The 144,179-nt window shown below is 47.9% G+C and overlaps 1 protein-coding gene across 1 annotated transcript; it reads left to right on the top strand.

Moving 5' to 3' along the window:
- Positions 1-9,149: 9,149 nt before the first annotated feature.
- On the top strand, positions 9,150-118,194 carry LOC144130154 (uncharacterized). The gene is made up of 5 exons (XM_077664164.1): positions 9,150-9,176; positions 17,157-17,356; positions 20,140-20,211; positions 32,553-32,750; positions 117,802-118,194. Exons 1-5 carry the CDS (start codon positions 9,161-9,163, stop codon positions 118,075-118,077), a joined length of 762 nt encoding a protein of 253 aa, XP_077520290.1. The 5' UTR covers positions 9,150-9,160; the 3' UTR covers positions 118,078-118,194.
- Positions 118,195-144,179: the final 25,985 nt, after the last annotated feature.

Raw genomic sequence — 144,179 nt, forward strand, 5'->3', positions numbered from 1 at the left:
CACAATAGAGCTTTCAGTTAAGCAGAGTAGCATGGGTACTCCCTATTCTATGAGCGGACAAAACAGCGTTTTGCTTTTATATTTTCTGCCGCCTCCATGGCGCACAAAAAAATAATTTTCCTTATTTTATTCTTGAAGGCATCATATAGAGGAAAGCCTATAAAAAATAAATGCAAAACGTGCACTGTTCATTTGTACTTGCCGAGCATTGTGAAGAAAGACCAAAGGAATTTTTTTCCTTTATTTATGCAGAATTGAAGGTTGAAAAATTTTTTTCATTGTTAGATCATGTTGAGAGCATGAAATTCGATATGCAAAGGTGAAACCTGTGTGCAAGATTGCGGACGGGTGCATGCAGGTGAAAATATTCATCCAGGTTGCCTGTCTAGCTTTCTTCTTCCTTGTCTCCAGACTTTCGGAAATCATACTTAACCATGACAGGTTTATTTTGATTAGAATGTGCAAGAACATACTGTCACGTGCTTTGTGTCGACGACGAAGCGCAGAGGTAGACGAAGCTGGCCGGCCTGGCCGACCTCTTCACCGCACGTTGGCCTCTTCCCGCCCGTTCGGTCCCCTTCACCGCACGTTGTAGACAGACGCTCAACTACGCGCTCACTGCAAACGTCATCTCCGTCGCGAGTGTTGACATCGCTGCTCCTATCTTCATGGCTGACATGCATTTCGACAAACTGTGCGTGAAGAACACCTCCGGCATCAACACCCTGTGCGTCATGATGACGCCTCGCATGACGGCTGCGCACTGCAGGTAGAACCCGCGACCCTGTCCACTTCTTGGGTAACACCTCGCAGTGCGCCGAACTTCGTACTCGGAGTCCCACGATCTACAGCCCACAAACAGCCTGTTGGAGAGAACCTGCCCAGGCGACTTTGTGCGCCAGCAGCTGCGACGTGACTACAATCAACGCCCTGACCCCATGTTCCAGGAGCTCTACGTTAATGGCCGGCGCCCACCACCTGTGCGTTACCGCCGTGGTACGACCGGACACATCTCCCGATTCTGCTGCCGACCAGGCCCGATGCCACAAGACAACCTCCCGTGGCCGAACGCTTCGCGCAACCGCGACGCTGAATTTCAGCGCCAAACGACGACATCCTCTTTGCGTAGCCATTAGCCAGTATTGCTGCGAAACATCTCGCCTGCTTGTGACCGAAGCTTTACGCCACCACACTCACTATGCCCTCGACGCCGTTCTCCCCCTCCGACAAACTAGGCGGTGCGGCCAATGAAGGTGTAGCCGCCACAGAGTCGATGTCGCCAATGCATCTGCCGGTGTTTATGCTTAAGAACAAAGTTGAAGTGGTTATTTGTTAACACTATGACGCCAGTAGACACCGGTGCAACTGTCTTTCTTATGAGTTTGGCCTTAAAGAATAGTTTGGGGGAAAATAATGTTCGGGTGGGGATCAGGCTGTCATATTTCGGGGCGTTGGGGCAAAACATTGGCTCCACTTGGTGTATGCTATGCGGGCGAATATTGTTAACGGTGGGCAAACGTTTAGAACCGAATTTACTGTGCTGTCATGTACTACGCATGACGTTATCCTTGGAACTGATTTTTTTACAACGGTGCGATGCAACTTTAGACTGTCGCAGTGGGGGGAATTCGTTGAACGCCTAAGTAACGCCACTCTGATTCGTCTCCTGATTTCGGAGTGTTTTCGGTGTCGGAAGAGTCGGTTGTGCAAGCGATGTCCGCCAGATTCATGCTGTTTGTTGCCTCTTGAGTTTTGTGTGAGGCTTTCGACAATATTGCGGAACCCACTGCCCTTCCGTGGGCAAACAAGAGAATCCTCGTGCCCTGTTGCATCGTACCCATGACTAGTGGCCACACCGCGCGGCGTACAGTGAACTGCCAACTGTGCCAATGACTGTGCCGATGCACTGAATTTTACCCATGAACTTCCTAGTAACAATTCCATTCGGTTCCTAGACTTAATGCTAACCATTAACGAAGGCCACATCTGCTGGAGCTACTCACCTAGAACTAAGAAAGCGCTATTGCCATATGTTTCATCGGACTCCAAGCTGATAAAAAGAGCGATAGCTAGCCTTTGCCTAAGGAATGCCTTGCAGAAGAGCTGCCCACATGCAGTGAATGACAGCTTTCACCAGCAAGTCCGCCGCCTTAGTCACGCGGGTTATCCGGATGACGTGATGACTGCAGTGAGTAAGTTGATGCTGCAGAAAATTAAGAACCAGAACACACGTGATCCCGGAAATGTTAGACTGGAGGGGAAGGAAATTGAAGTGGTGCCCTATCTTCACGGTGTCTCGCATAACCTGAAGAAAGTGGCACAACGGCACGGCGTGACGGCAGTCGTCTCTGCACCTTGTAAGCTGTCTGGTTTATGTTCACGAATCGCGAAGGCCAGTGAGGGGAGGAAGTTCAAGAGCTGTACTGTGAAACATACAAACAAGTTCGTTGCTTGTTCGGCTCGTGTCGTTTACAAGTTACCCCTGTCATGTGGTAAGGTGTACACGGGCCAAACTGGCAGATGTTTTAATGACCGGGCACGCGAAAATAACAATTCCCTGAAAAATTTGTCTGATCAAAATAATCTCCCACGTCACTGCAGGAGTTATAAAAACTGTGTTCCGGCTTTTAACAACATGTCAGTCATCGAAAAAGGTAAAAACAAGGAGGAGAGAGAAATCCTGGAGGCCTACTATATTAGGTTGCAAGGCAGTGACACATGCGTCAGTGCAGAGTCTTTGCATCTCACTAACAAGGATTTAAATTTCCTAAGCAGAAGTGTGCGAGTGAAAGTTTGATAGGCAAAGTTGTGCCCTTGTTGTTTGCCAGATATGGAGCGCGTATCCACTCCTTGGTGAATTGCCACATAACTTTTTGTATTTTAGTGAGTCTGATACGCATGCGTCTTCTGGTGACCTAGGTTGGCCGTTTCTCGATTAAACTTCAGTTGTTAGTCCAGCGTTGTCCTGTGTTCTTCTGGTGCCTCGTACTTTCGCTGGTGAAATTATGTCTGAAATATACCAACTAGCCCACATGGTTACGTTGGTACACTGAACTATCCGGACAAGCTAGCTGTATTACCTCGTGGCACGACACTCGCCCATTTCGAAGAAGGCGCGTCTATTTCAGTCGCGGCGCTGAATAACTGCAAACCTGACGAGACCTGCGCAGAGTCTCAAGTTCAGGATATCAATGATGAGCGAACGAGCGCCCCATTTCGGTGGAACTGCTTTCGAAGCATGTGGCTACGTTCGACTTCTTCAGGGAAATTCCCCTTCCCCATTCTCGTATCATGCGATCGATAATGAATCTGCTCCTCCGATACGACAGAAGCCTCACTGCGTGTCTACGACAGAACGCAAGGTAATGGACGAACAAGTTCGTGACATGTTAAAACGTTGCGTTATCTAGGAATCTTCCAACCCTTGGGCGGCTGCAGGTATTTTTTCCAGAAGAAGGCAGCATCTCGATATTCTGCGCAGAATATCGTCACCTAAATGCCGTCGCAAAAAAAGATGTCTAAACGCTTCCTCGCATAGAGGATGCCATCGACTGTTTTCACTCAGCCTCATATTTTCCGTGTTTTGGTTTGATATCAGTTTGTGACACCCGACTGACTCTAGTTTAACGTTATGCCCGTTAAACTATGCAATACCCCTGCCATATTTGAGAGGTTCATGGACACAATTTTGCGCGCTCTGAAGTGGCAAATTTGTTTGTGCTACTTGGACGATATTGTGATCTTTGGGAAGACCTTTAAGCGAGCACAACAGCTGCCTCGCCATCATTTTTCACTGCATTGAAAAAGCGGGCCTAGCACTTAACTCTAAGAAGTGCCACTTCTGCCAGCTCCAAACAATTGTTCTCGGTCACTTGGTTTACAAGGACGGTGTCCGGCCAGATCCTACGAAGATTGAGGCTACTACCAACTTCACAGCGCCGCAGTCGGGGAAGGGACTTCGTAGTTTTTTAGGACTTCGCTCTTATTTTCGCCATTTTGTTCCGAAGTTTGCAGACACCGCCTCTCCCCTTACGTGCCTCCTACACAAAGATGTGCCTTTCACGTTGACCTCTGGCTGTGACTCTGCGTTCTGCCATCTCTACAATCTCTTCTGACGTCTGAAGGGGTCTTTCTGAATCTCCATTAGTGCTGAAATGTTCGCGCGGAATATCTTTCGCAGGTATGTAATTATTTCACACAAAACCAAAAAAGAGCCTATGAAGCTCTGCGAAGCAGCACGGATGACAAGCGCTTCACAGCTGATGAAGAAGCAGAAACACATACCTTAGACCTTTTTTCACACCAGACGCATGGAGACTTCGTCTATTTTGGGACATCATTTTCAGAAGGCCGTATTGGCAACGGCCTTGGGTTAAATTTCTGCAAAGAGCCTATTATGAAAACCTGAGAATCCGCTCCTCGTGACGCGCACTGCAGAGGTACTGTAATACCTCAGTGAGCTGTGACCGGTATCTGCGAACGCATTTTCACAGGACGTGAAGGATCATTACATTCTCTTGCACATGCTGAGGAAGCTATGAGCGAAATCATAAGGTTTGGGGGAAGCGCAATTCCAGATTGCTTGTGTTCGGCCATTCTAAATGTGACCTTCGTTCCTTGCTCGCTAAGTTGCGCATGAAGTACTATGCACAGAAGGGCATCTGCATCTAATTGTATTTGGCACCTATCTCAACTACCTTCTTTTTGCATAAAATGACAGAACTTTAAGTAGCTTCATCCACGCAGTGTCATCCGGTTAAACGCATTTTGTCTGCTTCATCCTGGTTTTGTGGTTTAACAGTGTTTTCTGTTATGGAAAATGAATTTTGGGCGATGAATCGCAATGGTTTGGTTCTCAAAAATTCACGGGGGCACTTTGCTGACCTAAAGTGCGGTGAGGCGAATGCCTTTAGCGCGGTGTTGCTGCTTGTGTCACTGATGTGTGGTTAGGATGCTAATTAAGTACACAATTGTTTGTGAATCTTAAATGCCGGAGATACTAGAGGGCGTTTGCGAGGCATCCGCCTGATTCCACGCCTTTCTGAATCTCTCCAGCGTCCTAGACAAGGAGAACTACATATGCGTTGGCAGGAAGTAGCGTAGTCGTTAGCACGCTCGGGTGTGGAACGGAAGAATGGTGGTTCGAGTCCCATCGTACACAAAGGTTTTTTCCTATCCAGCTGAAGAGCATAACGGACGGACGCGAGCGTGAGCCATTAAATGCTTTCGTCTTAATGAATGGCTTTGAAATCTTATACGGAAGCCAGTTATTCAATAGCGGATGGTTAGAATGTATTTGTGAAATTTGTTTACAATTGGTATCTTGTGACTACTAATTGAGGATTCTTTTTATACTTTTCAGAAGAATTTGACAGCAATGTGCAGAGACATATTGTGCAGTTTGTCATGAAAATAAAACGTATGTACTGTGGGGACCTGCCCTGCAGTCCCCTGTGTTTGCTTTCCCGCGAGGCACCATGAAGCAGTAGCCTCACCTCGAGAAGGAACGCATTCCCTTGTCAGTTACATTAACAGGCAAGAGAGGGTGCCAGCGTCGCTGCACGAGAGACTGCTTGAAGCCCGCGCGCGGGAGAGGGCATGAGGCGCTTGGGCTGGGATCGTCGGCGCGAGTGGACGTGTCGCTCGCGGCTCCGCTCTTCGCCAGCGGGGCGAGGAAGCAACGGGGAGACCCGCTCCCGTATATCGTCCCGTCCGGCCTTCGATCCCTTGCCCTAGCGCGGGCGAACATTCGCTCGGATCCTTGCTGGTAACTCGGACGACCTTGATTCATTATCGTACCTTGTTGCTAGCTGGCGTTATTGTTGCTGTAGCAATAAATGCCTGTTTGTGTAAGCCAATGTGTCGTTCCTTTGTTCCCTCAAAGCAAGGCCCGCCGTGGTTGGCGTACGCGATCACGGGGTAGGGTCCGGGCGGCTTTGAACCGTGTCAGCCACGATTAAGCGGGGAGAAACTATTTATATCTCCCCAAAACAACCCCACATCAGGCGCCCAACGTGAGGCCCGCTCTTGGAACATTGGACTACTGTCGGTTCGGTTCAAGGAACGCTCTTTGTCCGGACTTGCCAAGTGCTAGGCTTAGAGTGAATTTTGATCGCCAGGACCTGCGGCATGCTTTCTTGAGTTTGAGGTGTATTGCGCTGCAGCATGTTTGAACTTTTCGACATGCTCAGCACATTTTCCCTGGGGTTTCTTCGCGAGAATAACTTGGTCCGCATCGAGGAAGCGCGAGGCCCAGTGCCCGCGGAGTTGCCGAGCCCGACGCGAGTGAGTACGGAAGCCGCGTGGGTGGTACGAGTTTCTGTATATATTTTCTCTACTGTCTCTTTTTCGACTCTGGGAGTCGCGGCTCCGGGAGCCGGGTGGCCTGGGGCCACCGGTGCCGCTACGAGCTCGCTGGTATTTCAGCTCGGCACCGGGCGCTCCGACACCGTCAGAAACGGTGGGCGCCGACCGCTCAGAAGCTGCTTTGTGCAGTGAGCGGGGTAGGACCACCCCACAAAGCTGATGTCTCCTCGCGGCTGCGCGCACTTAACCCGTTTCGGGTCTTTGTTGTGTTCACGGTCGTCGTCGGAGTGGTAGTTAGGCCTGAGGCTTTTCGGAGCTGCCTGCACCACGCCAGAAGAGACACGACCACCGGACCGTGTTGTTGAGAGAGGGTGCACTTTGCTGCCCACCTGTTTTTTTTGTAACCTCGCACGAACTGAGCACTATCGTTCAACTCAAGAAAGGGCTCTGTTCACTCGAACTTTGCGTTTGCACAGCCGCCCGACAAGTTTTGCTAGCGAGGTAGGCATTGTGCCACTAGGCCTCTGCGGCCGCCGTTTCCCCTCCTGTGACCTACGTTAAAGGCACGCCGAGAGCGTTTCGGCAATTTTGCAGGTCCGGTGGAGTCCCCCCCCCCCCTCCCCCCCCCCCCCCAGGCTTGCTGTCCGGTTCACATCGTCTCGCTGCCACCTGCTGCGACGGAGCGGCCTGTATCTTGTTCGCCGAATCCATCCGGGGCAGCTGTGGCGAGACCAGTCAGCAGTCACCTGCGGCTGCTGCTGCCCTGGCGACTACTGCACAATCCTGGCCTGCAGTTTTCCCACCGGCCTTCTATTCGCGGGCCTGCGGACACGGTAGTCTGCGGGCCATGCGAATCGCCCCAGCGGAGACCTTCACGCCGCCTTCGGAACACCGCGGAAGTCTGCGTGAACGCTGTCGGCGTGACCTCCGCTGCAAGACGTGCCTCAAGGACATGAAGATCATGAGACTCCTCCATAGCATGTACTTTCAGGCACGTGGGTCTATTTAAGGTTGTGGGGATGTGGGGACCTGCCCTGCAGTCCCCAGTGTTTGCTTTCCCACAAGTCACTGTGCAGCAGCATCCTCACCTCGAGAAGGAACGCATTCCCTTGTCAGTCACATTAACTGGCAAGAGAGGGCACCAGCGTCGCTGCGCGAGAGACTGCTTGAAGCCCGCGCGCGGCAGAGGGCATGAGGCGCTTGGGCTGGGATCGTCGGCGCGAGCGGACGTGTGGCTCGCGGCTCCGCTCTTCGCCAGCGGGGCGAGGAAGCAACGGGGAGACCCGCTTCCGTATATCGTCCTGTCCGGCCTTCGGAGTATATATCCCTTGCCCTAGCGCGGGCGAACATTCGCTCGGAACCTTCGGACGACCTTGATTCATTAGCGTACCTTGTTGCTAGCTGGCGTTATTGTTTCTGTAGCAATAAATGCCTGTTTGTGTCAGCCATTGTGTCGTTCCTTTGTTCCCTCAGATCAAGGCTCGCCGTGGTTGGCGTGCGCTCGGTAGCGTACGCGATCATGGGGTGGGGTCCGGGCGTCTTTGAACCGTGTCAGCCGCGATTAAGCGGGGAGAAACTATTTATCTCCCCAGAACAACCCCATAGTACCTTTACTCTCCCACTCACCACTCTGATTCCAAGCTACATGCTTTGTATGTATGCAATACATACCATGCGTAAAAGAAGCTCTTGTGCGTCATACTTATGTGAACACTGTGGGCAGAAGCTATACGAAAATATTTACAGAAAGTGCAGGATTACAGTACAGATTATTTTCGTTGTAGCTCCGATATCTTCCGTGTGAACGCAGGAAGTCTGCATGCACATTACGGAACCTTCGTTAAGAACACGGCAGAAGCATCCGTTGCCAAAAAACAATTTTGCTTTCGTGATTACCATGACTGAACTTTTCATTACTAAGTATACAACAATTGTGATACGGAATCTCTGATTCTGACATTTAGTCCGTAGCTCATGTAACGAAAAACCCTTAGGCGACGCATTACCGGCAGGTTTGTTTGTACAGCCCGGTTTGTGAAGAGATATAGCACCAACTAGCTCAAACAAAAGCCTTGCTGGAACACGTCTTGTCTGTTGCGTGTTCTCGTCCTTGTTTTTTAGTGCCGTTTTATCCCTTTAGCTGTGCCTCCGCAGGTTTTGTCTCCGCTTGCCTTTATTTTCTCCATCAATTTCAGGGCTCTGGGTTTCCTACCGAATCAAAAGTTTACATTCAAAATAAAGATGCTGGAAGCTCGTTTCTTACTAGGACAAAAATATGTTACATCCAATAACAGCGGCATCTCTCCTTCAAGAGTATAAGTGCATAGGAGTGATGTTGCCTCATCAGGGGTAGTTTATTTTTAAATTTTGACTTCGATGTCGTCTACCTAATTTGGTGAGGGGATTGCTCCGTGTTTCTTGCTTTTCAGGAATAGATGCCTTGCCCCTTGGTCTACTGCAGAAAGCCGTGGGCGCATTTCGGTGACATCCCAGTGACGTATTTATGGCCGCCAGTGGCTCTGCGGCAACGTTCTAGACACATCCTTACACACGCGTTGTGACCAGCTAGCCAGCTAGAACCTTGACCCAAAGACAATCAGTGATCAATAGTAATCCCTGCTGTCTGGGGCGCTAATTGTTTTTCAACCACAGTCGACGGGCTCTCCAAGCGTCGACAGCTTTGAATGCTATAGATCCGCCGTCGCCTTGGGAGCCAGAGCATGCAATGATTAGGGAATCGGGGAATTCAAGGCTCCGAGTGCGTCCTACGCTTCCGTTCATGTGGCTGCCTATATAAGCTCCCATCTCGGCACGTTGCACAGCAATCTTCCTGTCGTCTTCTGCCGAATGCATCATGGAACTAAAGCCGGGTAAGAGTGGGGATGTGGCTTTGGGTGATGAGCTTGGTGCCATCTGTATTGCTGACTTCACCGCATTAGTCGTGTAGTGGGCGCATGCAAATTCACTGTTCGTAGAGAGAAAACAGGCAGTTTTTCACAAGTGCACATTACTCATGTGTGCACTCCATTCTTTCCCGAGACAGTCTGGTACCTCCATGTGGTGGTGTTTAGATAAAACAGATGCTGTGAAATGCTAGGACTTCAAACTTTTGAAGCTATTGTGGAGACGCGTGATTCGCGCGCAAAGGTTCGGCAAGATTTCAGAAACTAGGTCGAGCCATAAAAAAAGTATCCATCCGCGTCGTCAACTGCACGCCGACAGTGTTGGCTTCATGAGGGTCACTAAAACGATGTGCTTTCATGGCCGCGAAGCATCCAAATCGATCCAATGCAAGCGCTTTTCCTTCATGCATGGCACTGTGCCCCTCACGTGCACCTTTAACAGGGTGGGCTCAAGTTCACAGCTGCTTTCCTTTAAAACAAAGATACGGTTGTGCTTTGTTTCTCGACCGCAATAGCTACGTATGCTGAAGAACCCTTTCTTTATTCACTTATGACGCGATGCTGGTCGGCGGAAGAGTAGTGGGTGTGGGTATACAAGGGGTACCCTTGTGTATCCCTCGTGTGCCCAAAGGGTCATTCAAAAACATTCCAGATCGCTTTCGAAAAGTGATTTATTTTTGTGCAGCTGAATAAGTTTTTAGGTGTGGAAGTCCAGTAAGAAGATCCGATAAAAGAGTGAACATTTATTGGTTTTGCTCGAAAACCTTGCAATATGGTGCGGTGCGAACTCGTAGGGAAGCAACATGCTTAATGAATTCGCAATCATCCACGTTTGCTTCGATAAATTTAAATGCAAATTTTTATGCATTATGTCGTAGCGTTTGCAACTTTTCTAATCCGTCGACGCCCCAACATAACTGTAGTCGATATGTGCGGTGTTTAAAATTAGACTTTCATCAAGTTTAAAAAAAACCACTACTTGAAATCGTTTTTTCTTTTGCACGTCGGTTAATCGAGTAGATTGACAACCACTGGGAGGGTAAATGTTGCCATCAGTTACATAGTTAATTACTTAGTCAAATAAGAAAACTGTAGTCTCTGCAGTTGAAATGCACGTTTAAGTTGCAATCTTCGAGGCAGTCGCGTTACTAATCCATTTAGTAGATTTCTCGTAGCACGACCGTGTGCTGAAATATCAACCTCGAATCTGCGCACTCAATCAGCATGATTTGCACTAAACCCGGTCACATGCAGCGCAAAACTCTTCCCTTGTATGAAATACATCGCGGCTGCTGAAAGTATTTCCTCTGGTTCCTGGAACAGCTATCCACTTACCCTTTGCGCTGGCTGACGAAACGCCGCGCGCAGCGGCTGTTCGCGTCGTACAGAAATTTTGCTCCGATCGTCGTAGCCTTGTTGGATGCGCAAAGATTGGATAGTACACTCGGAAGAAAATAGCCCTGAACGCCGGCAGGCTGCATGAATTTCACAAATAAAATATCCTAGGAATACGGCCGCGTCTAAGTTACCGATGTAATCATGCGCCTTACCGCGGTGGTTAAAAAGTTCAATAGTTGGTTTTAGTCAATAAGTGGGTTGACGGTGGCGACAATCCTCTCTCTTTGTAGCTGCAAACTGGAACAACCTTCTTGCGGAAACTACATTCGTGCGTTGTTCATTAGAACAAAAAAAAAACACAACAACAACCACGAAAGCCTAATTTTGACCACACTGTATTCACGGGGTAGCAATTGGGTATAATTGCTTTCTTTATCTGTTTTCGATAACTTTTTTTATTAATAATAGCGACATGCTGATTAAGGTCCATGTTTCCGGGATAGCCATTTCATATTCGGCTGTCGGTAGAATAAATGCTGCCCTATTCTTTCCCACTATTCGCGTTCAGAGGATAGCAGTAATCTGCGACCCAATGCTGAGCATAAGATGAGTCCATCAGGCACGGAAGTTATTTAAATTCTTCAAACGAAACGGGCAGAAAGGCTGTTGCCCTTCACGGGGAACTACGTGCCGTCTCGAATGGTGCAAACACGGCAGTGTGTCGTCGCTGTTCGGTTGATATTCCACAAGCCGCCAACTTGCAATGGGCTATCGGTTCAACTCCGTGCTGTCGTCCACTTCAGCGTGCGTTTCAGCAACCGGCATCCAAGAAGTACGGCTCCGCTTATGGCAAAATGAGGTAGTTTCCTCCTGGAGCCGCTGTATCAACTCAACGGCCGAACACCCTAGAATTCTACATGACGGGCTGGGGATCGTAGTAGTTGACCGCTAGCGGAGGCCGTTCTAATGTGCTGGTTAGCCGCGTCTTATAGCGACAGCTGCTTATGGCGAACTCGAGCTGTCTGTCTCGGCTCGTCCGTGACCACCGTCAGAGGAGCGAAACAGGGGGAGATGTCATGGCGCTTCATAAGAACATCACAAGTGTCACAGACGTAGCGGATAGAGTGGCGGTGAAAGCAGTGCCATGGCGGAAGTGGAATAGAACGATTGGGACGTGGAGTGCAAGTACATGCTTGGAAAGCACGGCGTCTGAGGGTTAGAAGCGATCGCGGAAACTATGTGGCGCTGATGAAAAACATGAGGCTAAATAAAATCGATTAAGCATTTCGCTCAACGAGCCAGCTCTGATATTCGTCGCGTTAGGGTACGGGTGTAGGGTTCAATTTTTTTTTCTACGCGCTGCATTCCAGACAGCGGGACGACTGGGCCTGCTGCCGTAGCTAATGATATCTGCGATCCGTATAAAAAATTGAAACCGCATGGTACTCGTTAATTTATTTCGCAGTTTCCAACTACGAACGTTTTCTCTAAGCTGTGGTTTTGTTTTCATTTTATTACTCTCAAGGCCGGTCAGGCGTTACAGAGAGGAGTAGGCAAAAAATATATAAATACAAAGAAACAAACAAATAAACAGTTTACAATTCATAAGCATTAACAGTATCCTTGAATTTCTGAGAATCATTGATGACGACGACGGTGGAGAGCAGGTGATTCCAGTCCGAGGCTGTTCTGGGGACGAAGGAATTTAGATATTGGACAGTCCTGCACTGTGGAATGTGCACCTTTAGTTGATGATCTCTGCGGGACGATATGTGCACCGGAGGATTAAACAAGGACTGCTTTAAGGTTTCGTTGCCGTAATATATTTTATGAAATGTGCAGAGGCGCGAAATGCGGCGCCGTATGGCAAGATCCGGAAGATTAAGCGTTCTTTTCATTTCATTTCTGCGTATTTGGTGGTGCATTTAAGAGAGAGGGCGGGTGCGTCCTCCTGGTGGTGGTGGAAACATTTGTTGCCAAATACCGAGGGGGGCAAACCCCCTAACATGGCACGAGGCAACCCTTAGGGGGCTGCCATTACAGGGCAAAGGACAGCCCTTGGAGGGCTATCCGCTTCAGGGCGTCGGTAATTATCCGGCGCTGGTCAGCAGCAGCGGAGCTGGCCAGGAGAGTCTCCCAGTGTGACTCCGCCGTGGTGGGGGATGGAGGGTGTGGGAAGGCAGGACATGTGAGGAGGACATGAAGGAAGTCTCCCGGTTTCCCGCAGAGCTTACAAGAAGAAAGGAATTGATCGGGGTAGCGGGCATGAAGGAGAATCGGGTAGGAAGCAGTTCGGGTCTGGAGTCGGCGCCAGTGGGAGGCCTGGATTAAGGTTAGGGAGGGAGCCGGCGGTGCGTAAACGCGCCTGGTATCTCGATAGTAGGCAAGAATATCTTTGAACGTAAGCAGTCGCTCTCGGGATGGCGGAGGAGGTCCAACTCCGGCCCGGAAAGTGAGACCTCGGGCGAGGGAGTGGACCTCCTCGTTACCCGGGAGGCCTGCGTGTGCGGGGGTCCAGATAAGGGTTACGGGGTGGGTGGGGTGCCAGAAGCGTAGAATTCGAGCCGCGGTGCGGGATATCAGGCCTTTGGAGAAATTGCAAAGGGCGGATTTTTAGTCGGAGATAATTTTGGTGGCAGAGGTGGAGGCAAGAGCGAGTGCAATGGCCGCTTCCTCTGCAATTTCTGATGAGTCTGTGGTGACGGATCCTGATGCGATTAGTCGGGCCTGAGAATTAGCGACGGCGAGAACCATGCGGGAGCCCGACGTGTACGCTGCCGCGTCCACGTAGGCTACCTCGGGACTGTTGCCGTAGAGCTTGTGCAGGGCATTGGCGCGGGCTGCCTTGCGTTCTCCGTCGTGCTCGGGGTGCATGTTCTTAGGGATTGGAAGGATGATGAGATGGGAGCGTAGGTCTGGAGGTATGGGAACCCGCTCGGTAGGATGGGTGATCGGGGTGATGCCTAGCTGACAGAGTAGAGTGCAGCCTGCCGCGGTACTCGACAGGCGAGTCAGCTGTGCTGTTAGGGTGGCTTCTGCCAGCTCCTCAAACGTGTTGTGGGTACCGAGGTTGAGCAGCCGGGTAGTAGAGGTGCTGGGGGGTAGGCGGAGGGCAACCTTCGTGCAGCTCCTGAGGAGCGCGTTGATGCGGTCCCGCTCCTTCTGCGTTAGGGGGAGGTAGGGGAATGAGTACGCCGTGCGGCTCGTGATGTAGGCTTGGGTGAGGTGGAGAGTGTTCCGCTCTCGCAGACCCGCGCGCCGGTTCGCCACGCGCCGAATGAGACGGGTGGCTTGCTGGGCTTGGGTCTGGAGAGTTTGGATGGCGTTGCCATGCGCGCCGTGGGAGTGAAGGATGAGGCCCAGGATGCGAAGCTTGGAGACAAGGGGAATGGGGTGGTTTCCTAGAGTGAGTGAGATGGGAGGGTTGGCGGGGTCGTGCGGCCTGGGGCGGTAGAAGAAGAGTTCTGATTTAGAAGGGGAGCAGGTTAGGCCGCGCGCGCGAGAGTATGAGTCGATGATGTTGAGGGCCGACTGTAGGTTGTGTTCCATGTCGTCCTCCTGTTCTGACCTAGCGGGAGTAAAACGTAAAAAACAAGGAAAATACAGCTTTTTTCTCGAAGAAGGAATTCCAAAAAATGCCCCCCGTTAATCGGACTATCGGACTCCTCCCGATCATTCCATTGAGGAGTCATTAACCTATCCTCCCCTGGCACTCCGGCTTTGGAAAATGGCCGCGGATCTAGTTCTAATGGAGTCATGCGAACTTACAACGGTCGCAGATATGAGGAAGACTCGCTTGTTGCAAACAAGAACGGTGCTGCCGTCGAAATATGCGTCAGAGAAATAGAAATTGGTCGCAGATAATACGAACAACTTAGACCAAGAAAAAACTCGCGCTACAAGCAAGCGCTGATATTGAACAACCAAAGAAATAATTCGAAAAGGCGGCATTGAAACGGTTGGTAACCGCTGGTCAAGCGCATGCCGATGGCTCACAGAGTTTGTGCGCCTCCTGCTAGGCAAGGCATCCCAAGTGGAGAGAAGCGCGGTATCGTCGAAAGCGAAGCTACTGCGCATGGTCGTGGACCTAACTTTTTAGTGGTTTCCTGGCCACAGTAGCAAGGCTGTATGTGTAGTTGCCCAGCGATCTGATTAATGTGGTCTACCTGCGGTCATCAGCGGTGGATGTTTCAAGTAGGACGCTCTGGTGGGCTAGTTTGTTGATTTGAAGCGCACGACTAAATCTCCGCAAAGAGTACGAGACGAAAGGTACACATAAGCACCGTCAAGGCGCAGACTTTCAACAGATTTTGTTTACGAAAACAGGTGGCTCATAAGGCCTATGAACAGAACAAGAGATACGCTAGCGCCGAAAAGGCTCAATATATTGACAACACCACTAAAAAAAGGCCGCCACCGTGTGGAAGACGTTGAAGTAACGAACATTAGCTGTTTGGTTTACTCGATGAAGAACGCGTGAACGCGTCGCTCGTGTTGAGAGACGGAATGTAATACCTTTTGAATAGGGGTGGATTGCCCCCATGCTAGGCTACGCGTGCACGCACGCCGCCTAGCGGGACGATCGCTGCCGAGCGCCATCTATCAGAGAAATTACGATGCACGTCTATCAATTGTCGAATTGCATTACCTCAAGATACGTCCTAAACGGAATTTGCTTCGTTTGGCGGGGGTCAAGGTGGGCCTAGAATTCGGCTTGCGGTGTCGGAGTTTATATATAGCGGAACGAATGTATACATGTATAGCGGTCCCGTAACGGGACAGTTATCCTACACGTTTTAGGATATTTTTTGGTGAGGGGGGAAAAAGAGATGAGAGTGCGCAACCAATTTTAATAGCCGCCATATTGAATTTAAGAAACCGAAACTATGCCGCCATTTCGTCCCCTGACGTCATATTCACATAGTTCCACTTCTATCCATCATATTGGACCGTGACGTCATTATTAGCACGAAGCAGGTGGTTCTTTCGACAATGCTGCTGTAGATGGCACTACAAGTCTCAGTGAGAGATGCGCTGTTTTCTAGTTGCAGCCACATAAGGCGCTTTGATCTCAGTTTGGCAGGAAACCTCACGAAATCTCGAAACGTGATGAGTAGTTGCTGCCACCGATGGCAATGTGAGCAGGGGTTGTAGCAGACCCCACGAAATGTCGAAACGTGATGAGCAAGAGCTCACGCTCTTAAAAGGGCACAGGTGTATCAGAGCCGGTGGGAAACCGGAACATGCCCTTCTAAAAATTCGATTTCTTGTCTCGATAGCGATATCGAGGGAGAGCTGATGCTTTCGTCACCCCAATTGTTAATAAGGAACGCTTCGATGACCTCCGTTTCCTTTTTGCTGCTTGCCTTAGAGAGGAGCGTGGTCTTGTCCGTAAGGTACGCAGTAGCGTCTGTCGCAACTCTTGAAATGTAGTGGTAGATTGCTAGCCTTACTGGTGCGCATTGATTTTCTATGCTCCAAGGATCGCACATTGAGGCACGGGCTGGTTTGGGCGATGTACACCCGCCCGCAAGGTAGAGGCATCTGATAGATAACCATGGAGGCACATATGGTGATCTTGGTCTGATGGTCTGTTTTGCAGATGCTGCTCTGCTTTCTTTCTTTCTTTCTTTCTTTCTTTCTTTCTTTCTTTCTTTCTTTCTTTCTTTCTTTCTTTCTTTCTTTCTTTCTTTCTTTCTTTCTTTCTTTCTTTCTTTCCTTCTTTCTTTCTTTCTTTCGTTCTTTCTTTCTTTCTTCCTTCCTTCCTTCCTTCCTTCCTTCCTTCCTTCCTTCCTTCCTTCCTTCCTTTCTTTCTTTCTTTCTTTCTTTCTTTCTTTCTTCCTATCTTTCTTTCTTTCTTTCTTTCTTTCTTTCGTTCTTTCTTTCTTTCTTTCTTTCTTTCTTCCTTTCTTTCCATCGTTTCTTCTTTCTTTCTTTCTTTCTTTCATTTTTCTTCCTTTATTAGTTTCTTTCTCTTCTCTTTCTTTCATTCTTCCTTTATTTTTTGAAGTGGTTACTTGAAGTGTCCTTTAAAGTGCTGCTCTCATTGCGTTCAGCCTTTTCGACGCTAGTGCACCTCTTGTTATGTTCATAAGCCTTATAAGCCAGTAATATGCGTAATAAGGAGAAGGAAGACAGGACGGTGCGCTCCGTCCTGTCTTCCCTGTCCTTATTGTTTCGTCTTTGTGCGCGCACAAAAAAAAGAATTCTGAGCCTTATAAGCCACGTGTTTTAATAATTAAAATGAGCTGGAAGGCTGCGCCTTGTCTCTGCTTATGTGTGCCTTTCGTCCCGATCTCTTTGCGCAGTTTTACTCGTTCGGTTCGGATGTTGCTATCTTTCGGCCTTATAGCAGATTACTGGCAGCAAGGTTATCGGCGAGTTTTAAGAAATAAACGCCACTTTTGGTGGACATAGTATTTTTGGCTTTAATAAGGGGAGTCCACTTACCATGAACACCGCATGCAACGAACACAATACGTGTGACAGTCAGGTTCGTTATAAGTGGGTTCGAGTCCAAGCATTTCGGCGGCCAGATTCAACGGTGTTGGGGAAATGTGTATGTATGCTCAGTTTGATAGATTTTCCATAATACACGAAATCCTGCAGCCGCTCTGCTGCTGCTGCTGCTGCTGCTGTCACCCGGGACGAGGCCGCAGGAGATGCGCGTGGAGTCTGGCCAGGCGCTTGCCGCGTGCCGCGACACGCACGGCCGGCTGCCCAGTGGCGCCCTCAGCTACGACTACACCAAGGCTCTGCTTGCGCGCCTCGAGGCCTGCGTGGTCTTCAACCGGCGCTTCATGACCGAGGTAGGGTTCTGACGGAGGAAAAATATGCCAGCCCTCCAAGTTCCCCTTCCGTGGTTACGTGCCAAACCGCCATTCAACCGTGTCTCTCACAGTTTCTTTTGTTCTTGTTTCACTTCTTCCCTGCTTTCGCGCTGTTCACTTTGCTTTCCTTTTCTACGTCTCTTAAGGCATGGTATCTGCTACTGTTTTTGCTCTTGTATACAGTGTTACCTCTATTTCTTTGTTATGCGAAATTATTTGGAAATATATGCTTTATTATTTAAGGTATTTTTGGCTTTCTCCATCCTGCAATACACTAGTGGTGAAGGAAGACGTTTCCCTCTATCCTGGCTTTAGCCTACATTATGTCTATCGGTTCACTTTGGCTGTGAGTTTGTCTCACGCTTTTTGAGCGACACGGACTTTGTCTCGCGTTTGTGATGTCAGAAAGTGTGCCTTTTTTTTAAAGTAGTTTTTCATCTGCCTCCTCCCATCATCATCGTCCCCCATCGTGACCTTCTTTTATCTCCTCTTCCCGTCCCCCAGAGCAGAGTAGCAGGCCAGATATTTATTTTTCAGGCCAACCTCTCTGCCTTTTCCTATCAATAAACCCTCTCTCTCTCTCTCTTATTTCCAAAGTTTTTTCTTTTATTATTCAATAAATTACTGTTTTGTGAAATAATTTATTTTCTGATCTTCTAACTTTGTAAAAAAAAAACCTGCACCAGACGGCTGCTCGGGGAGGAATTCGCAAAGCCTTAAAACACCATACTGCCCAGAAAACCAGGGCTCCTTTCCAGCCATTCTGAGTGCCCGTTTAATGTTCAGGTTGCCTATTGCTTCGTATAACCAGTATAAATGATCCCTAAATGAATGAGCCAGGAAGGCAACTCTTTCAGAGGTTCAACTATGAATTAGATTCAAAGTGCAAACAGGGAACGTTAACATACCGTGCCGATGCTGTGCTTGGGCACGTTAGAATGGACATTCCCTCGCCCCGTCTTCACCAGAGAGGTGTTGTTCGAAATGAGGCTCGGGATCAGCAGCCGAACGCCGCAGCCACTGAGCCACCACACATATGATAAGCTTTTTATTGGTCATGGTTTGAAATTGTTATCAATTCTACCAAAGCGATGCGACCACCTCTTCTCAACACCTCTTACCGGCCACGTCTCGTCTAACATTAGCTTCCGTGAAGCAGCACGATTTCCATATCAGCGATGTTTCTTGTGCTTGACACGATCAGCCATAAAGGATTACAATTCACTAAGTGAGAATCATTCCACTTCCAACGATCTACCTACACCATCGAACATACTGAGTGGACGAAATATTAAATGAAAACAGTGGTAGGGCAGCTTATTATAACTTTTGCACAGTGATAACCTGCAGCCTTTAGCGCTTGCACGAGAATTCTGTATATCTAGAAAGTTAATGCGTTCCTATAAATCCTTGCATTCCCAACCGGCTTTGTAATCGATTTTATGTTGTATGTACTGGTTTTTGCTCTGTTCGCTATATTCTTCTTTTGCAATGTACTTGTCACATGTAAAAATTGCACATGTAAAAACCTGACCTTTTGGGAAGAAGGGAAAATACAGCATTTAGGTTTTTGGTTTATGGTGTTTTAATGTCCCAAAGCGACTCAGGCTCTGAGAGACGCCATAGTGAAGGGCTCCGAAAATTTCGACCACTAGGGGTTCTTTAGCGTGCACTAACATCGCACAGTAAACGGGCCTGTAGCATTTGGCCTCCATCGAAATGCAACCACCGCGGCCGGGATCGAACCCACGTCTTTCGGGTGAGCAGCCGAGTGCCATTACCACTGAGCAAACGCTGCGGCCTAAACTAGAACCTTTAACATAAATCTAATATAATTCAACTTACTCACGAAGGCCGTCTCCTGCACTGGAGAATGCTGCACAAAAAATTGAACGAACCGAAAGAGTTCATAATGGGAACAATTTTCTTAAAAACTTTTCAAGGTATGTAATGTCTTCATCAAGCGAACTCTGATCCCCTTCCAACTACTCTCAAGGAGGGCACTACTACTTACTCAAGGCGTGCCGAAGAATAGTTTGTCGACTCAGTTTTCATCTGGCACCCAACATAAATTCTTTCGTCACCTGTGTCGGCATACGTTTTTCTTCACCTAACATCACCAAACCTTCTTGAAGCACTAAAAGAAGGAAAAAGAAACTGGTTATGGTGAAAGCTGCCGCCCTGCCCCAGAACGAGAGCTGCCGGACAAACTAGGTGGTCAGATTTTACTTGGGTGACCGTTTCCGTATTGGGTTAAGTTTACGCGCTCATGACTGCAGATAAGTTGAGTGCGGGCTAAAAGCATACTTCGAATTGAGTTCTGAACTCCGGTTGGAAATACAACTGTGCAACAAAACTGCGAGACTGCGCTCTAGCTCAACCACGCCTTTGGAGGCCCGCCTTGCACGTGAGGCCTGGAATACTGCAGTGCGGGAACGCAATGGCAATATGCGAAACTTCATCACGCTTCGCACTTATCACACATGCTACAAATAGGCCAATTAAATCGGTAGCGTGCGCAGGATGAGCGCGCTCTTTTCATCTGGTCCTCCGCAATGCGGACGCTAAAACGTGCTTTGCGTAGCCTCCGTGATGCCAGCAATATGAGACGACGATGTCAGTCTCGGGACTCTGTCCTGTGTTTACTCTTCCTGGCTTTACGGCATAATTGCTTGAAATACACTTGCATTTAATATACCTAGACAGCCCCCCAAAGTGTATGCCGTAATTCATTGCTATATATGTTCTATCCTACCGTGCAGAACCTGCCCATTGAGCTGTCCGAGCTTAGGGTCTCGCCCAAGATCCAGGTGCCGCCATCTAGTGAACTGAAGGTGAGTGTCAGCTTATCCGGAGAAGAATGGTCGTGATGTGCCATGCGGGAAAGAATTGCTGGCTGGCTGGTGTCTCGCGTGCAATGCGAAACCACTAATCCGGTGGGTACCTAGCGCAAGCGCTGGGTCCCGCGGCACTGCCCACTCATCGTCATCTACGTGACTGCGTGTCACGGGTACGTTCTCTCGTAGCCATTACAGAGCCCTTGTCTGGTCCCTCCGGTCTATCTGCGGCAGTATTGCGGCGTAGCAGCCTCGTTTTTTAAGTTGGTGGTTAGAGATGGGACAGATCTGCAGAATCGCTGCTGAAATGCATGAAATACAGACGAAGAATTAAATAAGCCATCATGTGTGTGCCTCCATTATGTGAAATTGCTGCAACTTTCAGGCAAAGTTTAAATTACAAAAAATCAACGGTATTCGTCTCTTGCAAACATTCTCTATAATTTCTAACTACACTAGAAAGGACAGCCCGTCTGTTGTCTATGTACACTATTCATGAGTCATAGCTACATCGCGAGTTGGAATCTTTCTCCAACGATTAAGCTGAATGGCCACGTATAATGGGCAAGAATATTATGTACTCCATCGTGCAGCTGTAAAGTCCACCTTGGTCAATTAAAAGTCCCGGTTACATATCTTCGTGTTCACAGTGGGCTTTTGTGAGAAACACAGTCTGGAAGTTTTTTTCTGATTCTTGAATGGATAAGATTAGCAGAGCAAGCACAGCAGCACTTCATTACCCTGTCCGAAAAGAGACATTCAACATTGAAGTGATCTGTGCATTAACCTGTCAAAGTAGTCCCCTTCATGTCTATACACAACTTCCAAAGATTTGTAAGGTCGATATAGCGAGCCCGAGTCACTTCCAGCACGCACGCGGGAAAAAGAGAAAAAATCTCTCCTGGGCATTGCCGAAGACAAGCGCGGCAGTAAGTGCATCCCAGCTCAGGGGCCAGGACTTCCTCCGCCCGCGACCTTACTGAAGCAGTGCGCCCGCGGACAGATATCCGAGAGAATTCTAGCGCTCTTGAAAAAAGAGGGAGGGGGGGGGAGAGTCATAGATTCGCGTGTGCTGCGACACCTGCTCTCTCTCCAACGCTCTGACCCGTCTGTGTAATTTTCGAACTAGGTTATTTAACAGCGCGCTGCATCATGTTATGCAGTTCGAGGTCAGGCTTCCCACATCGATGTAGACACGCCCCCGATTAGGGCAATCCGTGTAGAGCGAGGTTGGAGCTCCAGCGTACTACTGTGTAAGCTGTGGGTAGCTGAGTGGTTTTTGGTCAGGCTTTACGCAGCGATGTAAACCGACTCCGGCATTGGGCAAGTCGTGTGGAGCGAGCTTGGAGCTCGAGCATGCTTTAGTGTCAGCTCGAGCTCGAGCGTACTTTTCGTTCAGCTGTGCTAGCTGAGCGGTTTTTGGTCACGCTTCGCACAGTGATGTAGACGGGCTCCGGCTTTTGGGAAGCAGCGTAGAGCGAGCTTGGAGCTCGAGCGTACATTAGGATCAGCTGTCAGAGCTGAGTGGTTTTTGGTCAGCCTTCAAGCAGCGATGTAGATGGGCTCCAGCTCTTTGCAAGCCGTGTAGAGCGAGCTCGTCGCTCGAGCATACATTTGGATCAGCGGTGGTAGCTGAGTGGTTTTGGGTCAGGCTTCGCGCAGCGATGCAGGCAGGCCCGGCTTTCGACAAGCCGTGTAGAGCGAGGTGGGAGCTCAAGCATACGTTAGGATCAGCTGTCATAGCTGAGTGCATCTTGGTCATACTTCGCGCAGCGATGTAGATGGGCTCCGGATTTCGGCAAGCCGTGTAGAGCGTGCTTGGAGCCGAGCATAGTTATGTGGCAGCTCAGGTAGCTGGCTTGTTTTTGGTCAGGCTTCGCGCAGCGATAAAGACGGGCTCCGGCTTTCAGCAAGCAGTGTAGAGCGATCTTAGAGCTCGTGTGTACATTTGGGTGCGCTGTTGTAGCCGAGTGGAGTTTGGCCAGCTTTCGCACAGCGATGCAGACAGGCCCCGGTTTTCGGCAAGCCGTGTGAACTGAACTTGGAGCTCGAGCGTACTTTTGTGTGAGCTGTGGTAGCTGAGCGGTTTTTGGTCAGGCTCGACGCAGCAGTGCAGACGGGCTCCGGCTTTCGGCAAACCTTGTAGAGCGATTTTTGAGTTCGAGCGTACTTTTGGGCCAGCTGTGGTAACTGAGTGGTTTTGTAGCAAAAGCTACATTGGCCATGAACAAGCGGTTTTGCCATGCTCGCAATTCCACCGTGGTAGCACCGCAAAACGTGACCAACCACGTCAATGGCCACATGACCCGACGCGTGACGAACCACGTGACAACTAGCCCGACAACGAGACTAACCTGCACTGGCAATGAAGATTAACAAAGGCTAACCAAGCTGTGCCTTAGCTTTGGCTATGTATATCCTGGCATAGCCGAGCTAATCCACTGTCAATTTTATTGATTAGGCTTTGCGCAGTGATGAAGATTGTCTCCGGCTTTCGGCAAGCTGTGTAAAGCGAGCTGTCAGTGCACGCACCTTTGGTCAGCAGTGCTAGCTGAGTGGTTGTTGGTCGGGCTTCGCGCAGCGATGTAGACGGGACCCGGCTTTCGGCAAGCCATCTAAAGCGAGCTTGGAGCTCGAGAGCACTTTTATACATGCTGTGGTAGCTGAGTGGTTTTTGGACAGGATTAACGCAGCGATGTAGACGCGACCAAGGTTTCGGCAAGCCGTGTAGAGCGAGCTTGGCGCTCGAGCGTATTATTGTGTATGCTGTGGTAGCAGAGTGGTTTTTGGTCAGCCTTCGGGCAGCGATGTAAGCGGGCTCCGGGTTTTGCTTGGAGCTTGGAGCTCGAGCGTACATTTCGATGACCTGTGGTAGCTGAATGGTTTTTCATAAGGCTTCGCGCAGCGATACACACAGGCCCGGCTTTCGGCAAGGCGTGTAGAGCGAGTTTGGTGCTCGAGTGTACATTAGGATCAGCACTCGTAGCTAAGTGGTTTTTGGTCAGGCTGTAGACTGGCTCGGGGTTTTGGTACGCCGTGTAAAGCGAACTTGGAGCTCTTGCATACTTTTGGGTCACCGCTGTTAGCTGAGTGGTTTTTCGCCAGGCTTACCGAGGCGATGTAGACCGGACCCAGATTTCGGCAAGCCGTGTAGAGCGAGCTTACAGCTCGAGCGTACTTTTGTGTCAGCTGTAGCAGCTGATTGGTTTTTGGTCAGTCTTCGCACAGTGATGTAGACGGCCTCCGGCTTTTGGCAAGCCGTGTGCAGCGAGCTGGGATCCCGAGCGTGCTTTTATGTCAGCTGCAGCAGCTGATTGGTTTTTGTTCCGGTTCCGCACAACGATGTAGGCGCGCTCTGGGCTTCAGCAAGCCGTGTAGAGTTAGTTATCTTGGAGCTCGAGCATACTTTTGTGTCAGCTGAGGTAGCTCAGTGGTTCTTGGTCAGTCTTCACGAAGCGTTGTATACGGGCTCTGGCTTTTGGTAAACCGGGTACAGCGAGCTTGGATAATAATAATAATAATAATAATAAAAATATTACTTGGTTTGGGGGGAAACGAAATGGCGCAGTATCTATCTCATATATCGTTGGACACCTGAACCGCGCCGTGAGGGAAGGGATAAAGGAGTGAGTGAATGAAGAGAGAAGAAAGTTGTGCCGTAATGGAGGGCTCCGGAATAATTTCGACCATCTGGGGATCTTTAACGTGCACGGACATCGCACAGCACACGGGCGCCTTAGCGTTTTTCCTCCATAAAAACGCAGCCACCGCGATCGGGTTCGAAGCCGGGTATTCAGGATCAGTATTCGAGCGCCCTAACCATTGAGCCACCGCGGCGGGTCGAGCTTGGATCCCGAGCGTACTTTTGTGTCAGCTTTAGCAGCTGATTGGTTTATGGTCAGGCTTCGCACAGCGATGTAGACGGGCTCTGTGCTTTAGCAAGCCGTGTAGAGTGATCTTGGAGCGCGAGTATACTTGTGTCAGGTCAGGTAGCTCAGTGGTTTTTGTTCAGTCTCCACGCAGCGATGTACACGGTGTCCGGCCTTGGGCAAAACGTGTACCGCCAGATTGGAGCCCGAGCGTACTTTTGTGTCAGCTGTAGCAGCTGAGTGGTTGTTGGTCAGGCTTCGCGCGGCGATGTAGACGGGCTCCGGCTTTTAGCAAGCCGCGTACAGCGAGCTTGGATCCCGAGCGTGCTTTTGTATCAGCTGAAGCAGCTGAGTTGTTTTTGGTCAGGCTTCGCGCGGCAATATATACGAGCTCTGGCTTTTGGCAAGCCGTGTACAGCGAGCTTGGAGCCCGAGCGTGCTTTTGTGTCAGCTGTAGCAGCTGATTGGTTTTTGGACAGGCTTCGCGCGGCGATGTAGACGGGCTCCGGCTTTTGGCAAGCCGGTTACAGCGAGCTTGGAGCCCCGAGCGTGCTTTTGTGTCAGCTGTAACAGCTGATTGATTTTTGGTCAGGCTTCGCGCGTCTATGTAGACGGGCTCTGGGTTTCGGCAAGCCGTGTACAACGAGCTTGGAGCCCGAGCGTGCTTTTGTGTCAGCTGTAGCAGCTGAGTGGTTTTTGGACTGGCTCCGCGCGGCGATGTAGACGGGCCCCAGCTTTTGGCAAGCCGTGTACAGCGAGCTTGGAGCCCGAGCGTGCTTTTGTGTCAGCTGTAGCAGCTGAGTGGTTTTTGGTCAGTCTTCACGCACCGATGTAGGCGGGCTCCGGGTTTTGGCAAGCCGTGTACACTGAGCTTGGAGCCCGAGCCTGCTTTTTTGTCAGCTGTAGCAGCTGATTGGTTTTTGTTCAGGCTTCACGCAGCGATGTAGAAGGGCTCAGGGCTTCGGCAAGCCGTGTAGAGCGATCTTGGAGCTCGAGCATACGTTTGTGTCAGCTGAGGTAGTTCAGTGGTATTTGGTCAGTCTTCATGCAGCGATGTAGATGGGCTCTGGGTTTTTGCAAGCCGTGTACAGCGCGCTTGGAGCCCGAGCGTACTTTTGTGTCAGCTGTAGCAGCTAATTGGTTTTGGTTCAGGCTTCGCGCACCGATGTAGGCGGGCTCCGGGTTTTGGCAAGCCGTGTACACTGAGCTTGGAGCCCGAGCCTGCTTTTTTGTCAGCTGTAGCAGCTGATTGGTTTTTGTTCAGGCTTCACGCAGCGATGTAGAAGGGCTCAGGGCTTCGGCAAGTCGTGTAGAGCGATCTTGGAGCTCGAGCATACGTTTGTGTCAGCTGAGGTAGTTCAGTGGTATTTGGTCAGTCTTCATGCAGCGATGTAGACGGGCTCTGGGTTTTGGCAAGCCGTGTACAGCGCACTTGGAGCCCGAGCGTACTTTTGTGTCAGCTGTAGCAGCTAATTGGTTTTGGTTCAGGCTTCGCGCAGCGATGTAGGCGGGCTCGAGGTTTTGGAAAGGCGTGTACAATGAGCTTGGAGCCTGAGCCTGCTTTTATGTCAGCTGTAGCAGCTGAGTGGTTTTTGGTCAGTCTTCACGCACCGATGTAGGCGGGCTCCGGGTTTTGGCAAGCCGTGTACACTGAGCTTGGAGCCCGAGCCTGCTTTTGTGTCAGCTGTAGCAGCTGAGTGGTTTTTGGTCAGGCTTCTCGCGTCTATGTAGACGGGCTCCGCCTTTTGGCAAGCCGTGTACAGCGAGCTTGGAGCCCGAGCGTGCTTTTGTGGCAGCTGTAGCAGCTGAGTGGTTTTTGGACTGGCTCCGCGCGGCGATGTAGACGGGCCCCAGCTTTTGGCAAGCCGTGTACAGCGAGCTTGGATCCCGAGCGTGCTTTTGTGTCAGCTGAAGCAGCTGAGTGGTTTTTGGTCAGGCTTCGCGCGGCAATGTATAAGAGCTCCGGCTTTTGGCAAGCCGTGTACAGCGAGCTTGGAGCCCGAGCGTGCTTTTGTGTCAGCTGTAGCAGCTAATTGGTTTTTGTTCAGGCTTCGCGCAGCGATGTAGAAGGGCTTAGGGCTTCGGCAAGCCGTGTAGAGCGATCTTGGAGCTAGGGCATACTTATGTGTCAGCTGAGGTAGTTCAGTCGTTTTTGGTCAGTCTTCACGCAGCGATGTAACGGGCTCCGGCTTTTGGCAAGCCGTGTACAGCGAGCTTGGAGCCCGAGCGTGCTTTTGTGTCAGCTGTAGCAGCTAATTGGTTTTTGTTCAGGCTTCGCGCAGCGATGTAGAAGGGCTTAGGGCTTCGGCAAGCCGTGTAGAGCGATCTTGGAGCTAGGGCATACTTATGTGTCAGCTGAGGTAGTTCAGTCGTTTTTGGTCAGTCTTCACGCAGCGATGTAACGGGCTCCGGCTTTTGGCAAGCCGTGTACAGCGAGCTTGGAGCCCGAGCGTGCTTTTGTGTCAGCTGTAGCAGCTAATTGGTTTTTGTTCAGGCTTCGCGCAGCGATGTAGAAGGGCTTAGGGCTTCGGCAAGCCGTGTAGAGCGATCTTGGAGCTAGGGCATACTTATGTGTCAGCTGAGGTAGTTCAGTCGTTTTTGGTCAGTCTTCACGCAGCGATGTAACGGGCTCCGGCTTTTGGCAAGCCGTGTACAGCGAGCTTGGAGCCCGAGCGTGCTTTTGTGTCAGCTGTAGCAGCTAATTGGTTTTTGTTCAGGCTTCGCGCAGCGATGTAGAAGGGCTTAGGGCTTCGGCAAGCCGTGTAGAGCGATCTTGGAGCTAGGGCATACTTATGTGTCAGCTGAGGTAGTTCAGTCGTTTTTGGTCAGTCTTCACGCAGCGATGTAACGGGCTCCGGCTTTTGGCAAGCCGTGTACAGCGAGCTTGGAGCCCGAGCGTGCTTTTGTGTCAGCTGTAGCAGCTAATTGGTTTTTGTTCAGGCTTCGCGCAGCGATGTAGAAGGGCTTAGGGCTTCGGCAAGCCGTGTAGAGCGATCTTGGAGCTAGGGCATACTTATGTGTCAGCTGAGGTAGTTCAGTCGTTTTTGGTCAGTCTTCACGCAGCGATGTAACGGGCTCCGGCTTTTGGCAAGCCGTGTACAGCGAGCTTGGAGCCCGAGCGTGCTTTTGTGTCAGCTGTAGCAGCTAATTGGTTTTTGTTCAGGCTTCGCGCAGCGATGTAGAAGGGCTTAGGGCTTCGGCAAGCCGTGTAGAGCGATCTTGGAGCTAGGGCATACTTATGTGTCAGCTGAGGTAGTTCAGTCGTTTTTGGTCAGTCTTCACGCAGCGATGTAACGGGCTCCGGCTTTTGGCAAGCCGTGTACAGCGAGCTTGGAGCCCGAGCGTGCTTTTGTGTCAGCTGTAGCAGCTAATTGGTTTTTGTTCAGGCTTCGCGCGGCGATGTAGAGGGGCTCCGGCTATTGGCAACCCCTGTACAGCGAGCTTTGAGACCGAGCGTACTCTTGTGTCAGCTCTAGCAGCTGAGTTGTTTTTGGTGAGGCTTCGCACAGCTATGTATACGGGCTCTGGGCTTCGGCAAGCAGGGTAGAAGCCGCGCAGCGGCGGGCTCCGGCGTTTGGGAAGCCGTGTGGAGCGAACTTTGCACTGGAGCCTGCATTTATTTTCCAAAAAGGGGGTGTCGCAGCGCTTTCGAGCGGCCCTTCTGGCTACTCGCCAGTGAGGAAGGAGGAAAGGGTCCGCTTTTCTGCGTCTCCACGGTGCGCCTCGCCAGCCAGGGAAGGGTACGGCAGTCCGAAACTCCCACAGCATTTGGATCATTTGGATCACACAGCCCAGACTTTCGACAAGCCGTGTAGAGCTAGTTTGTAGCTCGAGCGTAGATTAGGATCAGCTATCATAGCTGAGTGGTTTTTGGTCAGCCTTCGCGCAGCGATGTAGACTCGCTCCGGCTTCTGGGAAGCCGTTTAAAGCGAGGTTGGAGCTCGATCCTACTTTTGGCTCAGCTGTGCTAGCTGAGCAATTTTTGGTCAGGCTTCGCACAGCGACGGGCTCCGGTTTCTGGGAAGCCGTGTACAGCGAGTTTGAGCTCGAGCGTACATTTGGATCAGCTATGGCAGCTGAGTGGTTTTGGTCAGGCTTTGCGCATCAAATGCAGACGGGCTGTGGCTTCTGGGGAGCCGTGTAGAGCGAGGTTGAGGTCGAGCGTACATTTCCATCAGCTGTGGCAGCTGAGTTGTTTTTGGTCAGGCTTCGCACAGCGATGTAGATGGGCTCCGGCTTCTGGGAAGCCGTGTAGAGCGAGGTTGGAGCTCGAGTGTACATTTGGATAAGCTGTGGCAGCTGAGGGGTTTTTGGTCAGCCTTCGAGCAGCAATCTTGATGGGCTCCGGCTTTTGGCAAGCCGTGTAGAGCGAGATTGGAGGTCGAGCATGGATTAAGATCAGCTGTCGTAGCTGAGTGGTTTTTGGTCAGGTTTCGTGAAGCGATGCAGAGAGGTCCTGGCTTTGGGCAAGCCGTGTGGACTGGACTTGGAGCTCGAGCGTACTTATGTGTCAGCTGTGGTAGCTGAGCGGTTTTTGGTCAGGCTCCACGCTGGGATATAGACGGGCTCCGGCTTTCGGCAAACCGTGTAGAGCGGTCTTTGAGTTCGATCTTTGTGGTACTTCCGCGTTGAGTTAAAAAAAAAGGCGGGAGCGGGGCGTTTAAGCCGATTTAAATTATGGAAATTGGCGGCACAGGACAATAGTTTGATGTTTCTAAGAATTTTCGGAATACGTACATCGAGTTTCAACGGCAAAAAGACGAGTTCACATTCCTGTTTAGTGTACCTTTAAGCAGACGTAAGGTCAATCCTGTAATGTTTTATACTGCCGCACTCTACTCTCAACCCTCAGCTTACGCCCTCTGCGTACTCTCCAACAACCTACAACACACGACACCAGGCTCGATCAGGGCAAACACCTCGATAGAAGCCGAAGAAGCAGCCATCGCGCTAACGATATGATCTTCCACTGCCACTCTTACCCTGAGCGATTCCAAAACCGGCACTCAAAATTTCGCCCGCGCCGGAGTTTCCCCGCCTACCACTTGCGCCACCTGTCGGCCATCGCCGCACTTCTTGGTAGGACGAGGGCAGCTACCGCGGCTAGAGGTGCGGAAGAGCGGCCGAAAAAAAAAAAAAAACGCCAATACCGTCAGCATACCGCGCCGTTTGCAAGTCCTACACTGAAGAGGGTTGGGATAACGGCTTGTTTCCGTCGTGGCTGCGCGAATAAGAGCGCTGCAGTGATAAACTCTGACGCTCGGACGAGTACGGCAAATCCGCATGCGCTTTATTTGTTGGTTGCTTTGTCGCGCAAGCTTTGATTTGCTTAACGCAATACGGCTTCGCTACTCGTGGCGCATGCATATGGTAACATGTTTACTCACTGTGCAGTCCAGACGGCAAACCACGTTTGCTGGCCAGCGGTTGACGCCCAGGAAAGCAAGTATTTTGTCAGGGATGTGAAGCGACGTAATGCGCACCACCCTACATTGTTGACAATTTTCCCGGCAGCATATACAACCGCGAGGCTCCTACAATGTATCCTTAAGGATGGTTGAGAAGCATGAATACACTCTAAGAACAATTCACCGGGCAGGAGTTGCTCCATATTGTCATATATGGCTTCAATAGCACCCGGAGCGTTTTTTTCCTCCAGTCGCTTCGATATTAGTAGTTGCTTGCTTGCGTGCGCAGCACGAAAACTTTCATGCAGCATTTGTTTTAGGAAACATGCTAATTTCCAGCGATTACATAGCTTTATTCGTTTTACGTCGAGCATAGAAACATTTTTTTCTGTATTTAAATCTGCTGCTATAGGCTGTGCCTCACGATTACATCCCGCTTTGTTGAGTGCACTGATTTTTTATCGTAGCAGGTGCATTAACGGGGCAGGGGAGGCATGTTGATGCAATAGCAGACGTGGCGCTGCTAATGCCATCAGGCCGTGAATTTCGCATAACGCTGCGAGCGATACAGAGCAACTTGATTATCTTGTTTTCTCTGAATCACTTTTATTGCATTATACCGAATAAAAAAATTTTCTCATGCTGAGTAACTTTTTACACCTTAATATAGAGAGCATGTAGTCAGGCTTATAATTCTCCCACAGGTTGAGTTTTTTAGGGTGGCTTACCACCGTCGTAAATTATGGCATCGGTGTTTTAGTGGCGTCATGATTGCAGTGCCCTCAAAACAAGCTTTGAAGATGCACGAGATATATGATGCACCTGCGATACTCACGCATGCTGTTGATCTTGGAAGCGTAACGAGTGTGAACCTCCATGACACCCACGTAAAGGCGGTCATACACGATCATAAGCTATATTGTAGTACGCATGTATTAAGGAGCCAGGACAGACATTTGCTTCATGCCCAGCTATGTTTACATTGGTTCACTCCCACACAATGCTACATGTGTTGTAAATTGCGACGCTCGAAGTGCAACTAAAGTGGGCAAATTTTGGTCTTGTCATTATACTGGCTCAGTTTTTCGAAAGCGCTATAAACTAATGTTAAACAGGTTTACCGCGTATAGGGCGTCTAGAGCGCGAAAGCACACTTGGATTCCAAAAACTTGAAGCGCACGAACAGACGAGGGCGAAGAAAGAAGACGTGACATACACGAGCGCTTGTGTGTGTCACGTCTTCTTTATTCGTTCTCGTCCCTTTGTGCGCTTCAAGTTTTTGGAATCTTTCACCGACACGCCCAAACAACCACTTTGCCACACTTGGATGTTAACCACGAGCATTGCCACGAAGCTTGTTTTGCTTGAGAGCTTTTCTTTAGCGGCGTGCGCATAATTTGCTGTTCAAATGCCTCGCAGTTCGCTTGAAAACAGTAGCGGAAAAAAAATACCCAACAGGTGTTTTATATCACCAACCCTATTGCAGCATCAACAGCGGTATGCTTCCCGCAATGCAGTTACAGCACGGCCGGTATAGACGTTGGCAAGAAGCTGCGGCGCTCAAGCCGTGTTGCTAAAGTAATCTAGAAAAGCTCTTCCTCTTCGGAACAGTGAAGCTGGGACGGAAAGTCTACGAACGCAACCGAAAGCCGAGAAGCGAATGACCAAGCCAGGCACGCTCCAGCAGCTCGTCTGCTCCGTCCTACTGTGTGATTACTCATTTTGAAACCAGGTGGCGCTGGGTGCCAGAGAGAGCTCTGTGGAAAACAGGGATGCTGACGAAATCAGCACTGGGAACATACAAGATTTTTAAGCAGGAAATTTCCAAAGAAAATATCTATGATAATTGTAGGGGAAGCTCTTTGTTGCCAGGATGGGAGTTTTGCGGACTAAGACATATAGAGTCAGGTACCACGAGATAGACACGTTGTGCGTTGCGTGCGGAGAGGAGGAGGAAACGGCTGAACACTTGATACCTTTCTCTAAAGGGCTTCACCCTACAGTGGAAAGCAGCGGGGCTGATTTATCCAAGGCATTGGGGTTTAAGGACAGTGAAGGGAAAGTAGATAAGCGGGTAGAAGTAACCAAGCGAAGGTTATCTGATTGGTGGCTAAAATCAAGAGAAGAGTAAAATTTCATAAATCATGGCTAGGTGGCTTGAGCCACCACCCGATTTAAAGGGTTCAGCCGTATCCATCCATACATCCATCCATCCAGCGCGCGCCCTGGCTACGCAGGTCCCCTGAAAGGAAAGCGCGCAGTAGCTCTCGCGTCTCGAGGTCACAGATCTCGATATCTTTTACATTGCGCTTCCACATTTTGAGGATCCATTTTGCTGACACCTTTTCGCCGGCATAGCCTAGTAATGCTTTCGCATTATTAAGGTACTCAGAGAACTTCAGAACGGTTTGTAAAGCGGCAGGCACTTAGATGATGGCCCATTCGTGCTTATCCAAAGCATAGAAATAGCGAGGGCGGAAAACAAACTTCCTTCAAGCCGGGGCTCGTCTACCTCGCCTCGCGTAGCACGACCCAAATCAATATGATAATTCACAACTCTCACTTTTATAGGCTGGACAGGGGAGGAGGGGAATAACTTCAATGCGCACGTTAAATAGCGTGGTTACTGAACATCTGGAACTCAGGACAGCCGCCTGGTCACTGCCGCAGCCACCCGCGTACGGTGTTGCCCCTTCCTAGGCCGTTCGAGCATTCGGCAGTATATTAATTCTCGTCGCTCGGTGGCGCCACTAATATAGCCGGGAATGGAGGACACGCGTGCACGGTCCCGGTGATGAACCGCGTCTTCTCGGAGAAAGGAATACCACAAATCGCTCCCGTCACCTAACTGGCCGGGAAGAATGTGTCGCCACCGATAAGTAAAAGCGGATGTGGCTGCCATGGACACGCCCGAAAGGGCACACCATAGTTTCGTGCATTTTGTCTAAAAGCATGGACGCTGTTCACCACCAGTACACACTCCAATAACTTCAGTGACTCTCACGAGACGGCGCTGCTTTGCTAGCAACAACGTCGGCTAATGCAGCTGTGGTTGGCGCAGCGGCTTACAGAGGAGCAGGCGTTCTTGCGGATCTACCAGCTGCTCGTGGCATACGCCACGTTCGCCCAGCACGTGGCCAACACGACCCACGGGGTGGCCAGCTGCAGCGGCCACGCGACCAGCAAGCGCAGCAGCGCCGGCGCCGCCACGGCACTTCAGGCAGCCGCCAACAGCCAGCGGAACGCCGACCAGCTGCAGGTAACTAACTACATTTTCGAGATACATGTAAAAACAAATTTAAGGTTGCCTAGTTGCAAAAGATGCGCTGCGTGCCCAGCAGGGGTACTTGAGATGGGGCGCATCGGCGTAGATTCTGGCTGCCAGAACTTGTTGCTCAGCTAGTTGCTTTTGGTTCATTCTGAATTATTAGGGTGCAAGGACGGAGCGAAGGTAGAAAAACACAGGACGAGGCGCCCGTGCTTTCCTACAAAAAAAAAGGCGCCTTGTCCATTGTTTTTCTACCTTCGTCCTGTCTCTGCACCCTAAATAATTCAGAACGTTATGGCTGCAAGCTATCGCGTTTATTAATACTGCGTTAGCAGTGCAGCCCTCATTCGGCTTTGAATGTGAAGCCCGCAGCGTTCGGTAAAGTCAAACCTCCCCCAGCCACAACAGCGTCCTGAAGGTTTCCACCTACCACCCACCTCATTTCTCCTCCCGCACCGGAAGCCGACGCAGCATCTGGAACAAAAATAAATCAACCGTTCAACCTTCAGTATACCTTTCACTCGCCTTCACTGTGCGTAAGCCCATTCAGCAGCGCAACGAAAAATTGCAATGGAAGACGAAATTGGCAAAAGCGAAATGTATAGCCAATTGTGCTGACGCAGACATTTCGCATCACATCACAAAAATGGTCCCGCTGATTTATCAAATCACATTGCATGTTGGCCCGGCATTTTTTTTTGCCACACGATTTTTGTTTTCTTTGACAAAAACTCGGTAATCCAATAATCTTTACTGTGGTTACGTTTAACTAGGTTCAGTCTCACCCGCATAACCTCGGAAATGCTAGAACGGGTGTTGCACCCTACTTTTTCCGTAGTAATTTCTGGTGCGGGGGGTTCTACCCAAGCTTTTGAACAAATGACCGTATCGAGCACGGGCTGCTCAAGTGCAGCTGCTTCTGTCGGAGACGCCATCTAGCAAACTTGAGGAATTGTCTGGGCACAGGAAAGCCCTTCACGCTCTCTGATTCGAAACATGCGCGGCTTCCACCAAGTGTATGGGGCACTAACGAATTGCCGGTCTGCATCCAGCAACACTGAGGCATTGCGTACGCAAAAGTGAAGACGTGTCCTCACTAGTGCGAAAAACATGTCATTAACAGAAAAAGCGAAGCCTAATCTAGAGCGTGTCGTGCTGGGTGCGTGGCCACATGTTCTCTGCTGAAACTGGAAACTGTCGGCAGGCTTAATGAACAATGACGTCGAAAGGCGTGACACAGTCCGGAGTAGCTCGCCCATAATGAAATAAATGAGGAATCATCAACGTGAGCTATACCTGCAATTACCCGCCGTGGTGGCGCAGTGGATTTGGCGTTCGGCTGCTTACCCTAAGGTCGCGTGTTCGTCCCCGACGGCGGCGGCCGTATTTCAATGGCGGTGAAATATGTAAACGCCTCTGTGCTGTGTGATGCCAGCGCACGTTAAGGAAGCCCAGCTGGTCTAAATTAATCGGCAGCCTTCTCCTACGACGTCCCTCATAGCCTGAGCCGCTTCCCGACATTGAAACCCCACAATATAATTCAGCCCGTGTCAGGAATCTCTCAAACAACCGACCACAGCTGCAGTTACAGTACCAGGGCCTTTCGGCACTATCAAGCTAGATTCCAAAATCTCGCCCCGAATGCTATCCATGACTGCCGTATGAAGGGAACAGATACGCCTAAATTTCATAGATATGGTTGCTGTTCCTGTTTCCTTATCTGTATCAAGTCCTTCCCAACAATAGCCTGCGCTGCTTTCTTGGAGTGATTATATGCCCAGGCGCTGTCGTAGTCAAGCTGTTTTGGGGCGAGGTGGTTGGATGCTTCTTTTGGGCCCAATCCAAAGCGGGGTACACTCAGAGGACAAGCTGTTGGGGCAGTTGGTGTTGCACCGTTTGTCAGCAGGACCGCGAGGAGAGAGCGCAAAAGACAAAGCGCTGAACTTAAACTTTACTTCGGAGAGTTGCCAAACGATTGGATATGTACAAAAAAACAAAAATAAGCACGTGGTGAGAGGGAGGCAAAAGCGGAAACATCCCGGAGCAGAACAAATGACATTGCCAAGATTCTACGCAGCTGCGGTGAGCAGCCTAGCCACGATTTTTGTCAAAAAAGGCAACTAAAAGGGGAAAAAATACACAACAGCATGTCGGCCGGTTGCGCACACGGGTTGGATATTACAATTTTTTTTGCAATTCCTCGCTCTTTTTAAAAATAATCAAGAGGATCAAGGCGAGAAAAAAATTCGAGGGGTAAAAACGAAAAAATGAAAAAAAAAACGAGCGTGGCATGAAGAAGCGTTACGGATGAATGACCTCATTAACCGCTGCGTTTAAGCATTTCCACAAAAAAACAATAAAGTGACAGGCAACAATTAACGCGGATAAAAGCTAAAAACAGAATTACAAAAGACCGATGAAAAGTGAAGCCACCGGTTAACACAGAGACACATCAGAAAACATCATGAAAAAGACGAATGATAAGGAAAGAGGTCACAGAAACGGTAAAAACTAAAGAAAAAAAAGCATGTAAAACATGCCAATAAAGCCAATAAAACAAAAACAGAGAGGAATGCAGTTTCTTTGTCCGGGAGGGAACAGAGGGTGTGCTGACACATTCGTCTTTGAGCTATGCAATCCTGGCAATAATAATAATTGGTTTTTGGGGAAAGGAAATGGCGCAGTATCTGTCTCATATATCGTTGGACACCTGAACCGCGCCGTAAGGGATGGGATAAGGAAGGGAGTGAAAGAAGAAAGGATGAAGGAGGTGCCGTAGTGGAGGGCTCCGCTTCTACTTTTTCGCTTGTTAGCATAATGTGGAATTTTGTCGGAACGGCTGTTTTTTTTAATAGTGGGGAGCATTGCTGTTTATTATCACATTTCCGGCAGTGAGCCGACAATGAAGTATTTTCAGTCCCTCTACGTCTATATACACTGTATTGAAAGGTAAACGACAAGACAAAAGAAACAGTGGTTGTACCAGGCGGCACCGAAACTCCTTAGTCGCATGCACAGAAGGCGTAGTCTACTCTATATCAATAGACAGCTTTAGCAGAGCGTATTTGTGTCTCCACTCCGCTCACGGTACCCGCTAAGCTTTACCGGAGCGTTGGCTGTAAAACAGCTTTTTTGCTAAGCGGAGGCAGACAGGCGAACTGCACGAGGAGGTCCCTGGTGATAAAAAGTGGAACCAGGGAATAAAAAAAACGGCTTTATTTTTCCGCCGCACTTCAAAGAAATATTTTTGCTCGCAAACATTTTATAGCATGTGAAGTGAAAGACATACGTAGTTTTTGGACAGACGTTTGTTAATTTTCTAATTTCTGCGCATTTGTTCCCGAACGCAGAGGTTGTTGAATGGGTTTGCCGCAACCACCTCGCGCAAAAGTCACAAATCTTCGTCAGCGCGCAACCTCTTTCTTCTATAGGTTTGCGGCTAGAGACGCCTGTGCGTTCTGCAGGGGTTGCGGCACATGAGACAGCATCTGTTGAACCGGCCGCCATGTCGAACTAGCAAGCAAGCGCGAGAGCAGAAGGATTTGCGTGAGCCACGCTCGTCGCGCCGTTCCGCGCTCCGCTAGCACTGCGTACGAGCGGAGCGGAAGCGCCGGCCCGCTCGCGCGCTCCCGTCTGAGCGCTTGGCGCATGCGCAGTAGCCCTCCCGCTTGCCAGCTGAGCGGAGCGGAAGCGCAAATACGCTCTGCTAAAACTGTCTAATATCTTCCGGCAAGGTCGGCCAAATCGGCCGATGTATTAATGAAAGGGTAATGCAGCGTCGCAATAATAAATCAAGTTCATCTTTAACAAACTTTCCAGCTCACTGGCGGAAATGTGCCAGCAAAGAACAATGCGCCCCGGTATTCTAAAATTTGACAAAATGCCACAATAAGGTGGTACGCGAAAAAGTGGAAGCCGCCAAGATTGCCAAGCTCAAAGAGGAATGCGTCAGCACGCCCTCTGTTTTCCTCTCGGACAAAGGGATTGCATTCCCTTCTGGTAAAATTTAGTTTTAACCTTGGTTTAGCATTTTTAGACATCATTCCTTGTCATCACTCTTTTTCAATATGTTTTCAGCAGTGTCGTCATGGCAAGTGGTGGCGCTGTGCCCTGCTTTCTCCTTTCCTTCTTATCTTTCGTGCTACTTTTACTATGAGTAAGATTCAGCGCCCCCCAGTTTTCACACTGCTTGATTATACGTTACACCACATTCAACTGCTTTTCCGTAATGGCCACACGCCTCGAAAGCGTACGCCCACTTTAGGAGTAGAGAAATAATATTGTGGCAAGATAACCGATGAAAATTTAGATTACTTTCAAAATTACCTGCAGCACCAGTTCCTTTGGTGCCCAATAAAATGGCTGGGGGCAATTCAGATTCACTCAGCGCTTTTAGAAATGGAGTGTACACTTTTGTGGTGCAAACAGCGCGAAAGACGAGGACGAACTCTCGTGATTTGTCCTCTTCGCCTTTTTAGCTACAATTAGCATGATTATGATCCAACTCGCCCAAGTTTCCACGTCTCTGGACAATACATTTCGGCAAGATAATTAATATTGTGCAAGATAATGATTAGAGAGTTTACTTTTAAAATTCCTAGCTGCACGAAATATTTTGGTACCAAATCCAAAGGCTTGCTACTCAGATGCAATCAGCGTTCTTAGAAATAAAGCATCGCTAGAAACGCCTTTCGCAGGAGCATACGCTTTCATGGCGAACATAGCGCGAAAGGCGATGACGATAAGAAGAGCCATGACACGACAGGAGCACAAGTGGTGTGCTCTGCTTCATCCTTTCCCTCCCGGGTCTCGCCCTACGGCTACCATAAATGCAATGTAACTCCCCCGACATTCCACCTTACTGGCGTACACGTTTGTCCCTTATCCAAATAGTTTTTTCATAATCGTGGCATTGCTGCATAGCGCACGCCCGCATTAGGAGTAGAGCAATAATAATATGTGATGATATTGGAAGGAAAGTTTGCTTACTTTTACGAATTCTAGCAGGGCCAGTTCCTCTGGTGCCCAATACAATGGCTGAATACTAGATCCATTGGGCGGTTAGAAATGAACAAGTCCTGGAAGCGCTTTTCGGAGGAGAATATGCTTTCATGGTGAAATTAGGGCGAAAGAAGAGGACAAAAGTAAGAGGTAGGACATAAAATAACCGTTCGAGTGGGTTCCTGCTTTTAACTTTCGTACTCGTCTTTTGCGCCACGTTCACCATGAATCCGATTCAACTAGCTCAACTTCCCACCTTTCAGGCGTATATGTTTGGCCTATAAATCAACTACACTCTCTTAGTCTCGGTTCACCGCAGCGGTGGCCAAGTGGTTGAGCATCCGCCTCGCATGCGGAAGGTGCGGGGTTCGATCCCCAGTGCCGCCGGGTACCCACCGGTGATACAATGGGTACAAGCTTTCCCCTGGTCGGCTTATTTAGGGTGAAATAGTCGGCTCGGCTTATTTAGGGTGAAATGCTTGGGAAATGGGTCTCTGACCCCCCCTTGAGAAAAAGAAAAAATACCTTGTGACATGGCGCTCTTTGGCCATAGCTGCCCTTGCGCCATAAAAATCCATAATCATCATCTTAGTCTCGGTTCCACATAAAGTGCAATGGTGCCACATAGGTTCTGGTTAAAGCCTCTGTTCCATTGTTTTATCTGGAACGACGCTAGTTTCCGCTTTTTTTAAGTGGGAAGCACACTTCTGCAGCCCCTTTTTCTCTTTTATATCTGGAACTTATGTGGAACACGTTAAAATTACTGGAAAAGCCAGTTCGTCGTTTTTTCTCGAACCGGGTAAGTGGAAAACAGGCACGAGTTACTTCATGGCGTGTTCTGGATAGAAGTAGGTCACTTCTGACGAGATAAAAAGGCGGCGAGCACCACGATAGGAGACCTTTTTTTTCGCCGCTGGGCGCGTGACCAGAAGGCGCGTGATAACTGGCAGCCATTGGCATGAAAGTTCCGGCTGGAACGAGGCTTTCACCTCAGCTACAGGCGACGGCCCCTCGTACGTTTGCTCTCTTTTTTTTTGCAATTTCATTCTCTAAAGCTCTCAGAAAGTGTTGTGCCCTGACATACCAACACGCTGACGGCCTTCAACTTGATGTTTATCGCTGCTCTGCGGATACATGCCCCAGCGCTGTTCGCAGAAAGCCTCGGTTCGACAGGGGCTTTCGTCACAGCTTCGCCGGTTTCCCCACTGACCGGTGCCCAGTTTTATATTCCTCTTCGCGCCGCCGCGTCTTCGGAGGCCCCCGAGAACGTTTCGCCACCCGTGCGCTTCTGCCTTCGTGCGGTGCGGCCCCTACTTTCTTGACTCGCACTCCTGCGCCATCTGTCGACCCTCGACTTAACCTGCGCGTGCCTGGACGGGCACCTCCCTTCGTCGATCCTATTCGCTGTGCCGAAGTGAACACATGTAAGCGCAGACTGGACTGAAACGAATCTTTGGCGGCTCCAAGTGACGACAGTAGTGTGCGTACATGTAGTTATGTTTAACAGTACCTCTTGCTGGGCTAGCTGGTGTAACAATGTGTAACAAAAGTAAAAACAGCGCTAATTTTTACACAAACCACACAGAAAGATGTTTTTACTTTTGTTACACATGTACTTTGGGTAGCCTTTCCTTTTCTGTGGACCTCCAGCCCTGAACATTCTGAGCTTTCGATGAACTACAGAAGCGTATGGAATGTCGTTGCCTTGGAACATGGTTTCTGCACGGTAAGCGGTTCATTGAGCTTACGGTGAACTTTTCTCTTGAACTGATGGCTGGTTCCGATAAATGTGCACCGTTTGTGCGACTTTCAGGTAAGAAACCTCGTTTTCTGAGTGCGAAATCAGTTCTAGCTGCATTCTCGGGGAAAGCCATGGGGTGAGTGAAGCCTCGCGGCGTTTCACTTGACTCGATTTGCAGCGGCTGCTAAAACCATTGGTTTTGGTTTTTGAGGAGAGGAAACGTAGCAATCAAGGTGGAAAGCCGAACCGCGCCGTAAGGAAAGGGACGAAGGTGGGAGGGAAAAAGAAGAAAAAGTGTTTGTTGTGGAGGGCTCTGGAATAATTTCAACCACCTGGGGATCTTTAACGTGTGCTGAGATCGCACAGCAGCACAGGGTGCCTATGCGTTTCGGCTCCATCGAAACGCGGCCGCCGCGGCCGGATTCGAACCAAGGAGCTCCGGCGTAGTAGCCTAGCGTCGTAACCACTGAACAACCGCGGCGGGTCTGTAAAAACAGCTCTGAAACGATTTGGCAATGCCCCTGAAGGTTGGAGATGTGATTATGGCATACCCTGACACGTTCCAAGCCCAAATATGGCATGGGGTACCCGGAACTTGACCTTGAAGTCACCTTAGCCAAATTCAACGAAAATTATATGGTGGGTTTCTATGATATAGGATGGCGCGTCCCCTACGCGGCCTCCCATGGCGAAAAATGGCATGCACCACCCCAAAATATTTCCTTTGAATGACCTTGGTCGAATATGACAGCCGATGAATGTGGGTGTGCTCGGGTGAAAGACAGGCTTGACTTAATCTCAAAATAGGATTAGCCTACCTCCAAAAATGGTTTTGGCCCATCCCCAAAATTTGCGTGGCCCAGCCGGACAAATCTGCAAATTGTGTTGACCCACTTCCGGAACCGACTTGCGACAGCCCCAAAATAGGCTTGGCCCACTCCAGAAAATTCGAAAATTGTGTTCACCCACGCCTAGAACGCACCTGGGACAACCCCAGAATTGGTTTGGCCCGCACCCAAAATTTGCGTGGACCCCGAAATTTGGGTGTCACATCGTGCCTTCGCACAATACTTCGTGCTTGGCTATGCTAAACTGCCAGCCATTTCTTTTATTTCTGTACGTGGAAGGGCGCTCACAACCGCATACTATAAAAAATGAAGAAGGTATTTTGTTGTCATCTATATATGAACGTTTAGCGCAGTCATTCGAAAAATGATCGACTTTCGCTTTGAACGACGTGCTTTGCGACAACGGTTGCGTTTTATGTTGTTTTCTAGTTTGATCATTCATTATTGAAATGTTTCGTTAGGTTCTGAATTGAGGGACGTCTTTCAAACACGAAAAGCTCCTTCGAGGTCCGACTTCGGTCGGTATGTTTTCGCTACTTAGGCAACGTAACAAGGTAACCATGTGGGCTAGTTGGTGTATTTCAGACATAGCTTCACCAGCCAAAGCACGAAACACCAAGAGAGGAAGAACACAGGACAACGCTGTCCTGTGTCCTGTGTTCCACCTCTCCTGGTGTGTCGTGCTTTCGCTGGTGAAGTGATGTCAGATTAGACAATGTTTTACGAAAAAAAAAAATTCAGGACGGCACATTCTTGACCTAAAGTGCGGGGAGGCGAATGCCTTTAGCGCGGTGTTGCTGCCTATGTCACTGTGTGGTTAAGATGTGAAGTAAGTACACAATTGTTTGTGAACCTTAAATGCTGGAGACGCCGGAGGGCGTCTGGGAGGCATCCGTTGATTCGACGCCTTTCCACAAACACCCTCCGGCGTCCTAGACAAGGAGAGCTACATAAGCGTTGGCAGGAAGTAGCGTAGTCGTTTGCACGCTCGGCGGCGGAACGGCAGGATGGTGGTTCGAATGCCATTTCGCACAGAGATTTTTTTTCTTATCGAGTTGAAGAGCGTAACGGACGGACGGACGGACGCGAGCATGAGCCATTAAAGGCTCTCGCCTTAAAAATAAATGAGAAAATGGTCTACGATCACCCTTTTAAGGAGAATGTTGCTAACCTACAATAATAAAGCTGTTCCATATCCGTGTTTATAAGTTTTTGGCATTCTTGGAATACAACTCGTAGTGGTTTGCTTCCTGTACCCGTATGTTTGTCAGGATTTCAAAGTAAAGCATTTGTCGCGTAATATGTTAAACATATTACCAGCCTTCTTTTCGCGGTAGTGATGTCTTTGTCGAAGAACCGGTTTTCCCTGCCTAAAGTTAATCTCGCTATTCTGTGTAAAACAGCTTCATTAGTCGTTTTTTAAGGAGCACTTTAATCATATCCAACTGCCCATAATGTGGTTTATTTGCAATATTCCCTACGCATATCTGGGTTGTGCTCTTCACTTTCATTTTCAAGAACTTCTGACCTGAAAAAGTGGAATGCCGGCAAATGAAATACTTACGATCAAGCTGTACGCCTGAATATATAGGAGTGCTTCATCAACAGTTAAAAAAAATTTTTTAAATTATGTTTTTCCCGATATGAAGGTGGCTTTTTCGGCACAATAATACCTGCGTTGGGGGACATCAGAACAGAGGCAATAATGGCAACTAGTTGGCAAGCTAACTAATTTCTGATAATTAACTTTTTAACTTGTAGGCTTAACGCCTCAGGAGCGAAGGAAACGAGACCACTGCTACGAGCCGACACCAGAACAAACGCCAGCCGTGGCTGCACGAGCCACGACCAGGTGCCGTCTTTATTCTCTTCGCAGGGTGGCGCGCGCTAGCCGGGTTGTCGGCGCCGCCCACGAGAGGGTGCTACAGGGCCCCCCGCCTAGACTGGAAGTCGAAACGGACGGAGGGCCGGCGATGGCACTCGAGCACTAGGTCAGGCGGCGCTGGGAGTCGTTCAAGGGCGGTCTCCATGTAAGCCGGTTTAAGGCGGTCTAGACTGACGGTCTCTTCGCGGCCGTTTTGGAGGATGGTGGCGGTTTTCGGGGTGCGGCGGAGAACGCGGAAAGGTCCGTCGTAAGCCGGTGTGAGTGGAGCTCGGACAGCGTCGCGGCGCACAAAAACGTGGGTCGAAGTGGCCAGGTCGGGGTGTACGAAAATGGTATGGTGGCGGGACGGACGTGGGGGAGCAGGCCGGAGGTCTTTAACGCAGTCCAGCAGGCGTTGGAGGAATTCTTGGGGCTGGGCTGGAAGCTGCTGGGATGTAAAGAAGTCGCCTGGAAGACGCAAAGCACTTCCATACACGAGCTCTGCAGCTGAGCACTGTAAGTCTTCTCGGACGACGGCCCTTAGACCAAGCAGTACAAGGGGCAAGGAGTCGACCCAGGAGGCGCAATTGAGGCGGGCAGCGAGGGCGGCCTTCAATTGGCGGTGAAGGCGTTCCACCATGCCGTTAGCACACGGGTGATATGCAGTGGTACGGCAATGCCTGGCGCCGAGAATATTATTAAGAGAAGCAAACAGGGAGGACTCAAACTGGCGTCCACGGTCGGTTGTCACAGTGCCAGGACAACCAAATCGAGATACCCACGCAGAAATGAAGGCGCGCGAAACAGTCTCTGCGGTGATGTCAGGAATGGGGACTGCCTCCGGCCAGCGAGTGAAGCGGTCGACTATGGTCAAGATATAGCGGTAGCCTCGAGAGATGGGTAGAGGGCCCACGATGTCGAGATGAACATGGTCGAAACGACGGCCAGGGGATAGAAAGGCTTGGGAAGGTGTCTTGGTATGTCGACAGATCTTGGTCGACTGACAGGGTAGGCACCGGCGCGTCCAAGCACGGACATCAGCGTTGATTCCGGGCCAAACATAGCGCTGGATGAGAAGGCGCTGAGTAGCCCTAATGCCTGGATGGCATATGTCATGGAGAGAATAGAAGATAGGGCGACGTAGTGAAGCCGGAACAAAAGGGCGAGGAAAGTCCGTTGAAACATCGCACCACAAGGGCTCAGGCGAACAAGGATAGGGCACAAGCCGTAATCGGAGAGAACGAGGGTTCGCTCGAAAAGCGGCAAGCTCATCGTCATTCTGCTGGGCAGAAGAGAATGCGGCCCAGTCGACGGTGGAAGATGGAGCGTCTACCGCGACTATACGATTGAGGGCGTCAGCGCCGGTGTTGGCTGCACCTTTCACATGCCGGATGTCGGTAGTAAACTCCGAGATATAAGCGAGCTGACGGAGTTCACGTGACACGTACTTCGATGAATTGGTCCGGAACACATATGCCAGCGGTTTATGATCGGTTAGCACGTGAAACTTGCATCCTTTTACAAAATGCTGAAAGTGCTGGATAGCGGAGTAGATGGCTAGGAGCTCTCGACCAATGACGCTGTAGCGGGTTTCAGCAGGAAGTAGCTTCCGAGAGTAAAAAGCAATGGTCTCCACTCGGAGTTAATGTACTGCTGTAAGACGGCTGCGATGGTCACGCTGGAGGCATCCACCATCAATCTCGTAGGGGCGTCGTTGCGCGGATGGACTAGAAGCACGGTGTTAGCGACTGCTTGCTTCGCGGCAGTACAGGCGGCCTGGGCTTCTGATGACCAAGAGATTGCGGAGGATGGGCCAGCGGTTGACCGGAGGAGGTCGGTGAGCGGGCGAAGTAGCTCTGCACAGTGCGGGATAAAGCAGCGGGAGAAATTCACCAGTCCCAGGAATTGTCGCAGGAGGCGCAGGGTTGTGGGCAGGGGAAAATTCTCGATGATCTGGACGTGGGACGCGAGAGGGCGGATACCCACTGAGGATATGTGATGACCCAAAAACTCGAGCTCAGAAGCACCGAAAACACACTTGGAGGCATTCACAACCCGGCCGTAGTGCTGTAGACGCTTGAACAAAGCACGTAGGTCTTGCTCATGATCATGAGGGGTAGGGCTGGCGATGAGGACATCGTCAAGGTACGCGAATACACTCGGTAGGCCCCGCGTGACCTCAGCCATGAACCGCTGGAAGGTTTGAGCCGAATTGCGTAGTCCAAAAGGCATCCGGACGTACTCAAACAAACCAAAGGGCGTCGTGATGGCGGTCTTAGGTATGTCGGCGGGTTCAATGGGAATTTGGTGATACGCCTTAACCAGGTCAACTTTGCTAAAAATAGCGCAGCCGGCGAGGCGCGATGTAAAGTCCTGGATGTGGGGCAGCGGATAGCTGTCGTGGACAGTGTTGGCATTCAACGCCCGATAGTCGCCGCAGGGACGCCAGTCACCGGGATCACGCTTGGGCACTAGATGCAGCGGAGACGCCCACGCGCTGGACGACGGGCGTATAATGCCGAGCTCCAGCATGTGGTCAAACTGACGTTTGGTGATAGCTAGACGGTCTCCAAACAAGCGGCGCGGTCGAGCAGCTGCGGGTGGACCCCGGGTGACGATGTGGTGTGTCACAGTATGTTTAGGCGCCTGAGTGAGGTTGCATGGCTTAGTGAACTCCTGGAAATCCGCCAACACTTTTTCGAACTGAGAGGAAGGTATCAGCGTGCGAATGCCCATGGGAGCAAGGTCGGTCGAGACTCCCGAGATGGAGAGATGAGTCAGACCGTCGGTAAGGCGACGATGCCGCACGCTGACGTCTAAGTCGAAGTAGGAGAGGAAGTCTGAGCCGATGATCGGGCGAACCACGTCTGCGATGACGAAGACCCATCGAAAAGTGCGGCGTAGGCCGAAGTCGAGGGCGAGAGATCGTAGCCCATACGTGGGTATAGACGAGGCGTTGGCAGCACGGAGCGACAGTCCTGATGGCTTGGAACGATCAGCCTTAGTCGGTGGAACCACGCTGATTTCCGCGCCCGTGTCGATAAGAAACCGGGTGCCTGAGAACTTTTCAGTGACCATGAACAGGCGGCTCGAATGACTGGAGGAACCACACGCCGCCGTTAGTGATCCCGGCGGGCGTTTCCCGGCCACGAACAGGGCGGTGTACACTTCGTGGTCCGGTGGCGAAAACGCCTGTGGTACCAGCAGAGAGATGTAGGGCTGGGACTCCGAGCTTGACGTGAGCGCGAAACAGCGCGATGATCAAGACGAGACGGACGGGTCTCCAGAGGTCGGCTCCAGAGTGCGGCGACTGAGGCGGCAAGCTCCTCGAGACGGGCCTCAAGGCGCGAAATCACTGGGTCTCTTGGCGAGAAAACAGCAGTGACGGACGGGGAGGTGGCCTCATGAACGTTATTTGCGAGCTCAGCCAGGCAGTCGAGGGTGACGTCACCGGCCGCCGCAAGGACGAGGCGGATGGGCTGGGGAAGGCGTTGGAGGAAAAGCTCTCGAAGCAACGCTGAGTGGTTGGGGATGTCGCGCTCCCCGAGAAGCTGTTGCATGCGGCGCAGAAGCTAGGAGGGGCGCCGGTCGCCAAGGTCTTCCCCGGTAAGGAGCTGCTGGAGGTGGGTGCGGTCCGACGGCATAAATCTCTCCAGCACCTTGGTTTTCAGGTGCTGATATGGTGTAGCACCCATGGGGGCGGAGAGAACGTCGGAGAGCTCACCGGCAACGTCAGGAGGCAGGCTTGAGGCAACATGGTAGTAGCGCGTCGTCTCCGACGTGATGCGGGCTAGCCAAAATTGCGCCTCAACCTGGTGGAACCAAACTTGCGGGTTCTGGGGCTAGAAAGGTGGAAGGCGAACCTGCAGCGACGAGACGTCCTGCGGACGCGAATCCTGCTGCGTGGATGTTCCGGGATCGGTCATTGCTCGTCCTAGGTCACCAATGTAGGCTTAACGCCTCAGGAGCGAAGGAAACGATACCACTGCTACGAGCCGACACCAGAACAGAACTGCCAGCCGTGGCTGCACGAGCCACGACCAGGTGCCGTCTTTATTCTCTTCGCAGGGTGGCGCGCGCTAGCCGGGTTGTCGGCGCTGCCCACGAGAGGGTGCTACAAACTATTACAGGTTGGCACATTGTTGCATTTAGAGATTTTAAGCCGGTCATTGGTAGTCCCCATATAAATTTTTATAATTTTTAAAATTCGATTTCTCTTGCCGCTGTGGCCCAACAAATTTTGACCACATAGTGCCACAATACATGCGCTTTAGAAAAGCATGCTGCCAAAGCAACCCTTTCAGTGCGCGTATTTTGTCCGAAATTTTGTTGAGCCCCACCGTTAAGGGTAATCGCGTTTTCGAAATTCTAAAGAACTGATATTGCCATTACTTGTGACCGGATACACATCTCTAATTGCAACCAGGTGTCTATCTGCAATATTTAAAAATTAATTATCAGAAATTATCTAGGCATAAAGTCAGTTAACATTATTCTCCTGTTTTTGACGTCGGCCAAAGCACGTACTGTTGTGCCACGGAGGCTGCTTCTATATCACCACACAAATGCTATTTTAAAAATCGTGATTCGCCATCGCTCAATCACAGGGTATATTATAAAGTGGTCTACACGCTCTGCAACCTTTCCAATCTGTGGAGTAAACAGCGCGATAAGAAAATTAAAACGCAAATTCACAATTAACTTACATTGCGAATTGCATTCAGCTGCCTCTCCGCGTTCAACCAAGACTGACGCGTACATGTCATGTCCTGGAGTCGAGATAAGAAAAGATAATGCCAGTCCAGCAGCCCTGGGAAGTATTGAGCGAGTGCCGATTTGCTCTTTTTTGGCTAATTTGTCATAGGCTGGTGTGAACACGTATTTTCTTCGCTCACATGCTATAAGAAGAGCGCCATCACACGGACCAGGTACTGCAGCAGATACTTCCTGGAATTTACGCAGCTGAGTGTTGATAAACGGGGTGTCATTCGGTGAGGAATAACCCATATGGCGGAACGAGGTGCTTTGCTCCATGTATTTGGGCAGACTTCTCAGACCGAGGATACTATGCTTAGTGCAATACTTCCCTGCCCAGCCATTTTGTTAGGCGAGCAGAACTCAACAAGTGGTGCAGTGTCAAGTACGGTTTACGTGAACACACAAACACGCGCACGCGCGCGCGCGCGCGCGCGCACACACACACACACACACACACACACACACACACACACACACACACACACACACACACACACACACACACACACACACACACACACACACACACACACACACACACACACACACACACACACACACACACACACACACACACACACACACACACACACACACACACACACACACACACACACACACACACACACACACACACACACACACACACACACACACACACACACACACACACACACACACACACACACACACACACACACACACACACACACACACACACACACACACACACACACACACACACACACACACACACACACACACACACACACACACACACACACACACACACACACACACACACACACACACACACACACACACACACACACACACACACACACACACACACACACACACACACACACACACACACACACACACACACACACACACACACACACACACACTGACACGTCATTGTTTGCCGTTTTTTTTCGTGGCCATTTGCGAATAAGAACAATTGCCCGAACCGGTGGCATTCACGTAAACCATCCGCTTCGCATCCGGGAGGTGCTCGGTTCGATCTCCAGTGCCACCGGTTACCCGCCGGTTATCGATTGGGCACAAAGTTTCGCCAAGCCTGGTGTCGGCTCCTATGGGTTAAAATGCTTGCAAAAGGGCATTTGGTCACCTCACCCCTTCATCGATAGAAAATATGTCCGCGAGGGACCGAAATCGATATCCACCCTGTGCTAAAAATCCCATTGTGGCCATGTTTGATGCCTGCCGCTGATGTTGCTGTGTGCAAGCGATTCAAGGTTCGACGAGAGTTCTGCGTTCTGACGAAAGAGCTGCAAGCGACGGCGTCTCGCGAGAGGGGGAGGCCTCGTCGCGGAGACACCGTGGCGCTGAGGGGACCCAGACGCTGCGGTTGCCCCCATCTCTGCAGTTGCGGAAGAGCTGCTATGTCCTCACGAAGGATTATCATTAATATTATATGTCACGCTAAATTTCCCCACATGGCATGAACGTCGTCTGTTGCGCGCAAGAGGCGTGCGCGCCTGAATTGTAAAAGGGTCGGTGCAGCGGTGTGGCCGGTGGCTGTTCCGACGTCTCCCTTGTCCGGCACAAAGGTATACACAGCAAACAACCGGGGCTCGAGGAGGAGGAGGAGGAGAGCACGTTCCGCTAAGGCGTCCGCGCCCCCAGTGGCCACGCATCGAGGCTTTGCTCGCGCTCTGACCGGGCTGGACGAAGGGTACCACCTCTAGCAGGCTGCGACGTCGTTCCAAACTCGGCTTGGCCCGCGAGGCGCTGCAGCGGGGTTTACGGAGATTCTCCCAAGCGCACACCCCTGTAGAAAGTCGGGTGCTAGGCCGTGGGGCGCTTGTACCCATTTTTACCGATGGGCGTCCGCCGGTGGGTATGTTCCTGAGCACAGTTATAGTGGCGAGAATACGCCCCACTTTATCATTTAAACAAGATATCGGACGTTTAGAATCACTTCGGCTTCACTGTATGATCTTTGAGCCCGTGTTGCGAAACGACTTCAAGTCAATGCTTTTTTTAGCTCTTTTTTTGATTTCCTGGTCAGAAAATGGACGTATTTTTAACACTTGATGACGGTCCGAGCGAGCTGTTCCTGAACACGCCGCTGAACTTTTTTTTTTGCCTTTACTTGGCCAAGAGAAATCGACACTAGCGAGCAGGCTGCAGCTATTGCATGCACTTCAGCCTTACAAACGATATCCATCCACATACTTACATTGAGATCACGAAAGGCACGTGATATAAAAGGAAGCAGCAAGATGTAGCACAAATAGGCCATGGATGGTAATGAACGATGCAATTAATTTACATATGTGAACATCAACAGCTTAGTGTAAAAGACGACCATGTAGGCGGTTTATACTTGGCGCCACCGGTTTGCTTTGAATCTCCATTTTGCAACACTTAGGGCTCATGAACGTTTTTGCGATCTGATATGTGCAGTTGTTGACATATTTGTTGTAACTAGCATGCAAAGAATTTGCACTCTTACGATCAAAGTGCTTGCATCTGTTTGTATGCCAATGTCATAAGGTCTTCTCCTGCTTTTTTCTTTTGCATTTCGACGCTTCACTACACATAATAACTATGAGTCCGAACAGCTACGTGTGTAATTGTTTTTCGAAATAAAAATGCGAAAAATTGAAGTCATGATAGCTGGAAGTTTGATTTTTCCGAGAAGTGTCTTTTTTGCATTTCAGCAACCACAACTTTGGAAGACGCAGCCGTGTTTTCAGAGAGGGCTTGCCAGGACAATAAATGATTCAAAGCATGCTTTTTCTCCATTTTACCTCAATTTTGTGGCTCTAAATTTTTCATAACATTGCTATACAATACTGTGCTAATTTATTTCATTTGGTGATTCATCTAACCCCTGCAGTTCTCCCGTGTGGCTTTCGTTGTGTTTAGCAGCTGACTATGAAATTAGGTACAAGTCTATTTCTTCCCAACGTAAATCACAGATAACACTGTATGCAAATGCGAGCAGATGTGTGGTCATGTAATCACTGCAGCTCCGTGTCATCTTTAACCGCTCAAAATATGTATGGCCAAGCATTTTCATTAACGGAAATGTGCCCTTCGTGTAAAGGGTCCTTCTGATCCTGTTCAATGATGCCTCGACATGCCTTCGGGTTAGTGTCGACAGTGTCCAAAACACGCAATGCGAGGATGCTGAATATCCTGCGGAGTGGAGGTCTCTGTCGTGCAGCGACACCAAGCAGTGAAGCCATCAATTAGGTCGGTTCTCGCGAGCTGTCTGTATGTGTAACGTGTGTTCCAAATGCATGTACGTGCAGTTTTGTGTTCCACTTAAACCTTTCTCTTTTATACATGAACGTTGCTTCACTTATTTCCTTAGTTTTGTATCTGGAACATTGTTTCTACTTATATAAGTGGAAATTTAAAAGTTCCATTTAGGTTCCAGTTACTAACTGTAACTTATGTGGAACCAGATTAAGAGTGTACTTTTAATGTAATCGCGGAATGCCTGCAATGTGCGCTCCTTCTCAAGGAATGGATAAGTAATAGTACGGGAAGATCATAGATGGAAAGATACTTTGGTTTTAAGATTCCTAGCAGCACTAGTTCATTTGGAGCCCAATACAAAGGCTGGGTACTTGATCCACTCGGCGCACTCAGAAATAAGTTGTCCTGAGAGCGCCTTTTGGAGGAGTATACGCTTTCATACACTCTTAATCTGGGTCCACGTAAGTTCCAGTTACTAACTGAAACTTAAGTAAAACTCTTTTCAAGTTCCACTTCTATAAGTGTAACCTACGTCCCAGATAGAAAACTAAGGAAATATGTGGAATATCGTTCCAGTTAAAAGGGTTAGGTTTAACACAAAGCTCCTCGTACATGTATCTGGAACACATATTCCACATGCGAACAGCTCGAGAGTACCGACCTAATTGATGGCTTCACTGCTCGGCAATGCTGCATGACTAAGACGCCCAACTCCGCTCGTTGTTCAGCATCCTCACATTGCCTCTTTTGGACGCTCTAGACACCCGAGGGCGTGTTCAGGCATCATAGAACTGAATAAAAATGACCCTTTGTACGAAGTGTATATTCCGGTGAGAGACATCGCTTGGTGATATATATTCTGAGCAATCTCAAGTGTCAAGGACAACCTTATATAATGAAACGGAGATGCACTGTTTACATGACGATACATCTGCGTGAACTTTCGTACAGTGTTACCTGTGAATAATTTGGGAGGAGATAGAATTGTGCGGAATTGCACCCTCAGCTGCTGAAGCACTAACGAAAACCACGAGAGAGAAAAACTGCAGGGGTAAATTACCATATGGAACACTTTAGTATTCCATTATTTAGCATTGTTATAGATAAATTACATAACAAGAAATGAGGAAATATCAAGAAAAAGCATACTTTGAATAATTTATTCTCCGGGGAACACCTGCCTAAAAACATGGTTGCGTCTTCCAAAGTTATGGTTGCTGAAATACAAACGGACACTTCTCGACGAAAACAAATTTCCAACTATCATGACTTTTCACATTTTTTAAAATTTTTGTTTCAGATCGATTACGCACGCAGCTGTTCGGAACCATAGTTAGGTATAGTGAAGGGCCAAAATGCAAAACAAAGCAGAAAATGCAAGAGCTTAAGACACTGAGAAACAAAGATGCAAGCTCTTATAACATGACAGTGCAAATTCTATGTATCGTTACTACAGGTATATGTCAAAAACTGCTAAAATTATACCCCAAAAGCGTTGCTGAGCCACATAAGTTGCAAAAGTGACGCTCAAAGCAAACAAGCGACATGAAAAATGAACCTCCTACACGGTTGTTTTTTGCATTGAACTGCTTGTGTTAACATAATATATAGAAAAAATTGAAAGGCTCATTACCATCCATGGCCTATTTGTGCTACATCATGCAGCTTCCTTTTATATCACGTGCCTTTCGTGACCTCAGTGTAAGTATGGGAATGAATATTGTTTATCCTCGCAGAGTTATCCCACAGCCATTTTATATATTTGGCTTTGAACCCAAGCCGAACCCAAGTTTCGGGTAATCCATGCCAGATTAGATCATGGATCATGTCAGGGTATACCATAATCACATTCCCAGCCTTCAGGGCCATTCTTTTTTTTTTACAGCCGCTGCAAATGGAGTCACGTGACCCACCAAGCGGCTTCACTAATACCACTGCTTTCGCCGAGAATGCAGATAGAAGTGCTCTCACACGAAAAAAGTGTGGTTTCTTACCTGGCAGTCGCACAAACGATGCACATCTATCGGAACCATCCATTCGTTCAAAAGAACGATTCAACGTAAGCTCAATGAAGCGCTTACCGTGCAAAGCAGAGAACCTATTCCCCCGCAACGACACTCATACGCTCCTGTGGTTGATCGAAGGCTCACATTATGCAGCTCTGGAGGTCGACAGGAAAGGAAAGGCTTACCTAACTACATGTACGCGCACTACTGTCGTCACTTGGAGCAGCCAATTCACTAGTTTCAGTCAAGTCTTGCGCTTGTGTTCACTTCGGCACAGCGAATAGGCTCGACGAAGGGAGGCGCCCGCCCAGGCACGCGCAGGTTAAGTCGAGGGTCGACAGATGGCGCAGGAGTGGGAGTGGGGGAAGTAGGGGCCGCGCCGCACGAAGGGAGGAGCGCACGGGTGGCAAAAAGTTCTCTGGGGGCTCCGAAGAAGCGGCGGCACGAAGATGAATATCAAGATGGGCACCGGCCAGTGGGGAAACCGGCGGTGCAGTGATGAAAGCCGCTGTCGAACCGAGGTTCGCGGCCAACATCAACGCTCGATTATGCATCCGCAGAGCAGCCATGAACACCAAGTTGAAGGCAGTCGGCGTGTTGGTATGCCAGGGCACAACACTTTATGAGAACGTTACAGAATCGGAGTGCGAAAATACGGAGCGAACGTACGCACGGCCGCAGCCGCCAGCCGAGGCGGAGAGAGCGGCAGCCCCATTCCGGCGGGAGCTTTCAGGCATTGGCTGCCAGTTACCACGCGCCTTCTGGCATTGTGACCAGCGGAGAAAGAAAAAAGAAGTCTCCCATTGGGGCGCTGGCCGCCTTTTTATCTCGTGAGCAGTGCCCTAGCTCTATCTGAAACGCGCCATGAAGTAACTGGAACCTGCGTTCCACATAGCCGTTTTGAGACAAAACCAAGAGATGGCTGTTCCTGTAATATAAACATGTTGGACATAAATTCTACCGATAAAAGAGAAAAAGGGGATGCAAAAGGTTGCGTCCCACTTAAAACAAGCAGAAATGAGCTTCGTTCCAGATAAAATAAATAGAACAGAGACTTTAACCCGAACTTATGTGGAGCCACGACACTTTACGCGGAAGCGATATTAAGAGTTATAGTGGAAGCAGTGCGAAAGAAGAGGACAAAAGGAAGAGGCTGGACATGACACCAGCGCTCGAGTCGTGTTATGTCCTCGAGTCAAGTCGTTCTTTTGCGGTACGTTCACCACGGACCGGATCCAACTCGCCTAACTTTCCACCTTACCGGAGTATGTGTTCCTCCCATATCCAACTTCATTTCACGTCTTCAGGTTGGCGCCTATACTTTGGAGCAACGACTAGTTACAAAAAAACAGGACAGGACAGGGACGTGCGCGATCTTTGAACTCTTTATTCAATGTACTGCTCTCTTTATATACTCGCATGCAAGGAAGAAATGTACAAACACGTATGTGATACAAGACGTTAAGTGCTAATTCATGAAACCGTAACCCGTGTATCGCCGCTTTCCATCGCGCTGCTTGTTAACAATAGAATCTCGCCGTGCGTCCGCACTATCGACGGATCGCTTACGCACTCCGTGCCGTTTCGTATATGCTTGTGCCGTTTCGTATATGCTTCAAAGATTACGCTTTCATTACGGTCTATGAACTGTCCGATGCACACCGAGATTGAATTGTTAACAAGCAGCGCGATGAAAGCGGTGATACACGGGTTACGGTTTCACGAATAGCACTTGACATCTTGTATCACGGGTTACGGTTTCATGAATTAGCACTTAAGATCTTTGCATGGATACAGCGCAGCAGACGGGATCAAGAAAGGAAGAGACACACACGGGCGCCGACTATCAACTGTTTCCATGCAAAGAATGTACCAACTAGCCCGGCTTACTCCTTTGTTGGACTTAACATCTTGTATCTAATATGTGTTTGTACATATGTTCTTTGTATGCGAGTACAACAGGATAGCAGTATATTCAATAAACAGTTGAAAGATCGCGCACGTACCTGTCTTGTCTTTTTTTTGTAACTAGTCCTAGTGCCGCCACCGCAGCGGCTGAGTGGTTACGGCGCTCGGCTACTGACCCGAAAGACGCGGGTTCGATCCCGGCCGCGGCGGTCGAATTTCGATGGAGGCGAAATTCTAGAGGCCTGTGTGCTGTGCGATGTCAGTGCAAGTTAAATAACCCCAGGTGGTCGAAATTATTCGGAGCCCTCCACTACGGCGTCCCTCATAGCCTGAGCCGCTTTGAAACGTTAAACCCCATAAACCAAACCAAACCTAGTCCTAGTGCCAAAGTATAGCGCGCCGACCTGAAGATCGCAAACAAACTAGCCGACATTACAGCATTTCTTGCGATCATTTAACGTAATGACTGCCTCTGCAAGAGATGCCTTGCATACACCGGGTATCCCACAACATGAAAAAAGTGGCGAACCGATATGGAGTGAGGATGGTTTTTTCGGCACCGATTAAGCTGAGCAGCCTCTGCCCTTTCATGTCGACAGAAATGGAACGAGGTCGCAGTGCTATACCAATCACGAAAAGAAGTTCACAAGGTGCGATTCAGGCCTTGTCTACAAAATTCCCCTCACTTGCGGTAGAGTTTACATTGGGCAGACTGGTAGATGTTGTAATGAACGGGCATGCAAACATAACTTGGCAGTGAAGAACAATATGGGAGGTCATCTAGCACTGCATTGTAAGAACTGTAAAGGCAAGGGTTAGGGCAAGAGTAAAGTTCCTTGCACCCAAGTTTTGCGCAACACTACCTTTTTGTTTAAATCGAGAGATAAGACGGAAAGGGAGGTCGTCGAAGACTATCCCAACGTAAAAAATGGTGAAAAATGTGTCAGCATTCCGCTATTTCGCTTGCACCGAGTGAAATCACGTTTTTAGAAGCCCACCAATAATTGCATCACTTGCGCCCTAATTTTGTTCCTATGATGTACTTCAAAGCCGGAAATGTTGTTTTATCTGGTTTTGTGCTCACCTTTACACTTATTCTTCGTTGGCTTCCATGTCGTGGTTTTTTTTCCATACCTCATTCTATTCTTTTACCTGGTTTTAATTTTTGCTTTTGCTCTTGTTCTTTGTTGTTTCCATGCTCTCATGCCGGTTTTTCCATATGTCACACCATGATTTTATCGCGTGTTCTTACTTTTTTTACTCTTGTTGTCTGTTGGGTCCCCTGCGTTGTCATTTCGCGTATTTTTCACCCTCTTTACATAGGTTGATTGTTAGATTCCTTACTTGTTTTTAATCGTTTTCTTGGTATAGAGTTTTCGGGGACATGCTTACTGAGTGCTCTCAGGTTTATCGGTCCTTCTGAAACGTAAAACTTTGATCAATGTGGTCTATATATTAATCAGGTCTTGTGCGAATGACAGTAATGGTTATGCGCCTAGGTTCACGCCTTATATAGCGTTTGTTTTTTGGTCTCAAATAAACAATTGGAAGTCTCCGCCTGTGTTGTCGTTTTTGTTCCTCGTTCTCCTGTTGTGTCTCATTCGCGCCGCACTAACCTTTTTTCTGTCACCTCTGACCCTTTTTTTATCAGCCATTCAGGCAGCAACCATTTACCTTGGAGCGCACAACAAAGCAGGCCTCGTCGGCAGCACAAAGCACCACCACTTCGTTATTCCCTGTTCCCTCCCCACGGTGAGGAGGGCTTCCTAGTTTTTTGTCACAGCACGTGGTGCCTCTCCATACTCATGCTTGAGACGGGTCTCACCTGCTTCATTTTGTGGCTCCCCTCGGCGCCCGTTTGGGCAGAGCCTTGCCATGTGTCCGAGACTCTGGGAAGCGAAGCGCACGATTTCCCCAAAACGTCTCATGCTGCTCCTGAACCTCTGTGGCGGTCTCCGGTTTCCAACGAATGGGCGCTGCTGATTCCGCGGTTCCTCCTCGCGTTCCACCTGCTGCCCTGGCAGCTTTACTAACCGGTCCAGCCGCTCTGTCAATACAGCAACCTTGGGGTTCGGCTCTTTGCTCTCTCTGTGCTCACCATTGCCTCCTCATTTTGCTCTTCATCCTATGCTGCCTCCACAGCTACGTCAAAATCGCTCGGCTTTGCGCGAAAGCCCGCACCGGCGACGAGGTATCGCAAACCGAACAAAAAATATAGCGGTCATTTCCTCTTTCAGCAGGTCCTTCGCGTATTTCTTCTTGAGAGGGTCTCGTTCATCCTCCCTCCTTAACGTATCACTTGCTAGACGTTGAATTCGCGACAAAATGTTCGCAGGTCCTCAACTACTATCTGTCCGGCCTCGCGGGACTTCCATGCACGAACATGACGGGGTTCAGTATCGAAGTACTCGAACGCGAGCTTCTTCAATTCCGAAAATGGTTTTATGGACTTGACCTTTGCGTCTCACCATGAAAAATCGTGAGCCGCTCCTGCCATCTTGTACCTTGCCATTCCCAGCAGTTGTGCATCGGACCATCCCCCCGTTTTCCCAATTTCTTCTAGCATCGAAAAGAAATCGCTGATGGGAGCTGCCGTCTTATCACCGGTAAATGACGAAATAACGCTTCCTAATGCCGACATACTTGCTCCCAGTGTTAGCTGCGGACTGGGAGGTCCTTCCAATACAGACGTTTTGTCCGCTAAAGCCCTTCGGTGTCTCAAGGCTCTAAAATGGGGGTCAGATTCCCACAATCAGTCCGGTGATTTTCCTTGGATTGAAATTTTGAAGCTATGAATGTCGCAACATTCACATTACCTTCGTTTTCCAGACCCCATTACTGACACCACGTGTGACGACCCCGCACACTGCGAGGTTCCACACAGGCAAAGAGACACCGCTGGACTCATGTTAAGAGAAAACTTGTATGTTCAAGAATTACAAGTTAACAAATACATGGTGCAGAGGCTGTGGTTACATGTCGCTCCGTTGGCTTCGAATTCAGAAGGAACGAGGGGGCTGCGGAGGAGTAGACCTTGTTCGTTCGCTCAGGAGGCTTCTCGTCCCAAAGGCTGGTGCGCTTCCGTCCGGAGTCCCAGCTATCTCGTCTCAAACTTCGCCAGTCAGCAACTGCCTGACTTTTCCTCCTTTTTCATCCCGTCAATTTGGGGCCATCTCTTTTTCCAGTAAGAAATACCTCATTCACCCACCTCTCAGCGCCGGCCACTGAAGCATTCTCGATTAACCCCCTCCCCACGTTTCTTCCGAGAACGCGCAGTGCACTCACTGACTATGTGACTCATGTAGTTCAAGCACATCGGGGTTCCCACAAAGGGAACATGTCGCAGAATAGAGCGGCCTTCCGAGAACGCGCACTGCAGTTCAAGGGCGTCCGGGGAAGGGAAGATGTCGCCGCCGAAGATAGTGGCCCTCCGAAAGCGTGCAACGCACTGTCACAGTGCTGAGAACGATATTCAGAGGAGCTAAATACTTTCATGATTAAAGTAGCCCGAAAGCAGAGGACGAATAGAAGAGGCAGGACATGACACGAGTCGTGTACGGTTTCTGGCTTACCTCCTCTTCTTTTCCGCCACTATCACCATTGGTCCGATTCAACTCGCGCAGCCTTCCAACTTAGTGGGGTATGTGTTCCTCCCACATTCAACTACATATACGTAATCGCGGCATGGCTGCAAAGTGCCTGCCCTGTTTAGGAATGTATCAGTAATAATAAGGGTGGATCATTGAAGGAAAGTTAGTTTAATTCTTAACAGCATCTGTTCCTCTGGTGCCCAATATAAAGGCTGGATACTTGGTCGCCTGTGCAGTCTTTGAAATGACGCAGTTCTGAAAGCGGCTGTCGGTTGACCCTTAGTGAAAACTAGCACATTTGGAATATACTTCGGGATATTTATAATGTATTTTAAAGATATCTTGTATTCATGAATGCACTAATAATATGCCGAGAATACGTTCCTGAAATTTTATGCTAAGTTTTCGAAATATATTCCTAAAGTTTGCCAAAAATACGTCATTTAAAGCATGCTTCGAGCAATTTTAAAAAAATGTGAAAAAAATATGAACGCTGTTTTAGCATCTTGTCAATATATTAAATGTGTACTTTCGTAAATATGAAATTAATTCGTCTGAAGTATACGTCACTTAAAGCATGTTTCGAGCCCGTTTCAAATACGTGAAAAAAATATGAATGCGGTTTTAGCATCTTTTCAATGTAATAAAAGTGTGCTGTGGCAAATATGAAATTAATTCGTCTGAATTATACTCCAATTCTCACAAACAGGCAGTCCTTTTAATCATAACTGAAGCACACTTTTAGCTGCCGTCGAACAATCTAATACTCGAAATCGCGTTTCGGGCAACGATCTTTGCATGTTGGCAATGTATTAAAAGTGTACTTTCGCAAATACGACATTAATTCGTCCAAAGCATACTTCAGTTCTAACGAATGAGCTTTCCGCGCAAACGTATTTGCAGCACATTTCAAGCTGCCGTTGAACAGTCAGTGCTCGAAATCGCTTTTCGGAAATGACATGTTGGCAATGCGTTTAAAGTGTACTTTCGTAAATACGAAATTAATTGGTGCATAGTATACTTCAATTCTAACAAATGGGTAGTCCGCGTCAGCATATTGGCCGCACACTTCAAGCTGCCGTGGAACAACCTAGTACTCGAAATCACCTTTCCGAGAACAGTGAAAACTCTCCCTTTTCTGTCGTCCATTTGTTTGTTAACTTCTAGTAGAAAGGCGATCACCACTTATTTAAATTACGTGTGAACAGCGTGATAGCATTATACTGGCAATGACGCCATGCGCGCCCCCCCGGGCCCGAGCATGCCAGCGAAAAGGATCACGACTGAAAAGGCCGACCGGCCCCCGTAGACGCCCATGTACTTGTTGGATGACAGTTCGACTCCTCACCGATGCTTGACGCAAGTTACAACTAACAATTCGGTTCTAGATAGACCGGAGATTCGAACGCGACCACTACGTCAATTGTGCGACAAATTGGGGGCCCACAGTCTTTGCGCAAAAAGCGCCTCACCGGGCAAGATAGTGTGTCTCCTCTCGTGGGGTATATATAAGCTAAGCCAAGCATCACAGTTGTCGGATTAGTTCCTGTTTGCTGATGCCAGTTTCCGTCGGCATTTCCTTGTGTGGCGGCATCATTGCCGTTCAGGCCTCGTCACGCGACCTTTCATTGTCATAGCCTTGGTGACAACGCGTTTTCTCTGGGGTTGTCTGTCTCTTGATGCTTATAACCAGTTCAGTCATTACTTCTGATAACAACACTGATCAGTATTATCCGGTAAATTCGACTAGTACTTTTTTTAATCCGAGCTGAAGTCAATATTTTTAATGTAATAATTGTATATTTTAGTGTATATTTTTAGCATATTTTAAATGTATTTATTTTGTATGTTTAGTATATTTTGAATGTATTTATTGCATCCTTTTAGTATATTTTTAACGCATGGATTGTATACTTTAGTACACTTTTAATATATTTGCTGTATATTCTTAGTCTTTTATTTATAATAAATATCCTAAGCAGACAGAAAACGTTTGTTTTCATGCATTTCTAAGTATGTTAAAAATATTACTCTTAGCGCACTTAGAAAGCATTCGAATTGCAATTGAAGCAGAGGGGCCAAAAATTCAAAATAAATTTGAAATTGATAAATGTGTTCGAAATGCATTTTTCGCAAAGCCTTTTTTCGCAAAGGGGAGTATCGCTTTCATGATGAAACTATCTTGGAAGAAGGGGACAAAAGGAAGAGGCATACATGACACGAGCCTTCAGTCGTGCACTGCTCCTTCAGTCTCTTTTCTTGCGCCTCGTTCACCATGGGTCCTTTTCAATTCACTCATCTTTTCACCTTCTGGCATTTGTGTTTGTCCCATATATCAACTACATTTAACCTAGTCGCGGCAAACTGCGCCGCCGTTTTTAGGAATGGATCAGTAATAATATGGGAGAACATGGAATGAAAGTTAGTTTACTGTTAAAATTCCTAGGACTACTAGTTCCCTAGGTGCCCAGTACAAATTGTGGATACTTGGTCCACACGACATTCTTAGAAATAAAGTACTCTTCGGAGGAGTATACGCTTTCGTGGTGAAAAGAGAAGAGGACAAAAGGAAGAGGCAGGACATGATACTGCTCCCTACTCACGCCCTCTTCTTTCCGATTCAACAGGTCCAAATCTCCACCTTATTGGGGTATCAGTGTGTCCCATCATTCAAATACGTTTACACAATCGCGGCATGACTGCAAAGTGCGCTCCTTCTCTAGGAACGGATCAGTAATAGTAATGATATGATTATTGATGAAAAGTGAGTTGAGTTTTAAAATTCTTAACAGCTTCAGTTCCTTTGGAGCCCAGTACAAAGGCTGGGTACTTGATCCACTCGGCATTCTTGGAAATAGATGTCTTGGAAGCGCCTTTCAGAGGAGTATACGCTTTCATAGTGAAAGTAGCGCGAAAGAAGAGGACGGCCGAAAGAGGCAGGACATGACCGGAGCGCTTGAGTCGTGTGCTGCTTCTTCCTTACGTCCTCTTCTTTTCCGCCACAATCACCATGAATCCGATTCAACTCGCCTAACTTTCCTCCTTATTGGCGTATGTGTTGGTCGCATATCCAAATCTATTCAATAAAATCGCAGCATGGCTGTAAAGTTGGCCCCTCTTTAGGAATAAATATGTAATAATATTGGAAGAACATTGAATGAAAGTTAGTTTACTCTTAAAGTTCCTAGCAGCACAACTTCCTTTGGTGCCCAATATAGGCTGGATACTTGGTCCTGTTCACTCAACTCTTAAAATGAAGTAGTCCTCGGAGCGGTTTTCAGCGGAGGATCGCTTTCTTGGCGAAAGTAGCGCGAAAAAGGAAGTCGAAAGAAGCAGGCACGACATGGCACGACCCCTCGAGACGTCTGCTGCTTCTTCTTTGCGTATTCTTTTTTTGTGCCACGTTCACCATGGATCCAATTCAACTCAGCCAACTTTCCACCTTACTGGCCTATGTGTTTGTTCCATAAGCAACTACTTTTAACGTAATCGCTTCATGCTTGCAAAGTGCGTGCCCTCTCTAGGAATGAATCAGTAATAATATATCAAGATCATTGACTGAGTGTTAGTTTACTTTTCAAATTCCTAGCCGCACAAGTTCTTTTGGTGCCCAGTACAAAGCCTTGGTACTTGATCCGCCCTGCACTATGTTACGAACGGCGACAGCCAGACTGGACTAGCAACGGCGACAGCAAGTCTCGCCTGCTGGCAGCCAACACTTATGCTTCTACTGGGTGGGAGCGGTGAGATGGAAGCCCCATTCTCAACAAGTGGTGGCACCGGTGGGGTTGGGTTGGAGTCTCATCCCCAACAACTCGTTGGCAGCAGTGTGATGAACCGGGTGACACCTGCGGGTGAGTGCTTGGTTCCTGCTTTGGATCCTCCAGGCTTCAAATTCTGGGTTAACAGTTTGAATTGCTGGTTGATCGGATGTTTGTCTGTAGCAAAGGGGTAGTAGCTCGGAATCACCATGAGCGAGCAAAGCCAATAATTAAGAGCAGCGACCGTGGACCCGACGAGGTTGTCGAAGTCGCACTTGCTGTTGATATGCGAGGAACTGTCAGTAGAAGTACAAAACAAAATAACAAAAATTGAACTATGTAAGACCATTCCTAAATACGTCGAGAATAACCATCAACTTGTAGATTCGTGGAAGTGTGTACGGAAGGCTAAAGGGAAAGCTGACCAGGAGGAAAAAGCACGTAAGGAGGAAGCTTATCGGGAGTGGGAAGAAGAGAAGGAACGCCATAGGTGCGAAGCTGAAATAGAAGAAAAGGAACTAAAGCGATTGCAGCTTCCACTTGAGATTCGATGAGGCGTAGTCCAGAATGAAGGAGGCGGAACTTCAACAAGAGCTGAGGAAACGAAAATGCAGAAACTAGCAGTAGAGCTAGAAGAGCTTAAACTCGATGCTGAGAAATGGCGGCTCGCAAGGCTCAACGGCTTTAACGGGGCGAAGTAGCGAAGAGCAAGGCTATCTTCGTCCAGACAGAGCTCTCAACGTTCCAGTCCATCGCCGAGTCGGACAGGCATGGCGCCGCCGCAATACAGGATTGTGAAATGGCGCTCAACCGGCATGGAGGGCACACGACAGAGCAAGGCGAAAAGAATGTGGTTACACAGTCTGTCAGAGTTAGCAAGGTACGTCTCCGCGACAGCTCGTTCAGAAAACGTGAGGAAAGGACACGGATGGCGTCGGACAAAGCCGAGCCAAGAGGGAGTTCCCAAAGTAGCCAAAGAGACTGTCGTCCAGTTAGATAGTCACAAGCATGCGATTAAGGGCAGAGAAACGGAGTCTAACCGGCACGGACAGTATAGAAAAAAGAGAGCTCCGAACGAACGCGGCGCGGTGAAAATGGGAACCGTCGCCGAGTTGGCTAAGCGTGTCGATGCCAGAAAGGGGCCTGTACTGGTGGCTAACCGGCACGGGTGTGAAAGGGATAATTTTCCCAAAGGTAGAGGTTTCAAATGGGAAACAATGGGAGCCCTTTAAATAGCGTGAATCGTGGCGACTGCGAGCTGAGGCGTCACTGCGATGTCAGTGAACACGCCAGAGTGGTGGCTACCTCATCGAAGCTGGCACATGAAGATGGCGCAGCTGTAGTTGTGTGGAAGAGCGGTACTGAGAGCCACGCTGAGAGAGAGGACGAAAGGTCAATTGTAGATGAGCAGTGCGTTTCAGGAGAAAGCGCTCAGGCCGATAATCAGGCTGTGGAGGACTACCTTCAGGCAAGCAAACTGCGCAACTCAGAGGCAGTGAAGGTGCGTCTGTCAGCTGTGCTACGAAGGCATGGAGGCCAGCTTTGAATTGGATGAAGGTTTCCGAGGTGCGACTGAAAAGCTAGAGGAAGCTGATTGTGATTAGGAGACGCGCACAGAACTATATTCAAGGAGAACTCTGTGGTCTACCCGTGCGTGTTTTACGAGACACGGGGAGCAATACAGTGGTGGTGCGGAGAGCCCTAGTTCCTGACTCAGCCCTCCGGCTCGACGTCTATGGTGTTCCTTATTGATGGCAGTGGTCTGGAACTTCCCGAAGCAGAAGTCTATATCGCTTCCCCTTATTTCACTGGCATGGCCTTCGTAAAGTGCATGGAACACCATTGTACGATGTCATGATTGGAAATATACCAGAGGCCCGTGAGCCGTTAAATCCAGATATTAATTGGAAGAAATCGGAAGGCGTTCCTAAATTATGACCTGACTATGTCAATGACGAGGTCGCCAGTGAAAATGGTGTGGGCGAGGGCCCAAAAGTGGTGTTGGCTGGAAAGGAAGCTTCCGGACGAAGGAGGGAAAGTAGTGCTTTAAGCGGTGGCTCCATGAGGTTCACCAAGGAAATGTTAGAAGCAGAGCAAAGAGGCGATGAGTCATTGAACGCGTGTTGGGTGAAAGTAGGGAAGGTGTTCCATGGCAAGCACGACACTTCGCACTCGTATTTTGTTGAAAAGGGTTTGCTGTACCGCCTCTATCATCGCGCCTCTTTCAGAGAGGTTCGACAGGTAGTGCTTCCCAAGTCTTGCCGATCACAGGTGTTAAGGCTTGCCCACGATAGCCCACTGGCGAGGCATCAGGGCATTAAGAAGACTACAGATCGAGTTCTGAAAGAATTCTACTTGCCTGTAGTGCAGGAGGCAATTAAGAGGTAGGTCAGGTCGGGCGACTCCTGTCAAAGGACGTGCCCGAAAGGCATAGTAGGGAAAGCTCCGTTGGGACGATACCTCTTATCGACACTCCATTTGACCGGGTCGCTGTCGATATTGTTGGTCCGCTGTCACCCACGTCGGTGAAAGGGAATAGATATATTCTCAGCCTCGTCGATTTTGCCACGCGGTATCCCGGCGCCGTGGGTCTGCCAAAGATAGATTCAGCAACCTTGGCAGAAGGTTTGGTGGAGATGTTCTCACGTATAGGTTTTCCTAGAGAGATCCTTTGTGACCAGGGCTGCCGTTTCACTTCCGAAATGATGAGAGCTCAATGATCTCTTGGCGATGAAACATCTCAGCAGGACCCCTTACCATCCAATGTGCAATGAGATGGTGGAGAAATTCAACGGCACACTCAAACAGATGCTGCGGAAGCTCAGTCAGGAGCAACCCAAAACATGGGATCATCATATCGCTCCGCTTCTGATTTCCTACAGAGAGGTGCCGCAGGCGAGTCAGGGGTTTTCTTCATTTGAGTTGATTTTTGGACGTCACGTGCGAGGACCGCTCGCAGCTCTCAGAGAGCTCTGGACCAGGGAAGAGCTGGGAGAAGAGACGAAGACGACATATGGTTACGTCCTCGATCCAAGAGAACGCCTCGAGCAAACTGTGAGAGCGGCACATCAAAATTGGTTGCCTGCCCGACAGTCTCACAAGAAATACTATGACAGGAACAGCAAGAAGCGGCAGTTAAGGGTTGGAGATAGTGCCCTCATTCTTTTGCCGAGCAGCCACAATAAACTGCCAATGCAGTGAAAAGGTCCTTTTGTGGTTTGTGGAAAAAAGAATGACGTGGATTATTGGATCGACTTGCGCCACGCTAAGAAGATATTCCACATCGATATGCTGAAAAGATACGAAGAGCGTGTTTCCCAAGAGTCCATACAGGCGTCATCTCTCTTCTTAATCGAAGAAGGTAGCTCAAGCTCGAAGAACGTAGGCGCTGCTTGCATGTGTTTTTTATAAATTGCCGGAACTTAATGCCCAATGTACAGTGCTACTATCCGGTGTGTTTGGAATAGTTACCTGTACAAATGTAGTCTAGTAGTGTCTACGAGTGGTTTATTTCTCTTCGTTCTCCGGTTATGGGTTGTTCAGGGTGTACATATTCCCCTTCATGGTATACAGATATGTTTAATGCTTGCGTCTGATATTTTGTACCGTTTTATTTCCCCTTTTGTCACATGTATGAGGTTTGACCCTCTGTGTATAAGATTTGACATGTTCCCTCTGTGCGTATTCCCATGTGTCTCCGTGTGTCACTGCGTAAAGTGCCTCCAGTGGCTACGGCGGCTTCTAACTTGACCGTTTATCACGTTAGCATTAGTGATGGTGCATCAACGGCGCTTGTCTGCTTCCCACGTTAACATTCGTGTTGTGTGCACCGCCGGCAGTTTTTACTGCGAAAAAACTATCGAAGGGGGGGGGGGGGGCATATGTGAGGTGCACAAAATATCCACGGAGGATTTGTGAACGCGGTGCGTCGGGCAGCGGAGCGCTGCGCGTGCCAGCCCAGCGTCGCGCGTGTGCGCGTGCGAAACGTGTGTGCAAGGCAGCGGCGTAAAAGAGCAACGGCGACGAGGAGCGGAGAGCCGACGTGTCAGAAAACCGAGGGGCGAAGGAAGACAGCGCAGCGGAGATCGGGTCATTCAAGCGTGGAGGTGGCAGCCGTCGGTCGTTAAGTCCGTGCTGCCGTGGACCTTCCTCGGATCACCGACGCAAGCCTCCTGCGTTCTTTGTAAGTGTGGAGGTGGCAGCCGATGGACTGAGGGTCCGCGCTGCCTAAAGGCACCCTTGAATAGCTTGCTTGGAGCTTCTGGCGTTTCGTGACGTCGTCGACGGGACCTGGCTACTTTTTTCTTGCGGCTGCCAAGTTCTACGGGCTGTTGACGGGAGACCAGCGGCGTCTCCCTGTGTTCCTCTCCGCTCCTACTATCACCTGGCTCCCTTCCGCCGTTTCCTTCGACGCATCGCCAGCGACGCGTCGCACTACATCGACCCGCGTTCGCCCTGTCTGCAAGGTATCCCCGCTTCATCTGGGACGCTCAGTACCTGGTGAACTCTTTCTTTTTATTCTGCAGTGTTGTACGCTTGATGAGTGTGTGTTTTTCTTGTTTTCGTGTCCGTTTCTTATTGGCCCCTTTTCCCTTAAGTTATAAATGCGGTTTCGTGTTGTTTTGTTTGATCTTTGTTTTCTTGTTCGAACCTGCACACGATAGCGTTCCCCTTCGGAATGTCGGGGACGCGCTACCTATTCGCGACAACAGAAAGGGAAGACGCTATCTTGCAAGCCAAACAGTGGCGAGGTTTTGCAAAGGTTATCGTCCTGCGGGAAGACCCAGACCACCCTGACCTGACAGAAAGGCGGTGCAGAAAAAAGGAAAGCTACCCGAAAGGAAGAGGAGAAGGACTTTATTGGAACAGGAGAGGTCTGCCTAATTGTCGGCCTGGCATGCTAGATTGCGCTACGCTCGGCGCATGCGATGGCAGGGATCGAACAACAGAGACCACGCATGCAAGCGTGTTTTTTCCCCCTTTATTTTTTCTCAGAGAGTGCTTAAGAGGAGGCCAAGGCTAAAGGCTAAGAGCCTGACGAGGCCTCGGCCCCTTGTACATGCGATTGCATCGATGAAACAAATCTCGCAGATACACTTGGGTCAGTACAACGATCGCGACAAAAAAATACAAGTTTTCAAAAGGCAGGAAAAAAAAATAATGTACCACCCTGTACATCAGTCGGAAACAATTCAATCATGCAGTACAAAACAAGACTTCTGGTTACGCTCGCAAGTCGGCACAAAAAGCAAAGGCAACATTATGCATCAAATGCGAAACCCGCAATAAAACGTCAGAACCATATACACCCCAAGGAAAAAAAAACAGAATCTCAAAATAATCTGGTTTTGGAACAATGTAAAACGCAATACATGTACAGTGTCAGTACAAGTCATGTACACACCCCGAAAAAATCTGGAATATGGTTATTAAATCCTTAAAGCAAGTCATTGAGCCGTGTATAAAATCCCGGAGTTAACCAAGAAGCTTCTACATTCACTTTTAAAAATAGCAAAGGATTTGTTGAAGTTGACGTCTATTTCAGAGCGGTTCAACAGTTTAGTGGACTGGAAAGTTATCGTTTGCCTACCGTAATTGGTTCGTATCTTTGGCGCTTTTCTTTTAAGATTGCGGATCGGGTATGTGCTGATATGTTCTATCGGAGGGACATGCAGTTTATTTCGGTAGATCCATTGCAGTAGTTTGAAGTAATAGATCTGGTTTGCTTTTAGCATACTGTATTTAATGAAAAGAGGCCCGGTTCGCAGGTTACGTCTATCGCCCTTGTAATTCTCACACAAGCGTAGGATGTTTTTTTGAGCAACAATTAACTTATGATAGTTATAGATTGTGTTGGTGCCCCAAACTAATATTCCATAACTCAATATGGAGTAAAAAAGGTAATAATGTAGGATCTGCTTTAAGGATGTAGGTATAAGGTTCCGGATTTTGTAGATGCTGCCAGTTATTTGTGCCAGTTCAGCTGTTAATTTATTAACGTGCGTGGTGCATGAAAGCTCTTCACTGAACCATATGCCCAAAAATTTTTGTTCTTTTACCTGCTCTATCAAATTTCCGTCATAGGTTATATTTATTGTTGTGTAGTCTCGCCTATTTAGGGGCTTGAAAACTATGTACTTTGTTTTGCTTGTGTTTAAGCTAATTTGTTGTTGAAAAGCGACCGTGATAATTTACCTTGGTATTCATTAGCAGCCTTCAACGCGCGCTCTTAAGAAGGGTGCGGCCTTCACTTTCCGCACTGTACTCAATCAATCAATCAATCAATCAATCAATCAATCAATCAATCAATCAATCAATCAATCAATCAATCAATCAATCAATCAATCAATCAATCAATCAATCAATCAATCAATCAATCAATCAATCAATCAATCAATCAATTTATTTCCTTAGAAAAGAAGGATTACGGGACTAAAAGCTCGGACAGCTTGACAAGGTCCCGACCCCTTGCAAGTTGCCATGACAGCAAGATGACGGCCAGACATACCTAAGAAATAAAAAAAATCATCACAAAGCAACGGGTAACACAAAGTGAAACAAGACGGCAAGCAATCAGACAAAAAAAGGTAATACAAATAATCAACACACATAGGCAACAGTGGTGAATAAAATAGAAGAATAAAAAGGCATGGTCTAGTCTTGCAAATAAATAAGTTGACAAGAACGTTTAATGCGTGAGTTTCGGTTTCTGGAGGGATCAAAATTTGGTCGCTCTAATAAGTTTAACAGCAAAGGTAATGTATAAGATAAAGATTGTTCATCATAGGAGGTTCTCGGGGTGGGTACGAACCACATTTCTTTATGTCGGGTCTGACGAATATTTCTGTTCTCTCGGAGTTTTGCCAGATGAATTGTTTCATCAATGCCAAATTTTACGAAGCTTCACGAAGCGCGCAGGGCGAAATGGTGGCCGAGCTTCCGGCTTGGGGCGAGAACAGAGAGCAGCTATTCGCGCTGGTCACAGCACGTTACCCAGTGTCACCTATCGGCTTTGCATGCCCTATCAAGGCTTGCACAGCGCGTAGACGGAGAGCGGAGACGACAGTAGCGGTCAGGAATGGGTTTTTCCAGTAGCTTTCTCTCAAACCTTGACAGCAGGACAGTCAGTCAGAGCACGATCCCGGAGGGCGCGTCTGAAAGACTAATCCTTTCAACGTGGGGGTGGTGAGTCAGCTTTCACCCGCGTAGCCATTCAGAGTAGCTGTTTTTTTTAGTCCTCTTTATTTGGTGTTTGGGAAATCGGGGAAGGAAAGGCTTCTTTGTTTTAGGTTAAAGATTTGGATTTGATCAGGTGTTTTTCTTATAACTTCGATAAAGGTTGTTTTCTCTTTAAGGTACAAAAGAGTGCGAGTTGCCGTGCTACCAAACGATAAGGGCACAGGAGTGCAACTAAGAGCCGCTTTGACGAGGCATTGATTCCTTAATTGAAACCGTTCGCGGCAGACGTTTTTTGTTTCAGAATTTTGGCACATGTTTGCGTTTGTGTGTTCAGTAGGTCCGGGCCTGTCAAACTTGGTTGAGATACCAAAGGTTCTTGCTACATTAGCGACAGTGTAGCTAATGCATTGCAGAGGCAATGAAAGTAGGTGCATTTTGGGGCATTTGATTACTTGTGTTTAGCGGCGCGTGGTTAGCTAGCCTATTGTGGTATTCGGAGGTTAACCGAATGAAGTGAGGCTGCAGAATTCTGTGCAGAACAGCTGTAGCAGCTTTGGGTATAGACGATGGTGACGAAGTGCAGCATCGACTCAATGAGTTTAAGAGAAGCTTTCCGTCAGTACGGGACTGAGCAAGGATTGTGATGCGCAGTCGCATATTTGAGAGTTCAACTGGGACCGCTGATTCTTAGTCTCGAGCGTTCAAGCTTCTTTGAGAAGAACCCGTAGATTAATCTGAGGGTGGGCCAAATTTTAAGCAGACTTCCGGTGGTATAGGGGGATCAGAGCTTTGATTCATAAGAAATGGAGTTTCTTTTCAAAATTCGTAGGCTTTGACACTCCTTCGCTTATCGTACAACATGGCACTCTGTCTTTGGCGATCTCAGAAGCGATGCGGACGCTCGCTTTGACCCTAGATTGAGACAAAAATTGAGGGGCCAATATTCTGCAGCAGGATTTGCGATTGGCAGGGTATGTTCGCTCTGTGATTAATGTAAAAGTTGAACAGCTGTGGCCCCATTAAGATTCCCTCAGGAACACCTTCACTGAGATATATAAAAGGAAGAAAAGTTGTTTTTTACAGCAAAACAGTTTTCTATTAGTATATAGGGTATAATTTTAAGAATACCAAGGCAATGCTTCAAAAACCGTAATATTCTGATTTAGTTAAAAATTTTTGGTGACTTAAGCTATCAAAAGCCTTTGCGAAATCGATGAAAATGCTAATTCATAATTTCTGATATAGAAATGATTCAAGAATGATTTCTTTTTGTGTCAGTACGGCTAATTCAGTCAACATACCTTTTCGGAAGCCAAACTGGATGGGAGAAATTGTAGAATATTTGGCACAGAATGACCGAAGCCTGAGCGATAGTCTTCTCAAGCGGCTTTGAGAGAACGGAAAAAAACTCATATTGGCCGATAGCGGGAAAAGGTGCTTTTTCACCTGATTTGTAAATGACAGTCACTTCAGCACGCTTCATACTAATTACCCAATGATAAGCATAATTTTTATATGTGATTGGCAACAGGTAAAGTGTAGTCTAGAAAAACTTGATCGGCGTAATTCTAAGACCGTCCACATTTCTTGTTTTTCTACTGTTTACTGATGCATAAACCGAAGCTATTTCATTTTCAGAGGTTGGTTAAAAATGGGCTAAGTTCTTCAGGATTATGTAAGTACCTCGTCGCACGCTCATCATGACCACCTTTTACTAATTTAAGAAAATGGGAGTTGAATGCCTCAACAAGTTGAGGGCCTGTGAGGATTCCGCCGTGTTGTGTAATTCGAATATCCTTATTTTTTCATTTATTACGGTTCATGATACTGTACTAAATCTAACATAGCCAGTTGAGGGCCTGTGAGGATTCCGCCGTGTTGTGTAATTCGAATATCCTTATTTTTTCATTTATTACGGTTCATGATACTATACTAAATCTAACATAGCCAATTTGGAACGAATACAGAGAAAGGCTGTTAGATTCATCTTTAATAAATATGCAAAGACTGACTCCCCCACCACTTTGATGGAAATTAACCAAACTGAACGACTTGAACTCTGAAGAAAAAAGTTAAGGTTAGAGTTTCTTGCGCTTTTATTAGAGAACAAATTTAGTCTGGACCCCTCATTATACTTAAAGCCGGTATCTGCCAGACAAACTCGACATTACCACCCTAGTTTCCTAACCCCTATATTCGCCAAAACAGACACCTACAAGTTTTCATTTTTCCCACGAACTATAATAGATTGGAATCAAATAAACCAACCATTGCCCCATGAGGTCTAACCAATTAGTGCTATTTCTGTCTATTTTCCAGTGTTATTTCTTTCTTATTTCGCTCACTTGTACGCCCACCCTGCTTGGACTTAGTGTCCGCAGTATTTCATAAATAAAAAAATAAATAAAAAAATTTAAAGCAAGCCATAGCTCATTGGTGCAGTTAATATTTTCGCCCTTACGCAGACTGTTGAATTGTCTTTTTTGTATTCCGAAGAAAGCATGTCACAAAATTTCTGTATTTTTTAAAAGCAGCGAGAACTTCTGGCTTTTTATGCTTGATAAACTGCGCATTGAGCGAAGTCTTCCTACAAATCAAAGGAAAGCATCCAGATGTAATCCAAGGATTCCGTATCTTTTTTATTTTCTAAGGTGTTGAAATTGAGAGCATGCAGTCCTTGTAAACACGTTCGAAATGACAAACAATGCCATTAAGGGCAATCAGTCCCGTAAAGGAGCGCTACACGTTTTGTGGCCGCAAGAAAAAAAAAGAAAAATACTTGCGGTGGCAGGAATATCAGGCACACGCACACTTTTGTTCTTTTTGATCAGTTTTGGGGGCCTATTTAGGCTGCCAAAGATGGCTTTTACTTCGTGGAAGCACGAATGGTTAGCTGCCGTGGTGGCTGAGTGGTTATGGCGCTCGGCTGCTGGCCCGAAAGATGCGGGTTCAATCCCGGCCGCGGTGGTCGAATTTCGATGGAGGCGAAATTCTAGAAGCCCGTGTACTGTACGATGTCAGTGCACGTTAAAGAACCCCAGGTGGTCGAAATTTCCGGAGCCCTCCACTACGGCGTCTCTCATAGCCTGAGTCGCTTTGGGACGTTAAACCCCCATAAACCAAACCAAGCATGAATGGTTAGGATGTACCGAATGATATTCATGATATGAAAAAGTGTCGTGGCGGGACAAGCCTGCGCTTGTAACTTTAGCACTGACTGCACCTGCTCTAGGGCCAAACAGTGGATCTGTTTTCCTGGAACTACGATAACGGTAGCAGCAAAGTTCTAAAAAGATAGTAACAGCAGAGTCGTGTGGATGGGTTGCATTGGTTTATAAGACCGAACTGCGATATCGCCCAGTAGTTTTGAGAAGCCGCTTAAAGGATTTTAGACTGGTCAGGCACACGGGAGATTTTAAGCCGTGGGGAGCTTTCAGCTTTTTGCGCAAAGCGCGGCCGTTCCGAACCCAATTAAATTTCCACCCGGCTTCACGTTTTCGTGCCACCGAGTAGCCCTTTCAGCTGAGGACACAGATGCTGATTGACATAGACTCATCATCATCATCATCATCATCATCATCATCATCATCATCATCATCATCATCAGCTGACTACACCCACTGCAGGGCAAAGGCCTCTCCTATGTGTCTCCAATCAACCCGGTTCTTTGCGAGCTGCGCCCACCCTATGCCTGCAAACTTCTTAATCTCATCCGCCCCCTAACCTTCTGCCGCCCCCTGCTACGCTTACTTTCTCTTCGAATCCACTACGTTACCCTTAAGGACCAGCGGTTATCTTGCCTTCGCATTACGTGCCCTGCCCAAGCCCATTTCTTTCTCTTGATTTCGACTAGGATGTCATTAACCCGCGTTTGTTCCCTCACCCACTCTGTCCGCTTCCGGTCTCTTAACGTTACACCTATCTTTTTTCTTTCCATGGCTCGCTGCGTTGTCCTTAATTTAAGCTGAACTCTTTTCGTTAGCCTCCACGTTTCTGCCCCGTAGGTGAGTACCGGTGAGATTATGCTGATGTACACGTTCCTCTTGAGGGAAATTGGTAAACTGCCACTCATGATCTGAGAGAACCTGCCATATGCGCTACACCCCATTCTTATCCTTCTAGTTATCTCCCTCTCATGATCTGGATCAGCTGTCACTACCTGCCCTAAGTAGACGTACTACTTTAGCACTTCCAGCACCTCGCTTCCAATTGTGCACTGCTGTTCCCTTGCTAAACTGTTGAACATTACTTTGGTTTTCTGCATGTCAATGTTTTGACCCACCGTACTGCTCTGTCTGTCTAACTCATTGATCCTGCACTGCAGTTCATCTCCTGAGTGACTCAGCAAGGCAATGTCATCAGCTAATCGCAGATTATTTATGTATTCTCCATTAACTCTTATCTCCAACAGTTCCCAATTCAGGCCTCATAATACCTCCTGTAAACAGGCGGTGCATAGCATTGGCGAGATCGTATCTCCTTGCCTGACGCCCTTGATTATTGGATTTTATTGCTGACTTTATGGAGGACTATGGTAGCTGTGCAGTTGCTATAGATATCTTCCAGCATTTCCACGCAAGGCTATTCTACACCCTGACTCCGCAATGCCTGTATGACAGCTGAGGTTTCCACAGAGTCGAATGCTTTCTTGTATTCAATGACCGCTATATATAGTGGTTGGTTATATTCAGCCCATTTCTTTATCACCTGATTGATAGTGTGAATATGATCTATTGTTGAATGCCCTTTACGAAAGCCTGCCTGATCATTTGGTTGATTAAAGTCTAAGGTTGCCCTGACTCTATTAGCAATTACCTTAGTAAATACTTTGCAGGCAACAGACAGTAAGCTGAGCGGACTAAATTTTCAAGTCCTTGGCCTCTACTTTCTTATGAATGAAGACAATGTTTGCGTTTTTCCAAGCTTCTGGTACAGTTGAGGTCATAAGGCATTGCGTATACAGGGTAGCTAGTTTTTCTAGCACAATTTCCCCTCCGTCATTCAACAGACCTGGTGTCACCTGATCTTCACCAGCTGCTTCTCCCCGTTGCATTGCTCCTAAAGCTTTCTTTACTTCCTCTTCCGTTACTGGCGGGAGGACGCATTGCTGTGCGCTACTGTCTCTCTCATTAACGCTGTGATTTCATTCACTGCTGCATAGATTTGTGTAGAACTCTTGGGCTACTTTAACCATCTGATCTATTTTGCTAATGACATTGCCCTCCTTGTCTCTTTACGCATACATCTGATTTTTACCAATGCCTAGTTTCCTCTTCACCGCTTTCAGGCTACCTTCGTTCTTTAGAGAATGCTCGATCCTCTCCGCATTGAACTTCCTTATGCCGGCTACCTAGCGCTTATATATTAATTCGATACCTCATGCTTTGGTGTTTCTTAATCAGAGCTTTCGTCTCCTGAGGTAGCTTGCCGGTATCCTGTCGAGCCGTCCTACCGCCTACTTCTATTGCACACTCCGTAATGGTAGCTATCAGATTATCGTTCATTGTATGGACATTAAGATCGTCTTCCTCAGTTAAGGCTGAATATCCATTCTGCAGCAATATCCTGAATTCCTCTACTTTCCCTCTTACCGCTAAGTCGTTAATGGACTTCTTCTTCACTAGCTTCTTTCATTCTTAACGAAATAATGGCGCAGATCAAGTGACAGGACAGCAAGAGAGTACAAACACACACAAGCGCCAACTTACAACTTTAATGTTTGGCTGCCAATATGCCGAATTTATACAAAGCAACACGCCCAAACTGTTAACAATAATCAAACAGTGACGCACATGGACGCGATGTGCGAAGCGGCAAATCATGATATCGCACGAGGCAAACAACATGACGAGTGCACAAAGCTCTACCGCAGGACATGGAACATCCCTGTCTCAGATGACTAACTGGCAAAAAACAACAGGTAAAAGACGGGACGACACAAGTTAAAACCTAAACTAATCACGCACATATCACCGAAGAAAAATAATGACGGAAGGCCACGTCACAAAATCAGGGAAATGACAAAGGAGGACTAAAAGGGCTAAAAACCAGGAGAATAAAACCTGAAACGTCAACAGAACACGCAAAGACTCAGTGTAAAACAAGACGCATAAAACAAAATACAAAGCCAACAAAAACACGGCTAAATTTGATGGAAGTGAGTAACAAGAAACCTGGTATAACCTGGTTCTTCAAAAATGACTCCAAGGAACATTGTAGAGCTGACACGAGTTATAGGAGCTTGTTCGAAGTGAATTTGGAAGTTGTTCGGAACTTCCTTATTTTTGGCTCGAGACGTTACCATTCTGTGGTCGCTACAGGGCACCTTTCCGAGAACGTCCGCATCCTGAACGATGCCAGGTTGAGCGCATAGTATGAAGACGATTTAATTTTTAGTCTCACCATTGGGGCCCTTCTAGGTCCACTTCCTCTTCTCTCGTTTGCAGACGAAGGTATTCATGATCCGTAAATTATTTCTATCTGCGTATTCTACTAATAACTCTCCCCTGCTATTTCTAGAACCTATCCCATAGTCGCCTACCGCCTGGTTGCCAGCCTGCTTTTTGCCCACCTTCGCATTGAAGTCGCCCATCAGTACCCGGTACTGTCATTTTACTTTGTTCATTGCCAATTACGAGCCTTCATATTAACTTTCAACGGTCTGGTCATCATGGCTGGATGTGGGCGCGTAGGCCTGCACCACCTTCAGCTTGTACCTCCTATTGAGCCTAATAACGATAGCTGCCACTATCTCCTTAATACTATAGAACTCCTCTACGTTGCCAGCTATGTCCTAATTAATGAGGAATCCCACACCTTGTTCTCGTCTATCCGCTAATCCATGATAGTGCAGTATGTGCCCGTCCTTTATTACTGTATACGCCTCACATGTCCTCCTAACTTCACTGAGCCCTATGACATCCCATTTTATGCCCGCTAGTTCCTCAAACAGCACTGCTAGGCTAGACTCACTAGATAAGGTTGTAGCGTTGAACGTTGCCAGGCTCAGATCTGACGAAGTTGTCGGCGCTTCGTGAGATGGTTCCCTGATGTGACCTATGAGGGACAATGTGCGATGTGCAGAGCGAGCGTGTCAGCTGCAGTGCCGCTGCTAAGCCAAATTCCTCTAAGTGCAGCTATTTATACTTCATGCATAAGAGCATAAAAAGCAGACCCTTAGGTTTCGTACATTTTTTGACATTACTTCGGCAGTTGGTAATTAATTTGGTGAACATTTTTTTCAACTTCAGAGGTTAATTGTTTCTTTTTGGCAATAATATAGCGATTACCCATTTTTCGTCCAATCCGCACATATCACTATCAAGCACTAGTTTATCGAATGATATTTTGACTTTATCTACGTTTTCCATCTCTTCCAACCAGGTTTGTCACATATTTTTTCTTACCGGCTGGAAAAGTCTTCTGTGACAGAAAATTCAGATCATTTTAGCTTTGAGCATGCCTGTAAAAGAGTCATTTTTTCTTTGCATTCCTGTAACTTAATTATTACAGGGTCCCTATGTCCTTTAGTTTTTTTTCCAATCTGTGGAATCTTTCAGTGTTATTTACTTCAACTTGCAATTTTTCTTGGAGGAGTTGTTTCTTTAACGTGTTCTGGAGACTGAACAGAGCTTCTTAGTCCGCCTCATTTAAGCCGTAAATGATCAAGTTATTTCTTCAACTCCTATTTTTCAGCTCCTATTTTCTAAATCATCAATCTTTTTGATCATGTCGTTTTAATTTTTAATTAGAGCTGTTTTTAGGTTACTCAGTTCTTGATTTCATGTCTTGAGTCCTCATGAAAGCGATCAGTTTAAAACGATAATATTATCTCAAGCGCACTCTGCTGTGAGAGTATTGTGTTTCTTGAGGCAGTCATACCGGTTTGGCCAGAAGGAAGCTGAAGGATTATTTCTTGCTGTGTTGGGCCTGGATAAGATTCAATGTCACCGCACAATAACAGATTCTTTGGGAACGAACAAACATCGGATGAAAAAAACTAGCAGCGATTTAAATGCGTTAAATCCAGTTGTCGAGCGATAGCTGTCCATTCTTCGCCCAGAACCTTTCTATTGATGAACGAGAACACGCTAATTCAACGGAGTCGGCAGCTTGAGGTGTTCCCTTAACGGCGATGCCTCGGGCTAGCGAAGAGATAGAGCACTCTAAAGCACGAAACTAAAAAGAAAAACATCTGCAGAATTGTCGTAGGAGTGGCACGTCTTTACGCAAATTGTTTTCAAGCTCATTGCGGGCCTAACGTTGCCGCAGACACATCCTGCATATTCAGCAGGGTCGCTGCTATGCTTGGTTTTAATTCATGGAAAGATGGTGTCTAGAGAGGGGACTTAGGCGGTGAGCGCTTACAAGAATGACAGTGCGAGAATTGGAGTCATTGCGCCGAGGGATCTTTACTGATTGCGGGCCTAACGTTGGCCCAAGAAGCATCCTGCATGTCAGACAAACAGATAGTCTTAAGAGAGCCAATAAAAGTGTTTCTCATATTCTGCCTGTCAAACACGTACTTCACTTTTGAGGATGTCCCGTTCAGGCAGATTCACGGAGCCGCCATGGGTGCATCGATTTTCGTGACAGTAGCTAAGCTAACTTAAGTAGCTATGGAGGAAATCGAAGGCCGTGCTCTTGCGTCCTTCACGCCTGCCCCAAAAGTGTTCCTGAGGTACGTGGACGGCTGCTTTTGCATCCTGAAGAAAGAAGCATTACATGACTTTACTATTCACCTCAACACTTTGGAGCCTAACATACAGTTCGCCGTTGAAGAGGAAATCGACGGCGGCCTCCCGTTTTTAGATATACTCGTTTCCTGACAGTCCTCACGTCTAAATTTCTCCGTTTGCCGAAAACCCGCGCACACCGGCCGGTACCTCCATTTTAACTCCGTTCACCCCGATTGCCAGAAACGTTCTGTGGTGTCATAGCTCCTGCTACGAAGACAAATCTGTTCCAGAGGAGAAGACCGCATTGATGATGTGCGCGTACGGCGTGACTTGTCCACCTGTGGCTATCCTGTACACGTCATGGAATCTGTAAAGCGCCAAATGGGACGTCTCAGGCAGCAAGCTAATCCCGCTACCCAGAAACGAGCCGCGACTTCCTATGCTCCTTGCATAAGCGAACCTTTGGCGCGCATATTACGGTCCTACGAAGTTAAGACCGCGCATGTGCCAGCTCTGAAACTGATGAGTCAGCTTGCGCACGTCAAAGACAAGCTGAAGAAGGAAACGTTCTCAGGTGTCATGTATTCGATACCATGCGTGGACTGCCCGTCTGTGTATATTGGCGAGTCGGGTGACTTTGAGCGAAGAATACGTGATCACCAGAGTGACGTCAGGAACTGGCGCGCAGATCAAAATGCGCTTGCCGAGCTCTCAGTGTCCGCCGCACACAACATAAACTGGGCAGAGGCACGTGTGATTGCAAAAGAAAGGGACAGGAAGTCACGGCTCTATCTGGAATCGCTGATTTTTCAGACGACAGCGTACACGCTTAATCGAAATGACGGAAACTTGCCCCCAATCTACGCCAGATGCCTGGCTTCGCTCATGCGCCGTGTATAAATAAACGATGAAGCTACGTTATGCCTCACTGTGAACAAGGCTCCCGTGGGGGAGCCGAAACGTCATCCTATCCTTTCTTTTGGTCGGCGCCTTCTAGTTGAGAGTTGAGTTGAGGTGTTGAATGCTGCAGGTGGGGTAAGCCTTGCTTATTCAGCCGGCAATCACCCCACCGTAGCGTCCCTTTTATGTTAAGAATATCCTAAAGCCTGTCGCATCTACCCCGTTATGCGCACAGTCTCTTATAATAGCATACATTCCTCTCCTGCAGACACCATCTATGCACACAATCACTCTACACAGTCCACATCACAGTCCACTCCAGAAGTCACCATCTACGCACATATTCAGTCACAGTAGAACATAGGCCATTGTAGTGCCGCAATCCATACACACATTCACTCACAGTATAACTAGTACACTCCAGAAGACACCATCTACGTACACATTCAATCACAGTAGGCCATAGTTCGTTCCTGCTGTCACCATTTAGAAACAAGATCCGTGTCCTGCAGAAATGTTAAAAGAAGGCGTGCAGCCTACCTTCTGCATGTCTGGTTTCCACTCGGGTAGACAATGTCCTGAACTGTACTGTGACGGGTTCCTGTCTTCTTGAAGGAAGCGAACATCACATACCTTTCCGGGTTGTACTCTGGGCTGTAGATAATATAATGTTCGATATCCCCGCACACACCACATAAAGAACAAAGCGTAGACGATGCTATTTGGGATCGCTCACTGATTTTGACTCCCAACAAACATGGGCTCACTCATCATGAGTGGCATGCCCCTGATCCAACCAAGACGCAGCGACATAGTGAAATTCGAGGAAAGCTTCCGACACATTCTCACGTGGGTCATCACCACCCCAGCAGCCGCATAAACAAGCTAAGGAGAAGGGACAAAACGCTGTCTGCCTTGCTTCCGTGGAATCCTCTTCTTCGGCAGCCATCAGATGTCGCCAAGCCTCCTCACCCTCAAGAATCCTTGGTTGTGGCAGTAAATAAAAATAAATTAGCAAATGAGGAGGAAAAAACTAGGAACATGACTTGAGCCTTGGCTGATGACTCGGATCGTGGCCTGAGTGTGAGCACGCTAACCTATGCTTCCGACACCTCACTGCCTGTCGTAAACTGCTGTTCCCTTTTGAGGCTATTGAACACTACTTCCTTCGCAGGTATACGGCCTTTGCCAGAAGTAACTAGACAGCGTCGTTTGCTTCTCAGCCATATAATGAAGCCCTTGTGGCACCCCTGAAGAGATGAAATGCTATCGAAAGTTGAGCACAGAGGTTTTGCCTACCTTGGAGACGATTAGAGCTTAGGGGGCGCCATAAGTGCTGCGCTACAGGGCTCAGAAATAGAACGCATTGCTTGGTTGCTTTTTCCAAAAACGGTACGTCTAAACAGTGAAGAAATATGGAAATCAAACGTTTTGAAATGCAGGCTTTTGACATGGCTTTGCAAAAACAACTTCACAGGCAACAGAAGTGGCAGCAATTGACAATGCACTTGATCCTTCTTGCTAGTTCCATAGTGGCCCTTGAAGTGCTCAAGACACCATAGAAAGACACTTCATCGCATGACGTAAAGGAGGACAATTCATCTCTTCATGCAGACAGCGTTACTGAGTTGTGGGCATACACAGGATCCAGAAAAAACAGACAGCATCAGCCATGCTGCTGCACATGTGGCAGTGAACATAGCCATGGTAAAAGTTCAGCTGCATTATGAAAATCTACACCTTTCCACAGAATAGACCGTGCGCTGACAACAGATGAGAGCTGCTGCGGCAAGAGATAAGTATCCATTACTTGGGGGCAATCATATGCTGCTCGGCTGCTGTAATCGTGCAACACAGTATAATGCTCGCATCTGCTCAAAATTGCTGTAGGCCATAGCCATTCGTTGTGCAGTTGCCCCAGTGTGAAATTATCCAGGATAGTAAGGCACACCATGCCACACATGTGGTCATTGAGCTTACTGGGCTGTGACGTGGACACGTCTGTGGAGAATATATTCCTAGTCCATCATAACAGAACCTTCACTTCGACTAGCAATAAACCTATAAAAGGTGATCTAAAATGACATCGTATATGCAATGCAGTGCTCTTTTTTTTCTATCTGCAGTGATGTGCCCATTGAATTTTTCAGTTTTTTTATCCACTTCATGTAATTTTCTATTCCTTGTTCTTAATGACACTGTTAAAAACAACTAAATTGTGTCCTTGTAAATATTGTGTATGCAGAGCACAAATGTCCAGCAATTTGCTACCCTTAATTCTTTGTGTTTTCAGGTCCTAAGTTTAGGGAAATCCCCCAAGATGGAATAGATTTGTAACAAGGGAGTGATTACCCATTACCATCCACACAAGCTTAGTCCTACAGCTACAAAGAAAACCTACACAGCTTCAACAGAAACTTCGTAGTTCAAGAAAAATTCGTCCCAGTCCAGGTTCGAACGCTGCACCACCGTCTCATCTCGGGCGTCTCTCATCGAGCTGAGCTAACTGGCATTTTCTTTGGAATTATCAGAGTACTCTGACTTATTTCCACATTTCTTAAATTCATGTCGATGATTATAAGATTACATCCAGTGTTTTCACTTGAAAATTTAGTTTATAAGCAGCAACTCTGAAAAGGGGCGAAGGAAAAATATGAGTCGATTGAAAAGACGTACCTGGGTTCTGAGAAACTACAACGCTTGAAGCAGTAGCAGATGGCGTAATCAATTAGTTCTTCAACATCCTTCTTTCTCCTTTTATTGTTATATCCTTTTCCTGCTCTTTTTCTTGCAGTTTTCTTGATAAAATGTGCATCTGGTGGTCATTCTTTTTGCAATCGCTCAATGCTCCACGCGTGCTCAGATAAATGTGAGGTGCTTGTTTTTCATTGTTATATTTTCTTTTCAGGCGTATAATGAAGGGTATGATGTTTAGCACACAGTTAGCCATGCAGTGGACTGGGTGCTAGTTCGCACTGCTTGCACAGAATACTGCGAAACTAAAAATGATGGCAAGTCACCAACTACACAATAAGGCTATTCAGGGATGTGGGAACTCCGACAGCGCTTTTCAGCCAGCATAATTAACTGGCATTGACAACAGTTGTACCAACAGCTATCTAAATAGTCAATGACCCTCGAGCTGCAGAAGTGTCCTAGCGGGTGCAGCAGTAAGGCATCGCTACTTCGAATGACATACTCACGCATGTTGTGGATACTGCTTGCTGGAAACATGACACTATGTGACTCTATTGACTAACACAGTGACACATTTAGCAAGCATTATATTGGGCAGTTCCATACGGAACCCTGGTACACATATTAAACGTGGTGGAAATATTAACGGAATAGTGCAAAGAACACCATGGAAGCAGAGTATGAATTATATCAGGGGAAAAGCTGGGAGCGTTGCGCTGCCTTGAAGGACTTGCCACCCTGATGGGTGGACATACAAGCAGCGCGGTATGTAACGGTATATACTTATATAACGGCAATATCTTATCGGTCATCACCTATGGGGCATTATATATGGAGGATAACAAAAAGGTTCAGCATAAATTGACGAGAAAGCAGTCAGCTATGGTAAATAAAATGATAGTTGCAACGTTAAGAGATAGGAGCAGAGCTGAGTGGGTTTGGGAGCAATGGAAGTGAATGACATCCTAGTCAAAACCTTGAAGAAATGAGTATGGGACGGGCATGTAATGCGAAGGAAATGTAACCGAGGGTCGTTAAAGGTAACGGAGTGAACTCCAAGAGAAGGCAAGTGCAGCAGGGAGTGGCAGTAAGTCAGGTGGGCAGATAGATTAGGAAGTCTGCCTGGATAGGATGACTGCAGCTGGCACAGAACTTGGATAACTGGATAGGTATAGGAAAGGCCCTTGTCGTGCAGTGGGCATAGTCACGCTGATGACGACAATGACTGAACATATCTTCACATAAAACTCATTACTGTTGCATTACTCTTACCTTTCGTCTTAGCAGAAATGCAGTTTTAAGCTGCTCCAAATGCGCAGTTCCCAAAAGGTAACTTCTGTGATAATTCTCCAGCAGCAAGATCAATGCGTATACAAAGAACTGCTCTGAGTCAGCGTCTACCGTCTTCAAATTTTAGCTTTTACTACAGAATTTTTTTTTCTCTACCCAATCATCGGTGCGTTTCACACAAACTGCTGCATTATCAGTCATGCCAACAACTGCAACAATATAGTAGAATGGCGCATAGAAAGTTCAGGTTGACAGGAAGAGGTGCCTGCAATCAGTAAGGCAGCAATGTCTCAGAATGCTCCTAAATGTAAACCTACAGCTAACGCAACAGTATGAAAGGTAGCAGAAAAAACCCTTGTGCAATTGACACAACGTTTTCAGATTGGGAGAAATATAAACAAAAATCAGCAACACATTACACAATGAAACTGCAGATGGCTATCCAATAATGTTTGGGAAAAACAAAGGTATTATACGGCAAGCTGCATTCCTGACACAGGATCATAATCGATTGCATACTATCATGGAATATATTGCGCACCAGTGTCCTTCCATCCCTGATATAAAAGCAACGGCAGAGACAGAAATGCCAGGAAAAGCGGCTGGATACATTAGGGCCGACATTCCCCAAACACCACTTGACTTCAACAAGTGGCACAACAGTCCGCAGGAAGTAGCTGGGGTACTCATGCGCCAAACTAAATTATCACTGATACTACAGTCCGTTCAAACTCGACCCACAAACGGTGTGACCAGTCTTGGATGGGTAAATGGCCATTCATGTTCATGTCCTGGAGCACCAATACTATAAGGTGGAGACTAACACTTCGTACACTGCTTGAGGATATAAGTATGATTCGAAAAGAGGTGATTAAATTTAGACTGTCTTCACAGAAATTACCAAATCACCCCCGGATTACAACACTGCCCACAAACACGAGCGCACACCAGACCTGATGCGGTGTAAAAGCCACAGTGCAATGATGTTGAAGGCAGAATAAGATGCATTGGGTAGTGACCCCAACGACATTATAATAGGTTATAATGTGACACAAATGATGACGATTTGAAGAAAAGTTTCTTTAACACATTAGGATAGTGTATGGGAGAATATTCTAACCCACACCATTAGCCCATATATTACTGCGCCCACCTTACAAACGGTTCCCAATTATCACACCATCATAATGACACTGAATGGAGATCAGACCTCGCTACCTTCACCTTCTACAACTAAGGACACGTTGAAAACAGGCAGAGATACAGGCTCGTCGGCATCCTGAGGACGTGCAAAGAAAGACAGCCGTCCACAAACTGTCAGATCAGGCAACGCCATCGCAAAACGCAACTGTCTTATGAGAGGTCGGACAATGGTTTCTATCATTTGGGGACAGGAACGACCAACAGGACTTTCGGAGGCATGGAAAGGGGACAAACAATTAAAGAGATCATGTTTAGAGTACTTGATACACCTTACACCTCACGTCAGTGGAGTGAACAACTCACGCAGCCGCCCTTTTCTTCCCTAAACTTGCACAGTCTCCAGATGTGTCACGGACAAAGACCACGGTTGTCAAGATGGGTACGGCATCAACATTTACGAAACTGGAGTTACTGGCTGCTACAGAAGAAGCAAGTGGGAGAACTACAGCAGGACATGACTATATCCCTCAGGAAGTGCTTAAGACTTAGAAGGAGACACTATTGATGGCCTTCTGGGTGTAAAATATGAGGTTTGGCAAGGAGAGGAAATTTCACTAGATGATACAATCAGTCGTGGTCCGAATACCAAAAGCTGCAAAACATCCCACAAGCACATTATAATTAAGGCTCTTCTTGCCGACATTTACAATATGTAAAATCTATTTAATGGTGATTGCTGTGCACCTATCATAGTGGTTGGAAAATGAGTAAAGATACCATTCACGACAAACTGGGTTCCTATCAAGCCTAGGCACGGAAACTGGTTTCACTATACTGGTTGAAGAGGTAGTCTTGCATCGCCTTTTAGCCCCCTTGTATGCACTGTGACAGCTACGAAAGTGGTGAAGGCATATGAAGACCTGTCACATGTTAAGATCCTTGAGACCATGGAAGATGTGGGTCTTTTCTACCTGCCACCAAGGTAGTATGTAACCTGCTTAAGGACAAGACATTCTCTATACGGCTGAATGGACAAGAAATGAGTAAGATACCTCAATAGAGGAGCGCCAAAAGGTTCAGTTTTAAACCTTTTACTTTTGAATATCACGTTTATACCACTGGCATGAAAATGAGTTGAAATGTGCAGGTGCAGTTCATGATTTATGCAGACGATGTCACAATTTAGTTTAGCCATAAGCATCTTGAGACACAAAAGCTGCATCAACAAGAGGCCTGAAAGACACAGGAATAGTACGTCCGCTAAGCATGCCTGGAAGCCACCAAAAAACTAAAGCTACATTCATGCGGCTAACAAAAATGAAACGAAACAATTGACTACTAAAAGATTTCGAAATGAGGCATTAAAAGAGGCAGACGTGCTGAGAGTCCTTAGGATAGACATTTATATATATGGTAAAGGAACACAATGGCGCCATAAGATGTAAACAGCAATACCATCTTAAGTATCCTTGATGAAACGCATATTGCCTAGAGGAGCAGGAGCCTGAACAGAGATGGCCAGATGTTTTGTATGATCGGTGCTGGAACCCTGGATCAGGCTAAGTTATAATGACTAAAGGGACAGTGGGTGGCGTTGGACCCCCCCCCCCCTCCATGGGAATACATGACCATAACGACGGACAAGACTCGACTTGGTTGATGTATGTCCGGGAACATGCATAGCATATAAGGACATGCTGGTCATAGAAGGAGGTAGATCGGTTTGTTCGTTGCAAGTTAGTTGTTTGTTCGTTGGAAGACAAGTTAATGTTGTCACAAAGAGAAGCCAAAAACTTGACCTCTGGTTGGTGTTTGTCCGGGAACATGCATAGCATATAATGACTTGCTGGCCCTAGAAGAAGGAGGTAGATCGGTTTGTTCATTGCAAGTTCTTTGTTCGATGGTTGTTCCTTGTAAGGCAAGTTAATGTACTCACAAAGAGAAGCCAACAACTCGACCTCTGGTTGCTCTATGTCCTGGAACATGCATAGCATATAAATACTTGCTGGCCATAGAAGAAGGAGGCAGATCGGTTTGTTCGTTGCAAGTTCGTTGTTTGTTGTTTCTTAGTTGCAAGACAACTTAATGTTGTCACAAAGAGAAGCCAACAACTCGACCTCTAGTTGGTGTATGCCCGGGAACATGCATAGCATATAAGGACGGGCTGGCCATAGAAGAAGGAGGTAGATCGGTTTGTTCGTTGCAAGTTCGTTCTTCATTGTTTCTTCGTTGCAAGACAACTTAATTTTGTCACAAAGAGAAGCCAACAACTCGACCTCCGGTTGGTGTATGTCCGGGAACATGCATAGCATATAAGGACGTGCTGGCCATAGAAGGAGGAGGTACATCGGTTCGTTCGTTGCAAGTTCGTTGTTCGTTGTTTCTTCGTTGCAAGACAACTTAATGTCGTCACAAAGAGAAGCCAACAACTCGACCTCTGGTTGGTGTATGTCCGGGAACATGCATAGCATAGAAGGACGTGCTGGCCATAGCAGAAGGGGGTAGATCGGTTTGTTCGTTGCAAGTTCGTTGTTCGTTGTTTGTTGCAAGACGAGTTAATGTTGTCACGAAGAGAAGCCAGCAACTCGACCTCTAATTGGTGCATGCCCGGGAACATGCATAGCATACAAGGACGTGATGGCCATAGAAGAAGGAGATAGATCGGCTTGTTCGTTGCAAGTTCGTTGCTCGTTGTTTGTTCGTTGCAAGACAAGTTAATGTCGTCACAAAGAGAAGCCAACAACTCGACCTCTGGTTGGTGTATGTCCGGGAACATGCATAGCATATAAGGAGGTGCTGGTCATAGACTAAGGAGGTAGATCGGTTTGTTCGTTGTGTTGGGTACCGATATAAAGAAGGCAGGCATCCGCTCTTATGCCAACAAATTTTCTGACATTTGTTATGATCCTGAAAAGATGTGGCCAGCTGTAAATTGTTTACTTAGTAAACGCCATACCTTTATACCCGCTGAATTAAAGATCGATAACAAAACGTTTGGCGGTGCGGCTCGTGCAATGAGTTCAATAGACATTTTTAACTTTTGGATCTTTTGCTGCTCGTGGTTCTTAGGAGTTCGAAAAGTATATTCAATGTAACCCATCCAACTCCATTTTTCTTTACCCGACCACAGAAACTGAAATTGTTTGCCTAATCAACTCTGTCAAAAATAGCAGTTCTGCTTTTGATGGCATTGCCGCAGTGCCAATAAAAACTGCTTCTGATATTCTATCTGAAGTCCTATGCAGAGATGGGCATCCTCACGAGGGCGAACCCTCATGAGGGCGTCCTCACCCTCACCTCATGAGGATTTCACTCGGTGAGGTGAGGGTGAGGGAGGAAAGACATGGTAAGGTGAGGGCGAGGGAGGGAAGACATAATGAGGTGAAGGTGAGGAAGGGCTGAATTCACTGTTTGAGGGCGAGGGTGGTGACCTGAATCATACTCGGGCTAAAGCTTTTGTCTGTGCCGCCCGTTATGAATTCCCGTTTTAATGCGCTACTTCTTAGGGTGAGATCCCCGGGAATACGTAGTTTGTGCACTCTGGAGATACACGAGGCGAACCCGAAACGCGGGTGCAGCACACCTTCTCCATCACCGTGATGCACTACACTGCTAAAAATGCGCTCTTGTAACTCCAAAACCTTTTTTTTAAATTGTGTAAAATATTCGGCTATACACCCTGTATAGTGCGCTAACAAGGAACCACTGGCCGGGCCGTGCGGATTTCCGTCAATCCAATGGGAGCCATGCTACCGCAGTGAACATTTTCATTATCAGCCCCGAGTCTGCCGGATGATACAAAGTGTACAGTAACACACGCATGAATTATACCCAGTAAGGCTACTGTATTCCCAAGTTCTAGGCCTTCTTTGCCGGAACGAAGTCTGATTTCAGCTCAGGGAGGTTTAACAGAATTTCCTGCAGCGTAAAGAATGCGTTTGCGAAATTTCTTTGTCAAATCAAAAGCCTGTTGGCGGCGTTGGTGTGGAATTTTTTTATTCATGCTGTGGGTATTTTACTACAGCGGTATCTTCTTTCGATATTCTATTTCCTGTGGAACTGCGGTATAGGGAAACGGTGCCGCAATGTGGTGGACAAAGGGGACCACTGTAGTCTTACCATGAAAATAAAGCAGCACCTTAACCACCTTGGTCTCATTCATCACTCGCTCCGCCTTGCATTGTACGATGTCGACATCTTATGATTTATTTCTGTCCCTGGTAAGACCTGTGACCGCGAATTCGCGCGCCTGATTTTATGAACCAAATTTCTATCAGGCATGATAGGGAATTTACACTCAGCTCTTGAGTAATGCGTAGACGTGCAAGCAAAAAAATCACGGGCGGTTTCCCTGGGGTAAACCATGACTTTTCGTGCGCTAGCACGGTTAGTCCTGCTTGGCATGGCTTATCGTGACTTTCTGTGCTGTTTCTTAGCCTGAGCTTGCTCACTTTGGTTGATAGGTCATATGATTTAAGTATGCTCTACATTCACGGATACCTGGGGGTCCTGATTCTGCTCCAGGCGCACAGGTGCAGCGGTTAAGCTACAGGTGGCAGGTGCTGCCATTGGTGGGGCTTGCGAGACCCATGTTGTTCCTGAGGAATCGCACGCGACTAATCATTAAATTTAACTGCCACGGTGGGCAGTTTGCTCACAATCAGATAGGCAGCCTGTGATGACGTCACAATGTCACGTGACCAAGGGGGCCCACGTGCTAGAAGCAGGCTTCGGACAGACAATCACTTTTCGGCGAATTGGAAGCGCTAGAGCACTAAAATGACAACCACAGGATTCGTTCGCTCCAGGCTCGAGGAGTTATTGATTACTATTATTCAGCCCAAATGCTGCATTTTAGCCAGCCGTTTCATTTTCAACTGGCCTCAATAATGCCTTATTTTAAGCGACCGCGTAAGCGCCTCACTGCAACGGAAAGCCGGCACCGCACCGAGGAAATACACTAAAGAAATTGAAAAAATTTAAAGCTGGGACAGCAGGATCCGAACTGGCGGCGGCACTAAAAATCAGTTAAGCTGGCCACTACTTGAGGCCACTACGCCTTCGCCGCAACTTTTTTAAGCATGGTATTTATTACATTGAAAATATATTCTGCTTACAATAACTAAATTGTTTACGAAGATTTTAGGAAACGCCACAAAACACGTCGCAAAAACAGCAACAGAGCAGCAGACGCGAGGTAAGGCTGAGCGCAGCACCAAGGAGTGCCACTCTGGTTTAAACGGTTGGTTCATACACTTCCCTCATTTGAACAATCAATTGGGAGAAATTCTAACATCCTGCTTGTACGAACCGCCAAGCTCTCGTGCTGTGCTTGCAATATCGTTGTCTTCGTCAAGTAGCCGCGTTATCGATTGTTGTTGTTGTTGAAAGAGCCAGTCTCTCACGCTGTAGTTGGTAAGCGTGGGCTTCATCATCTTCCATCCTTGCGCGTGGAAGCGTCATCAGACAAGCATGTAGCAAACCGCATGAAACGGTTGGAGATTAGAAGCAGTGAAATTCAGAACACCCAATGCAATCGCAATGTCATCGGGTAGTGGTAATTAAGTGACCTACAAAATTTCTTGGTTCTGAGTCTATTCTGTGCTTAAGAGTTATAGTAATTATCGTGGCCTGCCAAAGTGCACTGGGGAACGGGAAGAGAAGAATAAAGAGGGTCGGGCCTAAATGTCTTAGGCACCAAGGTAAAATACATGGAATCCGCAATATTGGAATTTCAGGGCAGCTTAGTACAGTTATGAACCAGATAGATGATTTAGAAAAGAGAGGCAGGAGATGTAACCTGATAACTTACGGAATAAAACAGCTTGGCGGGGAGGCTAGCGAGGATCTGGAAAAGAAAGTAAATAATGGTGTTTTTTTCTGGAACAAGGTTTAACAGTGAGTGTTGTCGAAAGATGCCACAAGGTGGGTAAGAAGGAAATAAATTAGGTGTGACCAGTCGTTTTGAAACTCCTCGATTCTGTGAAAAAATTGTCAGTATTACGATCATGCTAAAAACAGAAAAACACCAAAATCAACTCAAAATCCCAACACTAAAAAGCTCAAAATCATTAGCGGAGGAAATTTCTAAACGGGTTAGGGAACTATGGAAACAACAGTGGAAAAGCTCCGAAGAAGAGGAGAAAGAGGGCGCCAAGCCTTAAAAGCTAATCTACGATAAGCTAAGTATTAATAACGTACTCTATGGCTGGGATGAAACAAGAGCTCCTCACTTAAGGCTTAAAAAGAAATCAAACTGACTCCGGACTAAGAGATCTCAGACCCTGAAAATACTAAATGTTAATTGCAGAAGTGTCATAAACAAGGCAACTGAGTTGGCTCTTTTGCTTTTGCATGACCCTGAAATATCGGTTCTGACAGAAACTTGGCTTAACAATACAGTGTTTGGCCGTGAGTTCGTTACCACTGGCTATAGTTCGTGCCGAAATGATCGTTATGGTAGAGGCGAAGTTGTCAACATTCGTTTTAAATCATTCCTGCGAATTTTAACAATGGCTGATGTACCCAATGAGAGTGAATTTTTTGCACTACATACTATGGAAACGTTAGATATAATATTAGAGCAATGTACAGGCCCCCAACACTACGGTGGCCGTATTAAAGTAACTGAAACAATATTTGCGCACGAATGTTGAACCCGATAATTCTATAATACTGTCAGAATAGTTTAATTTGCCTAAAGTACACTGGTTAAAATTTTCAGTTAAAAAACATTACCCCAAGGTGAAGCTATGTTGGACATTGCGTTTGCCTTCAACTTTTTGCAAATTGTAGAAGAAAATGCCATATTTCAGGACAATTCTCAATCAATGCTCGACCTATTTTTTGTTAGCGGATAAATTACTGCCAAAAGGAATAGCCAGATAGTAGACGGAATATCGGGCCACAAAGCTGTACTGCTCACTACTGCAGACGCCGCTTTAGATAAAAAACCTAAATATTCATCCTATCAAATCTTTTTCCGAGCTTTTCTCGAGATATAAACATTATAAGTATCTCGTACTCTTGATAACTACTGACTTCACTTGGACTAAGCACACTGACTACATAGTGGCCAATGTTAATCGCAAGTTATTCTTTCTGAGGAGAGCTTGGAGACCATCTACTCGTTCTGTCCGACTGCTCGCATACAAAAACATAATTATGCCGATACTAGACTATGCATGCGTCATTTGGGACACTTTCACTAAAACTTACACTATTAAGATAGAAATGGTGCAACGAAAAGCAGCTCGCTTCATTTATAATAGATTGGGACGTACGCCAGTGACAGAACTGTTAACTAAAGCGGACTTGCCCGCATTAACGCAAAGAAACCGTGCGCCACGACTCAAATTCCTGTTTAAATTTATTAACGGCCACTATAAGACAGATGTCACGAGAATAATTTCTTTTTCATCTGGTTACGCCGCTAGGCAAAGTCATAGGGTAACGTCATTTACCACGCGTAATGACTCTTAAATATTCTTTCTTATCACGAACAGTAATTGAACGGAATCTCTATGTCGACATTTCTTTCCAGTATTGTTTAAGAATCTGTTGTGTATGCTTATTTTCCAAAATTTTCAAGCTACGATGTTCTACTTTTTTTCTTGCGTTAATTGCCTGTGTTATTACGTTGTGTTTATTTATCTGTATACCTACCTGATAAAAATTTCCTGTGGGGACTACAGTACAAGCAAAATAAATATGGATAACAATGAAATGTTTTAAGTGCAGGGCACATGTATGCATGAAGTGCGTGCCAGATATAAAAGCAGAGTGACATTTTATGGCCCAACTCGTAACTGCCTCGGTTTTGTCTCACGTATTAGCTCAAATAGCTCACACGTACCTGCACACACACAACAGTATAAACATCTATCCTCTCGTCCAATAGAACCTTGAGGGCTTGTCTTGTATGTTTAATACTCAATATTATCGCCAGAAGCTGAAGACTAGAAATTATAACTGAAATTTTAAAATGACTGTTGGTGAGGATGAGGGACGGCCGACGATGTGAGGGTGAGGGCGTGGGAGGGCCAGCAATGTCTTCGAAGTGAGGGTGAGGGCGAGGGACGGCTGGATAACTTTCAAAATGAAGGCGAGGGTGAGGGAGGGCCATGGATTCAAAAGTGAGGGTGAGGGAGCAAAACTAAAAATGAGGGCATTTGTCCACCTCTGGTCCTATGCCACTGAACAAATCAGGTGTTATCTACCGGAACATTTCCAGATAAAATGTAAATTGCTTAAGTCATTGTTCTTCACGCGGTGCTGCCTACTGTATCAGTAACTATCGTCCAATATTGGTGCTCCTGCTATTTTTCAAAATGGTAGAGAAAGTAATTAATCTAACGTTAATTAAGCATTTAACTGAAAATTCGTTGCTCTCTACAGCCCAGTATGGTTTCCAGAGGGGGAAATCAACTGAATCTGCACTAGAACACATTAAAGATAAGTTAGCATATAACATAGAACTTGAAAGTGCGGTAATACAGGAAACGTGTACCCGCGCGAAAGGTGTTTCTAGCACTGCTCAATTTCTAAAAGAGCAGAAGGGATAGGGCACTATTAGAGCCTTATCCCTTCATCGGAGAGCCATTGGATACTGCACCAAACGAACTGGTATCGCTAGAAATTTAAAAGCAAACTAACTTTCCATCGGTCAACCTTTCCATAATTTTACTTCACCATTCCAAAAAACGTCGTGCGCTTTGCAGCCACGCGGAGAATTAGAAAAGAAAGTAGCTGAATGTGGGACAACCGTGTACTGTAGTAGAGTGGAACGTTCGGAAAGTTGAATCGGATCTATTGTAAGCGTAGCGCGAAATAGGGCGGCGAATGGAAGACGCAGGACACGATACGAGCACTCGTGACCTGTCCTGCATAATTCCCCGTCTTTCATGCTACTTTCACCACGGAAGCGTAAAAGCCCCCGAAAGCTGTTCATAGCACTCCTTCATTTGTAAGAGTGCACAGTGCAGCTGAGTATAGATCTATTGGACTGAGCCCCCCAAAAAACTGGCGCTGCTAGTAAGTTTAAAAGTAATCATTAGATCATTTATCTTGCCAGAATATTATTCCTCCATTCCTAAAGAGGGAGTGCACTCTGCTGGCGTGCACCGAATCCGGAAAAGTAGTTTTATATGCTACTAACATTCAGTTTGGCGATTTGAATCAGATTCATGGTGACAGTAGAGCGACAGACGAGGACACCATATGAGCGCTTGTGTCGAGTCCTGCCTTTTCCTTTTGTCCTCGTCTTTAACGCTACTTTCACCTTGAAAGCACCTGCTCCTCGTAAAGGCGTTCCTGCAATCCTTCATTTCTAAGAGTGCAGAGTAGCCGTGAGTACCCCGCCATTGAATTGGGCACCGAAGGAACTGTTGGTGTTAGTAGTTTTATGAGTAAACTAAATTTCCATCAATTATCTTGCCAGAATATTATTGTTCTAGAGCAAAAGAGGGCTTGCACATTTCACGCGAATTGCGATTCCAAAAAAATTAGTTGAATTTAGTTTAGCCGAATGAATCCTAAACGTAGAGCGGAAGGAAGGACGGAAGGAAGAAGCACAGAGACGTGGCAAAGGTGCATCGCACGCTTTCTGCAAGGGAACCTTTCAAGACTGCAGCTGCAGGACCCGTTTAAAGTCCAGGGTTCCGACGACGCCATCGCGTTCTTGAAGGAAGGTATGCCAGCTACTTGTGTAGCCGTGGACGTTAAAGACATGTACTTTAATATTCCAGCCATGGCAGCCTTAACTGCAGTTGAAGAATGTACTGATCGGTTTCGGGCAGTCAAAGTTCAAAACGAATGTGGCATTAGCGTCTCAGCTTTCAAACAATTGCTGGAAAAATACCTTAGTTCCTTGGCGTGAAATTCAACTTGAAATTATACGTGAAAAAGAGCGCTATATGTATTGGGTCGTGCATTGCTCCGGATATTTCGGAAATCTACATGGCAAAATTAAACCGGGTCTTGAAAACAACGTTGGCAGGCATGTCCAGCTTTCTCAGGGAAAAAGTTTTTAAATTGGATTATTGTAAGACAATTTTGTGGAAGTTATGAACGGGATGCACACCAGCCGAAATGGATTAAGGCTCAGATTCCATCGACCGGAATGACCACGGTGGCGGCGACAGCAGTGGAAATTTCGACGGCGTCAGGTGGCCTGCCCCCATGTAAGGATGTCTCGCTGGGAAAGAGGCTGTGGAATTTTTCTCACTCTTGGCTCGGTGAGAATGACCTTCCCTTTTGAGTGGTTCCCGGAGAGGGGCGTCTGGGGCAGAAGCAGACGACGGACAGACGACGGGGGAATGAAAGGACGGCACGTCAAGTAAATAACCGTGTCTGACAGGAGCCGGGCCGACCGGAGAGAGCTCGCCGCCGATGAGGCCCGCGGCGCTGCACGCATCACCTGCGTTTTTCAGAGACAAAAGAGCCGCTTCCGCAACGCTTGCACCGCTGTAGGAAATAACAGCGGACTTGTGATTTCTGCTCGCCCATTACCACGAGTGACTCCGCTTGCTACGTGGAGTTCAACTTTTCCCATCTTGGAGAAATGTGCCTCGTGTTGGGTCGGCCACCGCCGGCTGAAGGGGCGGAACCTTATGGGATTTATGGAGCGTGCCGAGTGAGAAAGGACGCTCTTGGCCCTGGCAACAAGGCTCATCCAGTCGCTCGACGCTTGTACTCTTGAATTTTGACTGTTTGCTTTGTTCTTAAGTACGTAAATAAGCATGTCCTAAGTGGCATTATACCAGTGCTAAGTGAATAAAACATAAATGCGTTCTCTTTCGCGCATCAATTGCTCGAGCAAAATCGTCCGAATACATTGCATTACATCTCTCAAAATCACGCTAAAAAACCTGCTAAAACGTTAGGAGTAATTTTGTCGAAAAACGTGACATGAAACGAACAAATTAATTCCACGCGTTCAAAAATCAGAAAAACAGTCAAGATGCTTAGCAAACACCGGCCACACTTCATGTCTCCATAATAATACTCGTATACGCTCGTATTTTCCCATTCTAATCTTATTTTATTTGATGCGCGTTAGTGTTGGGAAATAATACGTGAGCAAAAAAACCTGAATAAATTGTCGGTTTTCCAAAAGAAAGCCGTACGAGCAATAAATAACTTCCATATCGAAGAACATACAGAAAAATATTTCAACATACTTAAAGTTGCAGATCTGTATAACCGCAAATTATTAAGGTGTTAGAGAAATCGAAGGAAATCCAATACACGGGTAAATGGAGTCTTTCTCACGTATTGTTAACCTTAAGAGGACTCAAAGGCCATACTCACATCGACACCACCCTCCATGGAAAACACCATTTTCACGCACAGAGTACGGTCGGCTACGGGAAAGTTGCACCCTACCCCAATTAATTTAGTAATTCGATCCACGAGGTATAAATGTACTGCTGTTAAACGATCGAAACCAGAGCGAACTATTCTGGTGATCCTTCTACAGCGGGTTTTACTAAAGAGAAGTTCGCAACTCATTCAATTCTTCAATACCACCTTGTTTTTGTGTAAGAAATGCGTTTTATTTACAACATGAAGCTACATCCTTTCATTGTTTACAATTTTTTCTATGACTGTTCAGTATTTTACTATCCTTTGCTTACTTTTACTTTCTTTTTTCAGTCCTGTGCATCGATGTCGGCTTTTTTCATTTCATTATTGCAATGTTTGCTTATTGATTTTTTTGTATATATAGCCTGTCACTGCGCAAGGGGTGGACGGTGCACTTGTCATGCAGCGAAGAAGTAGCTCTTTCCCCGCAGCCCTTTTCAACACCTGTACTTTGGGTGTGAAATAAGCACTGATTGATCGATTGATTGAAAGACGAGGACGAAAGGAGGAGGCAACACACGACACGAGCGTTCGTGTCGTGCTTCACTGCCTCAGTGTTCGACTTAAGAGCGTTAGCTACGAGAGCTTCAATTGTTTATATCGGTGTGATCAGCTAACGTGTAGAAGACCAAATGCAAACATCCCCGGATATTTCCTTTCCGGAAACATCCCACCTAAGACACAAGCAGTGCCATCTACCTCATGGAGTTTGCTCTACTATTGCGATTTACTGCTACCTTCGCTATACCCGGTAGATTTCCTCGTTATCTCGGTTAATAAATTTTATAAACGTGTGCATCAGAACACAACGAATCGTTCGACACCATCCGCAACCCCCAGGGAAACACGGTTCGGCCGTAATGGCAGTGTGAATGTCCGCAAAATGCACGGCTTGGGAGTGGAAGGGTCGTCGTTGCGAATCCAACACATTTTTTCGGCTTCATTTCAATTAGTAATTTTATCCTGAGAGACATGCCAATTCATTTGACACCACTTCAAACGTCTGCGTCAAACGGGGTGGCTTCCAGATTTCATTCAAATGGTGGCCCCGGGGTGGGGGGGGTGGGGGGGGGAGGGCACTTTTGACTGCCGCTATACTGGCACATATATGACGGGTCGAAAGCGTTCGAGGCGTTGCTGTGTGATATGGCATGGTCACATGGTTACTTTTTTGGTCAATTTGATCTTTATTGCAGCAGACGCGTCCTTGACAAACGTACAAATTCGCAGATAACGCTCTTAACAACGTGCGGCAAAGCGAGGAATCAAACCACGAAAGTCTGCGCTACTAGCCGGGTGGGCTACCTCTGCACTATCACTGTGATGAGAATCAGTGCTATAAAACACATTCATATGCTTCATTTCGATGTCCGCGGCGGCTTCCAGCGTGCATTTCGCGAAGTTCTTTTCGTCTACTGGCAGATCTCTGCCGCTTTAGGTTTGGCAATGGTCAGCAAACGATTAGGGAGTCCAGGCAACAGTTGCACGGTACAGAAAATCATCGCTCGGAAGTAATTTCATGGTGCAGGTATGTTGTAGACTCGCCCCTCGTGAACGAGCTAATGGCCATGTTGCACAATTTTTATTAACGAAAGCTACACTAGGCTAGTAGCAGCGAGTTTCGCCGTGCCTGTCTGAGGCCACAGCTGCGCATGCGCTGTAACCATGATTTCCAGCTGCGCCGTTCCACAGGTGTTCCACCGCTGCGCCGCGCCGCGCCCTTCTTCAAAAAACAATTTTCAATTTTAAACTTGCTCTGCCTGTGTTCACTGGATTCATTGCCGCTGAAAACATTGTACAGGCTGTTCATTTTCAAGAAAGGAAAGCGTACAACTGGCTCCCTGGGTCAGTGAATACCTCAATTTCGCTTTCCTGCACGTGGCGTTGGTGCCCAAATGCGAAAAATTGGCTGTGGCTTAGCTCTGGTTAAACCTGGTTGAATTGCGAAACATTGCTTAGCTTTCGCCTCAGAATTTAACTGCTCCGAAGCAGTGGAGCAACTAGATTCAGATATAGACTCTTCATCGGTAACTTCCATGGCGAGACTGATCAACCAACTCGTAGCGCACCGCTATATATCCCAGTGAAGCCGCCACGGAGCGAGCGCAAGGCGAGGAGGTCGTCATATCAACGGAGAGACCACCTGTTAGGCGCGGCGCCGGCTCGGAGGCCACGGCACACGCGACGAGCGGCTCCTTTCTAGCTACGGCGGGGAGCAAGCTTAGAATTTAACTGTTCCGAAGCAGTGGAGCAACTAGATTCAGATATAGACTCTTCATCGGTAACTTCCATGGCGAGACTGATCAACCAACTCGTAGCGCACCGCTATATATCCCAGTGAAGCCGCCACGGAGCGAGCGCAAGGCGAGGAGGTCGTCATATCAACGGAGAGACCCCCTGTTAGGCGCGGCGCCGTGGCCACGACACACGTGACGAGCGGCTCCTTTTTAGCAACGGCGAGGAGCAAGCTTACAATTTAACTGTTCCGAAGCAGTGGAACAACTAGATTCAGATATAGACTCTTCGTCGGTAACTTCCATGGCGAGACTGATCAACCAACGCGTAGCGCACCGCTATATATCCCAGTGAAGCCGCCACGGAGCGAGCGCAAGGCGAGGAGGTCGTCAAATCAACGGAGAGACCACCTGTTAGGCGCGGCGCCGGCTCGGAGGCCACGGCACACGCGACGAGCGGCTCCTTTCTAGCAACGGCGAGGAGCAAGCTTAGAATTTAACTGTTCCGAAGCAGTGGAACAACTAGATTCAGATATAGACTCTTCGGCGGTAACTTCCATGGCGAGACTGATCAACCAACGCGTAGCGCACCGCTATATATCCCAGTGAAACCGCCACGGAGCGAGCGCAAGGCGAGGAGGTCGTCATATTGCCGCCAATATTTGCAGTGTTTGTTCGTTTTTCAAATCTGCCGCGACACCACCTTATCGCTTTGTTTGCGACGCAAGACGCGACTAGATTTATCTCGATTGATCGCAGCCAGGCAAAGCTGATTCTACGTTGTTCCGGAATGTTGTAGGAACTTTGCGCCCTTTATCTCGAATGTTCGCTATCAGCTTTAAATTGAGCACGGCCGACAGCGGCGGGTATTCTGTTCGACGACCGCCGAGCACGCTTGTCGCTTCGCCGCCGCCGAGTGATTCAGTCCATTTTGGGTGCAAGTCAGCCCAATAAACAGTTCTTTTAGAAGACCCTTTCGTCCGTCTTCATCGCTGCTTCGACTGCCGTCACCACTACGTGACATCTGGTGGAGGTGCGGGGTAACTTCCATGTTCCGGACGCCCCCTTCAAGTCGTGAACCCAGCCCTAAGAGCTTCACACCCGAGGACGAACCAGCAGCTCAGCGATCCAGCCGACGTCTCCAGGGAGAGGAGCCTGAGTTTGGGAAACTGCCGGACCGCACCAGACAGCGAAAAGACGCTGCTACGAGCACCGCAACCTCGCCGAAGATGTCGACACCGATCATACTGCAGCAGCCGCGGGTGCCGCCATCTTTCAGTGGATCGCTAGTCGAAGACCCTGAAGAATGGTTGGACCAATTTGAGCGCGTGGCGTCATTCAACAAGTGGGATGATGCGGCTAAGATTGGACACGTTTTTTTCTCATTGGATGGCTCCGCACGCACGTGGTACGAAAACTACGAGTCGTCCCTTACGACATGGGAGCTATTCAAGAGAGAACTATTGAAGGTATTCACCAGTGTCGTGAGGAAAGAAAGAGCCGAACAACTCCTCCAGTCCAGGATCCAGCTTCCGAATGAGCCCGTCCGCAGTTACGTCGAGGAGATGAAGCGCCTATTTCGCCGCGCCGATCCCGGGATGACCGAGGAAAAGAAAGTTCAGTTTTTAATGCGTGGCGTAAAAGAACAACTCTTTGCAAGCCTCGTCCGCCAGCCGCCAAAAACAGTCGAGGAGTTTATGCAAGAAGCCTGCACGATTGAGAAGACCCTCGACGTTCGAGCTCGGCAGTACAATCGCCCTTCCTCTGCCTGTGCAATCCGTTCGGACACGCCGGCCACCACCAGCGACAGCTTGCGGGAACTTATCCGCGAAATCGTCCGAGAGGAGCTACGCCGATTACTGCCATCTTCCCCACAGCCACAAGAAGCGACTCTGATGGATGTGGTACGGGGAGAAGTGCAACAGGCACTTGGCACCCCGACGGCCACAGAACCCCAGGCCATGACCTACGCCGCTGCAGTAAGTACTGCTCAGCCCCAGCGACAACCCCCACGTCCTCCCCGAGATGAGCCAATCGTTCCACAACGCCGCCTCCCAGCCCCCGCCCGCCCAGCCTATGACCGACGCTCAAGCCCCAGGAAATGCGACGCCTGGAGGACTTCCGACAACCGGCCGTTGTGCTTCCATTGCGATGAGGCCGGCCATATTTTTCGTCACTGCCCGTACCGACGTATCGGTCTTCGAGGATTTGCCGTTAACGCCCCACGACCACGCATCAAACAACGTCCGCACGAAATCGACGAGTACCTGCGTCGAGAAGAGTACACGCCGAACCGCTTTTCGCGCTCACCATCGCCGTCAACCTCGCGCTTTGCGTCGCCACGCCGCAGCTACGCAGCCGCGGTACGAGGAAGGTCGCCAAGCCCCCGTAGGGGAAACTAAAGGCAGCAACCTCTGAAGGTGAGGTTGCTCACGAGCTAAACGCCGAAGATCCTCCACCGACCACGCCCCATGAAGACGCTGCACCCGCGACGCCGCATGAAGAACCGACACTCGCTGCACCGACGCCGCACACAATGAGAACCTCGACCACGACGCAAGCTACCTTGAAATCGACGCCGCCACCCAGAGGAGCTTCGACCACACGCCCAACCCGTGACTCGCATACGCGACGAAGCCGTGACCCGACGCCGAGAGCGACATGCAATGCAAGAGCCAGGACCTCCGACCTAGAAGTGACTATCGACGACCGGAAAGTTACCGCTATAGTCGACACAGGAGCCGATTACTCGGTGATGAATGGAACATTCGCTGCGCAGCTCAGAAAAGTCACAACGGCTTGGGACGGCCCACAAATTCGAACCGCTGGGGGCCACCTCATTACGCCATCAGGACGATGCACAGCGCGAGTGACTATCAAAGGACATACCTATCCTGCGACCTTTGTTGTGCTACCGCAATGCTCCCGCGAAGTGATCTTGGGTATGGATTTCCTTAATGAGCATCAGGCGATCATCGACCTGCGATCCAAGCTGATCACGCTTTCGACGGACGAAGCCATCGCTTCGATGAAAACTCGGGAAAATCATGTTGCCCTAAGTGTCCTGGAGGAAGAAGTGAGCGTCCCACCCCGTTCAAGCGTTATCGTGACCGTAGGCGCCACGAAAGCCATAAACACTGAAGCCATCATCGAGGGGAACATGCAGTTGCTACTAGACCGAGGAATCAGCATCGCAAGAGGCATCGCACATTTCCGCAATGGCCAGGCCGAAGTACTGCTGACTAACTTCAGCGAAGAATACCGGCATATTAACAGAGGAACGACGATTGCTTTCTACGACGAAATATCTGACGTACGAGGTTCCTTCGCCCTCTCCGACCCCTCCGCAGAAGAACCGCCTGACCAAGAGAACTCGCCCACTTTCGACATCAACCCAGCCCTGCACCGGAACAGACAAGACCAGATCCGCAATCTGCTTCAAACTACAGTGAGTGCTTTTCGACATCGCCGAAGGTGCGACAGACGCCAATTGCCAAGCATCGCATTATAACGGATCAACACGTCCGACCTCTCCGTCAAAGCCCCTACCGTGTGTCTCCGCGAGAACGACAAGCCATCCGGGACCAAGTCGAAGAAATGCTTCGCGACGACGTCATCCAGCCTTCAAACAGCCCATGGGCGGCACCGGTTGTTCTAGTGAGAAAGAAAAACGGCGCACTTCGATTCTGCGTGGATTACCACCGCTTGAACAGCATAACAAAGAAGGACGTCTACCCCCTCCCCCACATCGACGACACACTGGACCGCCTCTGCAACGCCAAATATTTCTCATCGATGTACCTCAAGAGCGGCTACTGGCAAATTGAGGTCGACGAAAGAGATCGCGAGAAGACAGCATTCATAACTCCGGATGGGCTGTTTGAGTTCAAGGTGATGCCATTTGGTCTCTGTTCCGCACCAGCGACGTTTCAGCGAGTAATGGATACAGTGCTGGCAGGCCTGAAGTGGCAGATTTGTCTGGTATATTTTGATGACGTCGTTGTCTTCGCCTCGAACTTTGAAGAGCACCTCAAAAGACTTCGAACAGTACTAGACGCAATCAAGTCGTCTGGCCTAACCTTGAAAGCAGAGAAATGCCACTTTGCCTACGAAGAGCTGCTGTTTCTAGGCCACATCGTTAGCAAGGAAGGAGTACGCCCAGACCCGCAGAAAACAACCGCTATTGAACAGTTTCAACCGCCGGCCGATAAGAAAGCAGTGCGCAGATTTCTCGGACTATGCGCATATTACCGACGATTTGTGAAAAACTTTTCGCGCATCGCCGAGCCCCTGACCCAACTGACGAAGGCAGACGTGCCGTTTAAATGGGAAGCGCCGCAAGCAGAAGCCTTCAAGGAACTTCAGCGTCGTTTACAGTCCCCACCGATCCTTGCGCATTTTGATGAAAACGCCGATACTGAAGTTCATACCGACGCAAGCAGCGTGGGACTAGGCGCCGTTCTCGTTCAAAAAAGTGACGGGCTGGAGAAGGTCATCGCATACGCTAGCCGTTCCCTTTCTAAGGCCGAGGCTAACTATTCGACCACTGAGAAGGAGTGCCTTGCCATCATCTGGGCTACGTCGAAATTCCGCCCCTACCTCTACGGACGGCCGTTCACGGTGGTCAGCGACCACCACGCGCTCTGCTGGCTTGCCAATTTGAAGGATCCCTCTGGCCGACTCGCTCGATGGAGTCTGCGTCTCCAGGAGTTTGACGTCACCGTCGTTTACAAGTCCGGACGCAAGCACACTGACGCCGATTTCCTCTCACGAGCCCCTGTAGATGCACCGCCGCTGGACGACGATGAGGACGCCTTCCTGGGACCCATCAGCGCAAGCTCTTTTGCTCAGGAGCAACGCTCGGACCCCAACCTAAAAGGCCTCATCGAGTACCTGGAAGGCAAGGTTTCTTCACCCCCCGCTTCATTCAAGCGAGGACTGTCTTCTTTCTGTGTGCAGAATGAGGTCCTTGTGAAGAAGAACTTTACAGCGAACAAAACAGCCTACCTCCTTGTTGTACCTACTTGTCTCCGCGAAGAAGTTCTACAGGCTTCACACGACGAGCCGACAGCTGGACATCTCGGGTTTCCTTGCACCCTCCGCCGCATTCAAGACAAGTATTACTGGCCCCGACTGTCTGCCGATGTCGCACACTATGTGAAAACATGCAGAGATTGTCAGCGACGAAAGACTCCTCCCACACGACCAGCAGGATTTCTGAACCCCATTGAACCTCCCTCAAGACCCTTTCAGCAGATTGGCATGGACTTGCTTGGCCCTTTTCCAACGTCAACATCTGGAAATAAGTGGATCATCATAGCGACCGACTACCTGACCCGCTACGCCGAGGCGAAAGCCCTACCGAACGGAACAGCAGCAGAAGTGGCCAAATTTTTCGTAGAGTGCATTCTTCTTCGACACGGCGCCCCCGATGTGCTCATCACGGATAGAGGAACAGCACCTACGGCGGAACTCACGCAAGCCATCCTGCGCTACAGCCAAACCAGCCACCGGAGGACAACTGCATACCATCCGCAGACCAACGGACTGACCGAGCGCCTGAACAAAACCATCGCCGATATGCTCGCTATGTATGTCGATGCCGAGCATAAAACCTGGGATGTCATCCTGCCTTACGTCGTCTTCGCCTACAACACCGCAGTGCAGGAGACCACCCAGATGACGCCTTTTAGGCTCGTCCATGGCAGGGATGCCACGACCACGCTAGACGCCATGCTGCCCAACGTTACAGAAGAAGAGAACGTCGACGTTGCCGCCTACCTTCAACGCGCAGAAGAAGCTCGAAGGCTTGCCTGATTACGGATCAAAGATCAGCAGCGGTCCGACGCCAGACGCTACAACCTACGAAGACGCAACGCGGAATACAAGCCAGGAGACCAAGTCTGGGTGTGGACGCCCATTCGCCGCCGTGGATTGAGTGAAAAGCTTTTGCGCCGCTATTTCGGCCCGTACAAGGTTCTTCGTCGGCTGGGTGGACTGGATTATGAAGTCATCCCTGACGCAATGACTGCATCCCAGCGACGCCACGTACGACCAGAAGTTGTCCATGTAGTCCGTCTGAAGCCGTATTATGCGCGCTAAAGGCCGCTGCATTTCCATGCTCTATTTTCGCAAGATCCGTTTTTTTCCCTTACTAGTCGCATTATTTGTTTTAATGCATCGGGTCGATGCTTCTTTGAGAGGGAAGTAATGCCGCCAATATTTGCAGTGTTTGTTCGTTTTTCAAATCTGCCGCGACACCACTTTATCGCTTTGTTTGCGACGCAAGACGCGACTAGATTTATCTCGATTGATCGAAGCCAGGCAAAGCTGATTCTACGTTGTTCCGGAATGTTCTAGGAACTTTGCGCCCTTTATCTCGAATGTTTGCTATCAGCTTTAAATTGAGCACGGCCGACAGCGGCGGGCATTCTGTTCGACGACCGCCGAGCACGCTTGTCGCTTCGCCGCCGCCGAGGGATTCAGTCCATTTTGGGTGCAAGTCAGCCCAATAAAACAGTTCTTTTAGAAGACCCTTTCGTCCGTCTTCATCGCTGCTTCGACTGCCGTCACCACTACGTGACAATATCAACGGAAAGACCACCTGTTAGGCGCGGCACCGGCTCGGAGGCCACGGCACACGCGACGAGCGGCTCCTTTCTAGCTACGGCGGGGAGAAAGCATAGAATTTAATTGTTCCGAAGCAGTGGAGCAACTAGATTCAGATATAGACTCTTCGTCGGTAACTTCCATGTCGAGACTGATCAACCAACGCGTAGCGCACCGCTATATATCCCAGTGAAGCCGCCACGGAGCGAGCGCAAGGCGAGGAGGTCGTCATATCAACGGAGAGACCACCTGTTAGGCGCGGCGCCGGCTCGGAGGCCACGGCACACGCGACGAGCGGCTCCTTTCTAGCTACGGCGGGGAGCAAGCTTAGAATTTAACTGTTCCGAAGCAGTGGAGCAACTAGATTCAGATATAGACTCTTCGTCGGTAACTTCCATGGCGAGACTGATCAACCAACGCGTAGCGCACCGCTATATATCCCAGTGAAGCCGCCACGGAGCGAGCGCAAGGCGAGGAGATCGTCATATCAATGGAGAGACCACCTGTTAGGCGCGGCGCCGGCTCGGAGGCCACGGCACACGCGACGAGCGGCTCCTTTCTAGCTACGGCGGGGAGAAAGCTTAGAATTTAATTGTTTTGAAGCAGTGGAGCAACTAGATTCAGATATAGACTCTTCGTCGGTAACTTCCATGGCGAGACTGATCAACCAACGCGTAGCGCACCGCTATATATCCCAGTGAAGCCGCCACGGAGCGAGCGCAAGGCGAGGAGGTCGTCATATCAACGGAAAGACCACCTGTTAGGCGCGGCGCCGGCTCGGAGGCCACGGCACACGCGACGATCGGCTCCGTTCTAGCTACGGCGGGGAGCAAGCTTAGAATTTAACTGTTCCGAAGCAGTGGAACAACTAGATTCAGATATAGACTCTTCGTCGGTAACTTCTATGGCGAGACTGATCAACGAACGCGTAGCGCACCGCTATATATCCCAGTGAAGCCGCCACGGAGCGAGCGCAAGGCGAAGAGGTCGTCATATCAACGGAAAGACCACCTGTTAGGCGCGGCGCCGGCTCGGAGGCCACGGCACACGCGACGATCGGCTCCTTTCTAGCTACGGCGGGGAGCAAGCTTAGAATTTAACTGTTCCGAAGCAGTGGAGCAACTAGATACAGATGTAGACTCTTCGTCGGTAACTTCCATGGCGAGACTGATCAACCAACGCGTAGCGCACCGCTATATATCCCAGTGAAGCCGCCACGGAGCGAGCGCAAGGCGAGGAGGTCGTCATATCAACGGAAAGACCACCTGTTAGGCGTGGCGCCGGCTCGGAGGCCACGGCACACGCGACGATCGGCTCCTTTCTAGCAACGGCGAGGAGCAAGCTTAGAATTTAACTGTTCCGAAGCAGTGGAACAACTAGATTCAGATATAGACTCTTCGTCGGTAACTTCCATGGCGAGACTGATCAACCAACGCGTAGCGCACCGCTATATATCCCAGTGAAACCGCCACGGAGCGTGCGCAAGGCGAGGAGGTCGTCATATTGCCGCCAATATTTGCAGTGTTTGTTCGTTTTTCAAATCTGCCGCGACACCACCTTATCGCTTTGTTTGCGACGCAAGACGCGACTAGATTTATCTCGATTGATCGCAGCCAGGCAAAGCTGATTCTACGTTGTTCCGGAATGTTGTAGGAACTTTGCGCCCTTTATCTCGAATGTTCGCTATCAGCTTTAAATTGAGCACGGCCGACAGCGGCGGGTATTCTGTTCGACGACCGCCGAGCACGCTTGTCGCTTCGCCGCCGCCGAGTGATTCAGTCCATTTTGGGTGCAAGTCAGCCCAATAAACAGTTCTTTTAGAAGACCCTTTCGTCCGTCTTCATCGCTGCTTCGACTGCCGTCACCACTACGTGACATCTGGTGGAGGTGCGGGGTAACTTCCGTGTTCCGGACGCCCCCTTCAAGTCGTGAACCCAGCCCTAAGAGCTTCACACCCGAGGACGAACCAGCAGCTCAGCGAGCCAGCCGACGTCTCCAGGGAGAGGAGCCTGAGTTTGGGAAACTGCCGGACCGCACCAGACAGCGAAAAGACGCTGCTACGAGCACCGCAACCTCGCCGAAGATGTCGACACCGATCATACTGCAGGAGCCGCGGGTGCCGCCATCTTTCAGTGGATCGCTAGTCGAAGACCCTGAAGAATGGTTGGACCAATTTGAGCGCGTGGCGTCATTCAACAAGTGGGATGATGCGGCTAAGATTGGACACGTTTTTTTCTCATTGGATGGCTCCGCACGCACGTGGTACGAAAACTACGAGTCGTCCCTTACGACATGGGAGCTATTCAAGAGAGAACTATTGAAGGTATTCACCAGTGTCGTGAGGAAAGAAAGAGCCGAACAACTCCTCCAGTCCAGGATCCAGCTTCCGAATGAGCCCGTCCGCAGTTACGTCGAGGAGATGAAGCGCCTATTTCGCCGCGCCGATCCCGGGATGACCGAGGAAAAGAAAGTTCAGTTTTTAATGCGTGGCGTAAAAGAACAACTCTTTGCAAGCCTCGTCCGCCAGCCGCCAAAAACAGTCGAGGAGTTTATGCAAGAAGCCTGCACGATTGAGAAGACCCTCGACGTTCGAGCTCGGCAGTACAATCGCCCTTCCTCTGCCTGTGCAATCCGTTCGGACACGCCGGCCACCACCAGCGACAGCTTGCGGGAACTTATCCGCGAAATCGCCCGAGAGGAGCTACGCCGATTACTGCCATCTTCCCCACAGCCACAAGAAGCGACTCTGATGGATGTGGTACGGGGAGAAGTGCAACAGGCACTTGGCACCCCGACGGCCACAGAACCCCAGGCCATGACCTACGCCGCTGCAGTAAGTACTGCTCAGCCCCAGCGACAACCCCCACGTCCTCCCAGAGATGAGCCAATCGTTCCACAACGCCGCCTCCCAGCCCCCGCCCGCCCAGCCTATGACCGACGCTCAAGCCCCAGGAAATGCGACGCCTGGAGGACTTCCGACAACCGGCCGTTGTGCTTCCATTGCGATGAGGCCGGCCATATTCTTCGTCACTGCCCGTACCGACGTATCGGTCTTCGAGGATTTGCCGTTAACGCCCCACGACCACGCATCAAACAACGTCCGCACGAAATCGACGAGTACCTGCGTCGAGAAGAGTACACGCCGAACCGCTTTTCGCGCTCACCATCGCCGTCAACCTCGCGCTTTGCGTCGCCACGCCGCAGCTACGCAGCCGCGGTACGAGGAAGGTCGCCAAGCCCCCGTAGGGGAAACTAAAGGCAGCAACCTCTGAAGGTGAGGTTGCTCACGAGCTAAACGCCGAAGATCCTCCACCGACCACGCCCCATGAAGACGCTGCACCCGCGACGCCGCATGAAGAACCGACACTCGCTGCACCGACGCCGCACACAATGAGAACCTCGACCACGACGCAAGCTACCTTGAAATCGACGCCGCCACCCAGAGGAGCTTCGACCACACGCCCAACCCGTGACTCACATACGCGACGAAGCCGTGACCCGACGCCGAGAGCGACATGCAATGCAAGAGCCAGGACCTCCGACCTAGAAGTGACTATCGACGACCGGAAAGTTACCGCTATAGTCGACACAGGAGCCGATTACTCGGTGATGAATGGAACATTCGCTGCGCAGCTCAGAAAAGTCACAACGGCTTGGGACGGCCCACAAATTCGAACCGCTGGGGGCCACCTCATTACGCCATCAGGACGATGCACAGCGCGAGTGACTATCAAAGGACATACCTATCCTGCGACCTTTGTTGTGCTACCGCAATGCTCCCGCGAAGTGATCTTGGGTATGGATTTCCTTAATGAGCATCAGGCGATCATCGACCTGCGATCCAAGCTGATCACGCTTTCGACGGACGAAGCCATCGCTTCGATGAAAACTCGGGAAAATCACGTTGCCCTAAGTGTCCTGGAGGAAGAAGTGAGCGTCCCACCCCGTTCAAGCGTTATCGTGACCGTAGGCGCCACGAAAGCCATAAACACTGAAGCCATCATCGAGGGGAACATGCAGTTGCTACTAGACCGAGGAATCAGCATCGCAAGAGGCATCGCACATTTCCGCAATGGCCAGGCCGAAGTACTGCTGACTAACTTCAGCGAAGAATACCGGCATATTAACAGAGGAACGACGATTGCTTTCTACGACGAAATATCTGACGTACGAGGTTCCTTCGCCCTCTCCGACCCCTCCGCAGAAGAACCGCCTGACCAAGAGAACTCGCCCACTTTCGACATCAACCCAGCCCTGCACCGGAACAGACAAGACCAGATCCGCAATCTGCTTCAAACTACAGTGAGTGCTTTTCGACATCGCCGAAGGTGCGACAGACGCCAATTGCCAAGCATCGCATTATAACGGATCAACACGTCCGACCTCTCCGTCAAAGCCCCTACCGTGTGTCTCCGCGAGAACGACAAGCCATCCGGGACCAAGTCGAAGAAATGCTTCGCGACGACGTCATCCAGCCTTCAAACAGCCCATGGGCGGCACCGGTTGTTCTAGTGAGAAAGAAAAACGGCGCACTTCGATTCTGCGTGGATTACCGCCGCTTGAACAGCATAACACAGAAGGACGTCTACCCCCTCCCCCGCATCGACGACACACTGGACCGCCTCTGCAACGCCAAATATTTCTCATCGATGTACCTCAAGAGCGGCTACTGGCAAATTGAGGTCGACGAAAGAGATCGCGAGAAGACAGCATTCATAACTCCGGATGGGCTGTTTGAGTTCAAGGTGATGCCATTTGGTCTCTGTTCCGCACCAGTGACGTTTCAGCGAGTAATGGATACAGTGCTGGCAGGCCTGAAGTGGCAGATTTGTCTGGTATATTTTGATGACGTCGTTGTCTTCGCCTCAAACTTTGAAGAGCACCTCAAAAGACTTCGAACAGTACTAGACGCAATCAAGTCGTCTGGCCTAACCTTGAAAGCAGAGAAATGCCACTTTGCCTACGAAGAGCTGCTGTTTCTAGGCCACATCGTTAGCAAGGAAGGAGTACGCCCAGACCCGCAGAAAACAACCGCTATTGAACAGTTTCAACCGCCGGCCGATAAGAAAGCAGTGCGCAGATTTCTCGGACTATGCGCATATTACCGACGATTTGTGAAAAACTTTTCGCGCATCGCCGAGCCCCTGACCCAACTGACGAAGGCAGACGTGCCGTTTAAATGGGAAGCGCCGCAAGCAGAAGCCTTCAAGGAACTTCAGCGTCGTTTACAGTCCCCACCGATCCTTGCGCATTTTGATGAAAACGCCGATACTGAAGTTCATACCGACGCAAGCAGCGTGGGACTAGGCGCCGTTCTCGTTCAAAAAAGTGACGGGCTGGAGAAGGTCATCGCATACGCTAGCCGTTCCCTTTCTAAGGCCGAGGCTAACTATTCGACCACTGAGAAGGAGTGCCTTGCCATCATCTGGGCTACGTCGAAATTCCGCCCCTACCTCTACGGACGGCCGTTCACGGTGGTCAGCGACCACCACGCGCTCTGCTGGCTTGCCAATTTGAAGGATCCCTCTGGCCGACTCGCTCGATGGAGTCTGCGTCTCCAGGAGTTTGACGTCACCGTCGTTTACAAGTCCGGACGCAAGCACACTGACGCCGATTTCCTCTCACGAGCCCCTGTAGATGCACCGCCGCTGGACGACGATGAGGACGCCTTCCTGGGACCCATCAGCGCAAGCTCTTTTGCTCAGGAGCAACGCTCGGACCCCAACCTAAAAGGCCTCATCGAGTACCTGGAAGGCAAGGTTTCTTCACCCCCCGCTTCATTCAAGCGAGGACTGTCTTCTTTCTGTGTGCAGAATGAGGTCCTTGTGAAGAAGAACTTTACAGCGAACAAAACAGCCTACCTCCTTGTTGTACCTACTTGTCTCCGCGAAGAAGTTCTACAGGCTTCACACGACGAGCCGACAGCTGGACATCTCGGGTTTCCTCGCACCCTCCGCCGCATTCAAGACAAGTATTACTGGCCCCGACTGTCTGCCGATGTCGCACACTATGTGAAAACATGCAGAGATTGTCAGCGACGAAAGACTCCTCCCACACGACCAGCAGGATTTCTGAACCCCATTGAACCTCCCTCAAGACCCTTTCAGCAGATTGGCATGGACTTGCTTGGCCCTTTTCCAACGTCAACATCTGGAAATAAGTGGATCATCATAGCGACCGACTACCTGACCCGCTACGCCAAGGCGAAAGCCCTACCGAACGGAACAGCAGCAGAAGTGGCCAAATTTTTCGTGGAGTGCATTCTTCTTCGACACGGCGCCCCCGATGTGCTCATCACGGATAGAGGAACAGCATCTACGGCGGAACTCACGCAAGCCATCCTGCGCTACAGCCAAACCAGCCACCGGAGGACAACTGCATACCATCCGCAGACCAACGGACTGACCGAGCGCCTGAACAAAACCATCGCCGATATGCTCGCTATGTATGTCGATGCCGAACATAAAACCTGGGATGTCATCCTGCCTTACGTCGTCTTCGCCTACAACACCGCAGTGCAGGAGACCACCCAGATGACGCCTTTTAGGCTCGTCCATGGCAGGGATGCCACGACCACGCTAGACGCCATGCTGCCCAACGTTACAGAAGAAGAGAACGTCGACGTTACCGCCTACCTTCAACGCGCAGAAGAAGCTCGAAGGCTTGCCCGATTACGGATCAAAGATCAGCAGCGGTCCGACGCCAGACGCTACAACCTACGAAGACGCAACGCGGAATACAAGCCAGGAGACCAAGTCTGGGTGTGGACGCCCATTCGCCGCCGTGGATTGAGTGAAAAGCTTTTGCGCCGCTATTTCGGCCCGTACAAGGTTCTTCGTCGGCTGGGTGGACTGGATTATGAAGTCATCCCTGACGCAATGACTGCATCCCAGCGACGCCACGTACGACCAGAAGTTGTCCATGTAGTCCGTCTGAAGCCGTATTATGCGCGCTAAAGGCCGCTGCATTTCCATGCTCTATTTTCGCAAGATCCGTTTTTTTCCCTTACTAGTCGCATTATTTGTTTTAATGCATCGGGTCGATGCTTCTTTGAGAGGGAAGTAATGCCGCCAATATTTGCAGTGTTTGTTCGTTTTTCAAATCTGCCGCGACACCACTTTATCGCTTTGTTTGCGACGCAAGACGCGACTAGATTTATCTCGATTGATCGGAGCCAGGCAAAGCTGATTCTACGTTGTTCCGGAATGTTCTAGGAACTTTGCGCCCTTTATCTCGAATGTTTGCTATCAGCTTTAAATTGAGCACGGCCGACAGCGGCGGGCATTCTGTTCGACGACCGCCGAGCACGCTTGTCGCTTCGCCGCCGCCGAGGGATTCAGTCCATTTTGGGTGCAAGTCAGCCCAATAAAACAGTTCTTTTAGAAGACCCTTTCGTCCGTCTTCATCGCTGCTTCGACTGCCGTCACCACTACGTGACAATATCAACGGAAAGACCACCTGTTTGGCGCGGCGCCGGCTCGGAGGCCACGGCACACGCGACGAGCGGCTCCTTTCTGGCTACGGCGGGGAGAAAGCATAGAATTTAATTGTTCCGAAGCAGTGGAGCAACTAGATTCAGATATAGACTCTTCGTCGGTAACTTCCATGACGAGACTGATCAACCAACGCGTAGCGCACCGCTATATAACCCAGTGAAGCCGCCACGGAGCGAGCGCAAGGCGAGGAGGTCGTCATATCAACGGAGAGACTACCTGTTAGGCGCGGCACCGGCTCGGAGGCCACGGCACACGCGACGAGCGGCTCCTTTCTAGCTACGGCGGGGAGAAAGCATAGAATTTAATTGTTCCGAAGCAGTGGAGCAACTAGATTCAGATATAGACTCTTCGTCGGTAACTTCCATGACGAGACTGATCAACCAACGCATAGCGCACCGCCATATATCCCAGTGAAGCCGCCACGGAGCGAGCGCAAGGCGAGGAGGTCGTCATATCAACGGAAAGACCACCTGTTAGGCGCGGCGCCGGCTCGGAGGCCACGGCACACGCGACGAGCGGCTCCTTTCTAGCTACGGCGGGGAGCAAGCTTAGAATTTAACTGTTCCGAAGCAGTGGAGCAACTAGATTCAGATATAGACTCTTCGTCGGTGAATGCTCCAGTAATCTTTCGTTAAGACACCGACCGGTCTGGCCGATGTATCTGCTTCCACACGGTAACTTAATTTCATAAACAACACCCTGATTACATGCAACAAAAGGATTCTGGTGGTTGATTTTGCATCCAGGACGAGGCTTTTTCATTGGATTTGTCGCTTTACACAGTTTTATTAGTTTTTCTGGGGCAGAAAACACAACCTTAACATCGGCCTTCTTGGCTATTTTCTTAAGGTTGTGGGAGACCTTATGCATATAAGGGATGACCACAACTTTTTGTTTATCATCTCTTTGTCCCTTTTGTTGATTGCATCCCGTCTGCCCTTCCGCTTTTTTCTCTTTTAGAACACCTTCCGCCACTGACACTAGCAATTCACTGGGGTAGCCAGCCGCACCTAGACGGGCAGTTTGTTTCATTAGGCTTTCCTCAACTGTGTGAAAACACGACCTGTTTAATGCATTACGAAAGCAAAGCTTAGCAATACCCCTTTTCACCAATTTCGAGTGTGCCGAATCGTACGGAAGAAGTATCGGCTTTTTTCCCCTAGGATCATAAATCCAACAGGCATGGTTGTTCGTAAACCGGAGGCTTAAGTCCAAGAAACGGATGCTTTCATCCAGAGGCAGTTCATTGGTCAATGTTAGGGGATTTAAACACTCCTCGAATATTCTTAGAATGCTCCCGAATGTTTCGTCAAGAGGTCGGTCTGTGCTTTCTATTATAATCAGAAAGTCGTCAACATATCGTGCCACGTTTAAAACTTGGCAGCCGTCCAGACGTGTTAACAACACATTGTCACACTCAGCCAGAAATAAATCGCTCAACAAGGGCGCTATGCATGAGCCTCTACACACACCTTGCTTTTGTAGATACGTGTTTTTTCCCCAGTCTACATATGTAGATGTCATATAAAGATGCAATAGTTCCAAAAAGCCCCCTACATCTATACCCGACTCATTCGGGAATGCAACAGCTCCTGCCTTATCAATACACGTTTCTACACACGACATTAATCTATCATGCGGGAGTGAATAAAACAAATCCTTGATGTCAATAGAAAAGGCCGTCACTGATTTTCCTTCTACAGAGTTGAGATATTTAGCAACTTCATTGGAATTTCTGATTAGGAACGGGTCATCAAAGGTAAGTTTTCTCAGCTGGTCCTGCAAGAAAATTCCAATGCTCTTTTGCCACGTCCCACGCTCCGACACTATGACCCTGAAAGGGCATGTGATCAGGGTGTTGTTTATGAAATTAAGTTACCGTGTGGAAGCAGATACAGCGGCCAGACCGGTCGGTGTCTTAACGAAATATTACTGGAGCATAACAACAATGTAAGATCCATTGCTTCATCAGGTTTTCTGGCTAAGCACTGTCACCGTTGCAATAATAAACCTGCCTGCATACCCGACCTTCACGGCTGCAAAATCCTGGCACGAAACAAGTGCACAGTAACAAGAGAAATTATCGAGGCTAGGGCGATAGCAAAAGCGGAGGACTCATGTGTCAGCACCCCGTCTATCCTTCTTTCAACAAAAGAGATGGAATTCTTGGATATACGACGTTAAGCGATGAGTTTGGATGCTGGCTTCTTATCCGCCGTTTATGTGCTGTTTATATGCTTTTTGAATGCTGTATGCTGTGCTGTATATATTTCGCCATGCTTCTCAATAAAACCTCAGTTGCTAGTTCAGCGCTTGTCCCCTTCTTTCTGTCTGTGTTTGCTTGTGCGCTGTTTTTTCACTGAGATGCAAAACCAACAAGCCCATTCAGCTGCTTTACTTCCATGGCGAGACTGATCAACCAACGCGTAGCGCACCGCTATATATCCCAGTGAAGCCGCCACGGAGCGAGCGCAAGGCGAGGAGGTCGTCATATCAACGGAGAGACCACCTGTTAGGCGCGGCGCCGGCTCGGAGGCCACGGCACACGCGACGAGCCGCTCCTTTCTAGCAACGGCTAAGAGCAATCTTAGAATTTAACTGTTCCGAAGCAGTGGAACAACTAGATTCAGATATAGACTCTTCGTCGGTAACTTCCATGTCGAGACTGATCAACCAACGCGTAGCGCACAGCTATATATCCCAGTGAAGCCGCCACGGAGCGAGCGCAAGGCGAGGAGGTCGTCATATCAACGGAAAGACGACCTGTTAGGCGCGGCGCCGGCTCGGAGGCCACGGCACACGCGACGATCGGCTCCTTTCTAGCTACGGCGGGGAGAAAGCTTAGAATTTAATTGTTCCGAAGCAGTGGAGCAACTAGATTCAGATATAGACTCTTCGTCGGTAACTTCCATGGCGAGACTGATCAACCAACGCGTAGCGCACCGCTATATATCCCAGTGAAGCCGCCACGGAGTGAGCGCAAGGCGAGGAGGTCGTCATATCAACGGAAAGACCACCTGTTAGGCGCGGCGCCGGCTCGGAGGCCACGGCACACGCGACGAGCGGCTCCTTTCTAGCAACGGCTAAGAGCAAGCTTAGAATTTAACTGTTCCGAAGCAGTGGAACAACTAGATTCAGATATAGACTCTTCGTCGGTAACTTCCATGTCGAGACTGATCAACCAACGCGTAGCGCACAGCTATATATCCCAGTGAAGCCGCCACGGAGCGAGCGCAAGGCGAGGAGGTCGTCATATCAACGGAAAGACGACCTGTTAGGCGCGGCGCCGGCTCGGAGGCCACGGCACAGGCGACGAGCGGCTCCTTTCTAGCTACGGCGGGGAGCAAGCTTAGAATTTAACTGTTCCGAAGCAGTGGAGCAACTAGATTCAGATATAGACTCTTCGTCGGTAACTTCCATGGCGAGACTGATCAACCAACGCGTAGCGCACCGCTATATATCCCAGTGAAGCCGCCACGGAGCGAGCGCAAGGCGAGGAGGTCGTCATATCAACGGAGAGACCACCTGTTAGGCGCGGCGCCGGCTCGGAGGCCACGGCGCACGCGACGAGCGGCTCTCTTCTAGCTGCGGTGGGGAGTAAGCTGACGTCACGCGTCGTCATAGCAACGGAGAGAGCTGACGTCACACCACCTGCCGAGCGCAGCGCCGGCTCTGGCGTCACGGCATACGCGACGGGCAGGTTCGACCTGGTGTACTACTGCTTTCGCAATAAAACCTGCTTTCAGTGCGTCCCGCACACTGCATAGGTAGCGCGCCCACCCTGCCACCCTAGCAGGTGCCAGTTTATGTTTGATCGCGAGAGGTTAGTCACCCAGTGAACGATGCGGACGCCGGTGCGCCGAGCCTCGTTCTTCGCATGTCACTGCGCAGCTGAACAGATAAGCCTGCACGTAAGCGCTTGCTAGTCAGATCCGCCATGGATGAAGAAACGGGCGGTGAGCGCTGTTACGACTCGGGTAGCAGCATCCCACCGCTGCCACCAGTTGTCGTGAAGCACAGGCTAACTCGAACCCGGGCTCCGTTGGGTAGCGTGTGCGAGACTTTATGACACGCTACCCAACGGACCCCGATAGAAGTGCAATGGAACCGAATGGAAGCGCATGATTTCGCAGAATGGTGCGTATTGGGGACCTTCGTTCCGCTTGTCTTCTTTCCTGGCGCTGAAATGGAAAGCAAGTTATTTATGTTCAGTGGAATCAGCGACGGACCCAGTCCGGGTAACTTGCGGGTCTTAGATGACTATAAAGCTCCATTGCATTAAAGTAGTGAAGAGAATAAACATTTTTCAACCCGTTTTGCTTTAGAGATAGTGGAATGCCAGAGTCACCCTCTGTCGATGGAGGCGTTTCATTCTTTACGCAATTTATGAGGAGTAAACTGCTGCTAGAGAGAGTGCAGTGGTCTACTCTATCAGGTAGACTCCACTTCTTAAAGCGTGGAAATTCCACACGCCAATTGCTGCCCTAGCAGGCGCCTAATCTAGAAGGAAGGAGCCGCGCCTCCAGGTGATGACTGCGGGTCTCTATCTGCATGGTAGAAATCACGCTCCGCGCATGCCACAAACATCAAAGCCACATTTGCGAGCATCGCTGTTCCTCTGCTGCGCATTACCTCTTGGGTGCTGAAAATGGGCTGCAAAAAAGACAATTTAGAGCGCTTCGTGTGAGAAGTCGAAAGCACGCCCGCTCAATTCGTGGACGCTGTCGCCGCGGACTGCGGCGTAGAGGGAATCGCGTTCCCGGCAACGTCCTACCTCTGCGCTATGTAACCCGATACCAGAAGTTAGCGAGGCATGGCGGCGCTAACGTCGCGAAACTAGTCGTCGCCCTACAGCGCCTCCAACTCCCGCATGAGGTTGCATTCGGATGGGCCGACCGTCTGAATGAGGCAGCCATCTTTTGTAGGTATGTTCTAGTGTTATCACAGAGAGAGAGAGATGGGTTTGCTCAATAGTGGGGCAAATAAGGCTTTCGCCATAAAAAAGCGGTTAAGTCATCATTTTGCGTGGAGCGGAATAAAACGCTCAGTTTCCACGCCATCGCGGGTTGCACGGAAATGACGCCTACAGTCTTGGAGCAATTCTGAACGGTGCGCCACCTGGAGTAACATGATGGAAATGTATATCTGGCTGCTGGTTGAAAAATTAAACAGACAAGTCTGCAGGACAATTAAACATTTTACAAAAACATTACCTACCATGCATTACAAAAATATGCTTGCAAAAGGAGTCCTAGGGCCCCAGGGAGAAACTTTGGCAAAGGTTGTATGCTGGACACAGCACAAATGGCGAGGACGTGAATGGACTACATAGACACTGTATAGTCTCATGTCTCCTTGAAAAGTGCTGGGTAACCGCCACGGTGGCTCATTGTTTATAGCGCTGGGCTGCTGCTGACCCGAAGGACGCGGGTGCGTTCCCGGTCGCAACGGTCGAATTTCGATGGACGCGAAGTTCTCGAGGCTCGCGTACTGTGCGATGCCAGTTCACGTTAAAAAACCCCAGGTGGTCCAAATTATCCGGAACCATTCACTACGCCGTCCTTCATAGCCTGAGTTGCTTTGAGACCTTAAAACCCCATAAACTCTAAACCATGTCCTGGGTAGCCGTGTGTAGTCGTGCATAACGATGCGTCAACTAGCCGTCAAAATACGCCCTTGAGCAAAGGCCTGTCCGAACAAAATTCAAACTTTTCAGTGGACATGCATCCAACATTTTCAACTCTGTGTTTGAGGACTAACTGTTCACTGTGGCTGGAGAACTCATTCCAGAGACCGGGAGATTGCTTTCCAAACACGGGGTGGAATTCAAAGTGAGTCTTTTTGTAACTTCTTGAAAACTTGTTCGCTACACTAGTACTGTGCAATTCCGCCGTTCATATTTCGAAGAACGTCGTTAGCACAGTGCTATGTTTATTCCTGTTTCGCAAATTTGGACTTGTGATGTAGGCGCACATCGCGGGGTTAGTACGAATTTCGCGTACATTGATGATTTCTTAGACATTCTTATGGCCGGAATAAAGGACTCATTTAAGGAAGTGGCCGAGGGCATCTTGAGCAGGATCAGACTTCTTCCTGTGACGTCGCAGCGCTTACGTATTCCCTACACAGAACTGCGCGTGCTTTCTAGAGACTATACTAAGCCTTTTTTGGGGGAAACCAGATGGGCTGCATGTAATACCGAGATCTAAGAAAGGCTCGTTGCGATATATGAGTGTCACCATCCAGACGTTCAAGATTTCTAGCACACAAACTTCAAACTAGTCAAGATAGGTGCTGCTGAGCGCGTTGATGCGAAATTTCGCGAAGAATGAAGGCAGACATTATGTGCACTTATTGCCAAAATAACCAGGTGGTCTGTTTCTTAGCCGCGTTGCGAAGCCCTAATGGCGGTCCTTATGATCGGAATCCGTGCAAAGTAATGAGAGCCCTGGTGCTCACGTTTTGACACCTTCCAGTATTTAAGGGTGCAGTAGCGGCTCCGTTATACGGTTGAGAAGCAGAAACCGGCTGCCCGGTTACTTTGGGCAGAGGGGGAACCAGTCACGCTTGCCAAGCACGTGTAAAGCCTCTCTGACACATGTTTCCGGAAAGGTGTGATGAAAGCGGAGTCCCTGCCGAAGGGTACGGGTACTACAGTCCTCAAGACGAGAAGAGTGAAAGCGTGCAGCGCTCTCTGCTTCGTCCAGTTTGAAGGCGGAAACTCCTGTTGTGCAGGAGCTGCGCTGTGACGTGCGCCTGAGCAGCGCGGCGCACGGCAGCCAGGCGCAGTTCGCGGCGGCCGACGCCAGCGCGGCGGGCCTCCTGCTGGACACGTACGCGGACTGCTCCAAGCGGCTCCTGGCGCACTACAGCGTGGCGCTGGGCGTACAGCAGCTGCTGCATTCACTGCAGGGCTACCTGCTCCACCTGGTGCGCCTGAAGAGTCCGTACCCCGGAGCCGAAAACGCCGAGGCGCCCGCCGTAGAAGTCTTCGAGCAGGCCACCTATTGAGCAGTCGAAAAAAAAAAAACGCACTTCATTCAGGATACCCTTTTTGAGGGGCCTGTATTTTATGTGCACGGTTTTCACAATTTTCACTCAGCATGGCAGAATAAATCCTTTTCAACCGAGAATACTCTTCGCCCGAATATTGAAACTTTCTAATATCCCATCAATGGGCTGCTCGTAAGAGCTCAAGCCCGTCTTCATACCGACCACCAGTTCGCTGCATTACAAGAGATTTTCTGCAAGCAACAAGTTAATGCTCTCAGAACAGGGTGAGCTCTCAGCTTTCTCCGCCAGGTGGAGACGAAAAAGCTCCAATAAAGTTACTCTTTATACAAGAGAAGTGTGTAGCTCATTTACACTGACAAGCAGAAAACAATTCATGGAAGCAAAGTTCCTGCCATCAAAAATTTACAGGAAAATTACATATAATTGAGGTTTACTGATACATCCACGTATACAATTGCAGTGCAGACTGACGCACTTTGCATCGTCTCACGGTTTTATTGCATTCGAGACAAACCGTGCGGTAATGGTAAAAACGCGCGGCTGCTAGGAAACTTCATCATAAAGTCTCAATTCAGACGTACGTAACAGAGCCAAGCGAGGGTTGGGCAAACAATCTATTTAATCGCAGCATCCACGTTTTGTCCTCTATTAAGAAATACTCTCTTCACAACAAAGCTGCGGCTAAACTTGAACTTGATCTTTATTTACCAGAAAGGCTGGTGGGTCACCTGGGCTAAAAGCTGTATCGAACAGCTTGACGAGGCCCAGGCAACCCTCACAAAGCAGCATAGACGAGACCACTAAATAATAACAATACTAATAATAATGATGAAAAAAAGGTTAGCATGAAATATTCAGCTTTACAAAAAATAAGAAACACAAGTAGGTCAGTAGCAAATGTGTGTACACAAACACTGCATTTTTTGTTACAGATTGACACGAATCTGACTGCCATGTTTACAAAACAAACTGCTCAGTGAAAAAACAGAGAACTTGGTCAAAGAACTTGACGAGTACAGCAGATGGAGCATATGATTCTCCCAGTGTTTCGCGCCCAAAGGCGCGCCCGGCAATTTCTTAAAATGTACTCCACGTTCGACGCTGAACGAAGCGTACCTGCAGGACACAAAGAACCTTGAAGCAGCTATCATTCCGTGGGGTACATCGTTCTCGATAAAGTACGTTCTGGCGTCCTTTACACAGCTGTGACAGCGTTTGTACATACTTGCCACAGGAAAGCTTGGTTTAGTTCAATTCATTTATTACCTTAATTGCCTCCTTTTTCGTTGGTATTACACAAGGGGTGGGATTTTATTGATATGAGCGAACAAATAGCGAATTTTACTTAGCACTGAAGGTGATCGATTACATGCTCCTAAAAAGTACAACAATGAAGCTTTTTTGACGATGTCACGGGGTAGGCCGTTCCATTCAGCTCCTGCTCGAAAGAACGAAGCAGAAAAGATGGGATTATGCGATGGCGGCTGGGCAAGTTGTAGGAGCGGACTGGTGCGGTGAGATGCGTCCTGCAGCTATGACTTACGGCGACCGATTGAGTGAAGAATGAAATAATTTGTGATAAAGGTCGAAACTTGTAATGCGATGACGGAACGAAAGGGCATGTAGTTCTTATATTGCCTTCAACAATGAAATGCTGACGTCATGTGAGTATGAAGAGCCACACTACTGACAAAAACGCAAGTTAAAAAACAATTAAAGGCACGACACATGGTTTATCCTATGTATACGAGTGAAGGTGGCATGCAGTGGCGGTTCCGACCGGGATGATTCTTTCTCACAGGTATAACGCCTAAAAAAAACGTGATATGGCTCCCTTTCCGCAGCTGAGACTGCGTCTCTACAATCCAGACAGGTTGCATCTAGGCACCACACTACTCAGAAAAAAAATGTTGACAAATGTTTTTAAGGAACGACAAATGCTTTCGCCTCTCCGTACAACTGAAGGTGGCACAGAGTGGTGGCTTTTTTCTCGGATGGTCCCTACTGAAATATATGTCCTCCACGAGCAAGCTCGGTCTGGCTTCCTTGTTTCAGCTCTGACAACGCTTACATATACCTGCCAAGGTACCGCCATGCACAACACTACTGTCAGAAACGCACCTTCAAAAACAGCTTAAAGGGGGACGTGGCCTTTTCACTGCATACGAGTGAAGCTTGCACGCAGTGCTGGCTCCCAAAGAAACCAATACTTGTCAGAGGTATCCTTGTCAGAGAGAAAACGCCATCAGGGTGCTGCACTTGCCTTCTCTTGGAATCCACCCTTAAGGACCAGTGGTTATCTTGCCCATTTCGTACTCTTGATTTCGGCTAGGATATCATTAACCCGCGTTTGTTCCGTCAGCCACTCTGTCCTCTTCCGGTCTCTTAACGTTACACCAGCCGTTTTTATATCCTCAGCTCTCTGCGTTGTCCTTAAATTAAGCTCAACCCTTTTCGCTAGCCTCCACGTTGCAGCCCCGTAAGTGAGTACCGCTAAAATACAACTTTCGCGTACTTTTCTCTTGCGGGATACTGGTAAACTGCCATTCATGATTTGAGAGAACCTGCCATATGCGCTCCACCCCACTCTTATTCTTCTAGTTATTTACCTCTCATGATCCGGATCAGCTGTCACTACCTGCCCTAAGTATTCCTTCACCACTTTCAGCACCTAGCTACCAATCGTGAACTGCTGTCCCCTTGCGAGACTATTGAACATTACTTTGGTTTTTCGGTATGTTAATTCATATACCCATAGTTCTGCTCTGCCTGTCTAACGCACTGATCATGCTTTGCAGTTCATCTCCTCATTGTCTTAGCAAGGCAATGTCATCAGCGAATCGCAGATTATTTAAGTATGTTTTATTAACTTTTATCTCCAACTGTTTCCAATTCAGGTCTCGGAATACCTCCTCTAAACAGGCGGTGAATACCATTGATGAGATCGTGTCTCCCTGCCTGACACCCTTCATTATTGGAATTTTATTGCTGACTTAATGGAGGAGTATGGTAGCTGTGCAGTCGTTATAGATATGTTCGAGTATTTTCAATTAAGGCTCTTGTACACCCTGATTACGCAATGCTTGTATGACTGCTGAGGTTTCCACTGAGTCGAATGCTTTCTCTTAATCAATAAAGGCTATATAGAGGGATTGCTTACATTGTGCGCATTTCTCTGATACCTGATTTTTAGTGCGAGTATGGTCTATTGTGGAGTACCTTTTACGAGTCTCCCTGATGATTTGGTTGACTGAAGTGTAACGTTGTCCAGACTCTATTAGCGATTATCTTAGCAATTATCATACCTTGCAGGCAAAGATGACAATACCAATTAAATTATGAATTGCGAAGAATAAAAATGACGTATACAAGTGTTTAACATGATGTTGACGTCTTTAAGTCACATTCTATCGCGGAAAATGGAATAGCATGGTGCGGCAAGAAGGAATTGTCAATCTCATACAAGCAGCACATTTTTATGATTTGCGATCACAGTTGTAGGAGACCCCTTGACAGGCTCTTCTGGCAAATTATTCCACTCATATGTTTTCTAAGGGAAGAAGTTGTAATTGAATAGGTTAATCCTGCAACGAGTTTCGCGCACTTTTTGGGAATGGTCTGTGCGCATAGGTACATATGTTGTTTTTTTTTAGATATCTGTATTTTTTACCTGTTCTGGAGTTAGAAATATTATAAAATAGCGATAAGCACAAGTATTTTCTACTTGTTCAGAGTAGCGGCCACCGTGACTGTTTAGGAATATTTTTAGATCTTTTTGGAATGACGACCGAGTATATCCTTGTGGAACGCTTTCTTTCCGCTTTCTTTCTTTTTGTTGCGATTTTGCGTGTGCATTGCGGGGACGCCGTCCCCGGTCATACGGCGAAGAACTGGATCCTCCTGGGCATTCGACAAATCAGGCGGTTTCCTCCTCGACCTCGTCGAGGAAGCGGTGCAGCCTTCCCAGCGACCCCGACAGTGAAGACAGCATCCAGTACCCCTGCGAGGAGGCCAGCGGTGAAGACCTACCTCAGCCGGAAGACTGGGAGAACGCTACAGAGAGCGGCATCGAAATCGAGTGAGTCCACTGTGAAAGACAGGTAGCCAGCGTACACCATCCTCGTCCTTCCTGTGCAGCCAACCGACGACATGAAGCGGCTCAGCAGGCAAGCCGTCTCCATGGAGCACGAGGCTCTCGTGCCGAACGAAATTAAAGATGTTCGGGCGAATACGCGGCAAAACATCGTTGCAGTTGAAGTCTCCCATGCGGCTGCGCTGGGTTAACTGCGGGCTATAACTCACTTGGGTGGTTCGCCAGTGCGTACGGTAGCCCGCTTGGAGGGGTGCAAGTCTCTTCCGGAGTAATCTACAATGTTGACGGGGTTGTCACTAAAGATATTTGCCCATTCTTGTGAGGCCGGCTAACGAAGGCACGGGTATCACTTCGGGACAATTCTCGCTGTGTGAAGATTCTGTTGCAAGGCTAAAGCCTACCGTCGCCCGTGAAGCTATATGGCCATTTCCATCATGCTGTGCCACCATTTATACCAAAGTTCCTGCAATGCCACGAATGTTTAAAACTGGACATTAAGAGGGTTTCAAATTGGGGTAGTTGGTAGTTAACATAGACGCATATAATTGCGCTTTTGAAATTACTTGGAACAACACACTAACGATAAAAAACTGGTGTGCAAACTGTCAACTAAAGTTTATTGCGATGTGCGCACATTATAAGCTTCGCATGTAAATACAGAAATCCTGAAAAATGCCGTTAAAGCAGCATCTTTGGTAACATGTCACCAAGCATAAATAGTACACTTTTCCCAGCAGATCAATTTTCTCTCGTTATTACTTCTCCAAGAATTGATTTTCCCGATTCCATGTGGTAAGCTTCCCTCACCTCTCCGATTTCAGCGGAACTGTAGTCGGCTGGAGGTGAGTTTTGCGCCACGGCCAGGATGGAACCCGCGTCTTTCGGGTCAGCGGCCATACCCAATGGGCCACCGCACCATGCGCTGCGTATTAGATTTTGCGCTCACTGCTGAGGCCCGCGAAATAAAAAATCACGAAGCCTATCCGCTTGCGTGCCGCGATTGCAGTGCTCTTAAATGTGAAAGACATGAGAGCGCAAATATGGCAACACGGACGAGTAAGGGAACAGGACGAGCGCTGCTTTCAACGGGATTTATTCAAGGAAGAGCGTTTATATGGCCCCTGCCCTTATCCGTGCTCTTAATCGCCGCTGACAAACAATCGCCTCTCACAGATGTGAGAGGCGCTCTTTCTGTTCCCTTACTCGTCCGTGTCGCCATTTTTGCGCTCTCATGTCTTTCACGAATACGCACCAACAAGCCCAGCTGCAAGTACTTCTTAGCTCTTAAATGTTCCGCCTACAAACCAATAGCTCACTTCACCTTGTGTCAGTCGCTTAATTAAAAGTTGACAGCGCTGCGACCCAGGCACTGGTTGTGCGATTTACACTAGCGTAAGCGACAAGTCCTGCCTCTTATTATCGCCGTCATGAACCGCCCTGAGGGAAGCATACCGCAGATGTAAATCGCACAGCCAGCTGCTGCGTCGCTGCCCTGCCGCCTTTTAAGTGGCAGCGCACCGGAATATACCGCCTTCCTTCCGAATCGATGACAAAATTTACGAAAAAACTGTTCTTGCAAACAAATTTAATGTCCACTTTTTGAACGCCTGTTCTCACAGACCGATTTCAGTTATATATATATATATATATATATATATATATATATATATATATATATATATATATATATATATATATATATATATATATATATATATATATATATATATATATATATATATATATATATATATATATATATATATAACACTCTCAAGGCTCGCTTACACCCAGTAAACATAAATTCCCACGAGAGCAGCAGATTGGACAGCCGTCGCCGTAGCTCAGTTGGTAAGAGCACCGGACGCGATATTCGGAGGTCGTGGGTTCGGATCGCACCGGCGGCATGGTTGTTTTTTCTGCTGCTTTATAAGTAATTTTCTTTAAGCGATTTATTAATCTAAGTATTATTATCCTACTGATAAGCATAACACATTAATAAAAAAAAAATAACGTTCCCCTATGCACCTTGGTTTCGGTGACTGTTGGCTCCCTTCCTAAATTTGTCAAACGGGCCCCTCATTTCCTTTAACTTGTCTGCGAATAGCTTAACGAGGGTCTCGGTTCTGGCAGTCTTGATGTCATAGGTAGCATAAGAGGGCTCTCGCACAGTTTCCGCCCTCGCCGTTAGATGACGTTCTACGTCACGCTCGCGGTATTACAGGACGTGCTACGTCCGCCGCTATGGTCGAGGGTGGCGCTGGTGAACACTCTTAAGGCTCGCTTACACCCAGTAAACATAAATTCCCACGAGAGCAGCAGATTGGACAGCCGTCGCCGTAGCTCAGTTGGTAAGAGCACCGGACGCGATATTCGGAGGTCGTGGGTTCGGATCCCACCGGCGGCATGGTTGTTTTTTCTGCTGCTTTATAAGTAATTTTCTTTAAGCGATTTATTAATCTAAGTATTATTATCCCACTGATAAGCATAACACATTAATAAAAAAAATAACGTTCCCCTATGCACCTTGGTTTCGGTGACTGTTGGCTCCCTTCATAAATTTGTGAAACGGGCCCCTCATTTCCTTTAACTTCTCTGCGAATAGCTTAACGAGGGTCTCGGTTCTGGCAGTCTTGATGTCATAGGTAGCATAAGAGGGCTCTCGCACAGTTTCCGCCCTCGCCGTTAGATGACGTTCTACGTCACGCTCGTGGTATTACAGGACGTGCTACGTCCGCCGCTATGGTCGAGGGTGGCGCTGGTGAACACTCTCAAGGCTCGCTTACACCCAGTAAACATAAATTCCCACGAGAGCAGCAGATTGGACAGCCGTCGCCGTAGCTCAGTTGGTAAGAGCACCGGACGCGATATTCGGAGGTCGTGGGTTCGGATCCCACCGGCGGCATGGTTGTTTTTTCTGCTGCTTTATAAGTAATTTTCTTTAAGCGATTTATTAATCTAAGTATTGTCTGCGAATATATATATATATATATATATATATATATATATATATATATATATATATATATAATATAAAATCACCACTCAAAATCAAAATCACACTCGAAAAAGGCTGGTCCTCCAGCCGAAACGTCGTGAATTAAATCCTGTTATGTTTCTTCAATTTTTGGTGATTTTATATTATATTGACCAAATCAGCTGCCAGAAAGAAATCACTTTTGGTATATATATATATATATATATATATATATATATATATATATATATATATATATATATGCAAAACTATCAGAGCACGCAATAAATAGGCGGTTATATCAATATGTTGATCGAACAGCAATAATGACACCTCGGTAGTGCAGCTTTCAGAAAAACAAGACAACTGAATCCGCCCTAGTAGAAATTTAGGAAAAAGTATAAAATAAAATTGAAAATTTGTTTGTAACTGCTGGAATATTTTTAAGGTGCGCAAAGAGTTTGATTCAGTTGCGCATAATATACTGGTTAAAAAACTGAGCCACAATGGTATCAGGAAAATAGCATCGATCCTGACAACAAGCTATCTCAGCAACCGACATCAATACACTGCGGTAAATAGCGTAAAATTAGATAGTGACACCGTCTTAACAGGTTTTTCGCAGGGCTGTGCCTCAGGTCCGATCCTCTTTCTGTTATACATCAATGATATGGTTAACTTACCCCAGAGAAATGACACTGCAATATATGCGAATGACACAAATATATTTTTTTTTACCGGTAACACGGTTCATGGCATACAGACAGTAGCAAATGACTGGCTATCCGAGCTCTTTACCTCGCTGAATTCAAGTCAACTTCACATGAATGTTAGCAAAACGAAATTTGTGCTTTTCAGAGCAAGCAAAAACTTCTCGAAACTGATCTCTCGCTATCATTGCAAGGTTCTTGTCTTGATCGAGAACGCACAATGAAGTTCTTTGGTGTCATTTTTGATTAGCACATGCTATGAACAGACAACACAGATTACGTCTGCAAAAAGCTAGCTCGTTCTGTTGGTATAACTAAATTTCGAACAGTGCTTGCAATCAGCGTAAAACTACAGATGTACTATTATTTAGTTCACTATAACTTGTACTACAGTTTACTCGTATGCAGTTCTTCCACTCAAACAAACAAAACAATGTTTTCATGTGTTTAAAAAAGAGCTGTTTGGGCTAATCAGAGTATTGCCATTTCTGTAAACACTGCCGAATATTTCGTAAAACATAATCACCTTATGGAACATGGTACCAGCGCAAGAAATAAGGACGAAGAGAGACGACAACATGAACGCCGGACTTCAACTGAAATGTATTGCACACTTGCGGGACATTTATATGCATAGAAGCACCACTATCGCCACCAACCATTCACAGCTATCAACACACGCCGGTCCACAAATGCGAATGCATCTACACTAAACAAAGGCAAATCAACCAACTGCGTACAAGAGCACATCACAGACGTTTTTGTTTTCTTTTTTTCTTTTTACCTGCCTGAACCTACAATCACATTTGCCTGCAAATAATCAATTTCCTTTTTTCCGAGCGCAACAGATGGGGCACTGATACACTTATCTTTTTCATTCAAGATACATAGGGCTTCGAAAATTTCCCGCCTTCGCTATGTGCCGAACCTGCGCAGAACACGTGTATCCCTCAGAAACGCTTTGCATGCCGGCTTGTGCAAGCAACGACGGATGTGGGCAGCTAAATGGCCCCCTCCACTTACCGAATCGATATTCCGGCGATGCCCTAGCAAGCACTCGTTAAGACAGCGCCCAGTTTGGCTGATGTAACTTCTCCCGCAGGCGAGGGGAATTCTATACACCACGCCAACCTCACATTTAACAAGTGCGTTGGTGTGTTTTATTCTGCAGGCTGGCCTCCTCTTGTCGTCATTTACACGGCGGCACATCTGCCACAGTTTTTCCGGGGCCGAAACCACCACACGTGCTCCGCACTTGTCGCCGACCTTTTTCAAACGATGAGAGAACTGATGCCAGCATGGCACCACGACAGGCCGCTGTTGGGGGCGTGATTTTTCTTCTATCCTGCGCTGCCCACCAGACTACCTCATGAATCAGCCTTTCCACTACAGAGGCTACAATTTCTTTCGGGAAATCGGCCTTCTCCAGACACTTAAAAGGGCACCAACGCTGTTACAAACTTGATGTTTGCAAGACTTGTCCAGAGCAGAGCCGATGCAGTTTTTTGCAATAGCTCTTTTTACGAGCTTGGAATGGGCCGAATGATAGTTAAGAATCTATTTTTTCGACCGTGGCTTATACTGCCAGCACACGTGCGTTTCAAGAAAAATAAGGCACACATCAAAGTATTGGATGCTACCATCCTGCGGGAGTTCGTGCGTAAACCTCATGCCAAAGGCGTTGCTGACAAAAACGTCCAGGATATTACCCACCCCGATACCTGTATCCTGAGCCTAAGAAACGTTCATTACCACGAAGTAGTCGTCAACATACCTAAAAACTTTCTGCACGCAGGCGCTGTAAAGGGACGCCTCAATGCGCTTATCAAAAGTAGATAAAAATATGTCACTTAAAAGAGGTGCGAGGCAAGAGCCTATGCACACTCCTTCTTTTTGAATGAATTTGCAATTGTTAAATGTAACGATGGTGGTTGAAAGGTAAAACCGCGAAAGCTCTAAAAGATTGTCTGTAGATAACCCCGTCCTGTTCTGGAAGCCCACAGCCCCTGCGTCTTCAATAAAATCTCTAACGGCGCGGAAAAGCTCAGGATTAGGTATTGAGTACAACAAATCCTCCACATCAATTGAAAAAGCATAGCGTGTTTGACATGACGTTTCAGACACAGCGAAATATTCGGTGACATCATTCGAGTTCTTCACTAGAAAAGGATTATGTAAAGGAAGAGCACTAAGGTGCTTCTGCAGGAATTTAGATAAAGCGCTCTGCCAGGAGCCCTTCTCTGTGACAATAGTTCTGTACGGCATAGATTCTTTGTGGGTCTTGACAGTGAAGAATACGCTAAGTGTATCTACGGCAGCAGCGTCGATGCTTTTTCTCAATTTGACCAGGTTTAGCTCCTCACATAAGGCGATAGCCTTTTTCTTCACCTTGCCTAGGGGCAGAGACTTCGGTCCAAAGTTTTTGTCATAGCCTCGCTTGCCTTCTGTCGGAAGAGGGCTTTAGGCATCCCAGCAAAGCCGCCCTCCTTATCTCCCACTAATAGTGAAAGATCCTTGCTCTTCAGGCAATGTACAGTTGATCTAATTTCAAATTTGGGGGCCGAAGTGGCACCCCTATTCCGTAGGCACTCAACGCCTTCAGCGAGACAGAGTTCCTGGTCCTCTGGGCTGGCTGCGGCCACCACATCCCTGACTATCAAGAGCATTTGTACAGGTTCTTCTTTAGGCTGAACGCAAAACTTTGGACCGCAGCTTAGCACAGCTTTCACGTTTTCAGGCATATTGCACTCACCAATAGAGGTCACTTGATTTGGAGCAGTGTGCTGACGTCGCGCATGCGCTTTCTTCAAGGCACTCAAATTTCGGACACTCAAATTCCACAGAAAGTCGGCATTCTTTCCAGCCAGGCGAGTAAGTGTTCGAAAAAGAGGTTCACCATTTTGTCCAGGGTATACCGAAGCGGCATAGGTGCGTAAGTTGTTCTGCAGGTGTCGAATCTGTCGTCACAGCTCGGAGCGCAGGATTTTCGTAATTCTTCTGGCGTGCCGCGTGGATGGGAAGCACGGTGAACACAGGCCACAAACACCAGGTAGGACAAGGCGATGATCGAGTGCAAACGTGAGTTCCCTTGCCCGGCATGTGGTCACAGCTAAGCGGTTGACAAGGGTCGTGGAAGGGTTCACACACAAAAAAGAAGGTATAACGAGGCCCAATGTACTAGAAAGTATGTCACTAAGGGTAGACAGCTGGGCTAGTTGGCTTGAATTATTAGGGAACATAATACCAGCGCATGAAACAAGGACGAAGGGAGAAGAAAGACAACACGAACGCCGGATCTTCAACTGAAATTTATTGCACACTTGCAGGACTTTTATATGCAGAGAAGCACCACTATCGCCACCAACCATTCACAGCTATCAACACACTCCGGTCCACAAATGACGAATGCATCTAAACTAAGCAAAGGCAAATCAACCAACTGCGTACAAGAGCCCATCGCAACTTTCTTCCCTTGCCTATCAGTTATGGTGCCCCACAAGGGAGCATACTGGGACCCCTTTTGCTTAATGCATGCGTAAATGATATTGTTAGCATAGATCCTTCCATTGATATTGTAATATACGCCAATTATAGCACAATACTTACTTTAGGCCCTAGCCTTAACGATTTAATTGTGAATTGTAATGATATCCTCAATAAATTATCTAGGTGGTCAATGATGAATACAATAAAGATAAATCCTACAAAGTCCAAGGCTATAATATGCCGCGCAAGAAATAAACCGACAACACCCAACTGCATGCTCAACTTTGAAAATCAACAAATAGAAATTGTTGAAGAGCACGAGATCCTTGGAGTATATTTTTCGTGTCATTTAAACAGGGATGCCCAGGTCGCACACCTCTGCAAAAAACTCTCTTCAGTCTGCGGAGCCCTTTCACGATGCCGTGAAACTTTACCTTTGAAATGTAAATGAGAAATTTATTATGCAATATTTTTCTCACCTTAACTACTGTAGCTTAGTATGGGGCACAGTGACTAAAAATAACATAAATAAGCTTCTAGCATTGCACAATAAAATTGTTCGAATAATCGCCAATATTGATAACATGACTACCACCAAATACGCCTTCCAAGCACATAACATTGTCTGCGTTGATCTTTTGTATAATCTTAAATTATTGCAAAAAAATGTATTTTTCCATGGCACCAGTTGTCAATTTTTACTCTACCCTAGCATCTTTGGACACGCGTTCTGCTAACATACATGCAAGGAGTACGAATTCATAGAATATACCCCGTTTTCGCAACTCTTATAAATTACAAATGTCTTATAATCGCCTCATGTTTTAAACACATATCAAGATACAACGGGATATACAAAAACTGAGCTGCGGAAATATTTTGTTCAAATGCCATTCTGTCTCCACTTGTTGATTGTTGAACGTTTGCTTGAGTGTTAATGTATTTTTCTTTCAACATATGTATGACCATTTCAGTGATCTCATTTTTAAACATTGTTCGAGTCAGTGGATATATGTGTCGAGTGTTTTCTTTATTTAATCTACTACTGTATGTGTGACTGGTTTCGCAAAATGTCCTGTACCGCTCGTGTGCTACTGCTTGTAGGGGTTTCCTGGACCCAGTCAAGCTGCCCAGGCAGCTTTTAGCCAGGAAATGCTCCAGTTGAACCCAGAAAAAAAACTGTTATTATTATTATTATTATTATTAATATTATTATTATTATTATTATTATTATTTACGATCTGGCTGGCGGGTGCGGCTCGTTCATCTTTTTTGTGCGTTCGTGCTGAATGTCCCTCGGAATCTGCATATCTGCAGAGATGACGTAATGACCATCCGCGGCGGCTGCGTTAGGAAAAACGCCAAGGCGCCCGTGTGCTGTGCGATGTCAGTGCGCGTTAAAGATCCCCAGGTGATCGAAATTATTCGGGAGCCCTCCACTACGGCACCTATTTCTTCCTTTCTTCTTTCACTCTCTCCTTTATCCCTTCCCTTAGGGCGAGGTTCAGGTGTCCAACGATATATGAGACAGATGCTGCGCCATTTCCTCCCCCCCCCCCCCAAAAAAAAAGCCAGTTATTATTAATAACGACACGCCGTTCGTTGTTGTTAAAAAGTTGGCCTTTTCTGTGAAAACAGGGCGGACATAATTCCTACGTCAGTCCTGGAAACGCGTCTACCTGCCTTCTAATGACAGTTCTGCTGGTCATACATCTAGTTAGTTGCGTATTCTTTGGTGTAAGCGACATTTTTGAGCAGGGCGTTGTCAATTCTATCAATTGTTATGAATGTCACTGTGTTGTGTTTCAAAGAGAAGCAGAACATTTTTTTTTCGCACGTCTTTTTCATCTATTCTTTTGCATGCATTTCTGTTCGCACTGCAGGTAAGTCAGTAAATGAAAGAGATGACATGCGTGATCTGCACTGCACAGGACAAAGAATGTCGTGGGCTACGGCCTCCTGACATTATACACAACGAGTTTCATGTTTCTTGAGGCAGCCTTGTTCTTGTGATGAGAACCATTGACTTTTTCTCTAATCCAGCAAGCTTGCTGTGCAAAGTGGTGCTGCCATGTGCCGCGTTGCGAGACGATGACCCTACGCAGGGAGCCATCCTCTTGTCTTCGCTGCAAGAAAGGCTTATAAGCACAGCTCAAAGCTGTCCTTGACGGCTGAGGACAGTTTCGTCGAACCTTTATAATAGTGCGACATGATGGAATTCTTTTTGTGTTCGCTTGTCATACACCCCTCATGATCCAAAAGTTGTCATAGATTGCTTTTTCGCGACTTTAGGCTGTTTCCGTTAGCCGTAGCTCAGTGCTTCAAGTTTCGATGGCAGATTCCGTGGTTAGCAACATCCTTGTTTTCATTTTCAGTTCTTAGTTTAATAATAGACCAATTACTACTATTACTACTACTACTTGAGGCTGGCCGTCTGCCGAGATGACTGTAACGTGAAGCGAAACTGCGTTTGGTTGCGATGTCTGATACGTTCACCTTTGGCCTGTAACCAGTTTCAAAGCTTCCTTTTATTCCTTCGCTCGCAATGAACCTACAGTTGTTAGCAGAGCTCATGTTGGTTCTTCCCTCGTCCCGCTTTCCGCCCCAACTTCTGCAAGACATGTAGCCTGTGCGTCTATAAACGAGCACTACTGTGGCTCCATGGCCGCACAAGACGACACGCCAATCATAAGCGTTTCATGTAGCTACTAAGTTGAAAATAGCTTCAATATGAGCGTACAGGGAATACAGCATGCCAGAAACCGCCACGCTGCGAGCTTTCATCGCCCTCACCGTCTGCGGGAATATGGCACGTAAATTAAACTTCTAGTGCTGTAGTAGCATTTAGCAAATTGGCTTGTTGGGCTGGTTGGCTATGCATTTATAAAATACCAGCGCTTGAAAGACACGTAGAGAAAGAGAGGCACACACCGTGTGTATGTCTCCCTTTCTGTCCGTGTCCTTCAAGTGCTGTTTTTTATAAAAGTAGGGGCATGTTTCGCTTTTTGTCTGTGCCTAGCTGATTTTTTGTGTGTGTTGTCTGTTGGGTTTTATGGCACATAGGCAACTAAGGCCATGATGGGCCAAGCTCGTGGTCTGGAGAAATTTCCGGGATTGTTTTATAGAAATTTTAAAGGTCTTCAGTGGCTTAGAGTGCTCGCAAAGTTAGCACTACCCCGTAAGGACAAAGGAAAGAAATTTTAGAAATTGGTACTATTAAAATTTTTAAAGGGCGTCGGGTAACCTCGGCGGCCATCCTTGACCTGGCAAGGATCTCGAGGCTCCCAACTGATCAAATAAATGCATCAGCCTTCTTCTCAGAGGTGTGAAAGTGGCTGATGTGTACTAAAAATCAACAGACCAGTGGTTAACAAATTTAGTTTCTCGAGAAATCCCGTTTCTTTAAGAAAACTAAAAGCGCACGACATATCAACAATTGTATTATCTCGTAAAAGCAGCGCAGGATGAAAACGAATGTATTCGTTATAAAATTGAGTAAAGTACTTTTTCCTTACTTATTCTAGTTTTTCACAGGAGAATAAAATAAGGTTAAACGTAACTTCATCTGCGCATTCTTCGCAAGCAGGTTTATCTTGTTTTGTCAGCAGGAAATGGTGGTTGAGGTGCGTGTGTCCTTTACGAAGACAGCAGATAATCACTTCCTTAAAACGTTCCTGGTGGGTGCAGGATTTCCATTCACCTATAATTGGTTTTGCATTGTGTAGTTTGTTATTTACTTCGTTGTTTCACCCAGACTGCCATTTCTGCCTTGTGTTACGATGAATTAAGTTAATGCAATCTTTGAACGGTATTTTTACCTTCTTGATTTGCTTATCATGAGCTTGAGCAGCGCAGAAATCTGCTCTTTCGTTGCCTTTTATGCCGATATGGCTAGGTACCCAGCAGAGTTTTATATTTCGTCCTGCAGCTATGGATGTTCTTATGTTGAGTATAATGTCACCCAGGAGCGGATTGATTGCATGTCTAGAGTGAAGGGCTCTCAGTACACTTAGCGAGTCTGTGTATATAATACTGTTCACGAGGTTCTCGTTCACTATTTTTTGTATGGCTGCAGAGATGGCGTAGCATTCGGCAGTGAAATTGGAGGCACACTGTGGAAGCTTTACTATTTCATTCCAAATCCCTTGTACCACTGCGCTTCCGACGTAAGTGGCTGTTTTTGAACCAGGTGTATAAAAAGCCGTGAAAGTACTGTACTTTTCCTCGACTGCAAGAAATTCTGGTATGATATGTTGTTGTGGCGTTACTTTCTTCCGGAAGTGTGTAAGAGCGAAATCGCAGATTACAGGGAAATTGCACCATGGAGGTAGTGGGTCTCGTCTTTGCGCAATACCAGATAATCGGTTTTGCGCGCCTATATTTTGGCACATCTCTTCAAATCGCAAGAGCAGCGGTCTGGTAGCCTGCGGTTTGTTGTTAACGAGCGTTCGAGATGGGCACTTCGAAGCTATAGGGTAACATAGATGTTTTTGCAGGGAACGGATTTTTTGAATTTACGAGCACTTAAGCATGGTTCTTCTGTCTGTAAGTGATGGCTTATTAGTTTCTACATATAGGCTATTTATGGGTGATGTCCTGTATGAACCAATGGAAAGACCTAAACCTGCATTATGCACTGCATCCAGTCGTTTAAGATACGAAGGTCTCCATGGCCCATACACTCTACATCCATAATCCAAGGTAGGGCGTATTACAGAACAATAAATTTGTAGAAGACATGCCCTATCAGAACCCTACTGTTTTCGACAAAGTACCATGGTGTAATCAAGGATCGGCTGGCTTTCTTTTTGAAAGCAATAATGGGAGGTAGGAATGTCAGTTTTTTGTCAAAAGTAATGCCTAGAAATTTTATTTCATTTTTTACAGGTAGTTCTGTGTGGTTTAGATGCAAGGTGGGGTTGGGTTGTAGGCCTCGTTTCAGTGAGAACAGAACACTCACTGTTTTCTGTGCGTAGAACTGAAAATCATTTTTGTCTGGCCATGTCTGCAGTTCGTTTATTGTCAACTGTATTTGTCTCTCACATGTCGCTAAATTGGAGGACGTGCAGGTTTTTTGCAGATCGTCCACATATACTGAGTACATAATGGGTTTCGGAATTATTTTGTTAATAGTATTAACCATTCAACAAAAATAGTTGTGCTTAAAATACACCCCTGAGGAACCCCGTTGACAAAACTCGTTGTGGGGCTAGTTGGTGAAGCATATTGGTGAAGCATATCCTGTGTCCTTGTGTTTTGTAGCGCTAGAAAGAACTTCCAGAAAATAGGAACCCCGTTCTCTTGAACGAAGTTCCTGGAAAGGGTTGACCCCAGGCGTACTTGAAATAAACGGTTCGACAGGAAGTCGTTTAGGCAGTTTAACAGCCTGCCCTGGATGCCAAGTTCTGCAAGGTCGCGAAGAATCCCAAACCTCCACGTTGTGTCATATGCCTTGTCAAGATAAAAAAAAACACCCCTAGGCAGTCCTGTTTATGTATAAAAGTTTCTCTGTGTTTTCGAGCCGAACTAGGTGGTCAGTTGTTGAGCATGCCTTTTTAAAACCGCACTGACGGATGTCAAGAAGTTCGCGAGCTTCAAGGAGAAAAGTTAATGTGATATCTAGGACACGTTCAAAAGATTTGGTGGGACAGATTGGAAGGGCTATTAACCTGTAGCTGCTAGGGGAGGTTGGCAGCTTTCCAGGTTTCAAAAATGGTACTTTATTGGCTCTATTCCATTCATTGGGTATTTTTCCTTCTATGAATATTTTATTAAAGAAATTCAAGAGTGCTTCTATGGCACGCTGGGAGAGATGGGCAAGCATTTCGTTGTGTATTTGATAGTGTCCTGGAGCAGTTTTTTTTCGGCATACAGTACACTATTGATTTCTTCTAGAGTAATTAGACTTGTATTTTTCAGTACGACCTCCACTTGGTGGGAGCCTGTGTTTTTTGGCTGCGGGTTTGTATTTTAGAAATGACTGGCTATAGTGTGAGGAACTGGAAACCGCAGAAAAGTACTCCCCCAGTATGTCTGCCTGTTCTGCTATATTTGTTTGTGTACCTGGCCTTGTCAGAAAAGGAACTCTGAAGGGTGAGTAGCTACCATTCAATTCTTTAACCCGCTCCGAATTTTTTTTTCGATGAGATCTGGCTCTTTATAGATGAGATATAACTTTTACATGATGCTTTCTTGGCGCTACGACGGACATACCAAGCTTTAGCTCTGGCTTTTTTAAAATTTACGAAGTTTTCTCCTGTCAGGTACCTTCGAAATATACCCCATGCTTTGTTGGTTGTTTTTTTGCTTTCTTGCACTCTTCTGTCAACCATATTTAGTGGTTTTGTCGCACAACTCCAGAGGACTTAGGAATAAGTAAGTGCGCGGCAGCTATAATAAAATTTGTGAATTTTTCATTTATCTCGTTGTTGTGAAGATTATATAAAATAACTTTTTCTAAAGAGGCTTCTCCTGTAAGAAGTTGCCAGTTTGCTAGATGAAGTTTCCAACGTTGCGGTTTTGTTGGGATTATTTCCGAGATATTAAGCTAATGAATACATGGAGATGATCGCTACCACATGGGTTGTCGATGACATCCCATTTAAAATCACTAAAACAGACCGTGAACTAAACGATAAATCTAAACAGCTCATTTTTCCTGTGCTTGGGGAGCAATATGTGTGCATTCGCGAATTCAGTATACAGAAATTATTGAACAGAATAAAATCTTCTAAAATGCGACCTCTAGTGTTTGTTTCCTCACTTCCCCAGAAAGAGGAGTGTGCATTAAAATCTCCGACTAACAAATATGGCTCTGGTAGTTGTTCTAAAAGTGTTTATAGGTCATGGAGTGTAACGGTGAGTTGTGGCTCGAGATAAATGGAACATATTGTGATGGTTTTAAACTGAGCAACTGTGACTGCAACGGCTTCATATTTGGTTCTTAACTTGATTTCACGGGTTGGAAGACCAGACTGAACGATAATCGCAACACCTCAGAGAGCCTTCTCGCTTGCTCGCGGTCACACCGAAAGACTTTGTACTTTTTAAAATGATTGTATGTTTTGAACCTAGGTGTGTTTCCTGAAGGCATTATGCCACAGGGGTAATAAATGTTTAAAAGATCTGTTACATCGCTGTAGTCTTTTAAAAGTCCTCGACAGTTCCAACCAATTAGGAAGGCCATGTTGAATGAGCTTTGGGACTGCAATTAAACCTATGTTCCTGGTTCTGAGGGTGCTGTTGCCAGGGCCCTCTCTTTCTTTTTCGCTCAAGAGAGCTGCTCCGCCGCTGTAGCGGGGGCGAATTCTGAGTTGTGTCCATTGCATCACTAGAGGTCCTGGACGGCCGAACCCGCGGGTGTGCGGTTTAGAGGCCTCTGCCGATTGGGGGAATCCTTGCGGGCGGCCGCCTGAAATGACGGCGGGCCCTTTTTCACGGATAACAGGGCAGCCTTCGCTTCGTTTGCCGGGGGCGGGGATGGCCCTGCCAGAGGCTTTGCCTGGGCAGTGGCCAGAGCCGGGTGTGGTGCTCCGTCCCTACACATCATATCCGCGAAGTTTCCCTTTGCCGTAAATCGAAATGAATTTGCGAGTGCCAACCTTTCTCTGGGTTCTTTGAATGTTATGTTTTGTTTTGCTTTCAGGGTTATGATGTCTTTTTCATTTTTCCATCTTGGACAAGACCTGGAGTAAGCAGGGTGGTCACCTTCGCAGCTGGCACAGAGGGACGCCACTGCATCGCAGTTCTCAGTTGCGTGCTCTTTCGAGGTACATTTCGCGCAGGTTTTGTGACCGCGGCAGCTGTTTGACACATGGCCATACCTTTGACAGTTAAAGCATCTGCGAGGGTTCGGTATGTATGGTCGGACTTGGATTTTCAGGTATCCCACTTGTATTGTCTCAGGTAGTAAGCTTGCTTAGGATGTTAGGATCAAGTGCTTTGAAGGAATTTATCGTCTTTTCTGATTGTGATTCCTTGAACATTTACCACATTTTGGTCCACGAGACCATCGAACATTTCTTTTTCAGTGATGTGGTGGAAGTCAGAGTCGGAAATTACGCCACGGGCGGTATTAAACGATCTATGTGCAGTGATAGTGATAGGTACTAATCCAATGGACTGAATGTTCGAGAGCTTTCCTTGCTGCGATTCATTATTCATTTCAAGTAGCAGGTCTCCACTGCCAATTTTGATTACTTTGTACCTTAAGCCTAAGGCATCTGTCATGACATTTTTGTATTTGGAAGAGGGACAAGATTCTAGATGGCTCTTCTTCAACTTCGGAATGTATTACGTGATAGTTGGCAAAACTTTTCATTGTTCTTTGCATGAAATCTGCAGTGATATCGGTCCACATCCTTTTGTCGGGACGATCAATTTTTGAGGAGTGGAAAGCCATAAAATGGATATGTTGTTCGGCAACGGTGCCAACCATCCACCATAGAGCCCAACGAGGGGACGGGACAGGAACTTAGAAGAAAGCCCTGCCCACGCCAGCGTACACTGTAGCTATAACCAAATATGACAAAACCCAGGATAGTTCGCAACGCAAGGTTAACCCTAGCCTCCTATGAAAAGTGAAAACGCAAGGTTAACCCTAGCCTCCTATGAAAAGTGAAAAGACCGCGAAGGGAGGAGGAGGCAGGAAAGTTGTAAGAAAGAGATATGGAAGTGAAAGATAGAGGGAGGATAGGAAAAGGCGACTGCCGATTTCCCTCGGTCGGGTCCGGCCGGAGGTGCCGTCTACGTGAAGCTGGGGCCAAAGCGGTGTGTTGCCTCCGTCGAGGGGCCTTAAAGGTCCAAACGCTCGGCATCGGCTCAACCACCAGGATCCCCTTTCCCCCGGACACGGCGATGCCACGCATGGCAAAGCGCGGGTGCTCGGGTCCGTGATGATTCACGGTTCACCATTACCCCCCTGCGGGGATGTCCCTGCGGATGCTCGGGAACCCGTGGTGTCGCCAATCACCAACGTCTGCAAGCTGCAGACGCCCCCCTCCCTGCGGTGGCCTAGATGATTTACCATAATGTTCCCTCTCCGCGACGGAAAAGCCGTGACTCTGCAAAGTCGTTCAATGCAACGTCGGGTGCATGCAGCCGCGTCGCCGACGAATAATATGGTGGACGACGCGAGCCACGTAGGAAAAAAGGCTCGGTGAGGAGGAACTTGTAGCTACTTAGCAAAGCTGATCTAGAAACTTAAGGCTAAATCTGACGTTATGCGCGAGCCATTTGAGAAATTTGCGAGGGGAAGGCACGCTCATCGCCCTCGCTTCCTTTCGCGCCCCGCGGCGACGCCACTGCGGAGGCTTTTTTCATTTCCCTTGTTAGAAAGAATACATCCCTCCACAGCCCAGGAGTAGGTTGTTTCTTCCGCGGCTTTCTTGTCTTTTGCGGCGGCCCCGTTTCGATGGAAGCGAAATGCAAAAGGCAACCGTGTGTTGTGCGATGTCAGTGCACGTTAAAGACTAAGATTATACTTTAGCCCTTTACTATGGTACCTCTTTTTCTGTTTCTTCTTTCACTCCCACCTTCCTGCCTTCGCTTGAGGCGCGGCTGAGGCGTACACCGAGAAGTGAGACAATTACTGCGTTGTTTACTTGCCTAAAAATTTGGTAGACGCTTAAGCTCCGCCTTAAGAGTGAAATGCGATAGCTTTCCCTCGTGGTCGAGCACACGCTGATTTAGACGACACTTCAGCATTGAGGGAAGGCGCAGACTCAAAAGATGCGCGTGCCATCTACTGGGAAAGCGCCCTGCATGACGAAGAGGGGGGGGGGGGTTCCAGTGGGTGCCTACACCAAGCTCGGAGGAATTGTACTGGAAACACATGGTACTCGCTTGATTCCGACATCAGTAATTTACATACTCATAATTACTCATGTATGCCTCAGTAAGAGCCGGCAGCGAGGGCGTAGAGGTAGACCGTCCCCCTCACGTGCAAGAGGACCGCGGCTCGAATCCCCGTGCCGCGCAATTCTACACCAGATTCGAAAAAAAACTCCGCGTGTCGATGGAACTGCATAACCAGGCGTCGGGTGCTGCCTGATCAAGGTGACCAGAACCGACAATGCACTCCCTCACCAGCACAGGATTTGGCCACCCTGGCGTAGTACTTGGCCACAGCCTTCTATGAACCAACCAATTGACCCTCGGCCCTCGGTCCCCAGCGGCTGCGGAGCAACCTATTAAGGCGGCTGTCAGACCTGTGACGCAGCGGAGTGAGCTAAGAATCTCTGGCTCTGGACTGGCCACCATTGAAATCTGAAACTGGCAACGTTTAACGCTAGAACTTTATCTAGTAAGGCTAGCCTAGCAGGGCTATTCGAGGAACTAGCGGGAATTAAATGGGATATCCTAGGGCTTAGTGAAGTTATGAGGACTGGTGAGGCGTACACAGTACTACAGGACGGGCGCATACTAGCTGTGCTATTGCGGATAATCGGATAGACAAGAACAAGGTGTGGGATACCTCATTAATCAGGATATAGCTGGCAACGTAGAGGAGTTCGATAGTATTAACGAGAGAGTGGCAGCTATCGTTATTAGGCTCAATGGGAGGTGGTGCTGAAGGTGGTGCTGAAGGTGGTGCAGGCCTACGCGCCCACATCCACCCATGATGACCAGGCCGTTGAAAATTTCTATGAAAACGTGGAATCGGCAATGAATTAAGTAAAATCAGAGTACACTCTACTGATGGGTGACTTTAATGCTAAGGTGGGCAAGAAGCAGGCTGGCGACCAGGTGGTAGGCGACTATGAGATAGGTTCTAGGAATCGCGAGGAAGAGTTATAAGTAGAGTTCGCAGAGGGGAAAGAATTTAGCGATCATGAATACCTTCTTCCTCAAACGATAGAACACTACGGGCGAGACTAAAAATGAAATCGACTTCTTACTGTGCGCTCAAACTGGCATAGTTCAGGATGTGGATGCCCTCGGAAAGGTAGGCTGCAGCGACCACAGAATCGCAAGGTCTCGAGTTAGCTTAGACTTGAAGAGGGAACGAAAAAAGCTAGTGAAGAGGAAGTCCATTAAAGAGTTAGCGGTAAGAGGGAAAATTCAGGATATCAGACATTCAGGATATCGTTGCGGAACAGATATACTGTTTAACTGAGGAAGACGATCTTAATGTTCATAAGATGAACGATAATCTGACAGCTGTTGTTGCGGAGCGCGCAGTAGAAGTAGGCGGTAGGATGGTCTCTATAGGATACCGGCAAGCTATCTCAGGCGACGAAAGACCTGATTAAGAAACGCCAAAGCATGAGCCCGTCTAACCCTACACACCGAAGAGAACTAGCAGACCTATCGAGGGTAATAAATAAGCGCAAGGTAGCCGACGTAAGAAAGTTTAATATGGAGCGAATTGAGCATGCCCTAAAGAAAGCACGTAGTCTAAAAGCGGTGAACAGGAAACTAGGCATAGGTAAAAACCAGTTGTATGCGTTAAGAGACGAGGAGGCAATGTCATTAGCAATATGGATAAACTAGTTAAAGTAGCCGAGGAGTTCTACACAAATGGATACAGTAGCCAATATAATCAGAACGTTAATGGGAGAGACAGTAGCGCCGATCAATGCGTCATCCCGCCAGTAACGAAAAGGGAAACAAAGCCTTAGGAGCAATGCAAAGCGGGAAAGCAGCTGGTGAGAATAAGGTAACAGCAGATGTCTTGAAGGACGGAGGGGAGATTGTGCTAAAAAAGCTGGCCACCCCGTATGCGCAATGCCTTATGACCTCGACTGTAGCAGAAGCTTGGAACAACGCAAATATAATCTTAATTCATAAGAAAGGAGACGCCAAGGACTTCAAAAAATTACCGATCAATCAGCTTGGGGAAAAAAAACAATGGCGTTTTTTTTTCTTCTGGTTCCCACATGTGTTGGCCGCCCCTTGATGACTGTGGATTAGGTTGTAATCTTTGGCCCCCTGACTGTCACCTGGCTTTTGGCATATATTGTGCCGGGTTTTCCTCGAAAATAAAGGGTTGTTAGTCTGCGCCCGTCCTGTCGTCAGTGGTTTTTCTTCTCGTGTACCCGTCTGTTTCAGCGCTGGTCATTTCGAAACAACTGATTTATTTGAAGGAAACACGGACATACATGTACCATCTTACACGCAAGGAATACTATCATCTTCAAAGTTGACAGAATAGCGAACGAGTGAAAAAGTTGTTCTCAGCCTTATACAAAGATATGGACGTGTCGCTGACGCACATGCTTGCTTTCTTTGCAATGAAAAAAACTTCTATTAATTCCCTGGCTTTTGTATATTTGGTTTTTGATAGAATTCACGCACTTGTGAGCCATGTTTTTCCGGTGCGCGAATTCAAGACATCGGCATCTCCGGCACACTACTTAAGAAGTAGGCGCCCCTGCAATCCTCTTAGTGGGCATGGAAGTACGGCAACAGCGAACATGCATCAAACGCCATTTCGTTTCTTGGTGCAGGTAGGTTCAGCTCCTCAACTATTTTGCAAAAAGTTTGGCGATATTTTTTTGCTAGTACTTCAATGCCCACAATTGTTGCTCTCTTTGATTTCTGATTGCCTTCACGTCGCCAAGTTGTGAATACTGTCCGGTGACGTTGAGTTGAATCCTGGACCCTCTAAGGAGGAGTCTTCCCAGCAATACAGTGAATTAGTGTCACTAATAAAATCTTTACATGATAAAATGGATTCTACTCACGACGAAGTTATGACCGCACTTAATGAAGTTAAGGCGGCCCAAAATTTAATGCAGCTGCAGATTGCAGATATTGATGGTCGTCTTACTTCAGTGGAAAACAGTATTCGCACATCTCAGGTGCCGCAGGTCGAAAGTGTTGCTCAATATTCCTAGCACTTGATCGGAGACTGAACGAATTTGAATATCGTTCACGCCGAGAGAATTTTAATATTCCACGGTATCGACGATAGGTGTCAAGAGACACGATCCGAATCCTAAGAAAAAATCTGCCCCGTTCTGAACACTGCGTTTAACTTCGGTTTGGATAAGAACGACGAACGCATATCTTGAGCCCATAGACTAGGCCGCTTTGTCCCCGACAAATGCCGCCCCATTATTGTTAAATTTGTGTCATTTAAACTTAGGGAAAAACTTCCTATAAAAAACTTCATATCAGCCATAAATGTTATGTTTGTTCAGTGGATCCGAGACCGAAACCATGTGCGAAATAGTGCCATTCAGTCCTGCCGGCTCTTCGTCTGGCACTACCCGCACCGATGCAGATACATCTTTATCCTAATCCAAAAACGTGCTCCTAAAGTCGTCCGTCGGAATGTATAGTTTCTCTTCACAAACGTCCGGAGTATTGTGAACAAAAGCCATGATCAATCGTCGGTAATTGATGCATGCGCTGCCGATGTGGTGGTGTTTACGGAAACTTGGCTTTCAAACGCTATAAGCAATGCAGAATTGCTTGACTGTGAAAAAAATTACACCATCTACCGCCAAGACAGGACTGCAAAACACGGAGGTGGTGCACTGATTGCCGTTTCCGACTACCTCGTATCGGACATCGTCATTGTCCCTACTTCCCTCGAAATGCGTTCTGTCCGCAAAAGCCTTCACTACGTGTGCTATAGGCCGACGAACGCGGCGCCATCTTTTTGTGATGACTTACATGATGCATTGAATATTTTGGTTACACAATTCCCTTCACTCCCTTTATTTCTGTTAGGAGCTTTTAATTTTCCCCATATAGATTGGTCCGGTCTCTTTCCAACTGTCGGAGATACTTCCGCAGTCATCCAATCCTTTTGAATATATGCATGCAGTTTAACCTTACACAGCTTGTTTCAGAGCCTACAAGGTTTGGTTCTGGTACATCTAACCTGTTAGACTTAATTCTTACCACTGCACCTGGCCTTCTACATTGTTTAACTTACATGCCCGGTTTGAGTGATCATTGTCACATTCACTTCAAAATAACGGCGCTTACTACTAATAAAAGTAGTAGCATCAAGACAATTAGAGGCTATTCCAGGGGTGACTACACATGAATTAACAGCGAACTAGCACTCTACATAGAAAACTGCATGCCTACCTTCGTCCGAGAGAACGGTTGACCAAAATTAGGCTTTAATTAGGAACACAGTCTCGTCGCTAGTCGATAAGTACGCCCCAATGCGTTGAATTAAAAAAAAATCCCGATCACCATGGTTCACCGTCACAATGAAACGTCTTTTGAATAACAAGAAGCGCTTCTTTGCCTTGCAAAACGTGCAAACGCTGCGGAACGTTGGTGCGCATACGGTGATGTTCTCCGAACTTGCCAACTGGCTATCAAAGAAGCCAAGCGCGTGTTCCTAAATAATACACTGTCGTCACTCCTTTCTACTAATCCATCTAAGTTCTGGAACATTATCAGGCCCAAAGAACGAACAGTCATTTAACTTTCTGATAGTGCTGGGAACACAAATGACAAGTGAAAAATATTGTACTCCCTTAAACCTTGCCTTTGCAAAACCGTTTTCTGATTGTTCCTTCGATGTCGCTCCAGAAGCGCTTAAGTACGATTTCTTTCCGATGGACCCCATTGTCATCGATTTTTCTGGCACTGTGACATTAATCCAGAGCCTCAAGTTATCATCCAGTTGCGGTGCCGACAACATTAACACGAAGTTTTTGAAGAACACTTCTGCATATTCCAGCATATATATTTAGCGCACCTTTTCACCCAGTCCGTCGAACACGCCACAGGCCCAGCTGACTGGAAGGTAGCGAGCGTGGCTCCACTCTTCAAGCAAGGTAATCCGAATTCTCCCCTTAACTACAAACCTATTTCATTAACAAGCATTCCAATTGTATACTTCTACAGCACATTATGTATT

The sequence above is a fragment of the Amblyomma americanum genome, chromosome 1, assembly GCF_052857255.1.
Source record: "Amblyomma americanum isolate KBUSLIRL-KWMA chromosome 1, ASM5285725v1, whole genome shotgun sequence".
In the NCBI taxonomy this organism is placed as follows: domain Eukaryota; kingdom Metazoa; phylum Arthropoda; class Arachnida; order Ixodida; family Ixodidae; genus Amblyomma; species Amblyomma americanum.

What these genes read in the sequence shown, in the direction of transcription:
- LOC144130154 (XM_077664164.1), top strand. An exon ending in ACCGGCGCTTCATGACCGAG is followed by an intron (nt 17,357 to 20,139) that starts GTAGGGTTCTGA and finishes CCTACCGTGCAG; the next exon opens with AACCTGCCCATTGAGCTGTC. An exon ending in GGAACGCCGACCAGCTGCAG is followed by an intron (nt 32,751 to 117,801) that starts GTAACTAACTAC and finishes CCTGTTGTGCAG; the next exon opens with GAGCTGCGCTGTGACGTGCG.